The sequence below is a fragment of the Mesocricetus auratus genome, unplaced genomic scaffold (assembly GCF_017639785.1).
Source record: "Mesocricetus auratus isolate SY011 unplaced genomic scaffold, BCM_Maur_2.0 Super-Scaffold_6730, whole genome shotgun sequence".
Taxonomy (NCBI): Eukaryota; Metazoa; Chordata; class Mammalia; order Rodentia; family Cricetidae; genus Mesocricetus; species Mesocricetus auratus.
Window position 1 is genome coordinate 90,575,377 of NW_024429184.1, and position 144,179 is coordinate 90,719,555.

The following is a 144,179-nucleotide window of genomic DNA, read 5'->3' on the forward strand; positions in this document are numbered from 1 at the left end:
TGTGTGTGTGTGCATATATATGTCAAAGAGATGGACACCAAGAGGAAGCAAAATTTCGCTGGCACTTTTAAAACCTTAATGGAAAAACTACCAGCACCCTTCTTCATTTCCTCAGGGATGGGAAAAATAATCAAAGGCTCTCTAGACAGCCCAGGGCTTGTGCCTCTGGCCCTACACCTCAGTCAGTCCTTTTATCCCTTTTGTTCGTAACCTCTCTAATCTCAGAGGCATGGTTCCATAGAGGACCTAGTGTCTAGGTGCTCCTCAGAGTTTTCCCTTGAGAGGTGAAGCTCTCGTTGCTGATGACCCATGTTACTGCTGACTGGGATCTGGTCAGTGTGTTTCCAGCTTCTTGGCCTCTTATCCACACAGACTTGTGAAAGTACCAAAATAATGTTATTTAGAGAAAGGTAATAGTAGCATACACTGCCAAGGGCGCCAGTGGGCCACATAAGTGAGAGTACTTAAAGGCCATGGAGCATAGCCTGGGCTCTTATGAGACTTAAAGGAAGTAGGGTCTGGTTACTGTGCAGCCAGGTTACTATGGGTGGTTCTACGTGGAGAGGGGGAGGAGAACAGGAGAGATCAGGAGGACTGAGACAGGGGAGGAATAGAGGAGGACAAGAAAGGAGATGCCCTGATAGAAGGAGTCAGTTTGGAAAGAGGTCTGGCATTGGAGAAATGTTTGGGTATCCACAGGGATGACCACAACTAATAATCTAGGCAGTGGTGGAGAGGCTGCCTTTGATTCCCTTCCCCTGTAATGAAATTGATTACTACCTTGGTTACCATTCCTAGAGCCCTCATCCAGTAGCTGATTGAAGCAGAAGCAAGCACCCACAGCTAAACACTGAGCCCTACTCCTGGAATCCAGTTGTGGAGAGGGAGGAGGGATGAGCAAAGGAGCAAGACTGTGCTGGAGACACACACAGAAACAGTTGACCTGACTTTGTGAGAGCATGGAGATCCTAGTCGTAAAGCCAAGGAACCATCTTTGGACCGAACCAAGCCTTCTGAATGTGGGTGCCAGCTAGGAGGCCTGGGCTGTCTATGGGACCTCTAACAGTGGAGCCAGTGTTTATCCCTAGTGCACAAATGGACTTTGGGAGCCCATTCCATATGGAGGGATACTATTGCAGCCCAGATACAGGAAAGAGGGCCTAGGTCCTCCCCAAATGTTGTGACTGACTTTGATGGTCCCCCATGGAGGGCCTCACTATCCTTGGGGAGTGGGTAGTGGGTGGGTTGGGGGGTAATGGGGGGATATGGGAGGATGAGAGGGTGAGGGAATGAGGGAATTGATATGTAAAATAAGATTGTTTCTAAAATAAAAAAATAATAAGCAAAAAAGAAAAAAGACAAATAACTTGATTTTGTGCCTCTTCATTCCCTGTTTTTGTCTTAAAGCCTACTTTTTGAGTTGGTTACTATTATCCCATTTTTCTATTTTTTTAGAAGGTCTATATTCTTTTTGGTTCATGAGAGGCTTCTCTAGATAGCCACCATGCACCCCTGAGTTATCAAAGTCTAATGTTGACTCCTGGATTTTTACAATTTTGTCTGCCTCTTTGGTTACATGTAGATTATAGTATTTGAACAATTGCTTATATAAATATGTGATCTCCCATGATATTATCTTTTTTCCAGGGATGTTAGTTTCCTTGGAAATGCTTGTATTCTGTGTAAACAACCTTGAAGGCAAATCCAGGGTTTATCATTTCCTTGACTGAACAGATAGATGACCATTTGAAGACTGATTTACTTTCAAGTCTCTGTCCTTCCTTAGCTTTTCATTGATTGGTGGGTTCCCACATTTCTGTCTTTTGTCCTTTCAGCCTTTGAAAGGTTGCCAGGTGAGTGGGAGTGTGGGAAGTGGAAGGGGGAGAGCAAGGACTCCCACTCTCTTGGGAGAGCATAGAGGTTTCTGTCATGGTGACAAAGATTTTTTTCTTCTTTTTAATTTGGAAGTAGAATTCCCCCCCCCCTTGGGTAGTGAAGCCTGAGAAAAGTGAATTTAGTGTTCTGTGATGGAAGTAATTTCCAAGCTCAGATAGCAAAAAGCAAAAATCAATCAGAAAGTTAGTTGTCATGAACTGGGGCTTAGGACTGGGGCCGACTCCCCTTGACCTTAGAAAGAATTACCCTGATCGAATTCCCAGCTTTCCTTGCTTTTGCTCCTCTCAAATCTAGGTCCTTAGGGAGGTCATTCAGCAAAATAATTTCAAATGATACCTTCAGTGCTCTTCAGGGGCTGTTTGGACTTGATGACAGGAGCTGCAAGTAGCGTGACATCATCTGTAACCAATAATTCCACAATGGTGCTCTCTTTGTAGGGAGCAAATCTGTGTTGGGAACTCTCTTGGACTCATCTTTCTAATGACTGCAGCCCATTGTGACTTTGGCCAGGTTAGTGGAGCTCTGGGCACCATCTGTAAGATGAGAGATAGCAATAGTCCCTCTCTTATAGGTCTTTGGTAATACTTAAATGAGATACTCCATTTAAAGAGTTTAGGGCAGAGCCCAACACATAGTAAATTCCCTGTAAGTACTGGCGGCTGTTTTCCTTTAAATGTTTTCAGCGTCATCTAATCTTTTATTTACTTAACTAATACTTTTGAGAACTATCAATATATTAGAAAACTTGCTAGATCCTGGAGATATAAAAAGGAGTACAATTCAAAACTTGTTTCTAAGCAGTTTTGGGTAGAGGGAGGGAGTCAGTACATAGGATTCAGGCAGGTAGAAAGGTAGGACAGTGTGGGTGGGCATGTAAGAGACTTCTAGTTCAGTGAGTCATCAAGGGTTTCTCAGCCAAACAAATTCCAGAAAGAAGGAAGATTATATATAAAGAGCTATAGGCAAAAATGTAGATGGAACCCATAAGTGTTTTTTCCATTCTGATTGATTGTATGATGGGAGGCTGGTGAGAAGTGAGGCTGGAGAGTTAAACAGATCCTTGATGAAGAAAAGCTTTGCGGGATATGACAGACGTTTGGGCTTTATCCTAAAAACATTGGAGAACTGCCAACCTCACCAAGTAAAGAAGTGACAGAATTGAACTAGTGATTTAGAAAAAGTGACCTAGCTATAATGTAGGCGATGAGATGGAGAGTTCTAGAGGTAAGATCAGTTGAGACCCCTTTCTTATCTCTCTGCCTTTCTGTAGGCAGAATATTCTGTCTCAACATCCAGCTCCCAAATAACCACAAGAAGACAGGCTTCTTATTAATAAAAGCTTGGGCAATAGCTTAGGCTTGTTACTAACTAGCTCTTACAACTTAATCCATTTTTAACAATCTACATGTTGTCACATGACTCATGGCATTCATTTGTCCTCTTGCATGTCTTTCTTCCTCTCTGTTTATCTGAAGTCTCTGCCTTTTCCCAGAGTTCTCTTTGTCTGGCTCTCCCACCGATAGCTGCTCCTGCCTAACTATTGGCCATTTAGCTCATTGTTAAACCAATGACAGCAACACATCTTCAAAGTATACAAAAAGATTGTTCCACAACACTCTTCCTCTCTTCTGTCCATGTCAAAACTTGCAACTGTGGAGGCCATAACCAAATCATCACTCAGCATGGAATGTCAACCTTCAGTTTTGCCTTGAATGGAAACTAGTAGCTTCCTGTTGGGGAAGTCCTGTTATTTGCCTGTGCATTTGTCAATAAAGTACTGTCTGGCCAATAGGGAATCTAGATAGGAGGGACTAGGAGTCCAGGAGGACTCTGGGTAGGAGAAACACAAGAGAGTCGAGATGTAACCGCCATGGGGGTAGGAGCCCAGAACTATTCTCCGGTAAGAGACATACTTAGATTAACAATTATGGGGTAATTACTTAAAGCAGAGCTAGCCAGTAAGAAACAAGCAAGGCCAACAGCTTCATAATTAATATAGCCTCCTGTGTGTTTATTTGGGACTGATGCCGATCTGGAACCAGGCAGGCGGGAAGGCTCCTCACAAGGAAAGGCTTCTCTTAACAGCTTCCTCCTCACACAGACCATCTCATTTAGACCTTAAGATGTCAACTCACCTGTGTTGTACTAGAAAGCCCAGTTGAGACCTTTTTCTTAAAGATTCAGTAGTGAGCCAGGCTGGGGTGTCACATGCCTTTAATCCCAGCACTCGGGAGGCAGAGGCAGGCAGATCTCTGTGAGTTCAAGACCAGTCTGGTCTACAAGAGCCAGTTCCATGACAGCCTCCAAAGCCACAGAGAAATCCTGTCTCAAAAAACAATACTGATCTACTACCCAAGGCTCCATAGATTACTTAGGCCTCCTCACTGGCACCCACATTCAGGGGTCTTGATGAGTCCCATGCTGAATTCCCAGCCATCAGTGTGGGATTCAAGAGCCACCCCTTGTCAGGTCAGCTGTTTCTGGGGTTTAAACCAGCCCAGTCTTAACCCCTTTGCTCATCAGTCCTCCCTCTCTGTCACTGGGTTCCTTGAGTTCAGCTCAGTGTTTAGCTGTGGAAGTCTGCCTCTGCTTCCATCAGCCATTGGATGCTATCTTTTTTCCATTGTATATTTTCAGCTTCTTTGTCAAAGATCAGATGTTCATACGTGTATGGGTTAAAATCAGGGTGTTCATGCCAATACCAAGCTGTTTTCAGGACTACAGCTCTATAATAGAGCTTGAAGTCAGGGATGGTGATGCCTCCAGATGTTGCTTTGCTGAATAAGGTTGTTTTGGCTATCCTGGGTCTTTTGTTTTACCATCCAAAATTGATTATTATTCGTTCAAGGTCTGTGAAGAATTGTGCTGGCATTTTAATGGGGATTGCTTTGAATCTGTAGATTGCTTTTGGCAAGATTGCCATTTTTACTACATTGATCCTACCTATCCAAGAGCATGGGAGATCTTTCCATTTTCTGAGGGCTTCTTTAATTTCTTTCTTTAAAGACTCAGAGTTCTTGTGATACAGGTCTTTCACTTGTTTGGTTAGCATTATCCCCAAGGTATTTTATGTTGTTTGTGGCAATTGTAAAGGGTGATGTTACTCTGATTTGTTTCTCAGCCCTTTTATTGTCTGTATATAGTAAGGCTACTGATTTTCTTGAGTTGATCTTGTATCCTGCCACTTTGCTGAAAGTGTTTATCACCTGTAGGAGTTCCCTGGTAGAGTTTTTTGGATCACTTATGCAAACTGTCATATCATCTGCAAGTAGTGAAAGTTTGACCTCTTCCTTTCCAATTTGTATCCCCTTGATCTCCTTTTGTTGTCGTATTGCTCTAGCTAGAACTCAAGGACAATATTGAAAAGGTATGGAGAGAGTGGACAGCTTTGTCTTTGTCGCACCTGCTGTGCGGCCTGCATCCGAGAATGTAGCGAGGTGGTCGGGATAGATGACACAGAGACCGGTCGGTTGCTTTAAGAAAACTTTATCTTCCCAAGTCATCTCAGGAGAGAGCTCTCAGAAGAAATCTCAGGAGAAGTCTCTCTAAGAAAAAGGAGCTTCCCTTTTTAAGGACTTTTGCCATCCATTTACATACCATTCTTTCCACTTCTCACCCTCCTGGCTGGTGGTTTAATCTCCGGCCCCAGAATCGGGGAGACACCACAGGGGGCAGGAAGAGGCATCTAGCCATAGGAGGTGTGGAAGGCATGGTATTTCAGTGAGCCAGCCCTTATCTGAGCCCTATCAAGCTTTAAAGCACTGAATTGTTTTCAGTAAACATTACATAGATGCCTGCTCCCAGGCCGAAGGGGAAGTGGGTTTCTGCTCAAGGTCTGGTGTCCCCACAATTCACCCCTTTTTATTTTTAAATGAGGCACTCCTGTTTTAGGTCAAGTAGGGTCACCCTCCCTGGCCCGTCTTTGGGGGACCTTGAACCCCTGTTAGGTGGGAGTGGGTCTTCCCCACAAGTTGCCCGTCATTGAAGTAGCCCCACCCTTAAAATCATTTGTAATAAGGCTTTATGGCTATCGGGATTGCCATGGGCTAAGGCACTTTGAACTCAGCATGAAGCCAGAGTGCCTACTGCCACTGTTACCATTCCTAGGACCCCCACTGACATAGCGCCTCTCTGTCACCTGCCCATCCCCCGATCTGGGCCTTAGCATTCTACCACCAGCCTTTCTTTGCTACAAGGGTGATTTATAGTTACAATTTGACGGTCAAAACAGTGATAAAGTTTACAATTATTTTAAGATCTACTTAGGAAAGCATTAGAGAGTGCACTTGCACAGATACATTAGGTACAATCATTGATGTTACACATGTAGCATTATAAAAAATATGAACAAGAGGCTTGTTGCACTATTTACAGAGTACCAATTTGTTCCTGTGGTGATGTAGTCTGTCGATTTAATGTCAGTAGTATCAGCCGAACATGCAACCCGAGTCAAAGTCTTTTTGTCGCACCAGGACAAACCATATTTCTCCAGAAAAACACATTCTGATTCCAAAAACAGGAACTACCGAGTCTGATATTTCAAGTGACCATGTCCTGTTCAAATACTGAAAAAAGGCTTTTGCCATTCATCACAGTCCATACCAATGTCTAAATGTTAAATGGGTCCTTTTTCCCCCAAAGGGAAAAGCTGGCAAAATGAATTCTGTTGTTTTAAGGTGTATCAAAGGCTAGCTGCTAATCTTCTAGTTTTGTTGGCTTTGGGATGAAAACTCACGGGTCCAGGAGGTTGATGTAGCAAGCCTGATGAGAAACTGGAAATCTCGAACTGACTGTTTTATTTCTTTCTCGGGCTGTAGATTTGATGACATCAAGGGTCAGGAACACTGATTTAGGAGATCTCGAACTGGCTTGAGCAGGCTCCCACGGTCTCAGGTCCAGTTTTTTCTGCTCCATGCATCTCACCAGATGTTGTGACCGCTACTGAAGCTTTATTCTTTTCCTGTAAGAAAACACAAACATGCCCTCGACCCCAAATTAGGGTCTTCTCTACTGTCTAGTGTATGGATGTTTCCATTTGGCCTGAGTAATAGTTATTTAACTTTCATTATGTTAGAATCTGTCTGAAGCAGATTCCTCACTGGCATTTATATTTTATAAATATTTAAATGAGGAGTGGATTATTTAATGAATCATGTGGAGACTGGGGACATTACTCCCTTTTATTTTTAAATTTTGTTTGAACTGTTGAAGTTGGACCATAACAGTAGAAGGATTTGTCTACCCTCCTTAGTCAACTATCTAGGTGAATTGGGATCACTATTTAAAGTATAGTAGATGTCCTTTAAAAGGGACATAACCATTAAGTACCTTTGAGAATCATTTAAGGATTGTAAACTATACTATGTCCCAAATAGTCCTTTTTTTTTTTTTTCTAACCTGTAGCTCTCACTAGCTGACAAGGCCTCGTTTGCATCTGAACTGACAAGGCCTAATTTGCATCTACACAGACACCTTTGGGGGTGGGGGCCTGCCAAAGCGGCAGGACAGTTCCCTGAAAAAAACCTCTCTCTCTCTCTCTCTCTCTCTCTGACTGGCTCTGAGGGCTTAACTTGAATTTTTTTGTTAAAATATTAACCGACTGACTGGATGTTTCTTTTGGCTATATCTAAATCGATTTAGGTAGTTTTTAACTGTTTGAAGGGATTTAAGTATCCCTTTAATCATATCCAAGGCAATTAGAACAGTTGCTTTTGTCAACATTCACGCATTTACATTTCACACTTCATACATACTGACGTGGCCACGTCCATACACACAGACCATGCATACATATCTCTCCTTGCCTAGGTTATGATTAGTTTGTTGAACTGAAACTTCTTTAACAGAACAACTCCAGTCAATCTTTTAATTAAAACTAAAGGTTGAAAAAGTCCTGTATGTCCCTCGTCATTTCTTCATTAGAGAAGTTTTGAGCTACACTCAGGGGCTACAGCCATACCCACTCCTTGTAATTCTGTAGATGCAAAGTGGAAAGGCCAGGCTTTTGCCAAAAGTTTTTAGAGATGACTCACAAAATTCAATAACCTACCCTATATAAATGTAACCAAACATTTTTATTTTATATGCCTTTGTCTTTTTCTTTACTGAATACTAATACCTCATTTATTAACTGTTACCAGTTTTTTTAAATTTACCCATCTTTAATCTATCCTCCCATTGAGGATGATCCTCCAAACCACCCTCTAACTGAGGGCAACTTTTCATCTTAGGTTCCCTTTCTTTTTTTGACCTTTGTTAGGTGAGGGCCTAGACATTTAATCCAATCCACCCTTCAACTGAGGGTTTAATCATGGAGATATCAAATATTTTTAATAAAGCAGAGATTCCCCTTTTAGGAGGGGGAAACTCAGACTCTCGTGTTGGCAGCAGCCACTCCCAATGTATTTATTAGTGCTATAAAGGTGATGAATGGGGAGCTGCAGTGACTAACTGCCATCAAAACGGTGGGAGGGGTTTTCCTCACCAGTGTCCATACTTCCCTTACCTGAGTTTGGCAATGTTTGGATCATTTTTATCATGGCGAGCATTCCTAGTGTCGGGAGCAGAGTCGGGGTCAACATGCCTGATGCACCGTTCGGGGACCCAAATAGGCTTCTCACTTCCTGGAGGGAAAACACAAACAGCCCCTCGGACCCTAGCTAGTAGGGGAGTGGGTGGCTGCCATTTTCCTGTAATCAAATCCTTCCATCTGACCCATCCCAAAGACTGGGAGGGTTTGTTCCAATGTCTCTCCATGGCAGACAAATTATTACTGTCTATGGTCAAAAAATTTAAAATATAAAGTATGGTGGATAACTGAATATTGGGGGAGGTAACATACTCCCCCTTTTTTATTTTCTTAAAATACTGTTTGAGAGTGGCATGGGTGCGCTCCACAATGGCCTGTCCGGTGGGGTTGTGAGGAATACCAAAAGAATGGACAATGTGATGTTCCCTGCAAAAGGCAGCAAAGCGATTGCTGGCATAGGCAGGGCCATTGTCCGTTTTTAGGGCATCTGGAACACCCATGTAGGCAAAGGCCTGCAGGCAATGAGAAATAACATCTTTAATCTTCTCTCCTGAGTGGAGAGAGGCAAAAATCAGTTTAGAATACGTATCCACCGAGACATGCATGTATTTTAATTTCCCTGCCTGTGGCAGGTGAGTGACATCCATTTGCCAGAGATGGTTGGCCCTGAGGCCCCGGGGATTTACCCCCTCATTGGGAGAATTATGATAAGGGGCACAATCAGGGCACTGAGAGGTAATCTGTGTAGCTATGGATAAGGGGCACCCAGTGTGAAATTTAATGGAGCGGGCATTTAGATGATACCGCTCATGGAGCTGGTGGGCCAGCTGCTCCTGAGTAAATAAGACCCTAGGGTGGGTCAAGGAGTCAGCAATTTCATTGCCCTGGGCAAGGGGTCCTGGAAGTTTAGTATGTGCACGAATAAATCCCACATAAGCAGGGTGGATGCGCTGCCAAATAAGATGTTGGAGCTGAACTAATAAGGAACGAACCTGGGAGGTTGGAAGAACATATGGAGAAGTTTCTAAAGGTCTAACAATGTTGGCAACATAAACACTATCAGTATATAAATTAAAGGGCTCTCCCTCAAACATTTGGAAAGCCATCAAGCATGCAAACAACTCGGCGGCTTGTGCTGACATCTGCCCTATGGGTACCCTCTTCTGCACCTGAGAAGAAACCACCACTGCGAAACCCTTGGAGGAGCCGTCTGTAAAGACTGAGCGAGCTCCAACTAGAGGGATCTTGGGAAAGATCACAGGGTGTTGTTTGAAAAAAGACATCAAGGGGCTGTTGGGATATTGGTTATCAAACTGTGCGCCTGTAGATGTAATAAACAGGGTCCACCCATCATGGAAGATCTGTAGATGTTCCACCTCCTCCTTACCATAAGGAAGGATAATTTTATCAGGACTCTTTCCAAAGGTTTGAATGCTAAACTTGTGTGCCTTCCACAACAATTGTAAAATGAGATCATAGTAAGGGGTCACTACCTTCTTAGGGGAGGCTGACAAATGTACCCAATAAATAGGACCAGTCTGCCAAAACACGGCAGTGGGCGAAAAGCTAGATGAAAGTACAACCAGAACAAGGGGCTGCCCATAATCTATACGCCGAAGGTGGGCTTGCTCTATACTTCTTAACAACAATTGTAGGGCTTCCCTGGCCTCTGGGGTAATCTGTCTAGGGGACGTTGGAGCAGGATCCCCAGGAAGAATATCATAAAGTGCTTTAAGAGCCCCTGTTTTGTCTTGTTCCTGATTTTAGCGGAATTGCATTGAGTTTCTGTCCATTTACTTTGATGTTGGCTGTTGGTTTGCTGTATTATGTTCAGGTATGTTCCTGTTATCCCAGATCTCTCCAAGTCCTTTATCATGAAGGGGTGTTGGATTTTGTCAAAGTCTTTTTCTGCATCTAATGAGATGATCATGTGATTTTTGTTTCTCAGCTTGTTTATATGGATTACATTGATGGATTTTCGTATGTTGAAACATCCCTGCATCCCTGGGATGAAACCTACTTGATCGTGGTGAATGATTGTTTTGATGTGTTCTTGGATCCGATTTGCCAGTATTTTATCCCTCAATGTTCATGAGGGATATTGGTCTAAAGTTCTCTTTCTTAGTTGTGTCTTTGTGTGGCTTGGATATCAAGGTTATTGAAGCCTCATAGAAAGAGTTTGGCAAAGACCCTTCTACTTCTATTGTGTGGAATACTTTGAGAAGAATTGGTATAAGCTGTTCTTTGAATTTCTGGTAGAAGTCTGCACTGAGGCCATCTGGACCTGGACTTTTTTTGGTTGGGAGACTTTTGATGACAGCTTCTATTTCCATTTAAATTGCTTATCTGTTCTTGATTTAATTTTGGCAAGTGATAGCTATCCAGAAAATTGTCCATTTCCTTTTGATTTTCAAATTTTGTGGAGTACAGGTTTTCAAAGGATGACCTCATGATTTTCTGAATTTCCTCAGAATCCGTTGTTATATTTCATTTCTGATTTTGTTAATTTGCATGTTCCACACTCTGCCATTTGGTAAGTTTGGACAAAGGTTTGTCTATCTTGTTCATTTTTCTCAAAGAACCAACTCTTCGTTGCATTGATTCTTTGTATTGTTTTCCTAGTTTCTACTTTATTAACTTCAGCCCTCAGTTTGATTATATCCTGGCTTCTACTCCTCCTGGATGAGTTTGCTGTTTGGGTTCTAGAGCTTCCAGCTGTGCTGTTAATTCTCTAGTGTAACTATTCTCCAGTTTCTTCATGTGGGCACTTAGTGCTATGAACTTCCCTTGTAGCACAGCTTTCAAAGTGTCCCATAGGTTTGGGTATGTTGCGTCTTCATTCTCATTGAATTCTAGGAAGTCTTTAATTTCTATTTTTTTATTTCTCCTTTGACCCAGGAATGGCGCAATTGTGCATTATTCAATTTCCATGAGTTTGTAGGGTTTCTGCAATTTGTGTTGTTGTTGAATTCTACTTTTAATGCATGGTGGTCTGATAAGAATCATGGAATTATTCCAATTTTTTGTACCTACTGAAGTTTGATATTTTGCCAAGTATGTGGTCGATTTTTGAGAAGGTTCCATGTGGTGCTGAGAATAAGGTATATTCTTTTTTATTTGGATGGAATGTTCTATAGATGTCTGTTAATCTCAATTGGGTTATAACTTCTATTATCCTCTTTGCTTCTTTGTTGAGTTTCTGTCTGGTATTCCTGTCTAGTGGTGACAGTGGGGTGTTGAAGTCTCCCACTATAAGTGTGTGGGGCTTTGTAAGTGATTTGAGTTTTAGTAATGTTTCTTTTATGAACATGCATACCTTTGTATCGGGGAATAGATGTTCAAAATTGAAACTTCATCTTGGTGGATTTCGCCTGTGATGAGTATGTAATGACCTCCTTCATCTCTTTTGATTGATTTTATTTTAAAGTCTAATTTGTTAGATATTAGGATTGCTACCCCCGCTTGTTTCTTGGGTCCATTTGATTGGAAAATCTTTTCCCAACCTTTAATTTTGAGGTAATATCTGTCTTTGAGACTGAGATGTGTTTCTTTTCATGCAGCAGAAGGATGGATTCTGTCTTCAAATCCACTCTGTTAGTCTGTGTCTTTTTATGGGCAGTTAAGACCATTAATATTGAGGGATATTAATGACCATTGATTGTTCATTCTTCTTTGATTTGGAATGGTTGTTGTTGGTAGAATTATGTGTGGAATTTCACCCCTTTTTTCTTTTAGCTGTTGGTAAGGTGGAATTATTTAATACTCACATTTTTCTGGTTGTAGTTAACTTCCTTGGGTTGGAGTTTTCCTTCCAGAACTTTCTGCAGGGCTGGGCTAGTGGATATGTATTGCTTGAATCTAGTTTTGTCATGGAATATCTTGTTTTCTCAATCTATAGTGATTGAAAGATTTTCTGGGTATAGTAGTCTGGGCTGGCATCCATGATCTCTTATTATTGGTAGAACATCTATCCAGGACCTTCTGGCTTTCAGAGTTTCCATGGAGAAGCCAGGTGTAATTCTGATAGGTTTGCCTTTATATGTTACTTGACCCTTTCCTTAGCTGCTCTTAATATTCTTTCTTTATTCTGTATATTTTGGGTCTTAATTATTATGTCGCGATGGGACTTTTTTTGTGGTCCACTCTATTTGGTGCTCTGTAAGTTTCTTGTACCTTCATTGGCATGTCTTTCTTTAGGTTGGGAAAGTTTTCTTCTATGATTTTGTTGAATATGTTTTCTGCCCCTTTGAGGTGGTTTTCTTCTCCTTCTTCTATACCTATTATTCTTAGGTTTGGTCTTTTCATGGTGTCCCATATTTCCTGGATGTTTTGTGTTAGGGATTTTCTGGACTTAAGATTTTCTTTGGTGGATGAATCAGTTTCTCCTAGTGTATCTTCAACACCTGAGATTCTCTCTTCCATCTCTTGTATTCTGTTGGTTATGCTTGTATCTGTAGTACCTGACCTGACCGTTAGCGCAGCTTTTCTATTTCCAGCCTTCCCTCAGATTATTTTTTTATTGTCTTCATTTCAGTTTTCAACCCTTGCACTGTTTGAATTGTTTCTTGCAATTTTTGCTTTGTCTTTTCTTCCATTTGTTGCATTTAAAATTTTTTTTGGTTTGTTTTTTCTTCAATGTCTTGCATTTTCTGGTTTGTTTTTTCTTCCATTTCTTGCATTTTTTGGTTTGTTTTTTTCTTCCATTTCTTTGAGGGATTTTCCTATATCCTCTTTTAGGGCCTCTATCATTTTCATGAAGTTGTTTTTAAGGTCATTCTCTTCTGCTTCATTTGCATTGGAATGCTGGAGTCTTGCTGGTGTGGAGTCTCTAGAATCTGGTGGTGTCATATTTGTTTTTCAGTTGCTGAGTGTGTTTTTGTATTGTCTCTTTCCTATCCCTTCTTCTAGTGGGTGCAGAAAGAGCTCCTTACTGATCTGGTGGTTAGGAGACCAGAGTTCCTTTTCGGTGGGTACAAGCAAGTCCAATACTCTGGTAGTTCTCTTCTTCCTGGTCCTACTCCTGGTCCCATGGGTGGAGAAGAAGACCGGGAATCTGGGGTGTGTAGGCTCCCACTGGTGGTCTGTAGGCACTGATCCTGGTCCCCTGGTCCTTTTGGTGGAAGAGAATCCAGGAATCTGGGGTGCATGGCTCCCACCGGGAAGGGAGGCTCTGTGGCAGTCCCCAGGCACTGGAAGGCAGGCCTAGATACAGGGCCCGGTTTACCTGGTCCCCTGGTCCTGTTGTTGGTCCAGATGGTGAAAAAGAAAACTGGGAATCTGTGGTGTGTGGCTCCTGCCAGGAGGGGAGGCTCTGTGGCAGTCCCCAGGCACTGAAAGGCAGGCCCAGATATAGGGCCTGTTTTTCCTGTGTTCAGATCTATTTGGACAGCCGCATTAATGAGACTTGGTGGATGTAGCTTCTCTGACAAAAAATCTCATAGCAAACTTCCTGGCCCTCTGACTCTTATAATTTGTCTGCTCCATCTTTTGTTATGATCCTTGAGCTTTAGGTACAGGAATTATTTTGTAGATGTATCAGCTAGGGCTAGGTATCACAAGGCCATTCACTTGTTCTGTGAATTTTGATTGAATGTACTTTTCTGTAATGATATGTCATTTGCAAGGAGCTATGTCTTGAATGAAGGGTGAGACCTGTACTTATTTGTGGGCATAAGGTTACATTTTAAAAATGTAGTTAGGGATTATGCTAGTTTAGGGAAGTGACAGTTATTCTTTCTCCAATATCCATGACTTTACTAGTCCTAGTTAGTTTTCTAGTACCCAAACATGGTTTCACACTTGTTGAGTAGGCCTTAGTGCCAATTAGAAAGCTGCTGATTACTGCCAAGGTGTGCATGCCACTACAACATCCCTAGAGTTATGGTGCTATGCTGGTCATGTTTCATAGGCATCATAGCTGGGTATGATTAGTTTGTAGTATTACTTAACCACAATATATGTTTTCCTCAAATTCCAGTTGGATTAATCAACTTCTGGAAGATGGTAGAATCTCTCTCTCTCTCTCTCTCTCTCTCTCTCTCTCTCTCTCTCTCTCTCTTTGGTTTTGGTTTTTCGAAACAGGGTTTCTCTGTATTGTTTTGGAGGCTGTCCTGGAACTTGCTCTGTAGACCAGGATGGCCCCTGTCTCCCGAGTGCTGGGATTAAAGGCATGTGCCACCAATGCCCGGCTTGGTAGAATCTCTTAAAATTGTGTGTGTGTGTGTGTGCATGTGTGTGTTGGGTGCATATGTGCAGGTATGCTCACCCATGTGGAAGTCAGAGGTTCATGTCAATATATCTTCCTCAGTCATTTTTCCACCTTATTTTTTGTGAGATACCGTCTTTCTGTGAACCGGGAGCTCATCATTTCAGCTAGACTGACTGGCCAGCAAGCCTCCATCTCCATCCTTAGCACTGGGATCTCAGATGCTGGCTGCCATTCTTAGCTTTTGCTTTAGCTGCAGAGCCATTTCCCTAGTCCCACAGAAATATTTTATCTGCTTTTGGTTGCTAACATGGATGCTGGACCTAAATGAGAGTCCTCATAATTATTTATGAAAGGAAAAAGGAGTCTGTGCACATCTTGTAAATAAGTAGATAGTGAGTGCTGCACTGTCTGGACTCCTACCAACAGGATAGCCCTGGGAGTGGGCATTCTGATACTCTCTATGGCAATCATTGAACGAATCATTGAAATTCAACTACAGTACCAGCACATTTGAAAGAAGTCTGATGAAAAGGCAAAGTTTATGCTGTCTCCAGTGACTTCAGCTAAGTAAAATAAGCCTGGAGGGGAAAATAAACCATTTTCTAAAAGTTCACACAGGGAGAAAGCAAAAACTTTTACAAGTCACAAGCAATGACTAGTATTTCCAAAATGGAGTTTGATCAGGACTGTGAGAAGCCAGAGGTGGTTGTGAAAACTAATGGGGCAATTGGGAAGTGCTGGGTACCACTGTAATCAGCTCTGGAGAGGGAGTGATAGAAATGCAAATCTAAAGCTGCCCCTGGATCCCCCAGCTAAGTGCAAACACCTAGAGGCAGAATCAATTTTTCACTGTTTGATGATAGCGGCCTTTTCTATAGGGTGAAGGCAGAGGGGTAGGAAGCTTCCAGAGTTCTCAGGGAAGTAACAGGTAAGCAGATGATGAACAATTACTGCTGATGCGAACACACAGTCCCTAACTTCTTTCTCCCTCTGGAGAAGGGTTGGCATCCACATCTACAAGTCCTGTCTTGGTTATAGCTGGCTACCCCAGCTACTAATTACCAGTGATTGTGTCCATGCTCAGGAGGGAGGGAAGACAAATAGAGAATTGTGAGCCCACAGTGGGCATTTTCAGCATTGGTCTAGGGACCACAGGGGGATGTCTGAAGAGGCAAATGAGAGGGTTTTAATAATCAGTTCTTCCTGCTTGAGAGTTTTGGTGAGCGTGTGCTCTAAATCACCATGTGTGTGTATGTGTGTGTGTGTGTGTGTGTGTGTGTGTGAGTGTACATGGACAACATTGATCTGATAACTATTTTTTTTTCTTATGTTGAGTGTGAAAGTAGAATTAGGGATGTGGACTCTGTTGTAAGAGAAGAGGAATTGAGCCAAGGTCACATTTCCCCAAGACAGAGAACCTTGCTCCCTTGGCCAAGCTTGAGAAGGGTTAGGGGCCAGAAGGAAGCAGTGCATCTCCAGGTCACTGAAAAGAGGCTTTTCACCTCAGGAGAGAAATACAGCGCTGTGAAGACCTGGAAACCAGGGCTAAAGACCCTGAAGCATGAGGAACGTGGTACAAAATGTGGGAAGTAGAAGGATCGCCCACTTCCGTGTGGAGGCTTCACGTGGAGACTCGTATGCTCACACTGTATGTAGAACAAGGAGGAAGTGACGATCTCCTCCAAGGGAGTAAGGACAGCATCAACTGTGACAGGTTGTGCTGATTGCCTATGGCACAGGCTCGGGGTGCAGGAACAGGTTTGTCTTCTCTGCCAATTAAGGAATTAAAAGGCAGGAAAAGTTTGAAAGTCAAGCAAAGCCAATATTCCAAGAGGACAATTTTATTAGTTCAAAAGATGTGCTGCATCCATGCATGGCTCCAGGGGCCTGCATCTGACTGGGGCAGAGATAGGATCTACATGGCTTGGTAAGTGTTGGTTTTGGTTTAAAGATGTTTTGATGTAAACGTTGGGAAAAAGAAAAAAACCTATTTGACATATTTGTTTTTTTTTTTCTGGAGGTTAAGGTTGGAGGGTGGGAATAACCTGTTTGTTAGTATGGAAAACACGCCTCCTCCAAGACCACTGTTCCTCCAACAAGGCTACGCCTCCTAATAGTGCCACTCACTATGAGCTTCTGGGGACCAAATACACACAACAGCATAGGCAATTATTAGGAAGTTCAAATGGAAACAGGGAATGAAAACCAGGATCTCTGCAAATGAGTTGGTATCTGGAGGAGAGCCCAAATCCACATCAGTCTCTAATAGCTGTGGCCACCAAACTCTAGATGCTGATGTGTAGTGCTCTAAATGAGGAATGTCCCCATAGTCTTGGGCATTGGAATACTAGTCGGTGGCAATCTTTGAGAGGTGGCCTTGCTGGAGCAAGAATGTCACTGGAGATGCGTTTTGAGAATCTGAAGATTGACACCATTGCTTGCTCACTTTGTTTCCTGCTGGTGGCTTATGGTGGTTTGAATAAGAATAGCCCGGAAGCTCATATATTTGAATACTTAGTCACCAGGGAGTAGAATTCTTTGAAAGGATTAGAAGGATTAGGAGGAGTGACTTTGCTGGAGGAAGTGTATCCTTGGGGGTGGGTTTTGAGGATTCAAAAGCCCATGCCAGGCCCAGCCTCAGTCTCTCTGTCTCTCTCTCTGCCTGCTGCCTAAGGATCAGGGTACAGCTCTCAACTACTTTTTCAGGACCATGTCTGCCTGCCGTGCCCGCTTCCATACCCCCCCCCACGATAACAATGGACTAAATATTTGAAACTTTAAGCAAACCCTCAGGTGCTTATTTCCTCAGAGTAGCCTTAGTCCTGGTGTCTCTTCACAGCAGAACAGTAACTAAGTGGTGGTTCAAGATGAGAGCCCTCCGCTCCTGCTGCTTGCGGCCATGCTTCCCTGACAAGATGGGACCTTATCCCTCTGGAGTCACAAGTCCAAATAGACCCTTCTTTCTATAAGTTACCTTGGAAGTGTTATTTTATCACAGCAGTAAAGGAATAGGTGGCACACAGGTGGCACCAAGGAGTGGGCTATTGCTGTGACTGGCCTGGCCATGCTGTTTTGTTTGTTGAGGAATTTGGAAGACATTAGAACTTTGGACTAGAAAAAGTAGTTGAATGATGTAATCAAGGCTTCAGGAGTAGAAGCCTAGCAGACAGTGCTAAGAATAATGCAGACTGTTGTGGGCTGGGCTGGGTGGGTACAGCCTAAGAGATTTCAGAGGGGAACAATATTAGCAACTGGGCTAGAATCATTCCTTTATCGTGGTATTTTGGAAAGGAATGTGTCTTCTTTGTGCTCCTAAGAACCTACTTAGGGCTAAATCTAAAAACAATGTACTGATTTCTGTGGCTGAGGAGATTCTGAGAGATCCTAACGTTGAGTCTGCAGTGTGGTTATTAGTAATCACTCCTATGTAGGTCTGCAACAAAAAGGAGCAAATGGTGCAGAAGGATACACAAATGAGCATTTTAAAGAGAGCAAGAGCACCAGGGACTGTAACGTCACAGCCACGGATTGTGCAGAAGGGGACAGAAGATCAAGAAGAGCCTGGATCCCCACTAGAATAAAGGGAAGAGAACCCTAGGGCAAGAACCCACCCATCTAAGCTTCCAACTTATGAAAGGAAAAGGCCTAAGTGCCTATGAAATAACAACCAACAAAAGCTTCTGACAAGGAGACTCAACAGGGCCAGGGCCCATTCTAACCTGGTAGCTGAAATTGGCAGTGTCATGAAGGTTAAAGGGCCATAGTAATTTCAGATTGTCGCTGAGGCCAGGCAACCTGTGGCAGGGAAGTCCCTAAGAAAAGCTCCTGAGAAGGCAAGGAACTTTGAAATATCATTGTCTGATGTTGTGGAAGTGACGCCTCAGTTGTGTTGGAGATCCAAAGATATGGGAGATGCCAGGTATATGAGGCATCTGCCACTCAAGCCTGTAATAGCCTGACACTCAGCATCAGTGGTGGCATTATCCCTCTCCAGCTGACTTCCATCTGGTTCCTTGTCTTGTCTCCACCTCCATATTTTGTACTTTTTAAAAGTTCTTGCCTCTTTAGCCTTTTAAAACCTTTCTGCAACCTGCACATATATTTGCAACACACACACACACACATACACACACACACACACACACACACGCACACACACCACACTAAATACTAAAAAGTTGATGTCTGTCTGTCTGTCTCTCTATCTAATCTATCTATCTATCTATCTATCTATCTATCTATCTATCTATCTATATCAATCAGTCTATCTATCTATCTATCATCATCATCCTCTCTCTCTCTCTCTCTCTCTCTCTCTCACACACACACACACAACATACAGTGTTTTATTTTTGTTTTACTCTGTGTTTTTATTTTGCAGAACTTTCCTAGCCAAACTGCCACCATCTTCAGTTCTCAGCCTGTGGACTCTTTACCTTCTCCTAGAAGGAGGAGATGGGAGGGTTATGGGACCTTCACCTGAGTATCCAGCTTCTGGTGCTAGGTTACAGATTGTAAACACATGTAGCAACTCAAAACTTTTGAACAGCTACAATTAGCCACCCAAAGAATGTGTCTTGGTCATGACTAAATTGAAGCAGTCAGTTCTTGGCAATTTGTATGAATGGCCTTTGTGGGAACTTCAGAATCATTTTAAAATTCTTCTGTTAGCTGCATTCCTATTGTCAAGTCTAATGCTTTAGTGAGGTGTCGTGGTGTGCCCCTACTGTCCCAGCATTCAAGAGGCTGAAACAGAAGAAGTGCTGTATGCCTTCATTCCGTTACTGTATTGTCTAAGGTATTGCATAATCTCTCGGGGTCTGGATTGTCTTTTTTTAAAATAAAAACACAGAAGCCTCGGGAGAGATCAGGGACCCTCAGTTTTGATGTATTCCAGCTGTAATCATAGCTTCACATTCTGAGCAACACTGGTAGGTCACAAATTGGGTAGCAGATGTGGAAGAGGTTCAGCAGTCACCTGGCTCAGTCTTGATGTATGCCAAGAGGGGCTGTGTGTTCTCTAAGATATCCCCTGTCAGCAAGTACCTGACTAACTCTGGTTTGTGGAAGGCTTTATTTTTTTTAAATTCTAACCTGTATTGACCCAGACTAAGTTATATCTGCTTTGCAAGTCTGAAAACTATAAATTGTTTCTTTATAAAGTGATTTCATGGTCATGATGACAGTATTTGAGAGAATCGACCCATAAGGATATGGGTTGGTGTTGTACAAAAATAAAACAAAATAAAGAAACAAGATTTTGATGTGTTTTGAAAATGTATATGAGTATTTGAATCCATGGGAGATCTTTTAAGACATACTGATTGTTGTGGATTGTAAAACATGGCCACAATCTAAGCCTTCTCTTGGTGATGTGATTTCTTCGCTAAGGAGTTGTCCCATTTCTCCCTATGAATCTGGGATGGACTTTCATTTCCTTCAGTCAATAGGATACAACAGAAGTGACTTTACCAGGTTCACATTTGGGCCCCAAGGAGCTTTGGGTGCTTCCTTTGTCAAGACAAGCTCAGCTAGCTGGGAGATAAAAAATTAGACTTGTCCAAACTAATGGCACCCTAATCTAGCCAGGCCCCAGTGAAACAGAGAACCAATGGCAGATACATGAGTGAGCATAGCCAAGATCAAAGATCACTCAGTTGGGATAAACTCAAGCTGTCAACCATTAGAACTGTGAGCTATATATTTTGGCAGAATCTAGATGCACTGTGAGGCTTCCCAGCTCCATGTATGTTTGCCTGTGTTTTGATTCTTTCATAGGTGACAATCCTCTTTTTGAGTTGTTACATGTGATCTCATAATCATAGCAAGGCTGGATAGAACAGGCCATCTTTCAAGTGTTAATGGGTGAAGTATAAGGAAACTGACAGGCACCCCTTTTGTGACTGATAACAAAAATGACAGGTTAGTTGATCATAGAATGTGCTGTGTGTCCTGAACCAAGTAGAATAACTTTGCTGTCTCTGTGAAATGGTAATAAGAGGAATGATACTTAGTCCTTTCAATCAAAATAGAAAGAAGGTCCTGCAAGATGGCTCAGCTGGTAAAGGTACTTGTAGTCAAGCCTGAGAACCTGAGTTTGATCTCTGGAACCTGTATGCTGGAAGAACACACACACACACACACACACACACACACACACACACACACACACACACACACAGATAGAGAGAGAGATAGAGAGAGAGAGAGTGCAACTGAGCCATGATCAATGAATTAAAGCAGTTTATTTGACATTAATTGTAGAATTTACAGCACTACCATTTCATGATAGGAATAAAAATGGAAATAATCCAGTGTAAGCAGTGTTGCAGACCCATACATCAGGGTGGGAAATGAGCCGTTTTGAAAATGCAATCAACATTCAAAGAAATCTGTCTTCCAAAAAATAAAGTACTGGGGACTTATGGAGGGCTGAGCATATGATGAATATAATGAATACTCATTCTCAATAACGAAGCATGCTCCTCACTCTCACCAGGATTTCAGGGCAGCCACTGAATAGATATACCCTGCTGACCATCCCTGGAAAATCTTTCAGCCCATTGTGTCTTACTGTGTGGCCTGGAAACACAACTCAGGGAGGAAAGAAGACTGTGATGGGCACTGGAACTTTGTTTCAAAATAGGAGGGACTATGTTTTCATGGTTTTCAACACAAGAGGGCTTGATTAAAGGGACTTAAAGGAGGTAGATTAAAATAAAGTTTCCCTCCTCTAGTTTCCTGGAGATAATGGTTTTGTACATGACTGGAGTCTCTTGGCCTCTCTGAGTCTAGCTGAAGATCCATGACAAGGAGTTGGGTTTCCCCTAAAGGGTTAGAGTCCTGGAATGGCCACCCAGGGCAGGAAACAGAGCCAGGACTCTATCAAGGAGGTCCCTACTCCACAGCCACACCCCTCCTCCATAGCCACACCCTTGTGACATCATAGATCTCCTCCATTTCCAAACTTTAAAAAGAGGTGGGGCTAATTCTTTACCCCTCTCTTTTCTTTCACGACAGTCACCTTTAAATGGCATCATAAAGCAACCAAAAGACTAGAAGGAAGGACTAAGGGCACACAGGGACAGCATGTGAAATTAAATAGTGTTTTTTTAAACCAAGAGTAAACATACTGGGGACCGAGGAGTTGGATCATGAGAACAAAACTGGATAAAAGAAAATATATTGGAACTTGTTTTTACTTCTCTTTGGTGGGAGCAGTAAGAATTCACTGAGCAAGAACAGAACAATTCTAAGGATCTATGCTAAAAAAGCACTGGCCTGGTAGAACCAAAGGGGGCAGGGAGGCCTGGCTCATTCTTTGTAACCATACTGAAGCACTTTCTTTGAGAAAATGCAGCCCAGAACTAACTAGGATATTGGCCAGTACCTGAGTCCCCTGGTTCATGCAATTCTATGATATCACGGGTTTGTAGAGAAGACACTGAACTGTTTGGGGGACTGAGGGGGAAAAAAAGATTTGTTGATTGGACAGGGGGATTAATAGGAACCTAATAAGATGCTGTGGTACCACCTCAGGTGTGGCACCACCTCAGCTCCAAACTTCTTAAGCCTAAAGCTTGTGTTCTTGTTCTGGGAAATCCAATGAGTCAGATGTCTTATAACCTTTCATGACAGGCTACTGGCTCACATTGTTTGGGCTTGTATGACACAAAAACACAGCAAAAAAAAAGTGGGGGGGTTGTATTTTACCTTTCAGGAACTTTTCTAATTATGTGACTATCTGTTAGCTAGGTAGCCTGTGCTTATTCCCCTCAGATCACAGACTCCCTGACCTTATCTGAAAAAGAACCTAGGTAGTAAACTGAGTCAAGCTAAATGTCAAATGTAGTCAAAGTAAGGGAAACAGAAGAGTAACCCAAGTTTTACAACCATTTTGCAAAGGTCTTTCAAGCAGAAATAACATAGTCATCGGTGGGCCGGATTTTTTGGTAGACTCTGTAGTTGTGGTTCAACTAACTCCTAAACACAGTCCACAGTATGAGTAACCTGCCTGGTCCCTCTGAGATACTACAAGACGACAAAGAATCTCTTTTTCTCACTTGCACACTTTCAGATCTAAGAATTGTGAAGCTACCATCACTTGAAAATGATACCTTTGATTCTTAAGGAATTGCCTCAAAAAAACGATAGATGTGATAAGCGGTATGCAGAGGGTGGCTGGGAAGTCTACGGATAGCACGAGGCCCCTCCTGGCTTGAGTGAATAGCAGAATCCCTTGCCCGAGTCGAGATGGAAGAAAGTCCTTCAGTGAAGGCCCAGGCTTCCCCTGGGTGGAGCCTGGGGTGGGTGGCTATTTAATGGCTCACCGAAAATGCAAGATCACCAAGTTCCCTCCCTTCCCTTTCCTGTATGAACTGGGATCTGCCTTTATGCCTGCCGGGGTATACTCATGAGTTCTGAGAGAGGTGGCGGGGTCCTGAGAGACTGAGGCTGGAAATTTTGGGCCCAGGCCTCTTGAAAGCTGATAGACATGGAGATCTCTCCCTAGGGCTCCAAACCTACCTTCTAAGGCCAGGCATTAGTATTTATTTCCCAGGCCAGTTCCACACACTTTCACAGGAGGAAAATCCAGGCCAAGTAGAGGTAATTCTGTGGTTCTTGTGTTTCCAAGGAAAAGGACATTCATTGGCACAAAGATTGAGTAAAAACCCTTTAATAACAAAATAACATTCACAATGTAGCTACTTCAGTTGTCTGGAAAACTCAGCTTACACTTGATCCAACGTATCACTTTCCACAGTTTAAAAAAAAAAGGAAATAAAACAGCATAACAAAATATACCTCAAATTTCATAAGACAAGTCTTCTTGGCAAATTCTAATGAGCCAGACCCTGTGTTGCTTGTAGTAAAGAAGGCCAGGCATGCTTGCGTCTCACACACCCCTTGTCTGCTTTGGATCAAAAATGCATTAGAACGTTGTAGATACTATAACATGTGCATCATGAGGAACAGTGTGCAGGCTTGTGAGTGTGCAGAGAGCTTATGGAAACAAAGAGTGACTTGACTTATTGCAGAAGAATATGTAAAGCTTTCCGGAAGATTAAACACTATTACAATCAACAACTGACTTACAAAAGCAGATTTTAAAGTTCTTGTGTCCATTTCCATCTTTGGCAGATTAGTGAAAGGAAACAAACAAACAAACAAAAAGACTACATTACAAAGCTTTCATTATCACAACCTACTTGTAAGGCCGTTCCTTTGCATCATTAATGAAAGAGCATCTCTAACATACTCACTGACAGACACACATGCAACGCTCTGCTGTCTGTTGTTGATTTCCAGTACTCTACACGGCAGACTGCTGTGTCCCCACCATTGTTTCCTCATCTTCATTCTCTTCTGCAGAACTGCAGATCTTGGCAGTTGCTTTGGCTTTATGGGGGCATGCTAGTGTAGGAAATAGGTGTGAAACTCAAGAATGGATCTCAGAACCCAAATATAAGAATATGTCTGCCCAATCCAGTGGGACAGAAAATACTTGTTGAGATAGAGAGAACTCCAAGGCTGGGGAATTCAAACCAAGATGGTTTTCCTCAATCGGTTCTTAAAATTCTTATACTCCCCTTTAAAATATAGGTATAACTTTGTAAAAAGGAATCTAGAGTCATTTCTGACTCTAAGGAAGAAAAGTACTACAGGGCCACATGAATGAATGTTTGGGGAATGACCATATATTTTCACCCAAATAACTGGTGAGGTCATCTGTGAGAGTGTTCCAAAAGGCCAGAGATGAGTTACTGATATCAGCGCTACATGCATTTCAACTGGAGACTGACAACAGAAGCCTAGAAGAAGCTGGCCCCCATGGGAAAATCCAGGAAAGAGAGACCTAGATGAATTAGCATTGTTGTATAGATGACCCAATAGGTCTGAGGTCATGAACATAAAACTAAAACTCCTTTTAGTGGAAATTAAAAATGCAGAGGTGAGTTGCTCTCTACCGCTCGCTTTCAACTCTCTCAGATATAGTGATATATCTGGGTCACGAGGATCCCAAATTATGGGGTTCGAGTAAGCTAACTCCAACTTGGATGACTTTTCTCATTATACAATTCAAACCCGATTCAGTCTGACTCATTTTTAAATCCCAGCAGATGTAAAAGCATTTTCAAGGTAATACATCTCCCAAGAAAACCAGTATTATCACTGTCTGAGGCCAAACTGTGTACATTTTTCACAGTTTAATGTATACACAACTGTTCACGACTGCTAACAAATGATAGACGCCCATGCATAAATAATGTTCATTGAACCAAAGGGGAGGATCTAGTACAAATGAAAAATGTTGCTATTAAGACCACAATGCATCACACTGCTAAATTTTTAGCTCCATGCATAAAATTATAGCACTGATTGGCAGTTGCTAATTATAATATTACACTGTTAACACAGAACAATTAGCACAAATGTAGAAAATAATTTTTTTTCAACAGAGCAAATGAACACAGATTGTTTCTTCAGCAAAATATGAAACTGTAAACTTTGGGCTCATTCTGCAACTTTCCCCAATCCAGAATAAATAAAATCCAAAGGGGGAGAAGAAAAATAAAAAGAACATACATTTTCTTCTTAAGCGCACATTTTCATCTATTACAAAAGCACAACCTAAACTGTATAAAGCTTTTTTTCTTTTTTCTTTTTTTAAATCACAGTTACCAAAAGAAACAGTGAATAATTTATTACATACGCTATAATAACATTACTCTAAACACTATTATCTATGAGGTATATCTGAGAAAATTCGGTAAGGAATTGCGCGGTCTGCATTGCCAACATGCCCAGGTTCATATTAAAGCTCTGGAACCGTGAGGGACTAGAAAAGGGGGCAATGAGGGGAGGCAGAAGGAAGAGACGTAGAGAAAGAACCTTTGGTATTAGTACAACTCTTGTTCTTTGCAGGGTTGCATTGCAAAGCACCGCAGTACGATAAAGCCCACCAATTTACTGTATGGAGGCCCAGTTGAAGCTGAGGTATTCACAGGAAGGATTTAAAAAAGCACAGAGAGGTCCAGACTGGCTAAATCGTTGCTTTGGTTCAAGCAAGGCACTCGTCCCGTGGTTATGTCACACTTTGCAAGTGAAGCATGAGGCTGGGGGAGGGGGGGTTGCTGAAGAGGGGTCTGCCAATTGAGATGTTTTCTGTGTCCAGGCTGCCATTGCTCTTTCTGGGTTCTCTCTCCTAGGGGCTCAGTGATAGGAAGGCCGGGAAGGTGATGTTGTTTAAGGGACCTACTCTGCTGCTTGGTGAATTTGTTGTCTCCCAGGTATCCTGAGAAAGTTCATTTCCCATTGGAATTTGGTGATCAGCTGCTTGGAAAGAAGGCCTTGCAGGCTTGCCTTGTCTACAGAGGACATGAAGTTTTAGTCCCATCTAGATGGTAAAGGATGTTCACATATGCCAGGATGGAGCTTGCAAACTTCAGAAAGAAGATAACTGGCTGGACATAGTGACTCACAATTGTAGTCCCACCACTATGGGACATACAGGCAGGAGGATTGGGCGTTCAAAGTCATCCTTATCTATACAATTAGTTTAAGGCTAGCTTGGACCACAAAAGACCCCGTCTTTTAAAAAGCAGAAGCTAGGTGGTGGTGTCGCTTGCCTTTAGTCCCAGCACTAGGGAGGCACAGGCAAGAGGATCTTTGAATTTGAGGCCAGCCTGGTCTGCAGAGTGAGTTCCAGGAAAGCCAAGACTGTTTGGGAAAAAAAAAGGAGGAGGAAGAGGAGGAGAAGGAGGAGGAGGAGGAGAAGGAGAAGGAGGAGGAAAAGAGAGAAAGGATCTGTGTTTCATAGTATATAATTCTGTTATAAATTCTTCTATCAGCTATACTCTGTTGGTGTATTGGACTGATGAGTTAATTGATCTTCCCTTCTTAGCTTTAGCTAATAGTCTCTTTAAAAGCTCAGTGATAACTATTATGTGAAACATAAAATCACAGTATTCAATAAAGAGCTCTGTAGACTAGCAATAGGAACTGGTATGTGCCTAAATCCCACTTGAGTAAAAGCTAAAAAGGAGTCACCAGCCAACATTCCAATCACATTGGTGAATTATCTTAATAGTGACTTAGTCATTTAATAGAATCTAAAGAAACTTAAAGGAGACTAATTAAGTTTTGAGAAGGGAAAAGGGACATTAGTAATTTCACATAACCATTATTTAAACTGGTATATCCATTCTTCTGATATTGGGATAGTTTTCACTTACAAGGAATACATCTCAGCATCACACAATGTAAGGCTTACTTTTAGCTTGTACATAGAATTAATCTAGAAAATAAATAGGAACACTCTTAGGTAAAAAGAAAACAAACAAACAAAAGAGCGTACAGCTAAAATATCCTACCAGAAACGATAATCAAGTTCCCTTGCTTGATAAATACTGACTTTAGAATAGTCATAGAAATTAAGCTCAATGAGTCGAGATTCAGTTTTTTCCTTCCACTGGTTACAAGCTTATTTATTAAAAAATTTTGAAGGTCTGGTTCAAAAGCCATCTTACTATTTGGGTCAATATGCTTCCCCTGAGTGAACCCTCCAAGTTCAAGGCTGGCCATATTACTAAGCAACAGATCATGCATGATACTGGATACATAATGTAAGATGTAGATACCTGGAGAGTATTCTTAAATGATGATTAATCCTTTAAGCTACTAGTCCTATTAGAATTAATCCATAAGCTACAGTTTCTGTTCATTGCTAAAGAATTACCACCTTCCTACTTGACAGCATGTGACCAATGTCAGACCAAATCCACAGAGCATCACAGAATAGGCAGGATATAGGACCTGGAGCCAGGAAGCAAGGATTGGCTTCAGCTCTGGGGTTAGGGGCTTAGATAACTACTTCAGCCTGGTCACAGTCGGGGATGGGGTGGTGACTGAATGTGTCCTAAGGTCCCTTCTAGCCCTCCCATTCAACGCTTCTTTCTGTAGTTGCAGTAGCTCGGCACTTTCACCTGTGACAGCTCCAGGAAACAGAGGTCACAGCTAGGCCTGCAGGCCACCTCCAAGCAGTCTTCTGCACCAAACTGGACCTGGAACTTTACAGAATCCAGTGACAGCAGCATCCCATCTTGCATCCTGAACATGTGGGAGGGGGCAGCAGGCAAATGCAAGAGACACAGAAAACTTCCCTTTCCAGGTCAGCAGCCACCTTCGCACACATCATTGTTTCTTTGGGGTGTCTGAGCTGTGGCTGTACATACCGTATGTCAGAAAGAAGAGTTCAAATCATAAAAGAGCACAAGCAAAATGCAGACCGCACAAGAAAGGAATCTTTGGTATCTTTGGTGTCATCAACACGATTAAAATTACAAATGGAAAAAGTCAGTGAGGTAGCCTTCTTTGGTTCTCACTACAAATAGAAAAGTTTTTCCGTTTTTTTTCCTTTTTTTTCTGCTTTTTTTCCCTTTTTGTTTTGTTGCTTTACACGCACACTGAGTTCTTTCTTGGAAGCAGCTAGTGTAAGGGTTCACTCTTTTTGGTTTATGATTTTTTTTTTAATTTATGTTTCCAGTTTCCACATAGAAGCCCCAAAATCCGGGCTGGTGATGTTGGATCTCAGCTCGAGTGTTCTGAAGCAGGATCAGGCTGAGCAGTCACTGCTTGTCCACAAATCTGCTCTGTTGTTCTGACAGCAAACAAACTGCAGTGCTCTCTGTTGTTTTAAATAACAAACACAAACTATACAGCGCATCTGTCACAGATGCCGAATAAGTTAAATAAATAAATTACGCTAGAAAGGCTCTGAGGGCCCCAGTAATTAAGAGGTGAAGTTCGCCTGGTACCCGGTGGCACTGTGAACTTAAATTAAATAATTTAATAACCATTAAACCACCTTAAAGTTAATCCAAGAGGAGGAATACCCCCAGATTGTTTTTCATTTTCACTGTAACCTATGTTTCTTCCCCGTTTGTAACAGAAGTTCACCACTTTGTGAAGTCAACACCTCTAGAGGAGAGGGCGGCTAGGGTTTTGCATCTCAGATGCATCATTGCTCTACTTTTTGTTAAATAAGAACACGGAGTAAAATCAAACTAAGGAAAGAGAATTAAATAATTACCCAAACCCTACAAGCTAGTATACAAGAAACTAATTTAAATAAATTAATTATATTAACAGCTGGTTAGGTCACAATTGAAAGAGACACATTAAAATATATCTGAGGGGTGGGGAGGTGTTGTCTTTTTTTCCTTCTGATGAACAAAATGGGTCATTTCTTTCTATAGTCTAAGTTAAAATAAAGCAGCAATGTATAATTTCTGAAGGTTTATCACATTAAAGACCACTTTGATGTGACAAACTTGAGGAATTCTACCCCCCCCCCCAGCTAATGTAACCTCCATAAGATCACACCACCATTGTTTCAACCCTGGAAAACAGAGCCCACTTTCTCCCATTGATTTGCATTTTACTCTGCATCCCCCAGCTCCCCCCACCCTTTTTGTTCTTTTCAGGTCTTTGGATTTAGCTTTAGTTATGAGAGATTCAGAATAAAGCTAGTCAACCAAAGTCATCAAACATCTAACACAAACAATTAAATAATATCAATGTTCCATTGTAAGTTGTTTGTCTTGGCTGGATCCAAATGAAAGTAATTTCAAGTATAATGATGAATGATGATGTGGGATACTTTTGCTTACATTTCTGCACTTTGGTTTTCAGCATTACAATAAATAATAAAGACAAGGTACATTGTTAAAGTATCACATACATATTGCATGATGATTTGAAATTTATTTATTGTAACAGATTACAATATATATGCATTAAGCATGTCTGTACACACTTGCATGTACACAGTCTAGATACCTTTGGGCAATGTATGTGAATGTAAAGTCAACCATGAGGATCTCTGTTGAAAGATGTATCTAGATCTGTATACATCCAAGCCTGCAGACTGTATAAGTGTCAGACAAACTTATCTACCAAGATCTATGTTATGTAAAACACCTGCTGCTAAAAATAGAGCCAAATAGATGAATTCCATGGAATGACCAAACCTATGGTGATATTTTTTTCTTACATACATTTTTCTCCAGTAAAAAATTATGAACTGGTTTATAGCAATCAACCTAACTCAAAGCCTACAGAGGTAGAGCCTAGACTCTACCTTTCACTTCCCTACAACTGATAGTCACTTGGGTAACTGAGGTTGATGAGTATTTAATGTCCTGTGGACTCACCGCATGACCCCTGGGCCTTAGTGAAAAGTTTTGCGTCTGTCTATGTATATGAGATCTCATATTATTTTAAGAATTAGTTTTTTTTGTATCCTAAGTACTTAGGACTTTCTAAAACAGACCAATCAACTACCTACACTTGCCCCCTACCTTGCAAAGAAACAAAGTGTAGATAGAAATTAGGAATTAGGACATCTATAGTTCAAGTCACCACCTGGGGTACTGCTCTTCTTAAGTGGAAATTTATTTTGTCTTATTTTACAGCTGGACTTTCTGGTTAGCCAACCATACAGAACTGCTAAGCTATCTAGTTTTGCAAATAACCATCAGAAAGGCTCAAGCCCTTCTTCCACTTCCCACTCAGTGGGTGAAGCCAGCAAGTCTGAATCAGAGCATCAACAGAACAGTAAACAGTCAGCTCTGATTGGGTAGGAATCTAGAAGAGGTGTTGTCAATGTAGTGTCTGGATCATATGGTCAGCATTAACCACAGCTACTATCTACTTTCCCCAGTTTTGAATAGACTCTATTATTCTTTAACAACCTTGGAACTTGGTAGATTCTGAAAAATTTCAATTAGACAAGCTCCTGAAGACCCATTTCCTCCAAATGTGAATCTCCATGATATTTTGATAGTATCAAACTAACAGACACATCCCTCGATATTTTTGAGAATGGGACAGTTCCTCTCTGTACCTACCAAATAGTGCCTATTTGTTTAAAAATCTACTCAATTTTAATTTACTGGCACTAAAACATGGATGCACAACATGGACAGTATCTGATGATTTAAAATTAAATTATTAATATTTGGCTCAAAAACTGACTGCTTGCCGTGTGTGTGTGTGTGTGTGTGTATGTGTGTGTGTCTGTCTGTCTGTCTGTCTGTCTGTTGGTTTAACTTCCTTTGCTTTAGCTTGAAGTGGAAATGAGATTGGATTTCCAAAGCAGAAACTGCCAAGAGCTTTTGGAAAAACAGGAGCTGGGTATGCAATTCTGATCTTTCTTCCAGGTCAGACTAGCCTGTATTACTATGTGGCACAAACTAAATGCTCTATAATATTATGGGGAATTTTTTAAATACTGGAATCAAATTTTATTATTATTTTTGTCATCCTTTAAAAAATAAATATATTGGCTCTCTTTTAGAAGAATTCTGGGAATGAAGGAATTGAATCTCCATTATTAAAATCACACTGAAAACAAAACAAAACAAAAGCTTAGTTATGCAAAAGCTTAAAGAAAAACACTTTCACTCAGTAGTTTTTAGCATTTGGATTTCTGTCACCCCAAGAATGTATAATTGGGTTATGAACTATGACTTTATAGTGTCCAGCTGTTGCTGATGGCGGAGGCAGCCTGGAACTTTTCTTGGATTAAGGATGTGGATTCTAGGCTATATCCAAGTTCAAATGATTATTTTATTTGAAAGTATTAACTTAAAATAAAAAATTTAAAGCTTTGGGAAAAAACACTGAATTAAATTCTATAACCTTTCAGTATAGTACTTTTCTTCTTTCAGCTATATAGCAAAATGATACTTAAAATTTTGACACACATGTGCACAGACACATGTACATATACGTGTGTGTATAAATAACCTTTTTAAAGCAAGCATTCTCTTTGATATGATCTGAGATATGTGAGACATTTATCAAGAGTTCTTGGAAGGAAATTCTTTCCTTTTTTCTTCATGCCATTCTCTTCCAAGGATGTAGAGACCCAAATGCTGTTAATTAGTGTGTCTGTCACCAACCAAAACAAGATACTTGGTTCCTCAGTCTGTATTCAAGGAGAACCACTATTCCTATTGGCCACAAGTCACAAGGACACATTTAGTGTTTATCCAAGTTAAAATTTACCTGGCCAAGATGCAATAGGAGTGATTTCTGGAAGAAATATGCCTTTCTCTTGGTCATTTGACCAAGGGTCCATGGTATAAGCAAGGGACAAAGGGAAACAAGGGAAAAGTGAAAACCATTCCCTAGGCAGGACAGATTACAGAGTCACACAGAGCTACATTCTCTCAGCTCTAGAAGTGATGTCCTGTACACAGGACAGCCCACACTGGTCTAGAAATGATGCCCTGTACACAGGACAGCCCACACTGGTCTAGAAATGATGCCCTGTACACAGGATAGCCCACACTGGGCAAGTAAAGAGATAGTACAATGAATGATGTGACTCTCCAGGGACAGGACTCTGGGACTATCCTCACAGTCTGCTGTATGTCCTTCCTCCAGAATTGAGCTACATTCCCCCCAAGAACCCTGTTCTACCCCAGTGGCAGCTATGATTTCAATACAAATTTGTAATTACTACCCTGAGGACACCTGATCAACCTATTACAATAGGAGCTGGACTTCCCCATGAGAATTCCCTAGTAGGTCTGCTCACTTAGAAGAATCTAGACTACCCTGATGGATAGGGCATCTACTAGATTTCTGGGTGCTCTACTCTACAGCGAATGGAGCACTAAGCATTCCTGGCAATGATAGAAGATGAATTCCCCCATTGCTAGCAGCAGCAGCAGCAGCTCTGAGTTAATCTGGTGGAGAAACCTTGCTTATCATGGTTGAGGCATAGAATAGAGATGACTAAATACAAATAAAACCCATTTATATCATGAATCCATTCATCAGCAGGTTACATGTAGAAGTGCTTAACCTTTCCCATAAATTGACATAGGAATGTGAATACTGCCAGACAAGCATGGTGGCAAATTAACTCTGAGATGACATGAGAAATGAGAAACTCAGTGAATGGAGTATATGACAAAAAGATGGCATGAATTTAGACAGGAAAAATTTTGGGTTGTCACCAATGCAGGTTGGTCTATATATGTACTCATACATTTAATATATATATATATTTATATCTTTCTTTAGAAATGCAACTTTACAGCTGATTTTTTTTAAAAAGCTAATAGAAAAGTAGAAACTGGCAATTCTTTTTACATGTTTCCCCACCCCCAAATGAAGCCCTGTTACTATGTGGCAATCACATGAAGATGAGGTTGTAAATTTCTCTATAAATTCTTTGGTTCTGTGGCTCTGGAGAAGACATATCACCCAGACTTCTACCCCTGACCCTTGTTCCCCCTCCCCTTCCCTAATGATGAGACTCTGAACATAGAAGCAACCAAGTCTAAGGGTTAAGTAAGGAACATTCAAGTGACAATAGTATTTCCCATACTCTGCTGAAGAGAGAGGGGAACATCGTTCAGTATCCCAACATCTCAAATTTGGAGTTCATGGAACCTTTGGGGGATTCCATGTGAAATAAAAAGCCATAGAACAAAACTAAAGGGAAGCAATGAAATCAAACAGATGACCCTTTCCTTTTGTTGCTCAAAGAAACAAAATCAATTACCTTTGTACAGACCAACGGCGCTATTAAGTATTTTAGCCAGGCAAAAGAAGGTAATGAACTGAGACAAAAGGTGTGAGAATCCTCATCTTTGGTATTGTAGCTGTTGAGGTTTCTGTTGCTCTGTTCCATGTTCTTTTGAAAAACTGCATAGGCACAAATTAAAGACAATCTTCAACTTTAAGATTACCGAGTGAGTTGTCAAAAGAAGCAGCAGCCACGGAGGCTCTTCTGTATTTTGATTCTTGTCTCAACCCTTTCTTTCAAATCTGCTTCCAAAAAAAAAATGTCCCAAGAGGTCTGTTTGAACACAGTGTGTCTTCGGTGTTTTTTGGTTTTTTGGTTTTGTTTTGTTTTGATTCTAGCGTGCTTTCCTTGGTGGTGATTTCCAGTGATTGGTGGAATCATTTACTCAGTTAATGGGACAGTTCTGTTTGTTGCAGAAGTAGGTGCAGAAAAAGTTTCTTTGGTTTCAATTAAGTAATTCATACAAAAGTCAGTCTTAAGTGTCTGTAAAGAATCATTGCAGTGTTTGGCTTCCTTTGAACACCCCACGGTGCCCACCTGGGGCCATTCACTGGTAAATATGCACATAGTGACCTTTGTAATCTCCCAGAGTTCTGTGGGCCCTTTTCTACTCGCTATGGGAAAATGACAACCAGAGCTGGCATGGTGAAGCCACTGTCTGGATGCTTGGCGAATGTCATCGACATAGCTGGTTTGCTCGGCCAGATGGTGAGCCCACGTCAAGAGCCGAATGCCACTCGGAGTTACAGAGGTGTTCTGATCTCTAAAAGTAATCACAGTATTTGTAGGCTAGAAAATGGCAGGTAATAAATGTCTTTGGTTTGCAGTATTTTCTGCTTCTTTGGTGTGCTGTGTTCTCTCCAGATTCAGTCGACTGTCTTATGAGGATGAGTCAAGGATGAAAGAGAGTTAGGAAGAGGTGACAGGATGTGGCTTATTAAACTGTTTCTTTCTAGAAAACAATAGAAACACCCCAACTAATGGGATGGGCTAGGAATAACACAAATCAGCAAGAGTGAGAATGAACCCAATGGTAGCCCTAATGCACATAGGAGGAACTGGGTGGCTAGTATATCAAGGACATGGTAATGATCTAAAAAAATCTAGATCTTTTTAGGTGATGCATTTGCTCCTGTACTATTAACAGTTAAGTTGGCCTCCTGAGTGTGCATCTGCGTTATGTACAAACAGAATTTGTAACAAACTGCAAAATGTGCTTGAAGCCATATTCCCAATGATTCCCTAATGACTTCACAACAGTGAAGACAGATGATAACCGCCTTGTCAAACTGGATGCATTGAAACCAGAACCTTCCTTATTTCTCTTTTATCTTCGTTGTGCTTGATACTTTGAGCTCAAGTGAACTGATTTGTTTTTCCCCCGACGGATCCAAAAGACCACATAAGATTTCCAGGAGGTAAGGAAAGGAAAATCGTAAAGTGAAATCAACTTGAAGCTTTCTAAACTATCCAGTGAAAAGATGCCTGAGTTGGAAAAAAACAGGTCCTTGGATTTTTATTGATTTTCATATTTAAAACTTGTGCTCAATAATTACCATTCTGATTTTTTTTGTAATGTTATGGCTGAGAATTTTAGCGTATTGTGTTATAAAGAAGCTAAGCACTTGGGAAGCAAATGAGGTCTTCCTTGTTGTTAAATTCTTTTTTTAACGTAGTGTCTTGGAATCCTAAACTGTTTGTCTTTATTCAGGCCAAATTTTCACTATTACTCATGGGCAACAAGTACAAGAGGATGACTGGGCCTGGATGGGACTGTTGACTCTTACAGCAATACTGAGCTTGGTTGACACCATGCTGTAATTCACTCACTCCAAGAAGGCCCCATTTGGATCTCTGGGATGCCTAGCATGCTCAGAGGCTAGTGTCTGGTTCAGAGAGATTAATTTTCAGCGTGCACTTGGACTCCATAGCCATTTAAAACAAAACCAAACAAAATGAACACCTGGCCTATGATTACAGCTAGAATAGAAGTTTCAAGAGAATTGTGCTTTCAAGTCACCAGTGAAGGGCCCCAGCTAAGACTCTGATGTCTTTGTGATATCTTTGTTTTGCTTTTTTTTTTTTTTTTTTTTTTTTGGTATCTGTTGTCCTCATTGGAGGTGACTTGTGCCCAGGTGAGAGTCCTTGAATCATGCTTTGGTACAAGTGCTGGAGGTGGATGAGGAGCCCCCCGTGCTTAGGTCATCTTGCCATTTCTCCAGGCTGCGGCGCCGGGCATTCATGAAGAAGTTACTGACAGTAGTCAGCTCCAGGCCAAGTTGCTGGGAGATGGTGATCTGCATTTCCTTCGAAGGGCGTTTGTTCTCTTTGAAGATGGCGAAGAGCGTTCGGCGTTGGAGGTCCGTGAACACCAGGCGGGATTTCTTCTGGGAATTGTTCCTGTCTTTGTTAGGTTCTTGCTCTTTACGTTTGCACGCTTGAGGGAAAGAAAAGAAAAGAAAAAGGGAAAGGAGTCAGTGGAAGTGTGAGGACCCAACAGGAAGGTGAACCACTGAAAACATTGACAAAAGTCGTATAGGGGATGGAAACTGTTAAGCTTTATTGTGTAGATTGCCCAACTGTCAATAGCAAACCAACCCAGCTCATCTTGGTGATGGAAGGGCTCAGTGAACAAAAAGGGTGTGGGAGCAAGGAGAGCCAGGGCTGCTTTGCAGTATGGTTTGGATATGATTCAACTTGTTTTTCTCTTTTATTCCCATTCCTCTGAACGTCTCTCTCTCTCTCTCTCCTCTCTCTCTCTCTCTCTCTCTCTCTCTCTCTCTCTCTCTCTCTCTCTCTCTCTCTCTCTCTCTCTCTTTCACCTCTCTCTCTCTTCTCTCTCTCTCTCTCTGAAGTCGGTTGTGGTGAGGACAGTGAAGAAGCCCAGCACCAGGGGAGAGCTGGTGAGGGGTGTTCTTTGCCCATTCACCCTCTGGAACTGTTCTCAGTTAAGCTGAACTCACTTCTGAAGTTAAAGCTCACGCCTCCAAACACACAAACAAAGCTTCAGTTCGCACAACTCCAAAAATTATAAACAGAATGAAAGACAAGGTGAAAGCATCCTGACCCAAATGCTGTCCATCCAGACATTTAAAAAGCAAAACAACAATGACAACAAAAAATCATGGGCAAATATCGCTTTAGCCAGCTCTGTTCTGGTCACTTTAAAGTGAAGTCAATATAGGAAAACAGGTGTGTGTTTGTTTAAGTGGAGGAGGTTAGGTGTAGGAAATAATCCAACGTTGCAATGACAACCTTTAGGGTCCTAAATATGTCTATTACCATATGCTTTGATTTAGTAGATGTGAAAAGCTACGTGTGAATAACATATGTGGACAGGACATTGTTTTACCCATCAGCACCTCTCCCTTAGTCTGCAACTTCTTAGAAGACAGTGACCAATTGTGTCTGATATTTCTAACTTACTCTTTGGAGCAGAGATGTAGGTTATATTTGGCACAGTGGTGACAAATGGCATCTTGACTCAGGGAATTGGGTTCTTCCCTCTGAAACGTTCCAAACTTTCTGCACGGCTCTCAAGATTATTATATTCCAAGCTTCTGATGAACATCTCACTGAGCTCTCAGCACTCGGTTAATTTTCTAGCCCAAAGTTCCAAAGTCTTCCCACAATCCCTGCCCCCCAAGCATAATCTTAATCTTATCAATAAAAACCAAGAGTCAGATATCAGGGTAAATGCTGAAAGATCAGAGAAGCAAAAGAGCAGCCATATTCACTTTTTACCTGTCTGAATCCTGAGATTGAAGGGGTCAAGATCCTATCTACGCCCAGCCTTATCACTTCCTGTCTCCGCCCCATGTTGTCACTTCCTGTCTCTACAGAAGTCGTACAGACCTCCAGACCTATACGATTAACTAGTGGCTAATTCCACCCTCTGATCTCCAGGCAAGCTTTATTTGTCAAAACACAAACAAAATATCACCACACCCAAATCAACATGGTAAGGCCTGTCACAGCAATATCCCACTCCTGATACCAATTTGTCTTAGGCAGTGTTCTACTGCTGTGATAAACTTGGGAAGGAAAGAGTTTCATTCCACAAACAGTTCCATCAAAACCAGTGAGGATAGGAACTGAAGCAGGGTGGGAACCTGGAGGCAGGATCTGGTGCAGAGGCCATGGAGGGGCGCTTCTTAGTGGCTTGCTCTTCATGGCTTGCTCAACATGCTTTCTTATAGCACCTAGGACCACCAGTCCAGAGATGGTTCTACCTACAATGGGTTGAGTCCTCCCCATCAATCACTAATCAAGAAAATGCCTTACAGCCAGATCCTATGGAGGCATTTTTCTCAATTGAGGTTCCTTCCTTTCAGATAACTCTTGCTCGTGTCAAGTTGATATAGAACTATCCAGCACACATGGCTCTAAAAAATTGACCTACAAGGGCTAAATAAAGCAATTCATACAAGTCACAATGTTGAGACATAAAAACACAGGTTACCATGACTTGAAAGAGTTTCAAGCTTCCCAGGAGTGTTGCATAGCCTCAACAGTGTTACTTGGAGAAAGACAGGGAAGACAAGGTCGGGCAGCCTCCTCTACAGCCAAATTCCATTAGGTACCTCACCCTGGGGATGGGAATCAGTGCTGCTGAGTGGCGAGCTGATGTCTTTCTGCACTTCTCAAAATGCTGATGTATAAGTGTGCCTAGACCTTAGTTCAGGTATTCTTGCTTGTGCAACATTCTTGAAGAGTTTAGGCTCTGCTGTTATGTAGATATTTATATCTTATAGACTTTTTACCAAATTCATATGCTGAGATCCTAGTCAAGGGCAACATTAGGAGGGTGGGGCTTGGGGGAGGTTACTAGTGCACGAGGGCGGGGCCTTTGTAACTAGTGCCTTCATAGCAATGTTAGTGGATGCCTTCCAATTGTGGGAGGATGCACTGCAATACTGTCATCTGTGAACCAGAAAGCAGGCCCTTGATTTTTCCCTTTCCAGACTCCAGAACTGAGAAAAATGAACTCCTGTTGTTTACAATATAGCTCATGATATTTTGCCATAACAGCTGGAATGGACTTGAAGAGGATTTAACTCACGGACAACGCTCATAGGGAAAATGCTCTGGAAACTGAACCTTCTCTCACCTAACTCACAGATGCTATCTATGCTCCATGCAGAAACAAAGAGGACTCACTCCAGAAGTTAACAAGATGTGAACCCTCCAAGGGCTACAGGAGTCGAGGGACCTCTGATGGGGCATGGCAGTTCTGGTAAACAATTTCTTCCTGACTTTTCCTTCTCTCACTAAGAATAAAAAAGGAGAAGGAGAAGGAAGAGAAGGGAAACAAACAAAAAGAAACAAAGAAAATGAGCCATCTTATCTTCTGAAAGTAAATATCTTCACCCAAGAACTTCTGTCTTGGAAGGTTTAGCATTTTCTCACGAGGGGAGGTTCCCTGGCAATGTGATTCCAGACAGCAGTTACTGAGACTTCCTGCCATGCCACCCTTGGATAGTTTCCTCCTTGTTCACTCACACTCCTGCCCACGCCACCAGGTTCTCATGGCTTGTTGGATTGTGTGGGTTCCTGTCTGGCTGACATAAGCGCATATTGAGACTCTTGTGTCGTGTTTCAGTCATCTATCAATGTGATTCCGAACTTCAGGGTGTGCAGGAACCCTCCGAAGAGCATTTTACCAACAGATGTGGACGCAGCCCAGCTCAGGGGCCCGAGATTCTGTGTTATTCATTAGCTTCTAGGTGATGCTGTCCGCAGTGGTCCACATGCCTCAGTCTGAATTACTTGTTTTCTAAAATCTCCCAGGAGTACCTGCTACACAGAAAGCTCTGTGGCTAGAGGTGCCTGGGTTCAAATTTTTGACCCCCACTTCTAAGACATGGGATCTCAGAGTACTTAACCTTTCGGGTTCTGTATTCCAGAGCCAAATAAGGAAATCACAGTGCCCATCTCCATGCATTGGATTTCCCCAGCAACTCGGAGCGAGACATATCAGGCAGCATGATTGTCATCTTAAAAGGAAATAAGTAGACACTTTGATGATGAAAGTAATGATCCTGAGGCTAAGCTTCCTCCTTCCCTCCCAGAGAACAGCACCTGTTGCAGGAGAGGGGCCTCTATGCAGGGCAGTACTTAGTCCTCTCTAGAGATTCTGTGGATATCCCCCATAGGTTCTTCTGAGATGTGGGAAACAATGTACCAGGCAACATGCTGCCACTTCAGGTCCTCAGACCGCAGCCCTGCCCCAACCTCCTGGGGTGGAGCCTTCATCTGGAGGATTCTTTTTTTTTCCTTATTTAATTTTTTCAATTTAAAAAATTTAGTTTTCATTTTCCTTACCAACCCCAGTTTCCCTTCCTTCCCCTTCCCCTGTCACCCCAATTTTCCCCCTTCCCATCCTCCTTTCCCACCCCATATCCACTCAGAGGGGGTAAGGCATTCTTTAGAGAATCAACAAAGTCTGGCATACCAAGGTGAGGCAGGATCAAACCCCTCCCCCCTGTATCAAGGTGGAGCAGGGTGTCCTACCACAGGGAATGGGCTCATCTGGGGGATTCTTAACAAATAGCGATGCACAGTTATCACCTGGTAAAATCTGAGCAAATACCTTCTGTAAACACTGGCTGAAGTCCTCTGTCAACTCACCCTCCTCTGGATTAGTCGCCTAGCCCTCAATTTTCATACCAATATTGATCACCTGTCAGATAAGCCTCTGTTTGTGTTTTTAGCATGGTGATTACACTGGGTAGAAGAAGCCCACACTGGTTTGTCAGATTATATTTGGTGAGATACAGACAGATACGATAGTTATTAGATTTAGATACTTAGAAAAATATTAAATGCTTTATATGTTCAACACTGCAGAGAAATAATAGATCGATACTTTCTTCCTATGCCTTTCCAATTGCTTTCTAAAGTTACCAGACTACAGATCAGCACATGCAATGCTACAGTCGATGTACACCAAGTGAAGAAGGCCAAAATAATGATGGAGTAGGACTTAACTTGTTCAGATTATGATTAGCTGGAAGTTGGCATCTCATGAGTTTTACTCATAAAGTCAGCTGGTCAATGGTCCAGGTGTGGAGAACATGTATCTGTGGAGTACTCACCCATAAATGGGACATCTATTGTGGCCCTCCCACCCAAGGGTCGGGAAACATAGTAGAAACATTCTCTAAGAGCCAGACCTTGGGAAGGACTGGGCAAAACAGTGTCTTTGGACTCAGAAGACCACTGTCCTCATGAACTCACAAAAGCTGTAGATGCCTGCACAAGCTCAAGCCAGTTAACATGCCAGCATAGCTGAGAGAAGGGCTTTCGAGTCCCATCCTAAGCTGAAGAGCTGTGGACAGTTGATGGCTGGCAAGATAAAAAGTCAATAAAATGATTCCTAATGATATTCTGCTGTACTCATAGATTGGTGCCTAGCCCAATTGTCATCAGAGAAGCTTCATCCAGTAACTTATGGGAGCAGGTGCAGAGACCCACAGCCAAACGTGAGGTGAAGCTCGGGGAAGCCTGCACAGGATGGGGAGGAGGGATTGTGGTAGCCAGAGGGATCAAGCACACCACAAGAAAACCCACAGAATTAACTAACCTGGGTTCATAGGAGACTGAACCTATATGGGAACCTACATGGGACTGACCTAGGCTATCTGCATATATGTGACAGTTATGTAGCTTGGTCTTCTTATGTGACTCCCTAACAGCGAGAGTAGGTACTGCCTCTGACTCTTGTACTGGCTTTTGGACCCTTTTCCTCATACTAGGTTGCCTTGTCCAGCCTTCAACTCGATATGCCACGTTTGGTTGAAATCTATGGGAGGCCTGCTCTTCTAAGAGAAATGGAGGAGGAGTGGATGGGGATATGGAAGGGAGGTGAATGGGGAGGACTGGGAGGAGAGGAGGGGGGGGAAACAGTGGTCGGTTGTAAAACCAAACAAATTACTTAGTTAATTAATTTTTAAAAAGAGATAGTCAGTTTTCTTTAGTGGTGTGATTAATTGACCTGCTTCAGAAGATGGCCCCTCACCCATGTATGTATGGGCAGGGTTGATTGGACTCAATGAGCTGTTAAAAAATGAGAACATGAAGTTGGGAGAGAGATGTGAAAGGGAGGCACCTGTAAAGAATTGCAAGTGGGGCTGGGGAAGGTGTATGATTGAAATACATTCTACAGACATATTAAATTCTCAGAGAAGAAATTGCAACATTATAAAAAGCAAACAAAAAAATCAGTGCTCAGAAACAGAATGAAATAAAGTTTTACCTGCTTTGAACTTATAAAAAAGAGTTAACAGATGGAATGACAGGTGGCGTGAGGTTGTGAACCTCAGTATTCTTAAAACAAGTCACAGAGCCAGCTATGCCCAGTGACACAAGTAGCCTGTAAATGGTTCAGGGATTGTTAAGATACTATACTCTATAGTCAATATGTACCCATTTCTGAATGGCTAGGAAAGTGCCAAGTCACTCTCTACAACTGAGGAATGTGTTGGAGACCCCAAATAATAGCAGATGTTCACAGGTGATGTTGATGAAGTCTTGCCACAGCCTAATGCTGGCTAGTCCGGCCCAGCGTTTAGCTACCTGAGTGAAGTTTTTCAATGCATGGTAGGTCCAATCTCATTCTGACTAAGTGGATCTGTTTCTCTTCCTCCCTTCTGTAGAGGAAACAAAACAAAACAGGGGGACGTAGGTGAGTCAAAGAATGTGCTCCATGCTAATGAGGCTAGGGGGCTTTCAGGAATTTGTGACTATCACTGCCCTGCTTATGTGGAGCACAAGGAAGTTCAAAAGCTCCTTTCTAGCTCAGAGATGAGGACAATTGTTTGTTTACCTACCATGAGGTGACCTACCCATGCCACCATGCCTTTTACCTCTTTCCAGAAGGAATTCCACTAACTCAATTGCATAATTTTGGGCAGATAGGAATCCACAGATCTGTCCATAGCCTGTCACTAATAGCAAAGGGCAATAGCCAACTACTTCCCTACAAATGCAGGCTCGTTGGTAGACCGAGGTTTTAACCATTTGTTTCTAAGGGAGGCTCTGGTCCAGGAACAAATCAACTCTCTCATCTCAACATGTCAACTTGTCTTTTACCTGGTCACCACTTTATTTGTACCCTTTATGGTATCAGGAATATTAAAAAGATAAAGGCACTGTAAATCCCGGGATGTGATACTTCCCCATAGCTGATCCTTTTTAACCAGGAGGGAGAGATCAATTTTCTCTCGACTCTTCCTCTTTCCACATCTCTCCATCCAAATTCCCTCTACAGGGAGTAGTCTTGTTTGCTTTGGGAGGGGGCTGCCCCTAGAATTCTGGGGCCTCAGTTGTCCTCTGATACTCGGGTCTTTAGCTCTGCTCATTGGTCACCATGGGCAATGTGCAGGAATATGGTCAGAGACCCAAGGCCAGAGACAATTTGCATCTGTGGAAGACATCAGGAGTGTGTGTGTGTGTGTAAGGCAGTGGCTGGCTTTGGAGGCAGGTACAGGTGGTTGAGATCATTGGTACCACCCTTCACCCATCCCACAGGTTCAGTGCCTTTAGTTTCTCCAAGCGCCTGGAAACTGTTTTGCTTTGCTTTTTTTTTCCTGAGACAGGGTTTCTCTGTGTAGCTTTGGAGCCTATCCTGGCACTCGCTTTGTAGACCAGGCTGGCCTTGAACTCACAGAGATCCCAAGTGCTGGGATTAAAGGCATGCGCCACCAACGTTTGACTTTGCTTTGCTTTTGATATAAGATCCATGTAGTCCTGGCTGGGGAGGGAGGGAGGGAGGGAGGGAGGGAGGGAGGGAGAGAGAGAGAGAGAGAGAGAGAGAGAGAGAGAGAGAGAGAGAGAGAGAGAGAGAGAGAGAGAGAGAGAGAGAGAGAGAGAGAGAGAGAGAGAGAGAGAGAGAGAGAGAGAGAGAGAGAGAGAGAGAGAGAGAGAGAGAGAGAGAGAGAGAGAGAGAGAGAGAGAGAGAGAGAGAGAGAGAGAGGAGGTGGCAGGGCCCTTTAAAAAGAGAACACAGTGAATAGGCACAGGTGATGCTCTTAGTGGCAACAGCAGAGGGCGTCATCTCCTGTCAGAATCCCAAGGACAGGCCAGTCAGTACAGATACCTGAGTACTAACAATGGATTCCCTTTTACAGTTAGTAAAAGTCCAGTGGTGCCTCCTTGTTGAGGGTGACCGTCACCAGGCTTGGAAACTCCTTTCTCAGCCTCCCTAGTAACTAACTTCTTGAAGTGAAAGTGACCTAAAGCTAGGCTGGAGTCCCCCTGCCCTTCTGGGACAGAAATGCTCCACATTCTTGAATTTCGCACCACGAATTCAGATCCCCATTGTGCACCCTTCTTGAGTTGAACTGAGATCATCTTTCAGCCTGGAACTCTGAGACAGAATTATTAATATGAAATAACACTAGAACCCCTATGTGGTGGCCTCATAAAACAGGAAGAGATGAGTTTTCATCCTTTCTACAGCAGCAGCTTCAGGGGATGTGTGTGGAGAGAATTCTACTGTTGTAGTGGAGGCTCATGAATTATTTGCTGGAGAGAGTGGCCTGAGTGGGTTGTTGGACCCAAGCAGCAGCAAGATGAATATGATCCAAGGGGACCCCAGTGTCTGGGGACCATGGTTTACCCCTCATCTCTGATCTTCTATTTTCCTTCTGGACTCATTTCTGCGTCCCTCCTGTTCTCACTTTTTTGGGGGGACTGTCTTGTCCATCCTTGTCCTCCAAGGACTCAGCTGTCCTTTCTGTACCTGCAACCACACCCCTCCTCCCACTTCATCCCCCAGCTCATGTGTCACCTCCAAGTACAACATTGTTTCCTGTGTCGATCTGTAACACCCAGAGTCTTCACAAATGGCTTTCTCTTTTAACCCTCTCCCCTCAGAAACCATGAGTGCATGCACCAAAAAGAGGTTGCTATAGTTTGGGATATAGTTTAAGTGTGGAGACACTTGGTGCAGTGTATTAACAGGCAGGATCTAGAGGGAGGTCCTGGGGTTACTAAGGTGTGCCATCAGAGTAATTAATATCACTCTTGCAGGATGCCCATTGGTCTCACATGTCTCTCTCTGGCCTCCTGCCCCACTATCTGATCTCCCTTTTCACTCTCATTTGTCATAGAGCCTTCCACCCTATGGTGTTCCGCTACACACTCCTCATCAAAGCCACAGTGACACCAATGCCATGTCATCAACTCTCCAGTAATGAGTTAAATACACCCCTCTTCTTTGTAAAGTGTTCAGCCTAAGGTGTGTCATCATAGAAAAGAAAATAGAGGTCATTACAGAGAGCTGAGATAAGGCAAGAGAGCCCTGGCTGGGTCAGCAAAACACAGTGTCAGCCAAAGATGCTCAGGGCTGGGTGAGGGGTGCTAGTCTGATGGCTGGTGACAAAGGGCCCAGCTTTAGCACAATCAGGCCAAATAAAAGTTTGTTCGGGCTTTGGGAACTCTACCAACAAGCCACAGCTAGCTGTAGGAAGAGATGGGTTGACCTAACTCCTGTCATACTAGATCACCCCCAGCTGACCCTGCAGCTGACTGCAGATGCTTGAGGAAGCACAGCTGAGATCAGCCAAGTGTGGTCTGGGTCAGCAAAACAGCCAGGCCAACCCACAGACTCCTGAACAGAAATAAATGCTGACTTCTACCACCTGCTTTGTGGTTATGTTATGCAACCTAATTGTGGTGAGAGACAGTAGACACTAAAGCCAAGAACAACCTTTGCCTTTCTGCTCATGGGGGGAGTCAAATGCAGAAGCCACATCTCAGAGCCAAGGTACTCCAGCTCTTCACTGGCCACTTAGTGGCTGCATTTCCTTCCGTATAAGTTTCTATACTTTCTGGGACTCTAATGCCCACCACTCTGGGCCATCAAGAGGCTACCTGAGGAAATGACTCAGCCAGTGAAATGTCTCCTATGCAAACACGAGGACCTAAGTTTGGATCACCAGAACCCAAGGGGGAAAATACCCCAAGTACATTGATGGTGTCTATTACCCCACTACTAGGGGAACAGAGCTAGGAGGACCCCCGGGGCTCATTGACTAGCCAGCTTAGCTGAATCACTGAGCTCCTGATTCAGTGAGAGCCGTCTCAAGAAACAAGATAGAGAGCAACTGATACCTGAATTCAGCATCTGGCATGTACACACACATGCTCACATGTTTTCACATGTATACACGCTCATGCATGCACACACAGACACCCACCCACACAAGCGATGCTACCTGTCACATTCAGTACAAAGATATTCAGTAAATGTAACTCTTGTTTCTCTTTTACAGGGAAAAAGGAAAGTAGTTTCAGAAGGTGAGGTTTAGAGTTCACGATCTGAAGGGCTGGAGAGATAGTTCCGTGGTTAAAGGCATTTGCAATGCTGGAAAATGACCCATGAGAGGCTGGCCTGTCACTTCAGCTCCGGAAACTCTCTTCTGGCTTCTGTGGGCACTCGCATACATGTGATAGACACTCAGTACAAAGACATACACACATTTTCAAAAACTTTAAAAATTTTAGATTCATGTTTTTAAATGATTGTCTGCACCTTACTCAATAGTACATGAACTTGTCATGGGGCTAGTGGCAAATAAAAGTTTATGGTTTTGCTTTTCCTTACTTTCTCATTTAGTTCCCAGCATCATGCAAAAGATAAGATCAGGTGTTACTTTTTTTTTTGCCTGTGTCAGAGGGCCTAAAAGGCTCTTGACCATGGTTGTTTCCCATCTCTAATTTATTCTACGAGCAACGGGTCTCTTTAGTCCCTAAGAAATAATGCAGCCATGCTCTATCCACCTTGCATTCAGGAAATACTCCCCTGAAGAGTTCATCATGATCTTGCCAGGACAGAGTGAAGCTGGGGGAAAGAAACCATCACCAGTGGATCTGTCAGTCCATAGGCCTGAAGCCGGGCAGGAAAATCCTTTTCCTTTTCAGCCAAAGAGCCTGAAGCCAGGGATGTTCCAAAGAGGGGACAGAGTGACCTTCAGCAAGGAGGCACATCCCAAGAGAGATCTGGGGAGCCTGGGTTGGAAAACATCAGTGGCCAAAAAATTCACATTTTTGCCCCTGCCCTTCTCTTTGTACAGTCTACGTGCTTCCGAGAAAAGAAGAAAGGTAATTAAGTTCCTTCACCTGTGTGCTTTTAAGGTGACTCTCCAACACTGACAGGATAGCAAGCTAACCCTTCCTCTGGAACTAATTTGCACAGCCAAGCATCTCTACAGGGAGAATAAAGGGATCCCTCGCACCCAAACAACCAAACAAGGAAGCAAGTAGACTCACATACTGTGCTGGTACATATTTAAAGTTCAGTCGGCCATCCATGCTGGGAGGCCTTAGTCCTGAAGGCTGCTTGGGCCATCAGAGGGACAAGTGTCAGCACACTGCTAAAAGGACATGGGGAGAAAAGGCTGACAAATAGGAGAATTAGTCTCAGGCTCCAAAATGTCAGGCTATGGAGGGCCAGTTGAAGTCCCCTGGGTGAAGGAAGGGCTTACTTTGGACACAGGGCAGGTTGAAAGTCGTTATTCTATTTATTTGTGCTCCCTGAATTTAAGAAACTATAGTTTTCAAGTTCCTGGCTTAGTAATAAAGATGGCTATGGTCCAGATGACCATACACACAGTACTGTGAACTTGGTTCTTGAAAGCTAAACCACCTCAGTTCCCTCAATACCTTTGGTCAGAGTCAGATGGGAAGTATACCGGCTTTGTCTCAAAGGAGGAAGCTGGCTTTCCTCAAAAACTGTCTCTGCAGAACTGATACCAACACCCTGAAGTGGCAGAACCAGCCATATCTAAAAAACCATCTATCTGGGAGGCCAAAAGAAGAAACCGTGTGCAACAGAAGATGGACATGGGGCGTTCATCATTGCTGTATCCCCTTCATCTCATGCTCTTCTAAGTGTGGGTCTAGGCAAAACCTTGGCAAGAAGGCCTTCAAACATTTGTCAGATCATCCCTGCCTGACACACGAGGCTTTCAATGTGCTAGCCTCAGAGTTAGAGCCCAGTCTATCGGAGCAAATGTAGGTGGGAGAAAAGATGAGCCAGTAAGGAAGAGAGAGTAAGAGAAGGAACACAGGAGCTATAGAAGGACTGAGGAGACAGCTCGGCTCTGGAGATTGTGATCACCCAGCTGCTTGTCTTGCAAACACAGGAGCATGAGCCTGATCCCCAGAGCCCGTGTAGAAGTAAGCAAGGCCTGGTGGTGCACACTTGCAATCCCAGTGCTGAGGAGGCAAAGGCAGGTGCATTCCTGAGGCTTGATGGCCAGCTGGCCTAGACTACATTCAGAATTCTAGGTCACTGGAGACCCTGTCTTAGAAACAAGGTGGATGGCTCCTGAGGAATGACACCCAAGGTTACCTCTGGCTTTCAAATATATGCATACACTTGTATACACGTGGACATTCTGGAGTCTAGACAGTAGGGGTATCCTTAACTTCAGAGATGTGGGAGGCCAAAGGGGCTTGGTGCTGCCCACAGGTCTGTGATATGCCTTGAGCTGAGCTACTGACCCGAGACACATTTCTCACCATATGGGTGTTTCTGAGCTTACCCTCCTCTGCTCTTTTGAAAATGTGGGTGATAGATGATGAACTCTTTCCTCACACTCCAGATTCTCCACTTTACGTGAGTTCTGGGCAGGCTGTAAGCAAGCTGGCATCCTGCACTGTCCCTTTCTCATGCAACAAAAGCCACGCAGCACAGGGGCTGATCTCAGTTCCGATGCTGACCTCAGTTCCGATGTCTCAAGGACAGTCTTTGGATAAAACTAGCTCTATTTCCTGTCCTTATTGTTTTACTTTCAATGCAAAGTCACTGAAGGTCTGAGACTTACAAAATGAGACAGCCTCAGATGTCTGCCTCTTTAACAGCTGGCTCCGGTGGCATTCAGGAAGCATGTGGAAGCTCGCACTGAGAGAAGCTATGCCTTCTGCTTCCCTTTCAGTGGAAGTTCCAAGAGAAGGAACACTAAAAGCTGGGCTGCTGAAGCCAGATGATCTAGCCTGGCTACTAGGACCATGAAGTTCAAGGACTATAGGATGTAGAGAGCACTTGGATGTGTTCAAGAGGTGACAACTCCTAGAGGTGACTTTGTTTTGTCTGGTCCTAACCATTGCCAGGGAATGGCATAGCTCTGAGAATCTAGCTGTCCTCCCGTCTGATCCAGTAAGGGTTTCTTATTTATCTACTAAGCAGATCTTTGGACCTGGACTCTAGGGGGAGGGCTTAGGTCCTGCCCTGGATGAAATGACAGACTCTGGAGATTCCCCATGGAGGGCCTCACCTTCCCTGGGGATCGGAGTGGGGATTGGGAGGTGGGCTTGGGGGCCTGGTTTGTGGGGGTGGTGAGGGAGGAGAGGAGGGAGATGGAGCTGGGATTGACATGTGAAACAAGCTTGTTTCTAATTTAAATTTTTAAAAATGGAAGAAAAAAAGATCTTTGGAGAATCCACTCTTTGAAATCACAGTTGTTGATTATGTGCTCTGCCTGGGCAGAATATTGTCCTGAAGAGATCTCTGGCTCTCTACATAGCTTGAGATAGCTAGAGACAATATTCCTCCAAGCCACCCAGAAAGCCAGGAGCTTCAAAAGCAAGCATAGGAACACCTGTTTACAAGTGGCAGAAGATCCAGGGCAGGCTCCACTTCCCACTAAACTCATTTCAAAGACCAAAAAGAAAGCTGAAACTTAGCACAGTGAAAACTATAACCGGGGGTGATGGGAGGGGTGACCACACAGAAGGAGGGGGAAGGAGGGTAAAATAACAGCAAATATGTCTGAAAAATCCACAAGGAATCATATCATTATTTATTTGTCTAAACTACATACAATAAGTCTGTATATGTATATGCATACACATAGTTTAAATGAAGTTATCCCACTTGGTCTGATAATGCTTATTCTGAGGACCAAAAAACCTGCAATATCAGACATGAGTAACCCCACCTTTAGTTTTTGGTCAGGGGAAAACAAAAGGCTCTCAAAACAATGTAGTCTATGGCTGTTGCTCTTGTTTGTCTACCCAACGGTGAAGAGAAGTCTCTATTACTGAAGACATCGTGCATTTTGAACAGAAGATCCAGAGATTTGAGCTGGATATGACCTGAAAGCCCCCCCCCCACTGAGAACTAGCTTCCATCCTATCGGAAGTGGCATGCAAACTTGCCAAGGTAGGGCAGCAACCAATAGCCCTACCCAGTTGCAGCACCTGTGGATGACAATGATGACCAGAATGGCATAATGAACCCAAGATGTGAGTGGAATGGACTTAAGGCTCTCTCAACAGGAGAGAAATCATGCCTGGGACTAAAATCCTAGTCTGCCAGCCAGGGCTAGTTAGGTCATGGATCACAGAGGAGGAGCTAAGACTTACACTTTACTAAACCAGAGTGATCCCCAAATACATTTTAAATACCTATCTTTATACCCACAGATAAGGGGAGCTCGCGCCCCTCACCACAGAATCTTCTCTTTCTTTGCACCAGCAAGAGGCCACTATAGAGAACCAAAACTGGTGAAAATACAGAGAACAAGAGTTCGCAGAGTGTCAAGCCCCAGCGGATAAATCTACAACACAACTCCTGAACCTAAAGCCCGGGGAACGTTGCAGAAGGGACAAACAGAATGTAAGAGCCAGAGGATCAGGAAGGCTTCTGTGAGGCTGCGTCTCCTAGAAGTGGCAGAGAAGGTGCACCAGTAAAAGTCTCAGCAATATGGCTGCCTAAACAAGACCTGAAGAAGTGCACCGCCAATAGACATGAAAAATCTCATGGTGTACTACCCATGGACAAAGGATTATAGGCAAGTACCAAATGCTGGAAGTGGAAGAAATAGTCTTCTCCAGGGATGAGGCCCCTAATCGGTTATCCACCACCAAGTGGTCAGCCCTGAAATCATATACATACAAGTATCGCTAAACAGACTAAGCAGGCTGTATTTACATATTTAGGCATGTGTGTATGTGTGTTTATGTTTGTGTATATGTATGTGTATACTAAATAAATAAACATTTAAAAAACTGCAGGAAAATAAGGAATATAGTAGAAGCACTGAGGCATAATGGATAGTCACCCCAATGCTGAACTTCTATGTATGTCAGCTGGTCTTTCCTATAGAAACAGCCTGTGTTCGCTCCTTGAAAAGAAAAATAACTTGAAGATGTCCTTCAAGTTACTAAGAGTCTAATGAAACACAAAGGCTCAGGAATTTGACACTGTCCTCAAACAGCAGGCGGCCAGTGCGAGTGTGCTCCGTGATGATCTCATTGTGAACAGTCCCAGGAGGTTTGCGACATAACAAGGCATGTTTTCTGGAAAAGTTACACTAATGGGTCTATAGGTGGGGAGGTGTGTGGATGGGGTGGTGGATGGGCGGTCTCTCCTTTCACATCTCAGTGGTGTTTAAGGACCATTTCAGCACCAGTGTTTCCATTTTAATGTGAATAGCGCAAGCTCTCAGCGTTGAACACACATTGCATCAGATATATCATATATGGGAGCCCACTACTATCCAACACTATTTTGGGAAAGTTGCCATCACAATGAAACAGACATGACACTGACATTTAGAAAGTAGTGAAACTGGCTGATGGCAGAAGCTGACTGAGCAGGTCACTGCTCTTTCTTTGACAGTCATCTATTATTGCAGTCACTCCACGAGAGACTGTTTATAATTAGTGACTCCAAAGCCAAGGGAATTAAGCAAATTACTTGCAATCACATAGCAAGCAGCAGAGCTGGGAAAAAATTGGCGTAGTCTACTGGGCAGCAATGGTGCATGCCTTTAATCCCAGAGCTTGGGAGGCTGAGGCGGGCGGATCTCCATGAGTTCAAGGCCAGCCTGCTCTACAGAGTAAGTGCCAGGAGATGCTCCAAAGATATACAGAGTAACTCTGCCTCAAAAAAAGAAAAGTTAGAGAAGTCTACAGCCAGGCATAGTGGCACACGCCTTTAATCCCAGCACCTGGGAGGCAGAGGCAGGACGATCTCTATGAGTTCAAGTCCAGACTGGTCTACAGATTGAGTTCTAGAAGAGACAGAACTACAAAGAGACTATGTCTCAAAAAATAAAATAAATCTAAAAAAGGAAAAGAATAGAAATTAGGGCAGTCTGACTCCAGACTCCTAGTATTTACAGCAGCTCTATCCTCTTCCTCCAGACAGAAACAGGACCTTCATTGCACGATAATCTCATTTTTACCTAGAAAACCCAAGGGCCCTTGAGACAGATTATTAGGACTAATAAGGAAGTTCAATAAGATGACCAGTAACAAGATAAACACACAAAAAAATCAATACTGTACCTATACAAAAAAAATCTAAGAGAGTAAACAGACTGTTAAAATTAATACAAGAATTAAAAAAAAATCTTGGGCAGCAGACAAAAATCAATGGTGTTTTGATCTAATGCCACACTTAGAATATTGGAAGCATCATGATTCGGGGTAAGGAGGTGTGTCCATGAGTAAAGCACTTGGTGTGCAGGCGTGAGGATCAGAGTTCAGATCCCTAACACCCACATAAATGCCAGGTGGACACGGCAGTCTCTTGAGAGGTAAAGACAGCAATTCCCAGAAAAAACCGGCTAGGCGAATCAGTGAGTTCTGGGTTCAGATGACAGAACCTGCCTCAGTATATAAGGTGGGATGAAATCAAATAAGACTACTTCAGCCTCCACATGTACATGCATGTGTACCTGAACACACAAGCCCATATGCATGCAAACATGCATGTGCTCACATGCCATGTGCACATACACATGTCAAAACTACTATCTGTAGTAATAGCAAAACAAGGACATAGAGTCAGTCTAACACTGTGTATTGTGCAAGTCTCCGGGTGAAATTTTCCTGTCTCTTAGAGGAACTACAGAAGATCTAAGTAACTGGAGTGGTAGATTTGGTACCGACAAGAGTTCATTTCTTTCCATACTAGTCTATAAATACAATGCTACCTTTAATCAGAATACCAGTGCCCTTCCCTTCCTCCCTTCCTTCCTCTGTTCTTGACAGTCTTTGGAGTTTAATCAGCTAATTCGGAAATGTACAGGAAACAATAAGGTAAAGAATGCCCAAGTTCCAAGCTGCTGGAGTCCAGCCCAAGAGAGGGAGGAGGGATTATATGAGCAAGGGGGGGGGCGATCAAGATCAAGATGGTAAAACCCACAGAGACAGCTGACCTGAGCTAGTGGGAGCTCATGGACTCTGGGCTGACGGCTGCGGAGCCTGCATGGGACTGAACTAGGCCCTCTGAATGTGGGTGGCAATTGCGTGGTCTGTTTGTGGAACTCCTGGCAGTGGGACCAGGATTTATCCCTGGTGCATGAACTGGCTTTTTGGAGCCCATTCCCTGTTGTGGGATACTTGCTCAGCCTTGATACAGGGTGGAGGAACTTAGTCCTGCCAAGTTTGGCTGACTCCCCATGGGAGGCCTTACCCTCTCTGAGGAGTGGATGGGGCAGGGGGTGGGGGAGTGGGAGGAGGGGAGGGAGGGGGAACTGTAGTTGGTATGTAAAATGAAATTAAAAATGTAAGTAAAAAATTAAAAGAATGGCCAAGTTGCTCTCGACAAAGTCGTATTGTATGAACTACCCAGATGTTTCGGTAAGGTACATAATGCCACATGGATGAAGGAAAAGCATATAACTCTAGACCCACAGAACAGAACCAAGAGCACAAAAAAAGATTCAAACCCATGAATACTTGATTAATGACAAAACATGCTTGCAAGTTTCCAAAGATCCTCCGATCTCACTGGGATGACAGACGTGTGTATGTTGCTGCACCAGGATATCTACAGATTCTGAATACTCAAAGAGACCTTTATGCATGCATAGTAGGGGTTTTACCTACTGAGTCATTTCCTTCCCGCCCCCATGCCAGGCAAGGTGTAATTTCAATCTTTTCTTCATTTCTTACACAAAATAAAAGTTCTGTACAAATTGCAAATCTTAGTGTGAATATTTAAAAAATGAAATGCTCAGAAAAACAATACAGGATAATATGGTATAATCCTGGGAAGGATCTCTTGAGACTCAGTAAGTATTAATCCAAAAGAAAATGATCTTATTAGGACCCATTAAAATTAAGAATGTCTGTTTACTGGAGACAGTAATAGGAGTGGAAAGGGAGCCATGGCTATTTGCCATACATGTTATTGGCAAAGGGCTTGGAGCCAGAATATATAAAATCTACCGGAAATCAATAAGCAAAATCCAGACATCCTAATATGAAAACAGCAAGGGTCTATAGCAGGCACTTCACAGAAGAGTTTCCAGTAAGTATAAAAAGTCACAAAAACTATTGCTAATCTAGGAATACAAATTAAAATGTCACACACACACACACACACACACACACACACCAAAACAGCAAGAAATGTAAGTCTTTCGTCTTCAGGATCAGCAAGGCTCGGGCCTGTGGGGAGCTGACTGGACTTTGCGGGGCGTGTACACTTGGAGAGCTTGGCAGCATCTGCAGTGGGTGAATACGGAGGCCCCATGACAGGCAGTCCACTCTTGGAAACTCTCCTTCAGCAGCTTGTGCTGCACAGGCACATGCCCCTGGGGGCCCTCACCACTGTAGTTCATGCCAGTGTCACTCCCAATTGCCACAAGTGCCAGCACTGGCATTTCCTTTCTTGAAGCCTTTCTCTGTATGCCAGACCCTGCCCTACCCATAGACAAGACCAGAGTGCCCCTTCTATAATTCCCCAATCAATGGATAATTAGGGCTACCAGATGAACTGGCTTCCTTGGGTAGGATGTCTCTGAGGTGTGTGTGTGTGTGTGTGTGTGTGTGTGTGTGTGTGTGTGTGTGTGTATGCTTGTTATTGCCTTCTTCCTTTCTTAAACATATTTTATTATTTAAAAAGGCATTAATAAGAACCACACACCAAAATTAACCAGACCTAAAATTTCAATTTACGCAACTCAATGAACTTCCGCACAGTTAGAACGGGCATTCAGAACAGAAGCTGTGAAGCTTCATATTAAGTTTCACACTCAGTAGGGAATATATTTTATGCTCTTATTCACCACCAAGCCCAAAATATCCATAATGTGTGGTTTCTATGCCATGTTACAGAGTGTCGCAGAAGGTCAAGCTCCATTTGCTGACACTGGGAATGTACCTCATAAAACAACTCTCCTTTGGTTTTCTGTCATTTTTCCAACCTTCTATTAGTGCAGTGGTTCTCAACCTGTGGGTTGTGACCCCTTTGGGGGTTGAACGACCCTTTCACAGGGATCGCATATCAGACATCCTGAATATTAGATATTTACATTACAATTCACAACAATAGCAAAATTACAGTGAAGTAGCAATGAAAATAATTTTATGGTTGGGGTCACCACAACATGAGGCACTATATTAAAGGGTCGCAGCACTAGGAAGGTTCAAAACCACTGCATTAGTGTTTTGTAAAATTCCATTACTTTTTTAAATTCGTTTTTTACATCCCAATCCAAGTTCCCCCTCCCTCCTCTCCTTCCACTCCCCTAACTTCCCCCTCCTCCCATCTGCTCCATAGAGAGGGTAAGGCCTCCCCTAGGAAGTCTAAGTCTGTCCCATCATCTAGTTGAGGCAGGATCAAGGCACCTCTCCACCCCCACACCCCTGTGTCTAGGTTGGGCAAGGTATCTCTCCATATAGAATGGGCTTCACTAAGTCAGTTTGTGCATTAGTGTTAAATCTTGGACCCATGGCCAGTGGCCTCATATATTGTCCCAGTCACACCATTATCACCTATATTAAGGGAGTCTAGTTCAGTCTTATACAGGTTCCCCGTTTGTTAGACCCGAGTAAGTGATCTCTCACTAGCTCAGGTCAGCTAATTCTGTGGGTCTCCCCATCATGGTCTTGACTCCTTTGTTCATATTATCGTTCCTCCTTTTAGAATCCCTTTTCAAGAAGACTACCCATCCATCCTTAAGAGATAGTTACAAGGTCTCCCCATCATGGTCTTGACTTCTTTGTTCATATTATTGCCCCTCCTTTTAGAATCCCTTTTCAAAAAGACTACCCATCCTTAAGTCATAGTTACAAGGTCACCTGAAGAAATCTAAAACTCTATTGAAATATATGCTTTTATATACTTATGGTATACAGGTATTAGGAGTACCCAGAATTGCAGTGATATGTTGTTTATGATCTATTAAAGTCACTGAAGATCAGAATGCAAAGACAGCCACACTAGTTAGCCATAGACACCAGTCAGTGGTGGTATACACCTTTAATCCCAGGACTCAGGAGACAGAGGCAGATGGATCTCTGTGAGTTCAAGGCCACCTTGGGCTACTTGAGAGTAAATCAGTCTAAAAGAGAAACAGCTCACGCCTTTAATCCCAGCACTAGGGAGGTATACAAGGAAGAAGCAAAGGATCTCATGTAAGTTTCAGTTTCCAGTCACTGGGAAGATAGGATCTCCATTTCAGACTTGGTAGAGGTAAGAGCTACTGGCTGGTTGCTTTGATTTTCTGATCTTCAGGAAAGCTTTATTAAATCATAAACAATATATCACCACACATAATGGCTCTGTTTAAGACTGGGAATGACCTAAGAATTCACCAACAGGAGAATGGATTTATTGAGGCATGCTGGTTTGTTGGAATGGCTTTGGGAAGAAAGGATAGCTACTACATGAAATGACATGTAACAACATAAAAAACTTCAAAAAAAGAACCCTGACACATAAAATTATACACATACATATATAAGATTAATGCTAAAACTAGAAAAGCATAATTAGGGTGGTTAGGAACACACACATGACTGGTAAGAGTCAAGAGACAATAACCCTAAGTTGGACGACTGAGGATGTTGCTCCTCTCTGAGGAGTTTTGATAAGGAACATCATGTATTCCCTCTAGAGAGCTGGCAATAGTCAATGTGCTCTAGAATTTAAGTATGTATTTGCATGCGCTGTGTATATCTTCCTCTGTCATTAAAGCTTCTGTCTTGGAGGAAGCTTGTAAAGGCACAGGGTATTAGAAGAAGTCAAACAACAGAGTTTCCTAAGGGGAGGTGAAACATCCCCTTCCATAGGGAAGCTCCAGAAGTTCAGGAAGTAAACAACTCAGAGGCATCTGGAAGTCTCTGAAACTGAGCAGAAACACTAAGCTCCTCCCTCCACAAGCACAGATAAGCAGCAAAGATGGCTGTGAGAGACACTCAGACAAACCAAGCTTTCTAGAAGAGGCCCACACTGTCCAAGTTGCCTGGAAGGAGCTCAGGCCAATGGAACTGTCTGGAAAGGGCACTCTCCAACTTGTTGAGCTGCCTGCAAGCTGTGCAGTGAGCTCCTGGTTCCCAGCTTTTGTGAGCTGTCACCCATGCTGGGGTGGGCTTTTGGTGGTCTCACTGAGTCATTTCTGCACCTGTAAGTAGCCCCTTACCCATATTTCTGTGGGTAACCTCAATAAAGCTCATTGTTCACCAAGCTGGAAACTTGGGGTCTCTTCTCTTTGGTGTGTTGTTGCTCCCTGTCTGGGGTGAGTAGACGTTTGTTTGCGTCTTCCCAGAAACGGTGTCACACACCGATGTGTTGTGTACTTCAACCTATATTTTACTCCACAATAATACATTTGCAAAGGCTGTAGCTTTTTCTACCCATCAGAACTAGTCTATTAAAAATGGAACCAAAAGATAACTCCTTCCAACAGTAATGAGTAACTACTAAAGACCTTAACCAAACAGTGGAAAGGACAAATCTCAAACTTTCCTTCTTGAGGAAGACACGAAGATTGGGATAAATGGGACTTTGACCTATATGCAACCGGGAAGATTAAAATCATTTAGAAGCTACTGTTCTATCATTCTCTGGAAGAATGGAAGGGTAAGGAAGGCAAAGCAAACATAGAAACAAAGATAGGGAGGAAAATGAGCCTTGGCAAAGGGAAAGGCAGCTTTAGCAAAGGTCATTAAAGGTATGACGCTGGCACAGCAACCACAGGGCAGAGCAGATGCATGGTCATAGGTCCAAGTGTGTAAGGGAACTTAATGTGTGATTAAGAGGCATTTCCAATAATAGGGAAGAGAAGAATTATCAGAATGTAGATCTGGACTGAGCACCTCCTCGTCCGAGAGGGACACCAGCATGATCTCAACCTCATGCCACTTATAAAATGAAGCTGGAGATGCATTAAAAATTCAGAAAATGGAACAACATCAAAAAGATTCATTTGACCACAACCAAGCTAAAAGAAACCTTATTGATATGATGATTTGAATGAGACCGTTCCCCAGTAGGTGGCACTATTTGGAGAGGGTTGGAGGTGTGGCCTTGTTGGAGGAGGTATGTGACTGGGGAAGGCAGGGGCCATTTCTACTTTGTGTCTTTCTGCTTCATGCTTGTGTTTGAGAATGTGCCTCCATATCTGCTCAAATAAACTCTTCTACAAGTTGCCATGGCCATAGTGACTTATCACAGCAACCAAGAGTAAGCAAAGTATCAGGTTTCATCAAATAGCATGGAACCATGTATGATGGTAGACATTTATAATTCTACCCTAGAAGCTGAAGTAGGAGGATCTTCAGTTCAGGCCTAGCCTTGGCTATATAGAAAGATCTAGGACAGCCTGAGCTTATCCCAAAGAATCAAAACTAAAGTGAACAAAACCAATAGCAACCTCAACCAAACAACCAAAGCCAATTAGAATGGAAGAAAACATTTTGCAAAATACAAAGGATTTGTATGCATAATATATGAAGGACATAGAAAGAGATTAGTAGAGGACAAAAGGAGATGGAAGACGGGAGCAGGACACTGTAAAAAGGAAGTGTATAAGGCTGGAAAGTATGCGAATATCACCATATTCACCAGAAATCATGAAAAGTAACAAATTAACCAGAAAGAAACCACAAACTGTGCTTTAACACATTGACTATGATGAAGATAAAATGACTACAGTTTTGGCAGGTATGAAGAATCATCCTTTAATGCCCACTCCTAGAAGCATCTCCATTGATACACATAAGGTGTTCATGCAAAGTGGTTTATCAGATCAGTAAAAGAACCAAAGGACCAGTAGCCTTATCACTTAGTATGGGAGGGTCTGCCCCTGTAATTCCAGTACCTAGGAACCTGGGGCAGGACAATACATTCTAGGCAAGCCTGTGTTAAATGGGAATATCCTATCTCAAACAAGAACAGTAATAAAGGTAGTCTAGCTGCCCATCAGTACAAGAATGACTAAATGAAATAGCCAATTCTATGGCAGAATGTATTATTGACTAAAGTTGGGAGGATCTCATTCTTCTTCTTCTTTTTTTTTTTTTTTTTTTGGTTTTTCAAGACAGGGTTTCTCTGTATTGTTTTGGAGCCTGTCCTGGAACTCCCTCTGTAGATTAGGCTGGCCTGAAACAGAGATCCGCCTGCCTCTGCCTCCTGAGTGCTGGGATTGAAGGCGTGCGCCACCAGCGGGAGGATCTCAATCTAAGTGTAAAGATGATAGACATTTTTAAATAAAAGTGAGGAGTCTTGGAACAACAAGGGCTCTGTGAACCCTCTTATATTAAAACAACAACACATTTACTTACACAATAAAACTTCTATATGTACATACATAGGCAATTAAGTACATGCCTAGATTGGTAGCCACTTTTGCAGCCCAAACAGAGATTACTCAGCGAAGTAATACGGGAGAAAGGGATTAAGGGGAGCAGGTAGTTAAGACTTTACCAAAACTACTAATTTTTTGATTTTTACATGGACAAAGATTTTTCTTTTTTAAGTGTATGGATGTTGTGCCTGCATGTCTATGCACCATGTGCATGCAGGGCCTGCAGATGTCAAAAGAGGGCACTGCATCCCCTGTAACTGGAGTTCCAGGTGTGGAGAGCAGCCACGAGGGTGCCAGGAATTGAGTCCATCCTTTGGAAGGGCAGCACATGCTCTTAACCACTGAACCGTCTCTCCCAAGGACAAGATTTTAATGCAATGCCTAGGTAAACTGAAAAATAACAGAAATATTACAGCAGAACTGTGTTTCCTATTTTCTAATATTTAAAAACTGAGCACCATTACAATATAATTACATTTTTCTTTATGTAACATATATATAACAAAATTTACCAACTCTCTCTCTCTCTCTCTCTCTCTCTCTCTCTCTCTATCTCTCACACCACACACACACACACACACACACACACACACACACACACATTTTTTTCTTTTTGGCTGACAGAGTCCCTTAATTTAGCACAGGCTGCTTTGAGTACTTTTAGCCTATCAGTGCTGGGATTACAGGCACGCACCACCACACTCAGATCCCTTCTTAACCACTTTAAAGTACACAGCATCACAGTGTTACCCGTGTGAGCACTGTGCAGACATTTTCATCTTGCAGAAAGAAACTATAGCCTACTAAGCAGTTCTCTTTTCCTTCCTCCCAGCAAATGCCATTCTATTTTCTCCCATTTTTTCACTTCTGATTTTTTTAACAGTTTCACATAGACCAGGCTGGCCTTGAACTTACTATACAGTCAATGATGACCTTGAATTCCTGGGTCATCCTGCTTCCACCTCCCAAGTGTTGTTATGACAGGCACACAACACCCATGCCTGGTTTCTGCTTTCTGTTTCTCTCAGACTCACTATGCTAGAAAATCTGTGGTAAAATTATACAGTATTTGTTTTCTAGGAACTGACTTACATATCTCACACCATGAATCAGAATTTCCTCTTTCTTTCAGACACGCTCTTGTTCCATAATCCAGGCTGGTCGCTAAGTCACAGTTCCTTATCTCAGCTTTCTGAGTACTGGAATTATTGGCATGTGCCACCATGCCTGACAGAAGGCTGAGTAAGAGTCCAATATAGACATATATGTACTGAATGTTGTTTGCCCATTTATCTGCTGATGAATGATCAAGTTCCACTTTTTGCAATAAACATGGGTTTTGCAATAAATGTTTCCTGGGACACTGTTTGCTGTTCTTTTAAAGTATGGATCTAGGGGTGGCATTTCCAAGCAAAATATTAATTTGGGCTTCCACAGCAGCTTCAGTATTGTTCTTACCGGTGGTGCATAAGCCTCCGATTTCTCCACATCCTTTCCAACACTTATTTGCTATTGTGGTTTTTTTCTTTCTATATACAATTCATGCTAATAAACCCCAAAACTTCTTATTAAAGGAACGAGACACCAGAACTTTGAGAAGGAAAAGTCTAGCCTGGCCAGATGCATGCTAAGTTCAAAGCACAATGCCTAGCTCCAGGCTGCAGAAGGAACTAAAGTGATGCTCATATGCCTAAGTTTCCTGGCTTCCCTTTCTCTGAGGCTCTGCTCCCCTCTGCTGTCCTGGATGCCTTCTTAAGCACCAGCCTTCACTGTGAGCTTCCCTTCTTCCTTCCCCCTCTCTGGACATCCCCAGGGCAGGGACCAGGGTGCAGCTGTAACCAGACCCCATCATAGCTGCTGAGCTGTGCAGGTGGATCAGAACTAATGGCATTAGGCGATCACTCAGGGAATACAACTGTAATTACCCCTCGGATGCTTTCTCCAGGATGACCACATGCAGAACACCAAGAGAGGAGAGAGGTAATGAATCACCAAGTGAATTAACTGGAAGCTGCTCTAATTAGTGTTGTAATTTTTCATGAAAACACTAATGAATATGAAATAATGTGGCCATGAAACTACCAGGACAATTAATGCTTGGGAGTAATTTGGGGTCAGGCAGGGATTCTGGAGACTGTTTACACAGACTGGGAACATTGACAACTCAGAGGCCATGGCTTCAAAATCTTACACAAGCAAATTAGTTGTTGCTTCAAGAAGAAGACAACAGCTGTATTTTTTTTCTTGTTAAGATTCGTGTACATAGCAACAAAGACTACAGTGTGAGCCAAACAGGAGTTCTTCAAAGCCAGTTGAAATAGATTTGGCCAGCATGGTAGAGAGGCAGGGTCTGGGCATGTTGAAACCAGCAAAGCACCAGGAGCCCTGTGACCCCCTTGGTGTTGATGAAAGTGACTCTTTATTAAGACTCCACTTCCCATCCTGGACTCATTATTCACAAGGATGAACTGAACCTTGTTGTCTAAGTAATAATTACTCTATGTCAAGTGGAGAACATTGGTTCAATTGGCAGAATGCATGCAAAATGGACTTAGTTCCAGCATGAGTCAGTAAGGATGCAGCTGTATCCACCAGGAACATTTGACTTCTGGGCTCAGAGCACCAACTTAGCCAAAGGTTCTAACTATAAAGTGCTGAAGGGATATAAAGAGTTGATTCATTGGGACAATGTCCAGTCTGGAGATCTCATTCCTCTTTAATATCGCCACTGAAAGTGACACTCAAGATTACTCATTACTCATGAGAACAGATGTGTCCAGGTATAACAGATGCCTTCACTAAGAACATCAGAAATGAATGTGCCAGCAGGGAGCATCCTCACAATATCTCTTTTAATCTGCATATCAACTAAAGTGGGCACCAAAATCTCTTGGGTCTTCAGAAGAGGGAGGTGATGTGCCTGAGGTTACAGAGCTAGTAACAGAAGCTGAGAAAAACTGCAAGTGACTCCCAGGCTCATGTTCTCAGTGGCAATGCCAAACAACAGACACACACACACACACACACACACACACACACACACACACACACTCAGGCAGTTTCTTGCTCGTATTCAGAGACGTTCTACAAGGTTAGCAATGACTATTATTCGAATTAGCAATTAGCAACCATTTGCTACACAGTAGTTGTCCTAAGCATTCAAGTCACTAAGGTATCTTACCTAAACCCAGAGATAAATAAAATAAGCCTTGAAGTGCCTGTAAGACTGACTATTCTAATGAATTCTAAAGTATCCAAAGGGAAAGCAACAGTGCACTTCTTCCGGGTGGTTTTCAGAGTATTAATCCAGTGCTTAAGGAATGCCAGCTCTCCAATTACATTTCTAGCACCAAAGAGGATGGATGGAATGATTATCTCAGTGATATCCAGGATAGAAGAAGCGTATTACCTATCCTCAGTAGCAGAGCAGGTCCAGAGACAAGGCTACCCCCGTGTCTCCTTTCCCAAGACAGAGGACATTGGGATTCACATCTCTCGTACTAAATAGGAATTCCACGGGGGGGGGGGGCGGGATTACAAATTGTATTCTCAACACTAAGCACTGAGTAGGCACAAAATATGAAGTCTGTGGAATTCTGGGGTAAACAAGCTTAATATAGCAAGGTAGCATTTGCCTACTGGTGGTGATGCTCTTCACACCCATGGTACGCTGGGTAGTTTTTGACAACTTGACACAAACATACCAGGAAATAAGGAATCTCAACTGAGGGACTACCTCCACGAGATTGACTTCTGAGTAGTTTCTTACTTGCTAACTGATATCAGGCCACCCAGCCCACTGTGGGCAGGACCATCTCTGGGCAGGTGGCCTGGGCTATATAAAAGCAAGTCAGTAAACAGTGGTCCTTTGTGGTTTCTGCTTCAGTTCCTGACTCTGCCTTCTGGCCTTGAGCACCTGCCCTGACTTTTCTTGATGGTGAATTATAACCTGGAAGTCAAATAAACCCTTTCCTTCCCAAGGTGCTTTCAGACATGGTGTTTATCACAGCAACAGAAAAGCAAACAAGGATGTCTGGGAAAGGGGAGCTGTGTGTCGAGCTATAGGTGCCATTTCATATGTATGCAGAACCAAGTTCTTTACCCATTGGAACTCAAAAAATATTTTCCAATTTAATTTTAAACAGACCTTGAAGTAAAGAGAATTTAATTATGTGAGCAACATGGAGCACAGTGAAATGTCTGTCAAAATTACTTCTGGAGGTTTAAAGTGCTTTCCCGTCTCAGACGATGTAGTTAGAGCAGCTGAAATATCTATGCTAGTACTGTGTCCTGGAACACAGGTCTCGGAAATCAATGGGATCCCCTCTCTGAATTAAGTATGCACAAATGAGAGCAGCTGACATCACATAAATCAGCTCAAGTAGCCCTCTGTGCACCAGACCATTAAGAGACAGGCAGAGAAGAAAATGCAAATGAGTGTTATCTGGGGGCATGCTTACTAATGAAAGACATCCCTTAACACCTGCATGGAGAACCATGACAAAACACTCAAGTGGTTTTTTTTTTGGTTGTTGTTGTTTTTTAATGCTACATTCCATTAAAAAAAAAGTATGACCCAGAAGTAGAACCCAAGACTTAAAAGCAAAACAAAACTTGAAGTGCTTTCGAGAGTTATGAATAAGAACGACTTTTGGATATTGCCTCCAAATGGCGTCTATTTGCAAAAGTTTACACGGCATTTACATCTTTGTTTGGATTTTAGCAGAATAACCACAACCTAACTCCCCAGAAGTTAAAGAACCTATCTAGCAACACAAAATCCCACCAACACCCAGAGCACACTAGGGCTGTGTGACCCTCGTGGCAGGCTGAGGAGGAAATAAAGCAGGGCAGATCTTGGGGTCTCTGGCTGCTGTGACCTAGTAGGGAAGGTCATGAATGTCCTGCATCGGCACTGGACCCACAGACATAGTGGTCTTAATGGATATCAAACACTTCTGCTTCTACATTTACCTTCTCTTTGCTGCCAGCATTAGCACTCTTCTAGCAGACATCCCTCGATATCCGTAAGTCACTAGAAGAGCATCTTTCTCTGAGAACAAATGAGCCAAACATGTGGGCCATGAGGTAGAGCCCCAAGATAGATTTGAAAGCTTCAGTCTCTCACCTCACTGTGTGCCCTTCTATATTCTTGCCATATAACCAAATAGCGGGCTCCCCTCTAGTTCTGGGCTCAGTCATGTGACTTGCTTCCATCAGTGGGATGAGCATTTTAGTTCTACCATTATAGAGCATGGGCAAACCCATTTGGGACCAGCCTATAGCAGCTGGTTCCTGTAGATATATGAGAAATAAGTATTAATTGTTGGGTCCCATGAGTCTGGAGGTGATATGTTACATATGTTTACTATATAACACACCTTCGATAATATATATGTACTTCATGTAATTGCTTACCCCTCAACAACCAAAGGCATCTTGCCTCTTGGGTCATTATGCTAGGCAGCGGATTCTGTGGGAAAACCATGGAGATGCATCGGTCTGTTACCTGACAGTTACTTCATATGGATCATGTCTAATACTTGCATGTGCTCTCCAAGGTGAACATACTACTCCCATTTTATAAAGGAGAAAACCGGGGTTCAGGAGATTGAACTCGAGTTATGCAAAGGCAAAGTTATATTCCTGAGCCTGTCAGACTCCAAATGCAAAGACCCTTCACTGCACTGTGCACTTTGCGGCTCTCATGAATTCTGGACAAGCAGCCAGAGTAAGGACTAGCAAGATGACCCTGAGACACACATGGGGGAATGTAAGTGAGTCAAATTCCATAAGCTGTCCTTTGACCTCTGTTGTGGGAGGTGTGTGTGTGTGTGTGTGTGTGTGTGTGTGTGATATGATTTTTTTAAAAGATCAACAAGGAGAGAAGAAGGAAGGGAAGGAGGAGGCCAAGAAAGGAGGAAGGGAAATGGAGGGGGAGGACTAGAGGGAGAGGGCTTGTTCCTCTAAGCCCTCTCCAGCAGCCTGGGAGAGAAGTGCCTCCGCTGTGGCTCCTCTCTCGGCTAGGAGAGGGGTGGTCCAGAATCTGCCTATGGAAGCCTCAGTCTAAGGCTTTGGGTGGAGAACTTCCTGGGAAGGCGTGGTAAGCCCGGTCAGCAATGCCAACTCCTCCTGGTCCTTCCAGCTCTTTGGCAGACAAAAGGCTGAGGCAAGAGAAAAAGGGAAGGATGGGATGCTATGTATACCCTGGTGCCCAACCAAAGAGGACAGCACTGATCCTCCCCCAGGTGGGAGTCTAAGGGTGACCTCAGATCTACCCTTTTCTGCTTTGGTCTGTCATCTTGCAGCCTCATTATTAAGGGACCTTGACTTAGTTATTCAGGCACCCCAGCGACAGGCTCTCAAGCCAGTTGCTTACCTTACACACTTAATTACCGTGCAGCATGATGTGTTCAATTTAGAGAATCAAAGACTAAGCCAAGGCGCAGCCGCACTCGAGAGGCAGAGGTAGCCAGATCTTTGAGTTCGAGGCCAGCCTGGTCTATGTAGAGTGAGTTCCAGGGCCACCAGGGCTGTGCAAAGAAACCCTGTCTCCAAAAACAAAACAACACCCCAAAAGAAAAACAAAAAGTCTGAATCTTAGTACTTCCTTCTATTGTTTTTAGTCTTTGTAGTCTGTTACATTTTAATACAGAGATATCAGAGCATAACTAAAAAGAAAATATCACAGTGCAATATACTGCTTCCATACAAGATGTATGGCAAATAAATGGTTCTGGTTTCACTATTTCTTACAAAAGTTAAGAGTAAATCCTACCCTACAACCCCATATGGATATTGTAAATACAATAGTAGATTATGCACTTAAATCTTTAAAATTCACTAATATCAGAAGGGGAGCTTCTGGAGATGGTGTTATATGCCTTTCATCCCAGCACTTGTGAGTTCCAGGTCAGATCCTGCCTCCAAAATTTTAGTGTGTGTGTGTGTGTGTGTGTGGTTAACTTTCTCCCACTGTTAATTACCCTGCCCGTCACTGTGCCAGCAAAACTACATTCATCCTGGAAATGTTGAATGACTGAGTACCAAAGATATCCTGTAGCCTTATTTATGTATTTGCTTGTCAAATATAAATAAAAAAATGAGATTAAGCTTATAAATAGAAAATTGTGACCTGTGGCTTTGTCCTTTTCAGGCAAACTAAGGTAACAGCAGTCTAAGAACTTGCAGTATATCAAGTTATGGTCATTTGATTAAAAGTTCAGGTTACTGATCATTAAAATGATTTGCAAACTAGTCTGTCTGATTTGCTAGACAGGCTGCTGGCTCTGATGCTCTAAGGTGTGTGCATTTCCAGCTTTTTACTGAGGCAGAACAGCTTTGCTAGTAAAGCAAGCCGCCATGAGCTCTATTTTATCCTCATTAGACTGGCTTATGTCTAACTGTGGGTTAACACTGACTCCTACTTTGAATTATATAAGCAAATGTTTCTGTCAACAGTCTTACCCCTTCTAGAAAAGAAGACCCGTTTTAAAAGAGCTGTTAGAAAGGGAAAAGGACTGGGACTATAGCTCAGTTGTAGAATGCTTGCCTACCATGCCTAAGACCACTGGAACCTGTTTCAAGATAAGAAGAGTGCTAAAGATCGGGTCAGATTTGGATTCCAGAAAAATCACTCTAATTTTTAAGCATGGAACATGGATGGCAGAGGATAACACTGGAGACAAGCCAATGAGAAGTTTCTGACATTGGGGATAGTGCCAGTTGACAGATATCAGAAGTGAGCAACACAGATATTTAAACGTTGTAGTCCACAAGGCTAATTTATGGTTGATTGACTGATGGGCAAAGAAGAAAATGTAAAAAAAAAAACTCATGCTGAAATCCTGACTTTCGAATTAAAAGTTTGTACATGTACTATAATTCAAAGTTGGAATAAAATTCTCAAATTTGGTGACGGCTGAGCCATGTTGAAGGATTAAATAGATGAGCTCAATGTAAGATAATTCGTGTTTGAGGCCATTTAGGCAAAGATGGAAACAAGTTCCTGGAGCCTGAGAGTGAGGGAGAGATACCAGGGCTAGAGAGAGGCCTGAAGTCCTCAGTATAGGGAGATACTAACTACATTGATAAGATCTTCCAGGGTGAAGAAATAGAAATGGCCAATTAATATTTGAAAAGTGTTCCATATCCTTAGCCATCAGGGAAATGCATTGTGGTTCCATTTCACCCCAGAATGGCTATCTGAAGGAAAAGTACCAGAGAGGCTACAGGGGGACAGGAACCCTTATATACTATTGATGGGAGTGCAAACTGGCAAGGCCATAGCAGAAATCAGTGTGGGATTTCCTCTAAAAAAACTGAAAATAGAACTGAAGGAAGCCTTGAGCATGTGAGGGTCTGAGTGGCTGTGTGTTGACATTAGCTGGCCATGTTAAGGACCCCAGAGCCTCCTTAGACTCATGGGAAATGGCAAAGCCTTCCTTTCTGGTCTGTGTGTGGATGTTGATAGTATGTGCAGAAACTGCCCACCATAGACGGCTCTTTCTCCCTGGATATTTACAGCTCAAAGACTGTTCCATATAGAGACTTCTCACACTGAGATTAGCTAAACCTGTCTCCTTGATCCAGCTGTACACCACAAACCCCACCTCCACATTCAGCTGTATGTAATAACCCTGCCTCCCTGTTCAGCTCTATGTAGTAAACACTGAGCTTCCGGGGTGCTGTGGTTTCTCCATCTGAGAGCCCAGACCACCATTCCCAGCTTTTCACATGTCATATGAAAGGGACTATTTGGGAGGAAGGAGGAGAACCTGCGAGAGATGGGAAAGGAAGAAGGGGAGACAGTGAAGAGATGACTAAGAACAAAGTGTAGTGGCACACTTTTATAAAAATGTTACAATGAAGCTCATTTTTTGTATTCTTTCTTAGAATTATTCTAAGAATTATTCTAATCTTTCTTAAATATTAAAAGAAAAAGATCCTCAATTTTAAGTATGATGAGTGAAAAAATCAAATAGTTTGGGGAAAAGCACTGCACTTGAGGGAGGCTAGAGAGGAGGCTGGGAAGGTGTACCCAGATGTAGTAGGAGAGAATGGGGAAGAGGAAGGGAGAATAGTATGCTAGAAACCAGCGGGGGAAAAGTTTAGGGATGAGGGTGGCCAACAGTGTCAGTTCTGCAGAGAGACCAGGTTATAATAGCATATATATACATACATGCATGCATACGAAACTGAGATGTGAACTTAGTTACAAAGACAGCAGTGGGGTAAGTAGGAGAAGGTTTGGGGTGTAGGAGAAGCTGAGATCAGACTGCCAAGGGCCGAGACTAACCACACAGGCAAAGGACACACTGAGCCACAGCAGCTCCTTCCAGAAATGGAGAAAAGAAATGAAGGTGGGGTGGGTGGGGTGCATTTTAAAAAGCAGACAAAAGTGAGGAGCCTGAGGATGCTGGCGTGACAAAGGCAAGCTTGAGGGAGAAGGAAAGGAAGGGTGGCATCCTGATGAGGGAAGGAATCTCAGAACAAGTCTGAGGGTGTAGCCTTCAGTACCAAGGCCACTTCTCCCTCTTCAGGAAAATGGAAGAAAGGATCAAGGGTAAGACACTGGGGTAAATAAAGGACCAAGGGTAAGACACTGGGGTAAATAAAGACCTGTTCTTGTACCTTGAATGTGACTTGTGATAACACAGTAGAAGGGAAGTGAATCCATGAAAAAAATTTCTGTATATCTTAGAGTTAGGAGTCTAAGTCATTGATTTGGAAAGAATATGAAGTTATTTAGTTCTGTGTATCTTTTAATGTTTAGAGTCAAAGGCTATAGAAAAGGCCATCCTATGTGAAATCTTATCAAAGTATATTTCAAAAGCCATACTGAGTTCACCACAAAGACAGTGAATTCAGTACATCTTGCAGTGATAATACTTGAGAGAGGGAGAGAGAGAGAGAGAGAGAGAGAGAGAGAGAGAGAGAGAGAGAGAGAGAGAGAGAGAGAGAGGGAGGGAGGGAGGGAGGGAGGGAGGAGAGAGATTTTAAAGGGGCTGTGCTGACTGTCAATGTTTTACTAGAGATTTTAAAAGCATAACCCAATACCTGCTTAGAAAGAGATGTTGAAAATTGAGATTACACAGCTTGAAGAAATCACTTTTATCAGAGCTTTCCAAATGTACTAAAAACTAGGTTTTAGATATGATCAGTCATCTTCATCTTCATAAAGAGTTCCCTAAAGTTTCAAAATGAATTGTCATAGGAAAAGAAACATATATTTTGCTCTTGGCCTTCTTGTAAAGGAGTGACTCTTTTGTCCCTAGACTCTATCTCCCCAACAGCCACATAGTAATAGATTAGGCCAGAACTGGAGTCCCTTGAAATAAAGCAAAAGAAGGCTTTGCAAGTTAATTAGTTTGGGGACATCAAGGGATATTTTACTAAAAGCCAGGAAGATGCAAATTGTATCCCATTATTGACCAATGGGACTCACCTGCTGAACACAAAGGCCTGAGAAGGTCAGAGGTTAGCGCCTAAGTCAGCTCTCCACCGGAGAGCCTGGACATCTTGGCTGTTGGTTCTTTCTGTGTGAGGGAGCATCTAGTGGTAAATATCTTCTTAAACACAGCCCCATCACCAGTGACACTTGAGTCACCAGTGACACCAGCAGCTGAACTTGGTTTATATGAGTAAGTGCCTCATGATTGGGTCTCTCTGAAGCATCACTGCTGATTTTACTATGAGAATGCTACTTAATGTGATGAGGCTTGCGTTTTCAAAACCCAGAAGCATGCGGGTTGAGAGCCAAAGCATTCATTCATGTACATACCTGGGGGAGAAGGGAGACTAGGCAGTAGACCTTACAAGGAACCCTAGATCTTAAAAACCGTGTTAAGAGTGTCAATCAGGGACTTTGAAAATAACACAGAGAAAAAAAGTTCAATGATGGCAACCTCCACCCTGTCTTCTTGCACAGATGCCCTGCTCTTCCCCTTTGGGAAGCAAGGTGAGTTTTAAGCATCTTCTCACCTGAGAAGTCTTCCAGCATGAGGAAAATCTGAGGCCCTATTTTTCCTCTAGGCACAGACATCTACAGAGTTGGAGCTACGTTCCTACTCAGACTTCATGCCAGCACATGTCTCTGGTCTAGGCTGAGGGTCCCACAGCCAGGCACAGAAGCTGGAGGGCGGCTACATGGCGCTGTTCATGGTGCTGAAGCTGTTTAGGCGTCAGACTGCAACCCACCCACAGGCACAGGGAAGGGGGATGAGGGGGTGGAGTGAGGCTCCCGGCTGCGGTGGACTTGAGGAGACTTTGGTAAACAGTTGCATCCAATGGAGCTGCAGCCAGATGCACCCTTAGGCTTCAAGTCTACCCCCACTGGCTCAGGTCTTTGCTTTTCTCTTCCTAGCCCTTACCATATCCAGATCCCATTCTCTCTAGTCTCCTTTATAACATTTTACCTTTGCACATCAGGCATGGCCTTCCATGGTGCCATCAACTGTGCCATTCCTCTTCCACAGGTAACCACTTATCTTTCGTCCCACACATATTTCTTGTTTTCCCTGCCACTCCACCCCAAACGCCACCCAACTTGGAAGGACAGTGTTACCTCAACAGCTCGATGGGTTAAGACCTCACTCCAGGCAGTACTGTTCATTGGTTTCTCCTTGGCAATGCATTAGAAGAAGCAGAGGCTAGGTGCTCAAATGAGCATGGAGAGGTCCCCCTGTGATGTATCTCGGAAGGCAGTGTTTGCAACAGGCTGCACGTGAAAAGTAAGGAATGGGACACTGATACTAGAAAGGAAGTGGAGGAAGGGGGTTGACCTTGGGTGAGGTGAGGCGAAGCAGACGGCTGATCAGAGACTTCCAGCCCGAGAAGCTGCAGTTACTAGTGTCTGTGTGGCAAGTCTTAACTCCCCTCTTGCTCCAATCTGTACCTTCTGTTTGATCCAAGTAACGTATCCATACTATATTTCTGCTAAAAGCATTGTGTGTACAATTCTATTTACTGTAATGCACAGTAATGGAGGGAAAATAAATAGAACAGAGAGGGTTAGTGGGGGAGGATGTGTGTGTGTGTGTGTGTGTGTGTGTGTGTGCTCGCTCACACATGCACATACACGCTGGTGCTCAGATCAAAACTGTTTAATCAGCAATAACCTGATTCAGCAGTTGGGAAATGTAAACAAGTGAAACTGCTGGCTTTGGTCAAAACCCTGGAAGGGCCCAAAGGACTATGCCGAACTCCAAGGAAGGCAATGCCAGAAACATGCCCTCTCCCTTGGACTAGGGGCGGAGGTTGGCTCCACCCACAGATGACTGGTGTGACCTCTGGCTTTTGCAGCACACACACATTTGGGATGGGGTTAATGGCACTTTTCAGGGAGCTCCAATTGAGTAAACAAAAAATGCCTTACCCTGTTCTAATGGATCACATTATTCCAAGGCCTAAGCCTTCATCCAGGCCCCTGCAGCTGCTCTGCGGGTCAGACTACCAATAAAGCAATTAGCCAATGAGAAAACTCCTCTTCCCGGAGGAGTCTCTAGGTTTGGCTGCAGTTGCTGTGCTTGGCTTTGGGCTTTTAAACAGACAATCCAAGTCAATCCAAGTGTCTTACATCAGACTCCAGGATAAGGACAGTAAAATTGTGTGTTTGCTAAGAGTGATATTTTAAGGGGCTAGGGCATTGTTCAACACAGCCTAGCGAGCCCACTGCTTCCTGTTCAATTAATCTGAACCATAGCTGAACTCTGCCCTTTGAACTCACTCAGCAGATAAATACATTAGCTCACCTAAGGAATCATTAATATTTTTCAATCACATGAGACAAACACAAATGTACAAAAACAACCCTAGAGATAGCCAATTGAAAAGAGTCCATGTTGAAAAAGAAAAAGAAAAAGAAAACACGAATGGAGTTACAGAACAAAAAGGGGGCCCAAAAAGAAAGGATAGGATTGTGCCAATAGTTCAAGGGACAAAGGAACTTTCGTTTTCATATCTACAAGCAAGAGGAACACTAAGTCACATGTATCAACTTCTACTTCATCTATAGTACTCTCCAAGAAACCTTGTACTTTATTCTTAAACTAGCATCTACTACTTCCATCGGAGCACATGGCTCTAAACCCCACTTCTTAAGTGGTTTGGTATCCATAATCATATATGGAGTTCAAGATATCACAATTGTATGGACAATTCTATTCTTGATTTTCTACAAACAAGCCAAAATAACTATTGTGGCAGCAATAGTGCTTTTACACAAACCAGTTTAAATGAGACAAGTTAGTGGTTTGATTGAGATCACCTTACATTAAGGAAATGATGCTCCTAAGTCATTGTTAGTCTATGCATAGAAACTGATTTTCATTTGTGGGGAAAGTGTGTGTGTGTGGAAGATGCTAAATGCATCTAATTTATCTTTATCTCTGCATGTCATCTTAGAATGATCAAAACATCCCCAGCTGTGTCACTATACATTTCAGTCTGATTTAATTTCACTTCCCACAATTCTGCCTCCTGACCCCCTCCCCTTCAATTCCCCTTTTCATTTTTGTTTGGCTTGGAATGTGGGCTTAATGCCCAGCTATCCTAGATGAGAACACTTAGAGGAATATCATAAGCATGAAGGGTAAATCTATTGAACGAGGGTCTTTAACTATGTGGTTTCCTTAAAGGGAAAGGTTGGATCAATAGGATCAATATGAAAGGTTTCCCTGGCCCTGCATAAAAGGGTAAGGGCTTCTCTTTTCACTGGTTTAACTTTACTCTCTGACAAATGCAAATCAATGGATCTGTGTTTACAACAGATTCCCTAACAGACTCAGCTTGGGCAAAGCCCAAAGCCTCACCCTAGGAGGTGGGGAGACCAAGCGACCACAGGGAGATACTGGAGGGAAGAATGGGGAAAATGCTGGCAATAGCAACCAAACAACAACTGGCTTACTGCACACCCAGATCCCACTGCCTGTGACCTCTCCAAAGAGGGGGGCAAGATGCAAGATAGACAGGTTCCTTTAAGAACATTGAGGCAACCTAAAGCTCGTGTTCTGGGATCTGGTGAGCCAGTCAATCTAGCTTCCTATCAATATAGATGTAAGAGGCCGATGGCACAGAAGCTGTCCTGAGATACCCACAACTGAAGAGGCTGAACATCCGAGCACCGTAAGCACTCGTTTTGCCCTTTCTTCCGTGGTGACTGGGCCTTCTCAGTAATGACAAGGCAAAGCACAAAAATGGTGGGTTGGTCCTTTCCCCCACAATTTTACCTTCCCCTTTAAAAATGTGGTGCCTTCCAGAAATTACATGATTTCAAGTCAATACCAGTTACAGAGAAATTATTTTTCTTCCTACAGGAGAAAGTATATGTATATTTGATTACAGGAGCCAAAGTCCAATGCTGATTAAATTACACTGAGGTGTGTGCTTCCAACCCAAACAAAGTCTGCTTTTTACAGAAAGAGTAATGGATCCTCAAGTAGTGAGAGAGGAACCAAGGAGGAATGCAGAGCCTCCTGGCACCCTGGGACAATCTGTGTGGGATTTTTATTCATAGCAAGCACCCACATCTTCCAGGAACCCTACTTTCCAAGTGAGACAATGTCTGCCTCTGTGCCTTGTCTGTAAGGAATCGCAAGTCTAGAATAGGCAGTCAACTTCCCTGCCTCCTACTTCCCTACCACAACACATGTCATCTTTATAGTCTCTGTTTTGCCTGATGCTTGGGAAACATTTCCCAACTAAGGTTGGTTGAAGGAAAGGCTAGACTGAAAAGCAGTGGTATCTCTCACCAGGAGGGAGCTTCTTTAATTCCTCTTCACCAGACAGGCTAAAGGCCAGCACAAGACTTCTCTTGATGCACTGGGCCCAGAAGAGGAGTTACCCCTCTGCAGGAAATGGCATTCCTCAGTTCGGTGGGGAGAAGGTAAAGGCAAATCCTACCCAGAGAGTGTACAGACAGAAGTTTAAGCCCAAAGGTGCCCCAATCTCAGCCTTTTCCCCAGAGTCATTTATCCAGATAATTATTTCTATTTATGCCCTCTTTGTTTCTCTTCCTTTGGCAAGAACCCAGCAACTACATCTCTCTGCTTTTCCTATGAGGTTTTCATTTCTCTAGGGATCCCTCCAGATGATAGCGCTTTTTCCAAAGATATTTTCTGACAACCCTTACCACCAGCCATGCCCTACAGAGTATTTTCTTCCAGAGAGCTCTCCTCCTTGGTTCCTCTGGTCTCCCATGCAAGTGGGTGTTATCAAGCCAGAGAAATCGAAGAGTGGAGATCATACAATGAATTCCTGGAAAGCAGTTCTAGGGTCCCGGGCTTTCTGGATGGTCTTGACTTAAGAACAGAGCTGTTGCTAAGACATTATGGAGACAAAGGGAATGTGGAACATGCAATTTAACCCTCTCCCTACAACTCTCATCAGCAATCCTGCTGTTTAGATTCTAAATGGGGTGGGGTAATCTAAGACTCCCACTCAACAAAGGCTTACTCTCCTTTGGGGCAGGGGTGGGGGATGGGAGGTGGGATCCAACACTTAGAGCTTCTGGAGAGTGGACCAGTTGCCTTTATTCCAAAAGGAAACCATCTATGCCTTTCAGGGTATCTGGTGACCACATGGCTTTTAGGGATTGGGGTACTTTGTGATCTTCAAGACTGAGGTGTTCTGCAGGGGCTCCCTTATTTTAAGAGAAGTCACTGGTGGAAAGATAAAAAACAACCACCTGCTTTTTCCCACATTTCAAAGCAGAACACAAGATTTATATTTCTCCCCACCCCTTTTTTGAGAAAGTAGGAAAACACCCCATTTGAAGGAAAATACTAGTTTTCTCATATATATATATGTATATATATGTATATGTATATTCAGCTCTTGCCCCCTCTTTAGAAAGTTCCCCTCAACACTTCTCAAAGAGCAAACCACCATTGGGATCGGAATGTAAAAAATAAATTAATTTAAAAAAAAAACGCCAAAAAAAAAAAAAAAGGTGTAGCTCTTCCTCTTCCCTCACAGACCAAAAGGAAAAATTCTAGAGTTTTCTTTTCTGGTGGATTAGATGTGTGCCTCAGATCACCACCTCCCAACACACACACACACACACACACACACACACACACACACACACACACACACACCATGGATGGGCCTGTGGCCTCAGAGTCAGAAGGGAAAGTGTGGGGTGGGTGTTCCCCTAGTTGCCTTGCCCAAGATCCCAGCCACCACAAGACAGAGGACAAGATCCTTCCATGGATTGACCCAGTTGGTCCACTGCAGAGAGGGCCATTCTGAGGGATGAAGTCTAGGTGTTTGCTACTGAGGCTGAGTTTAACAGTCCCACTAAGGCATCGGTGCAAAGTCTGCAAGTAGGACTTTTAGTGTTGAAACCTGTAAGGACCGGGTGCGGGTGCCGGGGTGGCATACACGAATCATTAAAGCTCGATGTTCGCAGGAAACTTTAGACACGTCATTTTTAAATTTAATCGGGAACGAATTTAAAAATTAAGGGGTTTTCCATGGCGGTTTTGATCAGAGAGAGACAGAGACGGACAGACAGACAGGCAGACAGGGAGACAGACTGGCAGACAGAACACGAACTAGACAGGGTCGCGTTGGACCAAGTGCGTTGGTCAAGGGCAGGGAAAACCAAAGTACCCCTTTTTGCCGCCCGCCCTGTCCCAATTAAGTGCACAGCGTCTGGAACGTGCATACCAGGGGTGGGGAAGGGGACCCAGAAGTCCTGAGCAAGGCCAAGAACAACCTAGAGAACGGAGCTGGCTCAGGCAGCTGCTCAGGGGAGGAGTTGCGGTCAGACCTGAGAACCCGGCCTCAGCTGGTGAAGTGGCGTGGCCGGAGCGCCAGGGATCCTGGGCACTGGCGAGCACTCTTCTGGGAAGAGCACGCCGCCGTCGGACTTACTGGAAACGCGCCGGATCAGGTTCCAGATCAATGAAATCTGGGTCCACACGTTTACGTTATTGTTGCCAGCATTAATGCTCTTTTAATCTTCTAAACATTATCAGCATCGATCTCCCTCCATATACACATTTGTTTGAGAAAGTGACATAACCACACCGTGGAAAGCCTGGAATAAAAATAAATGCGCGGCTCCTCTAATCCACCGCTGCCGGCGGCCTGGAATACTTCTCCAGCTCGGATTCACTCAGCTGCCTCGCGTCCCGCCTCCTCCGCAAGCTCCTACTGATCTCTATCTGCGTTAGGAGGGCGTTCTTAGGGGACAAGGGACTTGAAGCACTGGTAGTGAGCTTTTCAGTTATTAATCCGATCAGCCAGCGGTTAACAGATCAGTCTGTTCTTCACGGACTTGTGTAGGGTTTGGCCTCTCGGCTCGGGTCGCGGAACTAAGTCCCCGGGAGTGCCGGGCCTGGCCCCGGGCTGGAGAAACAAGATGGTGGGGGAGGCTGGGTGGGGGACAGAAGGAACCCTAAAGTGAAGGCCTTCTTGCAGCCCTTCAGCATAGCAAACACCGCTCTCCCGAGTCGTCTAAATACCTGTACCGCGCGCGTGACTGGATAGGTGCACGTACGAGTGAATGCCTGGGCAGAAGCCATAGGTCAATCAATGCTCAGTCCATACCACTATGGCCGGCATCAAGTGGGTCCGACGACATCGGGTTGGTTAAGGGTCTTAGACCGCCTGAACTGAGTGGGCTCCACCCTGACTGGGGGCTGCTTCCTCGATTAGGCCGCACTGTCTTCCCGCAGTTGGCTCTAGAGCCCGGCTCCCGGAGGGCCAACCTCGGAGGCCGGATTCCCAGGAGGCAGAAACCTTCGGGTAATAGTAGCCAGGCTATTGTTTTCCTGCGTTGTAAGAAAAGCACACTCATTTGTAAAGTGTCGGTTTTCCTTCACCAGGCCACGAACTCAGGTTCTTCCCTGAGCTCTCGAGATTCGCTTTTGTGCGTGGTGCAGAGGCCCCTGAGGATCAAAGCCCTAGGAAGTGTGCTCAGACCTGCGTGAGTTTGTCCCCGGGCCAGGATATTTAAGAACCGCCCTGCGGGATCCCATCATGGGCCACTCCCAGCCTATTTGGCCAGTTCCAAGCGCTTGCTGTTGTCACCACCCAGGGCTCATAGCAGAAGTCCTTTCTCTGACTTCTGTGTTGGGACCCTCCGAACTTTCCCAGCATCCTCCTACGTCCTCGGTAGAGCAACCTGGGCTTGACTGTGCGGGTAGAAAAGAGACCGGAGCGTGCATGGTCGGGATGGAAGACCCAGTCTTCCTGCTGACCCGATAGTGCTTGAAGATGGTGGCATAATCAAATCAAAAGTTTTAACTCAGAGTCCCTCCGACCCTGGTCCAGATGGGTATCAAATAACGAGAGAGAGAGAGAGAGAGAGAGAGAGAGAGAGAGAGAGAGAGAGAGAGAGAGAGAGAGAGAGAGAGAGAGAGAGAGAGAGAGAGAGAGAGAGAGAGAGAGAGAGACTGAGAGAGAGACTGAGAGAGACTGAGAGACTATATGAATGAACAAGAATCAAGAATATGAATGGGTGGCCTGATGTGGTCCCAGGTCGTGTAGGTGCTGGGCTGGGACGGCCATCCGGGGGAGTCGCTGGCTTGCTTAACCCCAGGGTCCCAGAGGCACGGGCCCCGGCTGCTTCCCAGCGGGGTTTCCCATCGATCAATAACAATCAAAAGGCCTCCTTTTTCTCCTCGGTGTGCTTCTGTTCCCTACTCTACTGAGCACATAATACCTATTTACTTGTCCCAGCTTTTGCCGCTGTGTCTGAAGAGACTGATCTACTGACCTCGTACTGAAAAGCCTCCTATGTAATAATAACCACTCGACACACTTGTAGTTGCTGATAAAACGGCGAGATAAAAAGGCGAAGGCTCTTGTCCCTTTTCACCTAGGGTAATAAAACAGACTCACATTTAAATGTTTGAGCAAAGCCCGGTCCTCAGTGCACTTCCCCCTTCAGCGTCCCCGCCGAAAAATCACTCCACACCGTCTGTGGTCTGGAAAGCTCGCCTCCAGGAGCCACCGGGCAACTCTCCGGGAGTTTGGGGCTGGGAGACCCAGGTACCACACTCATCCTCATGCGCTGTAGTAAAAGCTCACAGCAAGGCGAGACTTAACTTTCAAGACCTACACAGGCAGAACGCTGCTAGCGTTTTCAAACAGCCTTGTCCTTTGCCCGACCGGCGTGAGGGGGCGGCAGCGCTCAGAGATGGGCCAGAGTAGAACAGCTGTCATCCAGCCTTTTACTGTACCCCAAAGAGCAGCTGCCAAGTTCCTTGTAGCCCCCAAGCGCTGGGAGCCAGCCGAGGCTGGAGACCCCATAGAGCTCTTCCTGTTTTAGGGAGAGGAGAGTCTAAAACAAAAGAGTTACTACAATGGGAGCTGTCACCAAGCTTCCAGTTCTCACAGCTTTATCTCTGCTAGGGGCCAGGAGCAAATCATAAGGAAATGTAGGGAAGGATGAAGAATAAACTTTGTCCGCAGCCCACAGATTTTGAACGGAGTTCTCTGGAACAAATCTCGGGGTTTTGTTTTTGTTTTTTGTTTTTGTTTTTGTTTTCTTTATCCTTTTAGATTGATAGACTGAACATTTAACAAAATCCAACAGTGGCCAAAGGAGGGGGCTGTGGGCGGAAATGCCTCCTCCTCCCGAGCAGTGACCTAGTCCTGCTAGGCAGCTGTAGGATGCACCCGACAAGCCCGGTTCGGCGGTGGAAGAAAGTCCTGGGGGACCGGAGTGGACACCTGAGCTAGCAGATACAGAACGCTAGTGAGCAGTGAGCCCCTGATTCAGAACTGCGGGAGCCTCAATGCAGGTTTTATGCAAATTAAGGCGAGGACTAATTGTTCTAGAGCACCAAGCCTTTCCTGAGAAGTCGCCCAGTCAGGCTTGCAGCTGGGTATTGTATGTCCTCACCAGTGGGAGGTCTGGACACCTTTGCCAGTCTGGGTCCGCCGTTCAGGCCTGGGAGGAGAGCAGTCATGGCACTCCGGGAGAGGGGTCTGCGTGCACAAAAGCTCTCAATTGAGTCAGCCGCAGCCTAGGCTGCGTCTTTCCCTCTGGTACCCACCGCCCACACCGGGGTTTCAGTGTTCCTAGAACAATAGAGGGCTGTACCTCGCCTCTTGGCCGCTAGAGGAGGCACAGAGAGCCGTGCCCGCTCCAGAACAATGTAACCCGCGCGTTGACCGGTCCCCTGCCGCGGGCTGCTAGCCCTCCCCGCCACGCCGCTACGCGCACAATCAGCGCCTGCTTAATGCAAAGGCGGAGCTTGTAGCCTGCTGCGGCCAAGAAGCATTAACTAACTCGCATCTTAATTTCTCAGCACCTCTTTCTGAGAGCTTAACCTCTCTTGGAGTCCTGTCAAACCTCAGCAAATCCCAGCAAAGGCGTGTGTGTAGCCCAGCAAGGACGGCAGGCGAGTGAGGCAGGAAGCTCTTTACTCTGGTGTCACTTCGCAAAGTGACGTATGTGGCAGCCCTAACCTTCGTCTTTGCACCCTCTTTTTCTGTGGTCAGTGACACCAGTGCCGGCCAGACTCCGCTCTTTCGGTTTGTCCTAAGTCCTTGGGCTAAGAACACCAAAGCCTCAGCTAGGTTCTGGAAGCGGCGTTGTATCCTGGCCATTAGTTCCCAGTGCTGCAAGGGTGTATCTCCTGCCAAGGACCAAAGTTTGCCTGCTTTGGTCGGTAGGAGGGGAGTGAAGAACTCTTTCTTTTCCAAGGAGCGAAAACCCCCAACCAGTGAAAAGCATCTACAACATAAGGAGACTAGGTACACTGGAAAACGGAAAGTGTTGTCCTAAGGAAGTTCAAGCACACCCGTTTTGGCTAAGGGTTGTTCTCGATTTTCGTTAAGTCCAGAAAACAGGGCTTCTAGAGGACAGCAAAAGCTCCCGATCCCGCCTCCCACTGTAGGAGGAGGGGAAAGGTTGGCACGCTGATAAGAGGCCAAATGAAAGGGAGGAGGGGGACAAGGAAAACTCAGAAGCAATGAGAATCAAAAAAGGGAGAAGAGGAATAAGGGGGAGAAGAGAAAGTGAAAATGGAAGAAAAAGAAAGAGAAGAAAGGGGGCAAACATAGGAGAGAAGGGGGCATAGCTAAAGACCAGAGCCCCTGCACACACCAGCCCCACAAGCACGCCGGTGCAGTTTCCCCAACAGCCTGGCTACCGACTGTCTCCGAACTTACCTGCCAGCCGTAAGGCAGACATGCGCTGGAACTCGGGCTCCTGCAGCCACTTCCACATCCTGCGGAAGGTCTCCCTGCCAGATTTGAGTTTACTCCAGGGTTTGGGATTCCGGAGCAGGTCGGAGAGAGTCCCCTGAGACCGGCATAGAACCCTCTGTGCGAAGATCGCCTGTGGGATGCTGTAGCGCTTCAGCTCGGCGGTGATACGCTGGGCCACCTCTTTGGTGTTGATCTCCTCCAGTTGCCCCGACGTAGCCACCTGCGAACCCGAGGAGGACGAAGGGGGCCGCTCTCGGCTAGGAGCCAGCACTGGCCCATGGGACTGAGTGTGGCCCGGGTGGTGCAAGCCATTGAGGTGAGACATCATGGCCGCAGGCGGGGTGCCCAGGCCTCGGGACAGGTGTTGCTCACCGCGGGTCAGCATGGCAGTGTGGTGCGCCTCGAAATTGGGGCTGAGCATTTTGTCGTGGCCCGGCGGACCATAGTTGGGCAGGCTCTGCTGAGCGTTGTGAAGGCCACCCAGACCGTTGCCCAGCGGGGTGGCAGCCAGTGGAGACAGGCTCTGGCTCATACTAGGCATCTCCTTGTAAGGGCTATAAAGGTTGTTCATGGACGGAAGCCCGCGCTCGTCGCGCATGAGGGTGAAGCTGCCACTGACGTTGCCCGACAGACGCTGATGGTGATGGTGGTGGTGATGGTGGTGGTGAGGGTGGTGGTGAGGGTGCGGGTGGTGGAACTTGTCTGACACCGTGGAGATAGGTGGCAGCGGCTGGAGCGGAGTCAGCGTAGTGTAGGTGTTGCTCATGCCCATGCCTGGCGGGGACGAGTCGCAGGACATACTCATGGCGTGGTGCAGCGGGATGGAGAGCTCGGGCCGGTAGTCGCTGCCGTCCAGGATTGAGGCCATACTGGTGACCATGGCCGAGCGCGACGCCGCAGCTGCTGCCGCCGCCGCGGTGCCCAGCTCCTGATGCGCGGTTGGCGGCGGCGGCGGGCCACGCAGCGAGCCAGCAGCGCCGCGGCCCGCGTGGTGGGGGCTGGGGCTGGCCAGCAGCTCCTGCTCATGGCCCGGGCCCCCGCCCCCGCCCCCTCCGCCCCCGCCGCCGCCCCCGCCGCTGCCGCCGCCGACCGGCCCGTGCAAAGTGCCCAGACTTTCCATTGTCAGCTCCGGGTTCATGGCGCAGCCTTCTAGGTCTTTGGTGAGGCATCGATAGGCGGTGTAGGCAGCCTTCATTCAGTCCATCGGGGCCCGGGGGCGGTGGGAGCGGCGGGGGCTGCCGGCGGGCTGGCTAGGCACGCGTGGCGTGGTTCGGCCACGGGGCTCGGGGGCGGGCGTGGAAGTGCGGGAGTGTGTGCTGGGGCGTGCGTGCGGGTGTGTGCCCCGGGCTGCGGGCGGGCGCGCCCGGGGTGGGGGTGGGGTGGGGGCGGACAGGGCGTGCGTGCGGGAGAGGGGAGGGGGTAGGGAAGGAGGGAGGGATCACCGGGCCCCGCCGCTTGTGCGGGCGCGCTGCCTCGCCATGTCCGAGCCCACTCTGGCGCCGACGTCTTCTGTTTGGGTGAGCGGGAGCTGTCCAGAAGGGCTCTGCCGCTTGCGGGAGCAGCCAACCTATCCTCCCGGGCCCGGGGCGGGACCGTGCTCGATGGGCAGCAAGAGAAACCAATCCGCAGCAGTAGCTGCCTCGGAAGGCAGACCTTCTCTGAACAGCTGCCAATTGATGTGAAGGGGCGGGGCCGAGCGTTTCAGGTTTGGCTGACAGCTCGGTTCGCTCCCCCCCCTCCCATTTTTTGCTTCTGGAACCAAGCGTCAAGGAGAAGAAGGGAGGAGGGGGGTGCAGGAGAGAGAGAAAGAAGCAAGAGTGCGCGGTGGAGGGGGGCGCAGGGGGATTATGAGAGAGATGCCTCTCACAGGCAGCTGCGATTTGGGTTGGTTGCTTCGGTTTCTTTAGTCTCACCTCAAATCTTTTCTTCACTCTTGTAAGCTTGTGGCACGGTAAAAACAAACGCGCGTCTCCTAGCTAGCCACTTCCCGAGAGTCCCTCGCCAGGAGCTAGCAGTCTAGCTTTTAAAATGCAGGCGCTAATGTGTTCTAATGCACGGTAAATTTCCGAGACTGGGATGTGCATAATCCATGGGGGGACGGCAGCTCGAACGCCTAGGCTGCCCAAGAGCTGCGGCGGGCGGCAGAAGGTTCACACTGGCGGCGTCGCAAGCAACCCTAATGCATGCAAAGTTAACACAATAACATCATTTAATTACTGGCCAGCCCATAAATCTCCCAGTTATGAGGCTTCAGAAGGGCCCTACTAGATTGCAAAACAAAACTAAAATTCCAAATGCTTGTTCCTTCAAAGAACAGGGAAAAAGGGGGGAGAGTTAGAACTCGTGGGGTTGGGGGTGAAGACTTATTAATATTCACAGCCTCCCAAACTTCTGCTGGGGGCAAGGAGTATGCAAAATAGTGGGGACAGCACCAGCGAATCTTTCCTTTATCAACACACACAGACACACACACACACACACACACACACACACACACACACACACACACACTCGTACCGCTTATCTCAGATTCTAGAGGGGACTGTCCACCCTAGCTTACTGCTGTGGGTAGGTAAGACTCCGCTGGCATTTGCATTTTCAACTCTCTTTTCTAAAAAAGATCGGAGCCTGGGGCGTTGACTATGAGGGAGACCGCTCTTGAAAGCTGTAGCTTTAAAAAGTACACCTTCGTCTTCCTAGAATTCCCGTTGTTTGACAAACCCAGGTCAGGAGGTCGGAGTGGAGGAGGTAGTAATTTCCGCGAACTGTGTGGGGGTTGAGGGGTGATAGAAGACAGTCAGAGACCAACACCGGGCATTGAAAGCCTTAAAAGTAACAGATTCTTCCAAAGCAGGTTGCGCTCGCTCCGTTTGCCTCCGAAGATTCAAGCTAGCTCGAGGTTGCGCAGATGTTGCCTTTGTTTAAAGAGACAGTAATTAAGGACAGGGTGGACATAAGTTTGAGAAGCGTGACCTATTTTCTTTTGATCAGCTGTCAAAAGAAGAGCAGGGGGTCTTCTTAAGACAGTCCCCTCCGACCATTTCCAGCTGTTAGAGAAAACTTGGTAAGAAAACAAGGATAGCCCTGAATACTATATGTGCCTTTTTGGGACTAGAGAACGGTTTAATTCATTTGGAAAACAGTTCTTTTCGAAGTGACCTTTTCTGCGGGTCTCCTCTCTTTTCCAGCTACAGACATACCCCATCACCACCCATGAATGTACGGTGATGTTATTCATAGATCAACTTTATTGAGCTCTGGTCAATATGTTACCAATTATTCTTTCAAATAGCATCCTCTGTGACATCAAAGCTTGGGTAAGAAAGCAGCATAGCCCAGTCTTGGCCAAATCTCTAGTTTCCTAGCTGTTCATGTTTTAAGTGTCACAAAAGAGACACATAAAATAATGCAGTTTTCTGTTGCTCTGTTTTCTTCCCATGTTTCCTTCTCCTCTGTATCTACGTTGGTTGGGCACAGGATAATTTGAACCAGTTTGAAAAACACACCTTGTCAAACAGAAGTTCTCCAGACAGCAACCTCCTTTGGTGGAGTAGGCTCAGTGACAGGACCCTAAACAACAGGGAAGGTGAGGGCTGGGAGAGATCTCTCGGTTGGACTCCAGTGCTGAAGGTAACTTCCAGTTGCTGTTGCCCTGGCTTCAGGCTCAAGGAGTAGCCAGGGAACCTCTAGGCTGATCCTGCACACAAACAGAACCCTAAGTATATACATTTCCATTTAAATATGTTTCAAAATGATAAAATAATTTGCCAGACCACCAAGGTAATTCTGCTCCTGGGAATTGCATTTCTATCCGAGAACAGAAAGGTGAGACGCGTTTTCTCACTGCCTGGCTCCTTCCCTCCTCCCTTTCTCCCTCCATTCCTCACTCACCCCCCCCCAATCAATATTGACGATCTCAGGAAAATGATGAAATCACATTGGGCTTCTTTGTATATAATTTCATTGGGTTAAATTAAAGCAGATTTTTCCACGATGTTTTTCTAATAGCTTTGACGTTTTATATTCCAACTCAGAACCCAATTAAAGGGATAATGAAAACGCTTGTTTAGTCAGCACTGATATGAGTTTTAGATGCCCCTTTCCCTTCCTTCTAAAAAGGGAAAGCTATTTATTTTCCACTTCAAGATAATTTTAACAGTAGCAGTACTAATGAGATTTTGGAATTTGCTTTGAAATACTTCGGTGTTTCCTTCTCATTATGTCTTTAATAAAACAAAAGGGAAGAGCTACTTTTTAACCATCCTTGTTTAGACCTATACTCTGCTCAAAGCTTAACAAGTCCTTTAGGTCAGGGGTTTGCCTTTTAATGTGAACTTAGCCTCGGCTCTCCCTCCCTCCCTCCCTCCCCAGCATTTGGTTCACAAATAGTCTATGGAAATGTAGTACCAGGCAGCCGTTTCTGTTAGGATCTGGGGAACTACACCAGGCTTTGTGTCGGGATACGCAGAGCCACTTCGGGGTGTATCACATCTGCAGGTCAGACACCCTTCACAATCAGAAATGTAAATGAGTACAGATAAAATAAATGTCCCACAGCTAGGTTTTTGCACAGTAGAAGAGGAAACAAAAATGCAGAGCTTAAGTTAGAAATTGCATGAAAACACTGAAAAATATTCACTATCTGTTTTCATTTGTATGTTTCATATTAAAACTGGGAAGACTCAATTAAAACAGGAACTCTATAAATTATTCACAAAAAATACAAACAGACCCTAAATCAATGTAATCTGGAGAAGATACCAACAGCTTTGTTTTAACTTAAAACAAAACAAACAAAAAAACAACAGTAGCCATAGCCTAGTCTAGAAAGGCACAAGGCTAGAAAACCACCTAAACACTCAGTATATACCCAGGTTTTATGTTGACCCCAACACATTTGTGCTACAGCTAGGTTTATCAGAGCAGTACCAAGGGGGGGCAATAATGGTGGGCTGTTTTGGACTATTTTATTTTGCCCTTCCCCAAACCATCTGGCGTGTGAGTGTAGGGGTATTGATCAGGGTGTGTGAGCTGCAGACCCCATGCCAATCCATAGCCTTTCTAGCAATCAGCATCGCCCATGAATTGCAGCTGTCTGTGTAGCTCCGGGACAGAAATCTTCACACACAAAAAGCACCCCCCCCATCAAACACATCACCCATTCCTGGGTAAGTCAATATCATTTCTTTGTCATTGTATGAGGGAGGATTATGTCGGAGAAAGTTTTTGTTGCCTCTGTGTGTGTGTGTGTGTGTGTGTGTGTGTGTGTGTGTGTGTGTGAGAGAGAGAGAGAGAGAGAGAGAGAGAGAAGCTGCTGCTGCTGCTTCTGCTGCGACAGCCTTTTTCTTTTTCTTTCTTTCATTTTTTTTAAAGGAAGGAGGGCAATTTTCTAGCCATTGAATGGTAATGGTTTTCCAGTAAGGCCTCAAGCATTTATATGAATCGGGCAACAAATGGTGTTCTAATATTGTGGGGGAATTTCAAGAAGAGAAAGAAATTCTTATGTTGCTGTACACAAATAATAATAGTGATAATAGACACTTCCTTTTAACGCTGGAGGATTTTATATAATAGTGATAATAGACACTTCCTTTTAACGCTGGAGGATTTTATTCCTTGTCTCAAAGCCTCTAGTAATGAAGACCCGGCAAGTCTCTGTGATTACACGTGCAGATGCACGGTGGGTGTTTGTGTCAGAGAGGGAGCCTTCAGAATTGTGGCTCGGTTTGATATCTCCATTAGCTTCAATTTTCTTCTGTCTGAGAGCTTGGGCTGCTTCAACACAGGAAGAAGAAAACTAAAAGTAAAGCTGAAGCCCAGCCCAGGTCCTTTCAGCTTTTCACCCTGTAAATCCACTGATGTCTTTCAAATGTCCTGCTGCATTTAGGAAATAATGATAATAATAATAATAATAATAATAATAGTAATGATAACAATAACAGTAATTTTAAAAAGTTTTCTAATGGCTGAAACCAAATTAGTCCTTTGGAAAAAAACTCCTACCTCCTCTTATGGATTGTATTAAAGTATTTCTAGGTGAGCAGACCCTTCAAATGTCTGCCCCTAACTGCACAAGATTGGCAAAAGCTACTTTGCTTAGGGGTACAGTCTTTTCTTCCAGCTTATCTGGCCTCCTAGGGGAGAAACTGAAACTCCAGAAGCTCCAGGAGAAGCTTTTTCTTGGAGTGACAAGTTCAACTCTTCAGACTAGAGTTGCAGTTGGAGTGTGTGTGTGTGTGTGTGTGTGTGTGTGTGTGTGTGTGTGGTATTTGGAGGGAGTATGTTTGAGAGTAGGTGAGAAGGGGCAACTACCAACCCAAAGAGCATAGGCACCTGCTTACAGGGACTGACAATCCTGCAGAGACAGCCAAAAACAGAATCAGACTTCAGCTGCGCTGAAACACCAACAGATCCTGTCCTTCTCTGTCCTCTTAGATTTGGAGACTGCTAAAGTTTGGTGCTCAGCTTCTCTCTGTGTCTATTTCTGTCTCTCTCTCTGTCCCCAGTGCCCTTTCTTCCAGACTGGAGGAGTTCTAGTGGCAGTGGGTAGTGAAGTCCAGATCTGAACTGGACAGATCTGAGCTGTAGGCTCTGCCAGGACACTTTCTTGTCCAGAACCTGTGCCTACACCCCTCTCCTGGTCTGCCAACACTGCTGAAACTGTTTGGTGAAACGCTTCCCTCTTTGTAGAAAACATAAATAATAATAATAATAATAATAATAATAATAATGTGTATGGGGAAGTTGAGGGCTCTAACTTGAGAATATTCAAATACTCAGGACTTCTATCGGGGAGGGAGGAGCTTATGGCCATTTCCCGAGACGGGAGAAGGTTAGTTTTCTCTAAAAATACAAGGCACTTATAAATGTCTTGAAGCCTGAGAAGGAGGAATTCCTCCCTCTCCGACTTTCAGTTCTACAGATTGCTTGTCACCTTGGCCTCAAAGCCGGGCAGCCTGGGTGTGGAGTCTGTGGGTGACTTCCGTTGCGCTTTCTCTGTAACGAGGGTCTCCAGATGTACTACTCAAGTGGGCTGAAGATGAAGTTTTCCCTTTTTTGTCAGTTGTCACCTTACAAAAGGAGACCGGGCGTGAGGTCCCTTTGTCCCGGTCTAGTTGCGCGTGAAATCTTTTTGTTGTCTTTTCTAAAGAAAGGCAAAAGTTGCAGTTGGTTGTAAGAAGGACAAATTTAGCTTCTTGAAAGTGGGGCTGTTTTTAAGCTGCCCGGAGACACTAAGTATGGCATTACTTTTTTATTTATTGTCCTCTAAAAACAACCATTTATTTGTTTTAGAAATCACAATTTTTGAGGACTTAGCATTATTTATTCATTACTACGAATACCTAATACTTTCTCAATGAAAATGAGATTTTAAAATACCTTTCATTTGTGTGAAATCTCCTCTCCATAGGAGGAGATTTTTAGCATAGACACTGGCCAGAACGGAGACTTGAGAAATAGAATTTCCGATTTAAAATAGATTTTTTAAGTCGGAAACTAATATAACAAGGGTTTAAAAATATTTATGTGCATTAGGTCCGTTTATTAAACTCGCACATTTTTAAGGCTTTTCTACTGTCTGCTCTCAAACAAATAAAAAATCAACTCATTTTAAGTTGATCTTTTGGGATAACACTATTAAAAGTCACAGAGTACTTTAAGGTTGTTTTAGGAGAATTTCATGACCACAAAATAGGCTCGATGTCGCCTTACGAATTCTGAATCGTTTTGCTTGCCAACGCGTGTAAAAAATTAAGACTGGCGGCCGCAGGAGTTGCAGGTGGCCAAGGGGCTGTAGCCATTCTAGAAGCAGGACTCAATCGGTAGGGTTGCAGAGAAGGAAACTGAGCTCCTGACCCCGGGCTGAGAGAGCAAAGCGGCCGCTCTGGGACCTGGATGGCCCGAAAGACCTGTTGGCCCCAAGGAAGTAGCTTTTGCAGGGCAGCGAATGCCCCGATGTGGGGCCGGCTGTTTCAGCGGTCTGAGCGAGCATGGAGGCCTACCGCGTGGAGTGGGCTGGAGACGGTGATAGAGAACGTGGCAAGAGAGTCCAGCCCGCGGGGCTGAGTGTGGGGACCATAGAGGAGGGCGTCGAGGCTCTGGGGATTGGTATTAGAGGCCCCACACCCTGAGGTTGACCTGCAGGCCCTGGGTGCTGACTGAGGGTCTTGTAGGCTGCTTTGAGTGGCTTGGAGGTCATAGAGGTGGGTATCAAGGTTGTGGAGGCTGGTGTGCAGGTCATGGAGGCGGGGTGGATGTGCGGATGGTGGGTGCAGCTGTCGAGGCTGCGGAGGTAGGTGGGAGACCCTGGGGACAGGTATGCAGGCTGCGGGGACTCGAGTGAGGGGCTCTGGTTGCCCTGGGGCTGGCGAAGGTCCTCTTGGCGAGGAGGGGGCGGTGCGGCCCAGCCAGTGGGGAGGAGGAGGGAGTAGGTCAGGATTGATGTCTAAATCAATGCCGTTTCTAGGCGCTTCTATCTTTCTCAAAGACACCTCGCTTTCCGAGGGTGGGTTTCCTGTCCCCTCGGAAAGTGCGTCCCTCGCAGCTGAGAGCGAGGGACCTGAGGGTGGTGCCTGTGGCCAAAAGGAAGGGGCGGTCGAACCCGAGCTGTGTCTCTGGGGAGCGCCCCGCTTTCCCTCACCTTCCCGAGTAGTCAGGTCTGCTCCACACACCTGCCTCTGGCTCCCCAGCCACGCCCAGAAAGGCGCCCCCCGCCGGGTAGCTTTCCCAGCCTAAGCTCAAGCAGAGGCCTGTCCTCCAGGCGTCCTCTCAGCTTCCCATTGACCCCCCCCCCCAGTTTGAAGGCATCGAGGAGGGGCCCCTATACTCCGACGCCAGGCCTGCCTGGCTGCCTCTGATTTAATTATTCACTGATGAATCAGACAGCTGCAATTGTGAAAAATCAGCGCCCACTATTGATTACAGGCCCGAATGGGGGTGGGGAGGCTGCGGGGAAGGCAGGAGCAAGGCTGGACCCTCGGGTGCCCTCGACCCGGCGACCTCGGCAGGCAGAAGGGCTAGGCTCGGAGCTCCGCAACCAGTCTAGAGCTTCCCTCCCTTCGGGCGGGCTTCCGGCACTCTTGGGCGCCTGGGCAGACGTCCCCACCCGTGCTCCATCCGAGGAGCCCCAGGGAGCTTGGAGGACTCCCGGCTCTGGCTCTGAGTCGGCAGGGTAAGAAAATCTGCTACCAGCAACAAGTCCCTGTGTCTTGGCAGCCACCAGGGCAGTGGGTGGCCCGGTCCTTCTGTCCCAACGCTGAGAGAGGGATGAATGTCCTGGGGAGAAACGCCAGAGTCCTCGGAGCAAGGGAGCTCGAGAGGAGAGTACGTGCTAAGGGGCCGGTATAGTTAGAACTGCATAATTGATGCAACAACAGAGGACGTGTTTGATGAATCCATTGACCCAAGGCCTTTGTCTTCCATATCTACAGCAGAAAAACACCGGAAGCCCACATATAGGTTTTATGTGTCTTCGTTGCTTCACTGAAAGCCATGCATATGGGTTTTTATAATTTGAATTTTATACTTCATTTTTTAAAATAGAAATCACGTTATGAAGAAAACACACTGGGTATGCAGGATATCCAAGCTAATTAAGCACCTCTTTAGTATTTCACACCCTTCCCCTTTGAAAAGCGTCTCTTAGTATTAGCGATCTTCTTTCGTGGGATGTGTTCTTCAGGCTCTTTTTTGGATAGGGTTGGGTACCAGCTCCTTGGAGACCAGACATGGCAGGGGTAGGGTGGGGAGTAGGGTGGCTAGCACTGAATCCCTGCGGATGAAGCACGCTTTTCAGAAAATGTCCTTTCCTTTATTCCTTACTTGAGTTGATTTAATGGAATTTTAATTTGGGGTAACCTAGTTTGGGGGTTCATGCTTATACAAAGCAAGCAGGACACATTCTGAACATTATAAACGTGGATTCTTTTAGGTGGTGAGGAGATAGTTATGGGTGAAGACATTTTTAAAGATTTACAGACCAACTTCTTTATCCTGGTTCCATAGACCCAGAAGTGAAAACAGGTGTGTGTGTGTGTGTGTGTGTGTGTCTGTCTGTCTGTCTGTGTGTCTGTGTGTCTGTCTGTCTGTTCTGTGTGTGTCTCTCTGTGTGTCTGTGTCTGTCTGTCTCTGTCTCTGTGTGTCTGTGTCTCTGTCTGTGTGTGTGTGTGTCTGTCTCTGTCTGTGTGCGTCTCTGTGTGCGTCTCTGTCTGTGTGTCTGTGTGTGTGTGTCTCTCTCTCTCTCTCTCTCTGTGTGTCTGTCTATGTGTCTCTGTGTTAATACTTTTTGTCTTTTAAGAGGCTGTTCCCTAAGCTACTGAACCACTTTGACCTCGGTGGGCATGGTGAATGTCAGCCCATATTTAAAGTGTAAGTCTTCATTTCTAGAGTCTCTTGTCTTCCTTTCCCCCTCCCCTCCTCCGTCTCCAGCCTCCTCCCCCATCCACACACTTAGCACACTTTCAGATGCTACCTCGGAAAACATTTAACTCTCTCTCACGCCCACTCATTCTGGTTTTAATTCCCCAGACAGTATCCCAAGTTTCTGTCATTGTGTCAGTTTCCTTATTACTTAAGCGACACTATCCACAGTGCATGACATTTCACAGCATTCTTGGGGGGAAATAACAGCAAACCTAGTTTAGATTTAAAAGATTTTTTTCTAGTTTCGATTTTTAAAAATTTTTGTTTCTAACTTGACTCTTGTATCAAGAAGAACTTGATTTTATTAAGCATGACAACTTATCTGGGATGTAAACGGAGTAGGTGCAAAATGTAGGCTGTGGGAGAGTGGAAATGGTAGTGTTAGATATAAAATTATAATAGACAATTGACCCTTTTAGCCTAGATGTCGCCTAAGAAATATCTGAGTATCTACTATCAGCCTACTACTGGTTTTGCTTGTAAGTAACAGAAGCTGCTTTACGCTAACTGAAGAGGGAAAGAACATGGGTTAATGGATGAAATCAGCAGCTGGCAGAGCTACAGGAAAGCTGAGCAGGAGCCACGGAGAACAAAGCATAGGAAAGAGCCATAGGCTTCTTGGCAAGCCTTTGCTCATGATTGCACCTCTGTTGCTACAGCTAAGAATGGCTCCCATCTTACCCCTTGAGTTTTTTGTCATCTTTACAAGAGCTAGCAGTGTGTGTGTGTGTGTGTGTGTGTGTGTGTGTGTGTGTGGTGTATGTGTGTGTGTGTGTCCTGCTGCATACACCAGAGTCCTACTAGAACTTTAGGAAAAGAGGAGCATTGTGCCCCCCTTGCAGTGTACACATCAGGATATCCCCTCCAAATGGGAGAGTGCTTGGGTGGTGGGAACAAAACAGAGCACCAGAACTGTGTAACAACACAACGCTGTGAATAACACAGTGAGCAGTCTGGATGTGGGCCCTGTTCTCATGGACCTTGCATTTTCAGTAAGATGATAACTACTCATTTTTTAAAAATAAATAAATAAATAATTATTAATACAATATCCTGCCTGATATGTACATCTACATATCAGAAGAGGGCACCAGATCTCATTACGGATGTTTGTGAGCCACCAGGTGGTTGCTGGGAATTGAACTCAGAACCTCTGGAAGAGCAGTCAGTGCTCTTAACCTCAGAGCCATCTCTCCAGCCCTCTGAGCTATCTTTCCACCCTCATTTTTTTAAAATGTAAAGTGTAAAAACAACAAAGACTTATTTAGATCCTATGTATAAAATACTTTATATTTTATCTTTTTGTTCTTTCTTGGTATGATTGGCTGCTGGTGAGGAGAAGTTAAAAATTATTGGTTCAGGAGGCTCTTATATCTAGTCAATGACCCTAGATCTCATGGTGGAAGTGGACAGGGACTTGCATTTTAGTCCTTTCTTATTATTGCTTAGCTAGTTGACGAAAGGCCTTGAGACTCTTCAAGGTCCTCTGCATTTAAAGACTTATTGGGTCAACTTATGAAAATGGGCCTTTAAAATTTTTTTTAGTGTTTTTACTTTTTATATCAATGTTTTCATTAATTCTTTGGAAATGCCATACAATGTATTTTGAGCACATTCGCTCCTCCCCCAATTCCTCCTGTAACATTTTAAGAGCACTTGTTGCTCTAGTCGAGGACTTGGGTTCGGTTCCCACATCTTGACTCACAGCCATGTATGATTCTAGTTCTTGGGGATCTGCTGGGGATCTGATGCTTGCTTCTGGCCTCCTGCCATCGTCAGGCACACATGCCACTTACAGGCATGCAGGCAAAGCACTGATACACACAAAATAAAGTAAATCTTTTCTTTTATTTTGAAACAGGGTTTCTCTGTGTAGTCCTGGCTGGCCTTGAACTGTATCTGTAGACCAAGCTGACCTTGAACTTGGAGATCCACCTCCCCCTGCCTCCTGAGCAGTAGGATTAAAGGTTGTGCCACCACCACCTGGATTAAATCTTTTTAAAAAAGTTATTTCTGATGAATAAATTATAAGTAAGAAATTGCTTTACGTCCTGGAAAACCTCCAGAATTTTTTCTTCAAAAATGAATTTTATTTCTAAGCCAAAATGATTTATGTTGGTGGCTGGGTTGTTGCTTTCAGTTCCCAATTATGACATTTTGACTCTTTCCTGCACTTTTAGGTTAAAAAGGCAGAAGTGATGAACAGAGAATGTAGGAGAACCATAGACTGTCATAATTTAAAGTGATCGTCTCAGATCGCGCCACTATTGGAATTTACTCGATTTTTAAGTATTTCTTTCAAAGAGAATTTTAAGTTGCTTGTGGGAAAAAAAACCTACTGGACAGTGTGAAATCATTCCATAAAACCTGTTTCCTCAAAGTGGAACTATATTGATATTTATTCTAGCATCAAAGTACCTTGACTTGGAAAGAAGAGGGAACAGTTGCAAGGGTCGTGTTTAACATTTGGTTTGTTACACAACGAAAGTAAACATCAGCAGTCCTTGATATCCTTGCATCCTTGGCACTCTAAAAACTGGGGCATTGATCAACTAGCATATGTTAAACCCTCTACTTGCCTTGTATATCAGTCCTCTATATGACCCGTTTTAAAAGCAGACAATCTCTTTAGACATCAGAAAACCATTTAAAGACATAGACATTGGAAATACTGATTTCTGCACGACGGAGTTGCTAACAGTGGTGGGGTGTGGGTAGACAGACCGCAGCTGACAGCAGGAGGTGCTAAAAGAGTTCCTTAGTTCTTAATGGGCCCAGATTTTCTTCCACTTGACTTGTTTACCCCTCTTCTAATCTGCTTCACATCCTACCCATCCTTTAATGCTGCATTTGTCAACTTCTTAGATGAGATTCGTAGTAGGAAATGAATTTATGCTGCCATTGTAGGACATTGATTCTCTCTCTTTCTCATTCTCTCAAGGATTTTTTTTCCATGTAAAATTTTTTTCTCTGGGCCAGGCGTTGGTGGCACATGCCTTTAATCTCAGCACTCAGGAGGTAGAGGCAGGAGGATCTCTGTGAGTTCGAGGCCAGCCTGGTCTACGGAGTGAGTTCCAGGACAGCCTCCAAAACAATACAGAGAAACCTTGTCTCGAAAAACGAAAAAAATAAAGGACATGTATTTATGTAGTGTGCATGTGTGCAGGCCCTTGGAGGTCAGAGGATAACATGAGGGAGTCCCTTCTTTCCTCCATGTGGGGCCCAGAGATTGAACCTAGGCTGTTGGGAATTGGGAGAAGCACTTTTATGACATGAACCATCTTGCTCACCTGAAGAAAATGTACAAATATTTAAATTGACAAAAATTGTATACACTCATGACGTATGGCATGTTAGTTTGAAATATGTGTATAATGGGCTGGCTAAATGGAGCTGACTGACATATGTGTTAACTCACTTTGTATGTATTAAGAACAGTGGGTTACCCTGGTACAACAGAAGTTTTGAATTTATCCTTTCTAACTGAAAGTTTATAATTTTTGACTAAATTTCCCCAAAACTTCCCAGCTGCTTCTCTCTAGACCCTGGCGGCCATCATTGTACCCTTCTGTTCCTATAAATCTGACTTTTTAAGATTTCACATGTAAGTGCAAACATGCAGCATTTGTCTTTCTGTGTGCAACTTATTTCTCTTCAATTACTTGCCCCAGGTTCATCTATATAAAAACACAGAGCTTCCTGAAGCTGAATAGTGTGTGTATCTATCACGCAGTTTACATAAACTATGGACTATTTGTGTATCTACCACAGTTTCTCTCTCCACTCATCTATTGGTGGATGGATACTGAGGTTGATTTCCAGCTTGGCTATTAATATTGGGGAAGTTAACATGAGAAGAATTAACAGTATATCTCTTTGATATAAGGATCTCAGGTCCTTTGGAAATTTCTGGAACATCTGTTAGTTAATTCTATCTTTTACATTTTCTAGGAAAGAAATACATCTCCTAAATGTCTTCCTGTAGAGAAACTCATGTTTTAAATTAGTTCGAAGGTTCAGGAATCCACCCTTTTCTCCTCTGCATTTGTTTCTTCACTTCCGAACACTCATTTAGTACAGGCCATCTGAGGCTTGGCCTGGCATTGCTGTTCGCATATTTAGTATTGACCGTTTTGTTAGTTGATGCTTCAGGATGCTGCCTTGCCATGACGTTTCCAGTGGCAAGTCACAGAACTGTTGCTTCTCCCTTGTACTATGCTTTCAATGAAGTCTTTGCTGCAGGTTAGAAAAGCTACTCATCAAAGCTCCAGGAAGCAGAGAGTCAACGCACTAGTCACAGCCAACTCGCTGGACAAAAAAATCAGAGTTCACAGGAAATAGCATTGTTGGAACCAAAACAAAATGATATAATTTAGCAATGGACAATGGAACACCCTTTATTTAAGTTAAAAGATATTAATATAAACCTGGACCGTGGCAGTGATGCGTGTAAAAAGTACAATGACGGTGCTTTGCTGTAGGTTGAGCATCTCTTATTCCAAATGCTTGAGGCCAGAAGTGTTTGATGTGTGAGTTTTGGGATTTTAGAATATTTATTTTTGAATGAGATCTACTTGTCTAAACATGAAAGTAATCTTATACAATCTTTTTAGTGAGTTTGTAACACTAGAGTTTAAGTGTGGAATTTTCCACCTGTGGTACCATGCTGGTGCTCAAAGATTTTTAGATTTCAGATTTTCAGATTAAACATGCTTAACCTGTGTTAGTATAAAATATTTATCTTTGGCTGCACAGTATACTTTAGGCTGTATTATAAAAACTATGGTACAAAGAATTGGCTAAATGGCTCAGCTGGTAAAGGTCACCAAGCCTGACGATATGAGCTTAGTTACATGGTAGAAGGAGAGAACCAACTCTATAAAGCTATCTCCAGACCCCACCTCCTACACACACTTCATAACACACACATTCACACACGTGCACACACACACACACACTCACACACACTCTATCATATACACATATCATAATGTAATAAAAAATAAAAGAAAAAGAAAAATATGATGTACAGCTTATAAGGCAGACAATGGGTGCCCTATATTCTAGGCTGGCGATTTATTCAACTCTGGCCACCTCATTTCAATCTGGACACTGATAAATTACAGCTCAGCACAGAGTATCAGGATATGAGGGGAAAAGAAAAACTGGAGCAGAAGTTCAGGCTGGAGGAGAGGCACATGACCTGGTGTATGACGGTCCTCTCAAATATTTGACTCTTTGTCACACGGTAGGGACAGGTCACATAGCTTTTCCTACCTCCAGTTCAAATTTAGGAGCAAAGGGTAACACAGGCTGCTTTTGATTCCAGTAATTGCGTTTGCCCGAGAATGCAGTGCGTTGCCACACGGCAGAGCGAGTTCTTCACTTGTAAAGAATGTTTCCCCAAGGCTCTGTGACTGCCAGGTTAGGGGGCAGTTAGAAGGGATCAGCAGAGTTGGCAGCAGGCAAAATAAGTCACAGGATGTGCTGGAGTAAATATAAAAAAAGGGTAGACAGCGAAAGTGATTTGATTTAGATAGCTTTAAAAATAAACCGAGTGTTTTCAAGCTTATGCATTTGAAATATACATGCTAAGTCCTTTCACAGAGCACTACAGAAGCATTTCTTTTCAGATGCATACATTCATTATTTATTTGTTGCCTGAATTTCTACAATTAAATAAAGTTCTGAAAATCCAATAATTACTCTTGGATTTCATATGTTGAAATAACCTTAACTGATGGTGAGACATCATTATCAGCAATGTTCCACTTATAGATAATATTTATCCAACTGGGCATGCTGATAATCACCTTAACTCCCTCCTGGCAATCAAGAGACAGGGGCAGGCAGCTCTCCATGAGGTAGAAGCCAGCCTGGTCTACATAGTGAGGCTTTGTCTCAAAAACCAAACCAAACAACATCCATACAGGTGTCTGCAGACATGGCTCTGTGTTTGGTGAACAGCTGCTGATAAAGACTCTGCTGGAATGCAGTAATGTTTGATACTTTCCATGAATAGCTTTCAAATATCTAAGGAACTTCAAGTGTATCTCCAAAAAAGTCTACCCTAAGGATTGAACCCTAATATAGTATTAGTAGTCATATATCTAGATATTTCCTGTTCTCTCAGAGTACCTTTAGTTCATTGGCCTGAAATCTAGATAATAAGCCATACAGTACTACCCACTCATGCTAGAATAATTCTCAAGCACGATAAATTAGTCTGTAAAACTTGCCACAGGAAAAATTTACTTTATCAGACAAATCCATACTGCATAATGAAGCAGTGAGTTGTTCTGCCATTTCTATATTTATTTTATAAAAGAGATTGTGCAAAATGGTCAGTGTCGAGGGTCTCTTCCCAAAGAATATGTGATATTACTTAAAGCTGGCTCTAGATGACAACAGCACACTTTGCTGGCAGAGCAGGAGGATTTAGTATCACAATTAATGACTTTCATTTTACATATTCTTCCTAAAACTATTATTCATTCTGTAGACATTTATGGAATACCTTTTCCTGCTGGCCGTCAGCTAGGCAGGAGTGCCACAGAGATGAATGAGACCAAGACTGTGCCTTGGTATAATCACACATTCATCAGGGTTTTGAGAGACTATGTGGAGTGAGCAGGGAAAATATTAGTGCTCCCATTTAATTTTATTTTAATTGAAAATATTTATTAATATTGGGTGCATGTGAATGCGTGTGTGTGTGTGTGTGTGTTTGCGCGCGCACTCAAGTCTTCTGCAGAAGTAGCTGAGAACTCCTAACTGCTTTTACTGTTCCTGTTTTAAAGATGGAAAAGTGAAGTTTGGAATTTATGTGACTAAGGATCACATATCTAATAAGTGTCACAATGGGACTTGGTTCCAAGGCTTTGATTCATATTCTAGCTATATCTTTACTGAATTAACAATATTACTGAGAACTGTTGTTTGACACAAGAAGTGACTAACTTTTTCATCAATCCCTTATTGTAGACATTTATTTTTGCTTGACTCCTCAGAATAATTGTGCCTATGTTTTGCGTTTAGAAATTTATTTAAAAAATTCATTTTAGCTGAGCATTGGTGGCACATGTCTTTAATCCCAGCACTTTGTGACAGAAGCAGGAAGATCTCTGTGAGTTCAAGGCCACCCTGGTCTCTAAAGCAAGTTCCAGGACAGCCTCCAAAGCAATACAGAGAAACCCTGTCCTGAAAAACAAAACAAAAAAAATTCATTTTAAAATATTTTTAATTGAATAGAATTACATTGCTCCTCCTTCCCTTTTCTCTCTCTACCCTTCCCAACTACCCTTTCTTGATCCCCTCCCGACCCCCTAAATTAATAGCCTCTAGCCTCTTGTTCTTTGACATTCCTGTGTACGCGTGTGTGTGTGTGTGTATGTGTGTGTATGTATAAATACAACACGATGAGTCTGTTTTTGTTGGTGGTGTGTATATGGTTTCATGACTGATCAGTCACTCTGTGTTGGATAGGTAATAAGGGGCCTGCATTATTATTCTGGTTATTTTTATTTTGTGAGCTGAGAATTACTTGGAACCTCTGACTTTCTTGTTTCCATCTCCTAAGGATTACAGGCACAAACTACCAGACCCAGGTTATGGAGTGCTGGAGAGAGAGAACCCAGTATGCCAGGCAAGAAGTCTACCAACTGAGCTGTAGTCACAGCTCACTGTCATCATTTTGAAAAGAAACTTCTATTCACAGTGACTCCCGGTTTGGTTTCCCACCAGCAACGTGAGAGTAATTCAGTAATATCTTTGCCAGCATAGATATTGTTGATGTTATTTTAGTTGGAGACTAGACAGTTTTGCAGTGTGTAATAATTTCACACTATAGGTTTCTTTCTGATGTAACACATATTTTCATGAGTTTATTTGTGGCTTTTGTATATGGGTCATATATATGCGTGTGTGTATCAATGAACTGCATGTTCATGTATCTTGCCCATTTTCTTGCCTATTTTGGGGCATATAAATAGTTTTTTTTGTTATTGAACATTGGGTGTCCTTTTTGCTTCAGATAGTGCTTTGCCAAATGTGTTATTTCTAAGTATTTTTACCCATTTTTAATGTTTCTGTTGCTCTCTAAATATAAATTTTCACAAATTCCATTTCAATTCTCATCCAGTTCAATTTATTATTTTTTATGGAATACGGTTTTTGCTTCAAGGATAAGGATAATTTGCCCTGGTCCTGGATCCTGAAGATATTCTCACACATTTTTTCCTATAGTTTTGTATTTAATATAACATTTGTGATCCATTTTAAGCTAATTTTTGTATGAAGGAGATTTATAATACTTTTTAGTATTTTATTCTGCATATAAGCTCCATACGTTGGAAAACTTACCCTTTCTTCTGTGAATCGCCTTTGTGCCATTTTGAAAAATTGGTTTGACATAAACATGTGGACTCTCTATTGATGAATTCTCTGTTCTCCATTAGTCCATGTTTCTTTCCACTATTATTGCATACTATTGATTACTCCAGCTATGTAAGTCTTGAAATTAGGTAGACTAGTTATTATACCCTTCTTATTCTATTTAAATATTTGTTTAAACCATTTTATTTTTGTTAAACTTTGATTTAAATTTTAGGATAATCATGTTTATAGCTACAAAAATCTTTCAGAGATTTTTATAAGGATTGTGTTAAGCCATCTATCATGTTGAAAGCATGTGAGGTCTTTATCTACTATCCCGTGAATATGACATGTTCTTTTTTTGACATTTTTTATATCTTGTTTTATTTCTTTACCACTTCCACTTAGTTTTCAGTGTGAAAATTATGTGTTTTGTTTTTCCTAAGAACTTTACTTTTCTAGGTGATAAGAATTATAAATCACATCATGTTTAAAATTTTGTTACACACATAATGTTGCTGTGTAGGACATAATATTTTTTTTAGATTTTATTTATTTATTATGAATACAACATCCTGCCTCTATGTATGTCTGCAAGCCAGGAGAGGGCACCAGATCTCATCACAGATGGTTGTGAGCCACCATGTGGGTGCTGGGTGCTGGGAATTGAACTCAGGACCTCTGGAAGAGCTCTTAACCTCTGAGCCATCTCTCCAGCCCCCAGGACATAATATTTTGCCTTGCCTTTTGCAACTTATTAGTTCTACTTTATTTATTTATTTATTTATTGAGACAGGGTTTCTCTGTATTGTTTTGGAGGCTGTCCTGGAACTTGCTCTGTAGACCAGACTGACCTTGAACTCACAGAGATCCACCTGCCTCTGCCTCCCAAGTGCTGGGATTAAAGGTGTGTGCTATCAACGCCCGGCTGTTCTACTTTATTTTATTTGTAGGTTTATTTGAATTTTTATATTGATATTTATGTCATCTACAAAAAAGGACAGACTTTATTTTATCCTTTCTGGTCTGCATAACTTGATTTTTCAGATTGTTCTCACTGAAGCTTCTGTGTTTAACACAATGATTGGTGACAGTGGACGTCCTTGTTCTTAGCTTTAGCATGAAGCATATTTATTTTATTAGTTATTATAATTTAACTGTAAGACTTTGTAGGCTTTTTTAGAAATTGAAGACATTTTTCTATATTACTATTGTAAGACTTTTTGGATAGGTGTCCAATTTTATCAAATGCATTGTATACATTGACTGACATGATTGTATAATTTTCTTCTTTATTCCGTTAATATAGTGGGTTACATAGATTGATTTTCTAGTATTGAACTAGTTTGTGTTCCTGGAATAAAACTCATTTGGCCAAAGTTCATCATTTTTTGTATACTATTAGATTCTATTTGATAAAATTTTTTTTAAAGACTTTTACATCTACATTTATGAGGAATAATGGTCCATAGATTTATTTTTTTAAAGTGTTGTCTTTGTCTGGTTTTAAAATCAGGATAATCTTAGCTTTGCAAGACATATTGAGAAGATTTCTTTTATTCTTAAAGATAGTGCCAGACTTAGTGTTAATCATCCTGCACAATGGCAGTTACATAACACACATACAACACAACACACACACACACACACACACACACACACACACACCAACAGCTAAATTTTAAAGGGGGTTTATAGAAAGAGGAGCAATTAGGTGCTGCTGGAAGGAATGTAAACTAATGTAAATTTTAGGTAAACAATATGGAAGGTCCTTAAAACTGTTAAAGCAGAACTATATTTGTATATACAGTGAAAGGATATGAAATCATCAGTTAATTGCACCTAAAAACTAAACACTAGTTGCAGTGCTAATGATAATTAGTAATAGCTAAGATGAATTTATTGAAAATGTGCCATTTTCATACATATGCACATATGCACAAACCTATACACACATACATATTCATATACTGCAATCTAATTAAGCCTTAGAAGTTGAGGAAATCTTGTCATCTGTAACAATAAAGATGAACCTGGAAAATATTATGTTAAATAAACCAGGCAAATGGTAGAGTTATCTAATGAAACTATCTAGAGGAGAATTGGAGATTACTTTTTGACTGGTGTTTTTAAATTAAAAAATCAACTTCCTTTGTGACAAGGGGACTATTTAGTTTATGTCATGTTATATGTGTATGATTTTTTAGACATAGGGACCACTTTATCTAAGTTGTCAAGTTTGTGAGTGTAGAACTGTTCATAATATTCCCTTATTATCCTTTTGATAGCTACGATCCCATCTCATTCCTGGTACTATTAATGTGTACCCTTTCCTCTTTAGTTGGTTTGAGATTGCCAGTTCTACTCATCTGTTTTTTCAAATAACCTGCATATCCACTGCTTTCTGCCCATTTCATCTTTCCTTCTTCTGTCTTATTCCTTGTTCTCGTTTCAGGTTTGCTACATAGTTCACTACGTTGTTCATCCGAAACTTTTCATCTTGCCTTATGTTTGTATTAAGCGCTATATATTTCCTGTAAGCACTGCCTCACCTGTATCCTATGTATTTTGTTTTGCTGAAGTTTTGTTCTCATTAAGTTGTGTGTGTGTGTGTGTTTAAAACTTTCTGAGATTTTTGTCAGTGCCCATTTGATTGTTTCACTCCATCTTCGTTCAAGGATAGAGAGTTCAAAACTGTCCTCAGTAAGTCATAAGACTTAAAGGTCAAAGGCGTGGCTACAGTAGGATGTTGGATCTTGGCCTTGGGTGTCTTATTCTAAATAACAACAGACCTAGTCTGAGGTGTGGTTACTCTTGACCCTCAAGGCCAGGTAAGGAGAAGTTGAATCTAAGGTGTGGTTGCTGAATTCTTGGAGAAAAGAGGAAGAAAAGTCTGTTTGTTCCATATACGTGATACAATGTTCCCCTTTTTGGTTAAGGTATATAAGAGTGGTGAAAAATAAACTCACAGCATTTCAGTACTGACTGACTTGCCCTCCTGCTTTTATTCAGTGTCTCCATCTTTTCCTTTAATGTCTTTTAGCTAGCCTTTCTTAATCCACACTCCCCATCTCAGGCATGAGCCATGGGCCGCCCAGCTGGCTTCTACCGCAGCCCTGTAAACACAGGCTTCCACAGATTCTCCTGTGGATTGTTTACAAGTGTGTGGGTTAGTGTGTAAGGGTTTGAGGATTTCCGTGTTTCTGTTGCTGATTGCTACTTTGATTCCACATGGACAGAGAGCACTCACTGTGTCTGTATGTCTGTCTTTTCTTCATTCTCCTGCTGCCCCAGTCAAGTTTCCAAGACCAAGGCATGCTGAATGTGGTGCTCTTCCTTGCTAGATAGTTCTTGTTGCCATCACTTAAATAATATTGGGTTACGTGTTTTGTTTGTTTGTTTCTGGCCGCTATGGTTTCTGATGAAAAATCCATTATTATTTGGTGATTTCTCTTCCTATAGACAAGGCATCATTTCTTTCTATGCTTTTAATATTTCTTTCTTTGGATTTAATTTTCAGAAGTTTGACTGTGGTTTATCTTGATGGGGGATTATTTGAGTTTATACGGTTTGAGCGTACATGCCACCAGGTTTTAGAAGCCCCTTTCCATTATTTTTTTTTATCAGAGTCTCTCTTTTCTCTTTGGACTCTGATTCCATGGTTGTTAGTTCTTTTGTTATAGTTTCATAAATGTCTAAGGAGCTATTCAGTTTTTCAGCCTATCTTTCTACTGTTTGGAATGTGTGATTTGCAATGTTTTGTCTTATATTCTATGGATCCTTTCTTCTGTTTCTCCCTCCATTCTTTTTTATTTTTTTATTTTATTTTTTTTGGTTTTTACGAGACAGGGTTTCTCTGTATTGTTTCGGAGGCTATCTGTCCAGCCTGGCCTCGAACGCACAAAGATCCGCCTGCCTCTGCCTCCCGAGTGCTGGGATTAAAGGTGTGCGCCACCACCGCCAGGCTTCTCCCTCCATTCTTGTGTCTAATCCATCAGAGTGTTTCTTCCTTTTGTGCATTGGTTATTTTGTTAGCAAACTATTTTTCACTGGCTTCTTTGTATCCTATATTTTGAGACTATTTACTCATTTGTCTTAAATACATATGATTGTTAAATTAAGGATAGTTAGAGTAGATGCTTTTTATCTCTAACAGTATATACTGTTCTCTCTCTGTCTCTCTCCCTCCCTCTCTCTGTCCGTCCATCCATCCCTCCCTCCCTCTCTCCCTCTCCCCCTCCTCTCTCTCACTCATAGGCTCTCTGTGTAGCCCTGGCTGTCCTGGAACTTGCTCTGTAGACCAGGTTGGCCTTGAACTCAGAGATACACCTGCCTTGTCTTCCAAGTGCTGGTATTAAGGGCACGAGTCACCACTGCCCATCCAACAAAAATTCTAATACATTTTTCATCTCAGTGTTGGTGACTACTGACTTTTTGAAATAATGTTGAGATTTTTTCTGACAATTTAATACATGTTATTTCATTAAAGTTATTACAATAATCCTGTGAGAATATAGATCTCATCCAAACTGTTTATTTATGTACTCCTTTACTTAGTGAATATATGTGTATCTTAGGGTTTTATTGCTGTGAAGAGACACCATGACCATAACAACTCCTTTCCCCACTTTGTTTTGTGAATTGTAGTTGGCTTAACAAAACTTTTTGTCTATTCTTTGTGGATATCACATCAAGCATCTTAATCCCATTCATCTCTCTGTCCCTTCATATCTGCCCTCTGCCCTTGCAACCTCCCTCCTCCAATAAAATGAAATTTAAGCAAAAATTTAAAAAAAGGAAAAACAAAGTCACCTCTTGGAAGCTGTAGTGTGACACAGTGCATAGAGTATACCTTTTAGTGATATATTGTTACTTGCAAATGTTTATTGCAATGAGTCATTGGTCTGGTTTGAGGTCTCTGGTTTTTGCTGTATCATCAATACTGGGCCCTCACTGGGACTTCTCCTGGATATCTTGTTGTTGTCCTGTGTCCTGGAGATCCTGTAGCTTTGGATCTGCAGGTCTGGCTCCTTCACATGCTCCAGAAGTTCATAGATGAGGTGGGTGTTGGGGTGAGCCAACTCGTAGTCCTGGTTCTGGGCCTGGGTGGTAGCTGGGTTGGTCATACTCCCAGCTTTGCCTAAGAGAGAAGCCCTGGCCTAGACATTAGCATGTTTGGGTCTTAGTCAGAACTGCATGATATCTCCATGCCTTGGTTTGCACCTTTTCATCAAATAGAGCTGTGGTGTCCAGAGGGTTTTGGATCCTAGAATTAATCAGAAGACCTTGCAAAGACCAAAACCAAGACCCAAGTTTGACTCCACCTTTGTAATGACATGATGTTAGCAGCTCCAGTTTTCAGTCTATAAAATAAGATTTCATTCCTTTCAGCCTTCTGTATCAAGAGATGATATGTAATTATCCATATTTCACAAATTAGGCATGTAAGATTGAGTTCCATGTCACCGGGCTTAGAGCTTGTTGCTCAGGAACACAACTAGACATGAGTCAGATTTATTGTCAGTTTGCTCTCTCCCTTTCCTTCTCTCTTTCATTCATTAATTACACTAGCACATAAAATACTTCAAACTACTGTGCTGATCATTGGAACACAAGGATGAATGGGACAAGGTAGATTTAATTGTTAGAATTCCACACAGCAATTGTGTTAATGACTTGCAGTAAGGAGGTTAATCCACCAATGCAGATTATTGTGGCAAAACATGATTGGACAATTATAATTCATATAACACAAGACTTCAGCAAAGACTCTGGTTCAGTTGAACTGATGTTTTTGTTTATCTAGAGATATGGGAGACTGAGGGTCTGACTCTAGGTGTGAATAGCATCCTAATGACTGTTGGTTTGATTATTTCTGTTTGTTGCAGGTTTCATGCAGTAAACACACCCTCTCATCACTCTGTAGTTTCAGTGTACTATTAATACATATAATCATACTTGTCTTCATCACTCCCTATAGCACATATGTGATATTTTCACTCCTATTTTATCTAAGAAGAATTTGAAGTTAAGAGAAATGCTGTCTGTTAGCTTAGCTATTGACAAAGCCAGGACCAGAACCTGTTCTGTCCCTTGGATCTGAATCAAAGCGGTCTGCCTCCTCACACCCTCAACTGTCCTTGCAGTTGTGGTCGGAGAAGAAAATACCAATGATGTTTTTGCCACTGGTATGTTTGGGTAGTGGCAGGATTTCTAAGCAGTTAAATATTGGTTAAAACAATGCAATGATTGAACATTTTCTGTGGGCTGTGTTTTCTTAATGATTGCCCACTTAGCACATTTATTCTTTTTTTTTTTTTTTTTTTTTTTTTGGTTTTTACGAGACAGGGTTTCTCTGTATTGTTTTGGAGGCTGTCGGTCCAGCCTGGCCTTGAACTCACAGAGATCCGCCTGCCCCTGCCTCCCGAGTGCTGGGATTAAAGGCATGCACCACCACCGCCCGGCTAGCACATTTATTCTTAACTAAGCCTGTGAAATAGTAAGTGCTACCATCCCTCCCATTTCATAGAAGGAAAAGCTGAGGATTAGATCCAGTATTTTGATTCTATTGCTAGTAATTTGTGAAGCTGGAATTTGAATGGAGGTCTGCCTTTAATGATCACTCTACGTGGTCAGCATATTGCAAGTCTAGTTATTTAGAAGCACCAGGGGTTCAATATGATATCCATGAAGAGCTTGTGGGGCAAGCAGAAGATAGGAACAGTACCTTGGACAGCAGCAAGGTGGGGGAATTAAGAGAACTGTTTATCTCTGAGGAGCCAGAAGAGCATTGCTTCTTAGCTTGGACCCTCCTCACGATTCCCTGTGTGCTCACACAACTGTACTGTTTACACTTTGTGACAAACAACATCTGAGAGGTTTTTGAAGACTTTTCTTGACTTACATGTGACTGCCTACATGATATGATTTGGTTATGTTTCTGAACATTAGTTTTCAAATGTGACTATTTGCCTGGCTTGCTACTGTTCTAACATTTTCATCTCTTCTTTTTTCTTTAAGGCTAGCCAGTGCAAACCTTGTGAAAAAGACTAGAGACCGTCTGAAAAGATACACAAAATCATCTACAGAGACCGCAGCATATTGTTTCAATTACATTTTTTTCTAGCACAGAGAAGTTATTAAAGGGGTAGAACATGACAGAAGTGTTGTCAGGTGCTGTATAAAGCCAGGTGATACACACCTGCCATAATTTAAGGGAGTCTGTGCTCAACCTCCAGCACATCTTATGAATCTTCCAGTATGGTGTCAATGTAGATAATTAATGGGAAGAAATAGCATTTTGTAATAGGAATGAACAAAGAATATTTGGCAATATATCCTCTCCGTAAAATGAAGACCTGCCACTCAGAGACAAAAACTACTTAGTGCATTACATAATTATTATGATTAGTACAACTTTATTATTTGTAGCTACCCATCCCTTGCATACAGCCTGCAGGGAGGCACAGAGACAGGTCACATCTTCTGACTTGTTTTCATTCGAGGAGGGGTGTACATCCAAGTTTCTTAAACGAGTTGGGTTCTGAAATTCAGTGCGTGGTGGGGAGAAGTAGGGCTGGAGGTAACTCTGGGAAAGCAAGCCGTCTGGCTGGTGCAGGGATAGGACACGGGCACACAAAAGGGGGCGACGTGAACAAGAAAACCAGTTAGCTCTATTAAACTGAAAGGTTTCCATGATTTAAGTCCTCCTAAGGATGAGATTCAGTGGGATAGATTACACTGATGGGGCTTCCAAACCATTCTTATTTTGAGACATTCTGGCATTTCTGAGTAGTTTCTGTACTCCCATCAATTAATATCCTCCCAGTACATGTGCCAACACTGAAGTGGATCAGTGACACGGGAGCTCCGATTCATGGGATCATTGTGAGGAGGAAGACACATTTTTTTTCTAACCATGTAGCTATTTGGCTACATTCAGGTCCCACTTAACAATATTGCCCAGATTTAAGATAATCCTTAAAGGATTTCTATTCCATTACAAAGTTTTAGTGCAGGATAGATGCAATCCCAATTCCTCTTTTAATAAGGTACAAATGGATCTGGGTGCACACACACCACCATCCTGAGATTCTGGGTAGTTAGAATTAGGTCTTGGTTGGGATACATTCGGACAGGAGGATGCATTTGAAACCTCAGGATGACACTTCTGGTGACTCTGGGGGAGGCAGCTATCTCTGTCTCCTTTTTCAGTCTGATGCAAAACAAAATCCCAGTGTCACTTTAAAGGGACCTTACTGAAGCAGTTAAACTTTCTGGCAGCCACAAGGTATGAGGGCACAGCATTACAAACTAGACTGCTGCCCTGAAAGTCAGTGAAACCCCTACAGCATTTGACCAATGAAAAATACTAGTTGCTTTGAAGTGAAATCAAATGAGAGAGAAAGGTTCTGTTCTTGTTATGGAGATAAGGTTAAAGCTCTGAAAAAAAAACCTATATAGTATCACATATCAGATGTATTATGTTGTAATCGTAACTGCACTTTTTGTTACCTGTTAGAGTTCTCAAGGTGCATTTACAAGTATCTTATTTATACTAGACACAAGTATCGTGTGTACTACGCAGAGAAGTCATGTTACAAGACCTCATTTAATTGTTCTCAGCACCCCAGGAGACAGGCATTCACAGAGAAAGTTCTGAGTGTGGTCAAAAAAAGCTTTTAAAATTGATTAGGAAACAGAAAAAGAATATTAAAAAATAGGTTAGGAAACAGTCTGGTGGGAGTTGAAGGACTTAACTAGAGTCATTTGTCCTCAGTGATCGCTTCTGCATAACCATTTCTCATGGCTCAGTCTCCAGTGAAGAAATGAAGGCATTAACTTTCTGCTGCTGAAATGCCCTTCACTTCCTCTTTACTGACCACTTGTGATAGAAGAAGCACATTGCATGTAAAGTTTTATTGATCAAGTTGTAGTACAGTCTCATAGGTTCAGAACAAGGCATGTAAGGTTGTCCATCTAGATTTCTGAGACAGATTTGTTGATGTGGAGATGAAGCCAAGACAGAAGGCTCCACTGCCCTCTCCTCCCATTCCGTTGGCTTGGGACATGTGGTATGTGTGCCCTCTCGATTTATGGGCTCAGAAATAAATGTCAAGATAGAGTTTCGCCAGAAAGTTTATGGTCTTTTCGGGATATGTATCTGCAATGTGATGGGGAAGGAGGGAGTGGGTGGGTGGAGAAAATGCTCTGAATTCCTGTACCAGGGCAGTCTCTGCTGATTTCACAGGGAGCTGGGTTTTCTTTCAGAATTGTCCCATAGTGAAGCATGGAGACCTGAGCATTGTTCTGTCTCTACAGAAGCCGATCACTGGTCATATACTTTTCCCTGGGAGAGTTTATCATGAAACAACTTAGAGATGAAGGTCACTCAGCTTGAATCAACAGCACCCAAAATTCTTACCAGTTGGGGTCCATGAGTGTTAATATGAGGAGGAAACCTTGGTGGAACACATTAGCGGCATTCAAATTTCCTTACTGCTTATCATGAATTCCCCCTACTGGAATACCTACTATTGAGTTTTAGTTGGTCTTGGACTTCACCTGTGAAGGTTTAATGAGAATACTCTAGCTGTTGCTGCTACGCTGATCTCAGGGCTGGCCAGCTGACTTCAAGGAACATTATTGCCCTTCACCAATCAGCTTGTCACCCTAAACCTGACTAGCCTCTGGGCTGGCCTAGATGGTTTGGTCTGGAGTCCACCAAGCCCCTAACTCAGGTTCTGAGTTCAAGATTCCTGTGCCTACCTCAGGCTATGGCTGCTGTCCTTGTCCATCTGACATTCAACGGTGAGCTTGGGCGCATCAAGAGGTTCTTGGTGCAGCATCTGGCAGAGGGCAGTTAGTTTCTGCTTGTGTTTAATAACAGTGGAAGCGAAGTCCCTCCTGCCAGCCAGAACCAAATGACCCTTGCCAGATTGGTTGCTTTCTTTCCTGCTTGTTTGTGTCTTAGCATGAGGTTTCCAAACTCGTTGTCCGATAGCAGTAGAGTGTCAATGTCTAGAGTGTAAAGGAATCCTGACAGTATCTGATATTTCTCCTTTGCAATGGGCACCTGAGAGTCTAAACTTGTGAAGATGGTAGGCAGAACCATGTCCCACTCTCCCTGGCTACTCTCTAGTTTCCTCCAGATCAACCCTCCCCGCTGTTTTTTTTTTCTTGCATGGTGTTTGCTTAGCTTCAATCATGCTTTAGACATTTCTGAAGTTTCACTTATTTCCTTCTCTTCCATTCCAGCCTTGTTGGATGAATTCACACCTAGATACCTCTCTCCTTTCCCTTCTCCTTGTCATTTATGTGAAACAGGCAGGGCCACAGTTAGCTCAGGATGGGCCTTTGCTTACTTTATCTTCCTGCTCTTACATTAGAGTAGGGATTTGGGTCTCTAGAGAATGGCCGTCAGAGTGCTCTGAAAATATAAAACACTGGCTTAGTTAATATTTGTCAAATAATTACTATTTAGCAAATAAACAGAAAAGTCCCTGTGTAGGGAATCCTCAGTGTGACTTCAGAGACATCTCGTTCTTCTCAATTCCATCATATATGCAGTGAGTGTTGAAGCGTCAAGTCCCTTACACTAAGAAGGGTACATGAGTCTAGGAAGTGTGAGGCAAGGCCTCATTTGCTGTCATCCAGATCTTTGCATGACATGTCACCTTTTAATTCTCATATAGGATCCCAGTTTTTTACTTTAGACAACAGATCTGAAGACTGCTCCTCAGCTTCCCTTCTTTCTTTTCTCCTTTGTTTATTGTCTTGTCTTCTCTCACTAATATGTGAGCCCCAGGAGCTTCATGTTTCATTCGTACCATAGCTTTCTGTCACATAAGTCCTCTTTAAACACTTGCTTAATAGATGAATGAGATTTTCATATGGATAACTCCAACCATTCCTGACTGTTGATAAGCTAGATACTCCACCAGCAGATGGAATAAGACACAACTTGGCTTGGCTAAATAGTGTGATGTGTCACAGACCATTCAGTTTAGTCCTTGCATTTGCAATGTTCCTCATGCCCATAGCTATGTCAGTGTATTGGTTTCTCATGGCCCCAGATCCCGGCTAGCTCCCATCTTGTTGCAATAATTTGAGGACTTACCCAAATGTGGATTCTGTGTGGACCAGTCTTCTCTTCCTATGGAAGCAAATAAAGAATATCAACACAGAAAATTCAATGAATTCCTTTTCATCTCACATTGGCTGGTTCATGGGTTATGCTATCTCTCAGTAGATTGTTGGCTTGTTGGTATAATCATTTATTTTTATCTGTAATATATAAATATTTTAAAAGAAAAATACCACTTGCCACTGAGTAAGCTGTAGATCATGCTTCCTGAGGACCTGGAGAGAAAACAGCTCTGCCGATGGCCATGTGTTTGAGTCCCATGGGTGCTGGAACTTAGTACCTCATTCAGATTAAATGCTATGGGTAGGGTAGTTCCCTGAAACAACCGGAACTTCTAGGATCAAAAGAGTAAATGTCAGCCAAATTGCAGGATGACAGAAATGATGGATATGCATGAGAGACTGTGTTAGACACAATTATCTCATTCAGTCTCTTTATATAACAAAGGAGGAAACCAGTGCTCGCTGATTTAAATAAGCACCAGAGAATAAGCTGATGTAGTTTCTGAATACCGACCTGGTTGACCAAACACTGGGGCTTTCTCACTCAACCAGGCAGTGCCCAGAGTGCCGGAGACTTGGTAGACACTTCAAAAATGCATACTAGTGAGTGAATGCACTAATACCAACTAAAGCTTTTCTCTTCATGTTGGATACTTTCTTTCCACTCTACTCCAGAACTTGAGGCTACTCGTGCCGCTCCCTGACTTTGGTGCTTTCTCATGGATTTGCCATTCTCTCCTCTGTGGTTCATCTGTCACTTGCACACTCAGCTTTTCACCCACCAGACCTTCTGGTCTTCTTCTACACTTTTGTCAACTCTGAATTTGCTCAGAAGCTCATGCGATAACATGTACCTCAGCACTTACTGTGTCCATCATGCATTTACCCATGTCTTTCTAGGAGAGCTGCTTTAACCCAGAGTTCTGCCTCTGAAGGTCATTGCTTCAAGGGCAACAGCAAATAATTGGATGAACTAGATTTCTGGTGGGAAGGAATTTTAATGCCCTTCCAATTAGGCTCTCTGCTGTTTCTTCTAATTATACAGAGTGCTGTAGAGCTGAGAGTGAGACTTATGCACAGTAAGAGTGTGTGTCTGGGAAAGAGAATGGGGAATTTAGGATGTTTCAGCTGTGGTAAAGGGTTAGCTTTATTGTTGCTGTCGCCAAACACCCAACAGGGATAACTTGAGTTTGCACAGTTTCACGGGTTTCTGTCCATCATGGCAAGGGGTGTGTAGCAGGGCACTTCACCCTGTGGTGGATACGAAGTGGAACAAAGCAGTAGCTAGAAGGAGCCTGGGAAGAGCAGGGCTCCCGGGAACATGTCTGGCTAAGCCCATGTCCACAGATCTACCACCTTGCCACCATCTTTCCAAAATTTGAAAAGCATTCACTATGTCACAACCCTCAGGATCTTTTTTTTTCTCTGAAAATAGTCTCACAAATGTACCCAGAAATGTGCCTCGTAATCTGCTCGGTGCCTCTCAATCGGATCAAGCTGACAATCAAGATTGATAATTGTGGGAAGAAGCCATCAGAGGACAAGGACTCAAGTGCTGATGCTGATAACTAGCAAGAAAAGATCTCCTCTGGATAGCTTTCTTGACAAAACATTTAATGCGTAGAATGGAGATTTTGTCTTCCTGTCCGTTAAGAAGAGTGTGTCTCTGCCCCTCTAGGGTTCAGGGATCATTGCAGACGAGGGAAGAGAAGAAAAGCAAGAGCAGGAAGGTAAGGAGGAGGGCTCGAAAACACTGTACTCTGTATATGGAACAATTCATGCAGTCACGATCTCACAGTAGCACTGGGCCTGCGCAAGCGTGGGCCTATGATTGATTAATCATGGATTGAGGAGGAGCTTATGGGGCCCTCCCTCTCCCCGCTGAAATATTGACTACTGATAGATTATGGGGAAAGGGCAGCCATCGTCTTCAGCTGTGAACCCACTGAGGAGTTCATCAGGGCCACACAGATGATCCTGGTTAAATTAGTGGGTCTCAAAACTAAAACAAAACATAGAAAAATTACAGCAACAAGTTGTGATACTGGAAGGGAATTGGGAGTGTGATAATAGGAGTGAGCAGCTCGGTCAGTAGTTACAAGATGTACATCATGTGGATAGCCCCAGGACTGGTTGTATGTACAATGCATCACCTAAGCCACCTGTGAAGTTGAGACCGCCTAGAGGAGAAAGTCAGCTATCTATAAAATAACAGTAATTGTACTCCTGTTGCCTGAGTGCTCACTGTGTAGTTTGTATAATGTTCTCCACCCCCACCACGGTAACACCCTTGCACAGTAGACATTATCAGAGATTCTGGGACCAATACGTGCCAGCGTTGAAACTGGATTCTAGCCCTTTTTGCACTGGAGTTCAAAGGACTGGAGACGGGAAAGCAGAAGGCAGTGAGAGCAATTGCACTGCAATTACTGTGAATCTAATCACCTCTAGAACTTCCTCAAGCTTAAAAACACCTATTATGATACCTAATCTAGGCAGACATCCTGGAGAAAGTGATTTCTTGGAAAATAGTATAAGCAGTGGAGAATGTAAATTTTTGGGGAAATGGATTCGGTCTTGACTTAATTTTGATGTGCTTAGGTAGCAAACAAAAGAAAGCAAAAGCAATGTTCCTTCTTCTCCCTGCAGACTTTTCCTTCCATAAGGAGAAAAATCAAACTATAAGGAAGGAAAAGGGTATCTGTCCATCAGGGTGTCTTTCTGCTGTGCTGAGGCAGGGAAGCCAGCCTCCTTATTTATCCTCTCTCCTCTCAGGCTGGAGCTCAAATGCTGCCTTCTGTGGTTTTCACTTAACAAATGTTAATGAGATGGCATTGTAATCACCGGATTTTATAAATATCTTATCCGCAAATTGGACCACAAAACCCCAATGAGCCAGCTGAGCATATTACATGAGCCGATATTTTCCCCACAGTCTTAACCAAAGGATGTAAAATGTGTTCTTGCTTTGCAGTCCTTTGGGCCCATGGGTGTTAGATGTTGAAGACGACTGCTATCCGCCTGCCCCCAACTCAAGTGGCTTGCTGGGTGTGTGAGGCTTTCACACAGTCCTGGGTGATGTAAGGGATTTAGGCATGATCAATTATACCCTTTTCAAGTTAACACTAGAAAAATGAGAAATTGATTTTTTTTGACGAAACAATATTTTAGAAATTCGGGATATAAAAACGGGATTTGACCTCTCTTATCAAGGCAGCTATCATTGTGATGATTAGAGCCTACAATTATGCCATATTTTGTATGTCACAACCTAAGATGAGCTTGTCAGATTTGTTCAGGGAAGGATGTTCTGTCCTCTGTGTGACATAGCCTCCAGCTGTGGCTGCTCTGTGGGATGGAGGTGCCGGGAATGGAGGATCCATCTTGTTCAGCAAATCTGCTAGGGGGAGAATCCTCAGACAAGGACTTCTAATTCAAACAACCCTGCTTCATCTTATCAGAGATCCAATAGGCAAAAGCAATATTGAAGACCTTTCCTGAACTTTTAGAATTTAAGCTGGCTATTTCTTGATTATAAGCACACTATCATTAAGTGATATCATTCCACAATAAACAGAGAGGAGATTCCCGTTGCCTACCAACTTAACTGATGGATTATACAGCACTTTGAAGATGGAATTGGGCCTTCATCATTTCTGTATTCTCAACAACTCAAACATTTCTTGGGCTTAATTTTTAATAAACTCAGTCTCAGAAAGACAAACATCACATTTTTTCTTTCATTTGTAGGTCCTAGACATTATAGACACATAGAATCCTCTATAGACATCTATGTCCTCTATTGATGAGACAAAAGTAGATGTGAAAGTCTGTGAAGAGCAAAAGGGACCAATGGGAGGGGAAGGAAATGCATGACGGAGCAGCATGCTCACGTACATTATATGTTCACATGAAAGTGACCTTAAGTATCCCTGTATGATAAAAGGCTCACTTTGAAAGTGGGTTTTAATTAGCATTCACTAAAAACTTGTAATATTCTTTTTTTAGCCTTGGAAATATCTGAAGAATATATCATATATATATATATATGTACACACACTCACACACACACATACACACACACATATATATCCACCGTGTGTGTGTGTGTGTGTGTGTGTGTGTGTGTGCCATGTACACGCAGCTGCCCATAACAGTCAGAAGAGGGTGCCTGCCTGATTCTCTAAAACTGTAGAACTGGAGTTACAGACAGTTGTGAGCCACCAAATGTGGATGCTGGAAACCAAACTCAGAGTCCTCTTCAAGAACAGCAAGTGCTCTTAACTGCTGGAGTAATTTTCCAGCCCTGTGTTAGGGTTTTCTATTGTAGCTAACAATACGAAAGGAGTGCTGAGTTGCTAAAATTAGTCAACAACACCTCATTAGATGTGGGAACTTGGATGCTGGAACTAACTCTCTTACTGTTTATTCCAGTACAATTAGCTGTTTTTCTGAATGCTGTTCATCTGTGAGGAAGCAAAACTCATTGTACAACACTGTATTGAAATAACTAACCCATTCTCATTGGAGCTACATTAATCCCTCTATGAACTACCCTACATTTCTCCAAACCACCACATTAAGAATTAGACATGAGCATGGGCTTGGGCATGATTATGTTGTATCTAGGTCATAGAAACCAAAATCAAAACAATGAATTATTGATTTTCTCTAAAAATTTCTTTCTGTCCTTGTCCTATTTCTTTCCTATGAACTCTTCACTTCCCATGAAATCAATGTTCTGCTATCAATTCACCACAATTTCAATTTTCAAAAATATTGCCATCAAAAAGCAGATGAAACTCATTATTATATATAATTAATATTCACTAATAACAACATTAAGTTTTTTGGAGACAAAATTTCATTGTGTAGTTCTGTTATGGACCTTGCTGCACAGACTAGGCTGATCTTGAACTCAAGTGATCTGACGGGCCCTGCCTCCTAAGTGTTGGGAGTAAAGGTATTTACCACCACATCTGGCATTAGCATTTAAAAATATTACAGTACTTATTCTTTTAGATTTGCCTTCATTTACTCAGTACTATTTTCAGATTCATTAGTTTTCTTGAGTATGTCAATAATCAAATAGTTCATCCCTTTTTATTGTTGAATAATATTTTATTGTATAGCTAGTTTGTTTTGTTTTTTGTTTGTGTTGTTTGGTGTATGTGTGTGTGTGTGTGTGTGTATATGTGTGTGTATGTGTGTGTAGGGGGTTCTGGGAATTGAACTCAAGATGTCATACATACTAGGCAAGTGCCTTGCTATTGAGCTACATCCCCAGCATTATACCAGAGATTTTGGGGGGGGGTTGCTAAAAATGAAGCTGCTGTAAGCTTTGAATACAAGACTTTCTGTGGCATATTCTTTATCTTCTTGAGTAGATGCCAGGGGAGGTATGCACTTATCTTTTTAAAAAAACTGTGCAACAGCTAGATAGTTGTGATAAATTACCCTAGTAATCCCTGCACTAAGGAGGAATGATCACCATGAGTTTGAGCCAAGATAACAATGTTGATCATCTTTTAACATTCCTATTCACAGTCTATATATCTTCTACGATAAAGAATCTGTTCAAATCTAATGCCACACGTGTTCAGACTTGACCAAGTATCTTAAGGGCCTTTGCTATAAGTTTGGTCTACACCCACTTTTTGTAGTACACTTTTTCTAGTGGGCCCCACTGAGGCCAGGAAGGCCAGCAACCCTGTTAGTCTGTTAAAGTTTCTAGGACCTAGAACCACAGCTGAGGGGCATAAGCAACATAAACTTATTGTCTCTTAGTTTTAGATGCTGGAAGTCTAAGACAATGATGTCATCAGAATTGGTTCCTTCTAAGGCAGGGAGAACTCATGTTCTAGGCCCTTTCTTTAGGTTCTGGTTGTTTGCTGGCAATTTTTGATGTTCAATGGCTTATGGAAGTTATCACCTATTTCTTGGTCATCTTCACAAGTCCTATGTTTTCTATATCCCAGTTACCTATTTTTTAAAAAATGAAACGTAAGTGTGCTGAATTAGAGGAACACATTACTCTAATATAACCTCAATGAATTATATTTACTATGACTTTATTCCCAAGGTCACATTATTAGATGCACAGGGAAACAAAATTCAATTCTTACATTCAAGACCAAGAGTGGAAGGGCTAAGAAAAAAAATCCCCCAAATTACTTGCCCAAGTATAAAGCTGGAAAGCTGGGCCTCTCTCTCTCTCTCTCTCTCTCTCTCTCTCTCTCTCTCTCTCTCTCTCTCTCTCTCTGTGTGTGTATGAGAGAGAGAGAGAGAGAGAGAGAGAGAGAGAGAGAGAGAGAGAGAGAGAGAGAGAGAGTGGCAGAGGATAAATGACTCGAGAGAAGTCCAACTAGGGCACCCTGGTCCACACTACAGTGTCTTATTGAAGTTTGGGGGTGGGTTGGGTGGGCAGAGAAGAGGAAGATTACTGCTTCTTATCAGGTGAGATCTGATAAAGAAGGGCAGCAAAGGGGGCACTTAGGATCTTCACAATGACCTTCTGAAGGTTGGAAGAAGGAGAGAGAAGGGGGAGAAGAGAAGAGGATGAGGGGAGAGGATTGGAGATGATAGGAGAGGAGGGGAAGAAGGAAGGAGCGAGAAGGGGAGAAGAGGGGCATGGAAGAGAGGAGATGGAGAGAAATAGGCAGAGAGATTTCAATATACATAAAGGTAAGGTAAGACCTGGAAATCAGAGTTGTTCTCACTTCACCATCTGGTAGCTGAGCTGTAAAACAGTTACAGAAAAGTAACTAAGACATCTGGCATACACAAATATTATAAATGTCAACTAGAAAGATTCTCTCTGTGGTAAAGAGAGATGAGTCATAGAGAATGACCAGAGTTAGGGTTATGGGCAGGGTCTTTAACATCAAATTCACAACCCGAAAGCTGAAATCTATAAATGTTTGCTGCTGTGCATCTGCCTTTCTCCATTTATACAGTCAAGGATCCCAGGCAGGGAATGGCACCATCCACAGTGAACAGGCATGTCCAAAGGTCCAGCTACTTCAAGATCCTGCAGCCTTGAGTTCCCTGTTGGAAGGGAATGAGTTTTTGAACTGTGGACTAGAATAAACCCCTTCTCTTTTAAGTTGTTTTTGTCAGAGTATTTATTATATGTACAGGAAAGGAATGAGGCAAGTGTCATCATCTTCCTATTAAGATGAAAAGAAATGACTTGTCCAGATGACAATAAGTAAGGTGATCATAGCATTGCATGTCATCTGAATCATGCCATTTTAGAGAGTTCAAGGAATAATTACACCAGGAGAAGTGCCGTAAAGCTCCCCCAGCCCTGGGCAAGTGGAAATGAACAGCTGACCTATCAATGGGAGCCTGAACAAGATCCATTGCCTGTGTGGTGCTCCAGCAGTGCTTCTAGAAGCCGGGTGTTCTGAGTATCTCTAGGATTCTGTCTGCTATGATGCCTTGCTACGACCTGTCATCACAGCTGCTTGCAAGCTAGCGAGAGAGTATAAAAGCCTGCATCAGTCAACGGGTTGCTGTTTCCCACACTGGCCAAATAATTCACACTTTCTAATATTGACATTTCTAGGTTAAAAACTATTGTGATGAAGCTAATTTTTCGACAGGATGAAAAATGGATTCTGCTTTCTGTTGCCCTGATAATATGGAAATAATGGGTCTACTTTGCAAAAGTCACTTCTCCCCAAATGTTGAAGACAATTATCCTGTGTTTATGAGTCACAGAGTCAGTAAACTGTCAGAATTACCTTGTCGTTGCCAAAGCTTTAAAGGAATGGTACAGGTCATAAGTGACAAGACTCTGGCCGTTGTAAAATATTAGGACATAAAGTTCATGAAGTCCACATTAATAAAATAGGCAGATGCTGGAATTTAGTCCTGGAGAATATCCAATGAGTAATATGCACCAGAATATAAAAGCAAACAGAGGTGAGAACAGCAGAGAGTACTAGGAAGACTACTGGGAAATGCTACCTAGGCTTGAGGTTACAGGAGGAAAGTGAGATTTAGAAGAAACAGGTACCCTACTCATAGAATGACAGACTAATACAACCCAGCATCTTTGATGGTCAGAGCAGGAGCTAGATTTCCACTTTAACGAAGTGTGTGTGTGTGTGTTTATTTTGTGTGCAGTTCTTAAGTTGACATTGGGAGACTTTCTTAAATGTCCTCTACCCCATTCAATGAGGAAGGGTCCCTCAAGGGAGCCTAGAGCTGGAAAATGGGATTGTTAGTCTAGCTAGCCAGCTAGCTCTAAGGATCTCCAGTCTCTGCAGTGGAATTACAGGTAGGGCCACAATACTCATCCAGCATTTATATAGGCTCTGGGGGAATTGAACTCTGGTCCTTATGCTTGAATATAGGCACATTGTTCACTGAGCCATCTTCCTAGTCCCAGACTGCCACCTTCTGTATTTCCAAATAGAACTTCTATGTCCTTCAGCAGCAAGTACTTGGAGGATCTATCCTATGTTAAGAACCAGGGTAAGAATAGAGGAGAGAACGATGAGAGATACCATAATAGAGGGAGCCATTATAGGTTGGAGGAGAGATCTGGCTCTAGTGAGATTTTCAGAGATCTACAAGAATGACACCAACTGGCATTAAGACTACCTTAAATGCCCTCCCCTGATAATGAGATTGATGATTATATGCCATCCTAGAACCCTCATCCAGTGGCTGATGGAAGCAGAAGCAGACACCCACAGCTAAAAACCGAACTGAACTCCTGGAACCCAGTTGCCAAGAGGAGTGATGAGCAAAAGAATCAAGAACCAGCTTGTGAAATCCACAGAGGCAGCTGACCTAAACAAGGGGGGAATGCATGGACCTCAGACTGATGACTGAGAGGCCAGCATGGGAGTGATCCAGGATGTCCCCTCCCCAACCTGAGTGTCAGAGAGGAGGCCTCGGCAATCTATGGGACCTTGGAGAGTAGATCAGTGTTTATTCCTGGCATACAGAGGGACTCTGGGAGCCCATTCCACATGGGGGGATGCTCTCTCAGTCTGGACACAAGGGGGAAGACATAGGCCCTGCCTGGGATGATAGGACAGACTCTGAAAATTCCTCATGGAAGGCCTTACCCTCCCTGGGGAGTGGAGGGAGGATGGAGTGGGGTGGGAGGGTGAGGGGATTTGGGGGGGCCAGGGGAGGAGGGGAGGGAGAGGGAACTGGGAGAAATATGTGCAAAAAGGAAAATTAAAAAATTATTATTAAAAAAAAGAACCAGGAGAGATGATTGTGGTACTAGACCCACCCTGAAAAGGCAAGATTTATTTGGCCAACATCCCAGGATCACACTGATAAAATTCATCCACTTACCTACCACTTTATAGGGTGTTTTGGGAGGACAGAATGAGTAATGTGTTTAAATCCTACAACACGATCCTTAGTACATAATTTTATCACTAGGAAGTTAGTTTAAGGTTCTGCCCACGAGCACTGTGGTATGATGTAAAGCCATTCTCAAAGACATTATATTCCTCACCACCACCTGTTCTACAGAGAAGACCCAGGGTTAGTCCCAATGACCACATTGGCTAAGTTGTGTTTTAAATCTGCTTTGCTTTATTTTTTTCTTTTTGTTCTAGTGTTTAGTGGAATCCATTGTTGCTGCTACTGTGATATCAACGCATTAATTACAAATTACAGCACAATGGAGGTTATTTCAACTCTGAGCTGCTGCCTTTTTATCTCGAGTCAGAGAGTAAGAGGTGTCTGGACCCTGAATACAACACAGGGGTGACCTCAGAAATGCCTGGCAGGCCACAGTAGTAGGAGGCGGAGGAGGCTGTGCCCTCAGGGACACAGGAGGAAGGCTGTCTTTGCTCATGATGCCCTGTGTTGTTTTCAGCAAATGTGGGCTAGGATCCAGAGACAGGGAATCCAGATTTCATCCATTCCTCTGCCGTTTACACACAGTGTGATTTAAGAGAAGCAAATCTATTCCTATGTGCTGCTGAAGTTCTTTTCTTCGAAAGCATTTAAGTGTGCGGATGTTTTGCATCATGTATGTGTGTACCGTATGTGTGCTGGTGCCTGAGCATGCCAGAAGAGGGCGCCAGATCTGTTAGAACTGGAGTGATAAGATGGTTGTGAATTGCTCTGTGGGTGTTGGGAATGGAGTCTGGGTCCATGCTCTTAATCACTGAACCATCTCTCTGGCCCCTAGAGATTATTTTTCATGCTGTTAGCCCCTGGCTTTCTATCTGGGAAGTGTGAGCACCTCAGGGCACACAAGTGGCCAGGCCCCTCCCCTGAGGACCTCCAACCTCCAGATTTCTTCCCCCCACAGAGCACTCTAATTGCCTTAATGGCTGGCTGGCTGGACCCAGTCTCCTTCCTCAACAGTAAAAAGCCCAAACTCAGGATTTGAAAATCCTACCTGTCCCTGGGCTCACCCCAAGCTCTGGATTTGAAATCCTACAAATCCTCACTTTTGGAATACCCCCCACTGAAATCCTATATTAACCCTGTCTTCTGCCCAGTTCTCTGCTGCTTCTCATCCAAGCAGAGGCCTCCACCCTCTTGGATTCTTTCCTCCCAATGAATCTCTTGTGTGAGCTTTGTTGTGTGGTGTGAGTTTATGGTATTCCTTGGCTCTCAACAGCCAAGATAGCTTCCCCTACAGCTGTAACACTTGCAGGAAGCAATACTCTTGGTGCCTGTTCACATAGAGAGTGCTCTCTTGCCATCCAGTTTCTCTTTTCCTCTTCCTCATCTTATTTTTTGTGGCAGGGTATCTCTATTATGTAGTTGTGGCTGTCTTGGAGACTGCTATATAGACCAGGCTGGCTTTGAACTCACAGAGATCCACCTATCTCTGCTTTCCCAGTGCTGAGATTAAAGACATGCTCTACCATGCTTGGCTGTTTCCAATGGAAGAAAGAAAGTATGAATGTCCATTTTCTTCTCCCCTCCCTGACCAGAACCAGATGTCAAAGTGCCAATTACTTGTGACTTAGGGAATTGCTGATTCCTGCTTTTCAGGCTCTTCACATGGGCCCCTATGGAGTGTTAACAACGATCCTTTGAGTAGAGAAAGCCATCCAACCTTCATGGACAATTCTCTGTGAAGACTGATAGTCGCATGTATAGCTACAAAATAGTATCAGCTGATAGGCTTTTTATCTTCTTAGCTCTGAATGCTTAATATTCTGACTAAAGGATGAAGGTCTCTCACTCTGGATCCCAGTCAGCTTGCAAATGAGACTGAGACCTACTTGAGAGCTTGAGGAAATTTTTATCAAGCTTTTAATTACACTCTAAATGTAGCAATCAGCCTTACTGGGGAAAACTATAGAGAAAATGATGATGATGACAAACTTTTCTTCTAGATGGTAAAAATAAATTCCATTGGTGAAAATTCAGAAAAATCACAGAATGATGTCAAATTCTAACGTAAATCTATAACCATTGTTAACACGTTAGTATCTGACCTTTGGGATAAAAAGAGTGTCTAATACAATAAACCACTATCTCTACAATGCTCTACAATGTAGCTTCACTATGAAATGACTGCTTCACACTAAAGTTCTTTAGAGGACTTTGCTTTTGAGGATGAACAATGAGAACCACAACTGAATGCTCTGGCTGGGCTTAGAGAAAGCCAATCAATGAAAAGTAAATTCTCTTAACTATGTCAGTAGTGCAAAGACCACGTTTTTGAGACACACCCTCTATCTTCCCAGCTCTGGATGTATACGAAACACTTTCTGCTAAAATAAAGGATGCTATCCAGGAATAGCTACTGCAGGGACCTTAAGAAGGGACTCAGGACCTTAGAAAGAGACACAGGTTAAGTCTGAGCAACTGTGCAATTAGCAAACCCTGCCTGCTCTTGTTGGGTCAGAGCAAAGAGCACAGGATGTGGTTCTTATCCTTAAGGAATCAGTATCCATTGAGTTGCAAAATCCAGAGCAGAAACACAAAGCAAGATGAGCCAAAAGACACGAAGTAGGAAATGTAAAGAATACACTCAGGGCAAGAACTTTTAGTTCAGAACAAACAGTTCCTTATCCGGGTGGGGAAATACACATGGAGAATGTAGGTTTATTTGGGGCCAGGAAAGGTCTATAACTAGACACTAAAATGTAAATTGGAACACTTTCTGGATGGATGGTGTCTTGTGGTTGAATTTTTATTTCTGAGAATTTGAAGTCTAAGGAATTACATTAATCTAGATAACCTGGCCATGCCTTGATCATAAATGAAAACCAAGTGTCAGTGACTTTTAATAACAGAAGTAGATGTGGTCCACTCAGGGATGCCTGGGAGTGAAAAGTCACAACTATGGTTACTGAAGATGTCATTTTTCTGTAACATCGTCAAGAATATACTGAAGTGTTCTGCCTTCTTTGTAGGAAGTTTTCCCTTAGCCATGGGTACTTGGTTTATTTATCTTTTCTTCCTGTCCAACTATGACCTCCCATTTACCTCTTGGGCTTCCCACTACAAGGATGCCAGATTTCTCAGTCAGATAGTCTGATAGCAGAATGCCTTCTTTAGGTGGGCTGGGTGAGTCGTTTCAGGGGCTTTGTTTTGCTTTGGAGGGGTTCACTAGGCCAGAACTTCATGCATATGGATGAAGAAGTCTGGTTACAAAAATAACGTGGAGAAGCTGGAATTACTTTACCTTACACATGGGCAGAGAAGTTGATACAACCCTGAGAACTGACCAGGGCAAGGACTCGGCTGAATACACAGGAAAGGTATATGTCAACAGAAGAATGAAAATAAGGGGGTCTTTCTCTGAAACATAGGGATAGACAGTGTCCCACTAGGCTTAGAAAAATGGCAGTTTTGAATTGCTGTAACAAAGTACCACAGATTAGGTAGTTTATGAACAACAGAAATTTTGGTGACTGGGAAGTCCAAGATGGGTGCTGGCAGGTTTAGTGTCTAGAGAGAGAACCCACCTATTGGTTTGCATGCGGTCCACTTCAGTTGTGTCCTCATGTGGAAGAAAGGGACTGTTCTTAGGGACCACCTTCAGCAACCCCTGTCATGGCTTTGAACTGATGATCTGATCACTTCTCAATGGCCCCATCTTCTAATCTCACTGGAGATTAGTTTCCAACACAGGATTTTGAAGGAATGCAAACATTCAGAATACTGTAGATCAACCAGAAGGGTTATCAGAGAATGAACTCCACCTGTAAGATGGAAAGAGTCTAGGTACCCACCAGAAAGGACCTAGAAAATGACAAAGATGGGATGAATGATAAAGTCTTTTTGTCCCTTGTCCCTAGTTGATGGTTTAATGTGTCTCTATATAGTATCCAGAATAATCCAACCTCCTTTCCTCTATACCAAAGGCTCTCTGAACTTACCTCTTCTACCATCTCTTCATTTGTTTGCTGGTTCTGTCATGTGGAAAATCTCCTGTCTCAGGAGAAAGGAAGAGCAACTAGCTCTCTGGACATCCAGGGTGGACAGGCACGTGATGTGATGTGTGTCCCATCTGCTTACCCCTCACTACTTGCATGAAAGGTAGATCATTTTCTCACATGGAACCTCACATTACACAGTCATTCTGGTCTGGACACACTTGAATAGAGAAAACTTTCTTACAGACATTCCGTTTTGAAGGACTTGGTACTTCCAAAGGAAGGCAGCAAGTTTTGTGCTCTATTTCCTATAGAACTCTAGTTTTTCTCCTCTATAAGTCACTCAATCGGCCTGTTATTGGCTACACATCGTTGATTTCACTGTAGCTTTTTTTTTTTTAGAAAAATATCTTCAACTGAATTTCTACTTTTCTTCCCAATAGACTCTGTTTGCTGATTAGGTCACAAGGTTTCAGGAAGCTAAATCAGACATATTAGTGTTTGTGACTAAAGTTGCCTAGATCTATATCTATACAGCTGTGTTATCTGCTGTGAAGATGAAAATGGGTCTTAAATTGATCTTCAAGGTGTTGAACAAATGGGTCCACTGAAACATTTTAGACATTTTCTTTTAAACTTATCACTTCATGTCATAGGTTGGTTAACTTTCATATTTTCCTCATCCATGTGTTTTCCTGTTAAACATTGTGCCTGGACCCCAGCCAGAAAACTCACTCACACAAGATCAATATCACTGGTGCTGAACACCTCTTTGGAGTGGGAAATGAGATCTTGTCCTCTAGGAATGTCTTTAGAATTTGTTGATTTTGGTTTGGTGCTGTGTAATTTGTTTCAGAGTCTGTTACAAGAACACCCATTTACTGTCAACAGACAGTGGAGAGCTCTGTAAAATCTAATTAATTTGAAGATATAACTTCCATCACCCAATAATACTGCAGCTTCTACAGAATGATGTGTTAACCTTGGAAGGGGGTAACCATACACAGAATGTAGCATAGCCTGTATGCATCATTTGGTTGCATTCTGTGGCTCTCTGGGGTTCTTGAACTACTTTGTATGTGTGTATTATAAACAGATGTAGGCAACTGAATTGTGGCTCCTCGAAATATGTCTCCCCGAAAACTCATGTGACCTTATTTATAATAAGAGTCAAGGCAGTAACATACCTAGAGTAAGCAGCTTGAGATAAGATCATCCTGGACTCAGTTGGACCAAATTCAGTGGTGAGTCCTTAGAGTAGAAGATGGAGACATAAATTTGTGTTTATAAATCAAGGAATACCAGGGGCTTTCCCAGATGCCAGAAGCAACGAGAAATGCATGCAAGTTGTGTGTCAGAGCTGTCAAAGGAAGCAACCTTGCTGATACGTGAACTACACACATTTGCCCTCCAGACTGTGTATCGCTTCAAGCCACCAAGAGTACAGAAATTGATTATGGCCACCTCCAGAAACCAATGTGATGAAGAACAAATTAAATATTTAACAAATATGAAGGAGTATGTTACCTAAGCAGAAGTTGTCAAATTAGGACCCAATGACCTGAATCTAGTTGCTGTCTGATACCCCAAATAAAGTTTTATTGGAACATAATCACTGTAATTTATTTATATCATCTGTGGCTGCTTTTGTGCTAAAACAGCTGAGCTGAGCTGCCTTGACAGAAACTACAAGGCTCACAGTGATAAATATGCTACTTGTTTATTACGCAAACTTACTTATGAAAGGAACAGTTCCCTAGGTGTGGTGGCACACACCTTTAATCCCAAAACTTGGGGCACAGAGACAGTCAGATCTCTGTGAGTTCAAGGCCAGTCTTGTCTATAAAGCAAGTTCCAGGACAGCCAGGGCTGTCACACAGAGAAACTCTGTCTCAGCCAACCCCCGCAAAGGAACAATTGTGTCTGGGATTTTGTGATGACTACTTTAGCTGTTCTTAATAATATCTACCTTGAAAAATCTATGCCATGTTTAGAATTTGGTGATATTGATTAAAAGAAGCTTAACAAAAGCAACTGATATGTACATTTTATGTAGCCTCAAGGTAGATTGCTTGGTTCAACCTCCTCATTTTGACTTCTTGGACTTAATGTAAATTGGAAACATTATTAGCTTGGTAGATTGAGTAAGCAATAAACATACTCTTAGAATAAAGAAAAGAACTATCTATCATTGTATTGAAGGACTGTCTTTCCCACATGATCTAGGTGCCTCTTATTTGATTAGTAATGAGAATACAAGCAGATGAGTTTTCCTTGAGTGTGAAGATCTCCCAGGTCCTAAAGGAGAGGCAAAGAAACAGAATATAAGAAGCCTACAATAGCACATCTACTTACCTAAGTTTCGCATATAAAACTCATCATTTCTCTACTAAGGAAGTTATGACAAAGTATGATTTTCTCCTAACCTTAGCAAGTTTGCTAGGAAAACATTTAGAAATTTGATCATTGAATTTCTAATTGAACATTTCTGCCTAGCTCTGAAAAGAGTCCTCTGTCTCTCTCTCTCTCTCTCTCTCTCTCTCTCTGTCTCTCTGTCTCTCTCTGTCTCTCTCTCTCTCTCTCTCTCTCGTGTGTGTGTGTGTGTGTGTGTGTGTTCACTCCTATGTTCATGTGTATGAGGGTGTAAGTGGGCATTCAAGTTTGTGTGCTTGGCTTACAAGTATCATCTTCAGGTACTGCCCATTTTGTTTTTTGAGACAGTCTCTCTCATTGCCCTGGTGCTTACTGATTTAGCTACACTGTTGGCTAGAGAGAACCAGGTGTTCCTCCTGTTGTCAGCCACCTCCTTACTGCTGGGGTAATAGGTGCATTCTACCATACCCCTCCCCTAAATCGTTTGTTTATCATCTATCTATCTATCTATCTATCTATCTATCTATCTATCTATCTATCTATCGTGTGTGTGTGTGTGTGTGTGTGTGTGTGTGTGATGTGTGTTGTACACATGGAGATCACAGGATAAATTTCTGGAGTTGGTTTTCCCTTCTTCCACCACGTAGGTTTGGGGATCCAACTTAGGCCTGAAGGCTGGTGCAGTTCTTTACTGAGCCATCTTGCTGGCCCCATGTCAGACTTTTCAGTGTGGGTTCTGGGAACTGAATTTAGGTCCTTATGACTGTATGTCAAGTACTTTACTGACTAAGCATCCTCTCCAGACCCTGTAAGAAAATTCTTCTCACTAAGATTTGTTTAAAGTCCTTGAAATTTTACTTCAAGGCATTTTCCCCAAGGATATAATTAAACATCCAATGTTTCTCAGAGCATTGGCTATAATAATGAGAAATTACAAATTATCTAAATTTGAAGCAGTAATAGAGAATGAGTTAAATAAGTTATAGTGCTTTAACACTTGTTCTGTGAACTCATACTTTAATATTTAATAACACAGAATGATGTTCTGGATGTTATTCTATAAATGTAAAAATGCAGAAAAGACGGGAATATATGCTGTGTAATAAACACAGACTTAGAACAAAGGGGGAAAGTTTGAGTGGTTTGAAGATATTCTTGTGTTTCCCTCCATCTTCTAATGTTTCATAAATGTTTTTATCACAATAAAATAAATAAAATATGTAAAGCAAGCAGTCTGTTTCTTTAAACATTTTTATCTGGAGTGGGAAATTATGAGTTGACATAAAATCAATGTTCTTTCCTTTTCTCCAAAATCTGATGAAGTGCTTCAATCACAGCTTGTTAGGATAGCACATTAGGACAGTCAGGCCCCTACTCCCTCGCCCCAAGACACAACAGCCTGCAATGGAGACCATGGAGTTCACAGAGACTCTAGGTTCCCGGTGAGCTAGAGTCAGAAGTGTGATCTATGAGTTCATCTCATTCACCGGAATCTCACACTGAAGTGGTCCTCATCAGCAAGCTGAGGCTGGCACTAGCTTGCCCCTGCTCTTCCTCTGGGCTTCCGGGAAACCGGGTTAGCATAGGAGGCCCAACACTTGCTTGGATGGAAGCAGAAAGCTCTACTTCTTCACTGCTCTGGGGCCCATATGGTCAGGTTGGTTCTTTTATGAAGGGGATTTCTCTCTTTTTTTTACAAGTCCTCTTTGTCTTGATCAAGCCATGGCAATGTATTTTCTTAGGAAAAAATTCCATTAAAAATTTAATTTGTACTAATCAGCCCCAGGCGGAAAGCCTGCAATAAGCTTGATGTCAATTTCATGTTTTTCTGAAGTTGGTGAAGTGTGTTGGTTTAAGATTGCCCCACCTTTCCTGTCTTCTTTTTTCTCGGAGTGTGCATATGTGTAGGATGGGAGGGAAATCTCCAAATATGATTTCCATACAATAAAAATTCCAAGCATTACATTACATTTGCTCTACATTTTATTGTCTTTACTTGAATTGACCCTTTCTCTCCCCCCACATCCACTCCCTCCTCTCCCAAAATGGGGGTCTCACTATGCATTTTAGTCCCACAGCTTCTGCCTCCTAAATCATGTGTGCCTTCACCTGCATTTCCTGTGTCACCCGAGTCACCCGTGATAAAATACATCCCCTGAAGTGATAGGTTGAGACACTTCCCCAACAAGACCTTTGACTTCTTCAAGACAGGCATCATGGTTTTTTTGTGTGACAATTCTGTATCATATTTCCTCTCTGTTTCAATCACTCCTTCTCTCCGTCTGATGGGAGAAGTCCTATGTATATGTCAATAAAGCACTGTTGGGCCAATAGGGAACCAAGATAGGTGGGACTAGGAGTCCAGGAGAACTCTGGGAAGGAGAAACACAGAGAGTCAAGATGTAACGCCATGGGGTGGGAAGCCCGGAACTATTCTCCGGTAAGAGAAATACTTAGATTAACAATTATGGGGTAATTACTTAAGTCAGAGCTAGCCAGTAAGAAACAAGCAAGGCCAACAGCTTCATAATTAATATAGCCTCCTGTGTGTTTAATTGGGACTGATGCGGCTCTTGAACCAGGCTGGCGGGAAGGCTTCTCTCAAGGAAAAAGCTTCTCTTTACATCCGTCCTTTGTTTCCTTTATGCTTTTTTGTTGGGTGTTACTCACAGTGCTGTCTGAGACAGTACAGTCAGAGGAGAGCCAGGGCTTCTGGTACCAGTGGTGCAGGAACTAAGATGTAGAGGGAGATGGTAAAGGAAGAGTTGAAATGGTGCATATATGTGCTATACATCCGTCCAACCACCAGTTTGCACGTCTGTCCCTCCATCCTGTAGATAGTTCTGGTTAGCTTACTGAGATCATTGCACTGTTCTCAGTATTAAGGACACAGCATAAATAAGACAGGCCCAGTTACCTGCTTTATACAAGGTAGAACCTACAATACAGTGCAAGACACAGCCAAACAATGGAAGTATCATTTCTAGTTATGGGAAGAAAAATCACAGAGGAGAGAAATGACACAAAGAGAGAAGAGGCTGATGGTGACAGCTGAGGGGGTGCTATGAAGAGTGACCTAATGGCATTCTAGGGGCTGAAGGCACAAGGCTGAGAGTCAGACTGAGTTTTCACTTTGAATCATCATCCTTAGGTGCGGCACGGACCAAGTTCTTAAGTGTCTCTCCTTTGCACTCAACTCCTTTTCTCTTGTTTCCTTTTTAAATTCTTTTCTTCCCTCCCTTACTTCTCTTCCCACTTTTTCTTTCTTCTTCCCTCTCCAACCTCTTGGAGACTGAACTCAAAGTCGTGTGAATTAGGTAAATGCGCTACTACTGAGCTCTTGTCACCCAATTCTTTCGTCTTTGAGATGGATCTCATGTAGGGAGGATGAGCTTAAACTCCTGAACTTCCTGCCCCTAAGTATTGGGATTTATAGGCATACACCACCACATCTGGCTTGTCCAATTCTCTCTCTGTCTTTCTGCCTCTCTCACTTTTTCTCTCCCTACAGGGTTTCATATAGCCCAGGCTGGCCTTGAACTCAATATGTAACCAAGGATGACCTTGACCTTCTGGTACTACTGTGTCCTCCAGAGTACTAGGATTATAGGTATATGGCGCCATACTTAATCTATGCAGTGCTTGAGATTGAACCTGGGCTTTGTGTACTCTAGGAAAGAACTCTACCAGCTGAGCTCCTTCCACAGCCTTGTGTTCACTCAATTATTGACTAAATAAAAACAATACATATCATCGCTAATTGTCAGTAGTAATGTATAATTACAGTCATGTCAAGGGCCCTAGGGGAAAGTGCATCTAGGCATTTTTGGCATTCACTGACAGTCCATGGTTATAGACAGTAGGGGCAACCTGTGTGCACTTGTCCCATAAGCTTCTAGGAGAAGGCCTCGCTGGGAGTGAAAAGAGGGAGACATGTTTGCTTTACTTGCTAGTGCTGACAGACGTGTGGCTTTCTGAATAGGACAGAGACAGACAGTAGCATTTTCCAATGCACAATAAAAGTTTATTTAAAAACAATGCATCCAGTGCTGTGTTTGGCACATGAGGCAACAAGGCACATTCATACTTAACAGATAATTTTGGAAGCTGTCAAAGCAAACCTTTGTATTTTCTTCACAAACTACAGTCACAACACACACACACACACACACACACACACACAAACACACACACACACAGGTATCTCTGTGAAAGGTGATCACTCTTGTTCACCCAGAAGGCAGGAGATATTTACATGGCACTCAGCCCAGCAGCACTGGTTTCTTCTAGGTCTCTGTAGTCTTCACTCTCTAGCAGCTTCTTCCCAAGGGCAGGCAAAGTTGTTTGTCACAAGACAGGTGTGACTCTGATGGTAAAGGCCCCCATTTCTTCTGGAGACCACAAAACCTCCACTGTTGTCGAGCAGGGGTAAAGTCTATCCGCATGCAATGGCATTTCCCAAAATAAATGCATCTACAAGGGTGGGGGAGCGGTTGCCATGGTAATAACAAGAGGCATTGGTTTTCACCTGACATGTTCATGCTGCTCATTTCTTTAATAACTCACAGTCATCACTCCCTCACATTTTAACCTTTTAGTTTTATCATTGCAATATAAAGAGCTTTGTTCTACTCATTCTTCCCATTCTTTAAAACGGTACAGAAATTAAAGGTGAAAACAAAGTAAGTTAAATGTGAGAAACTGTCATATGTTCCTCTGACTTTACTTCCAATTCATGTTTTTACAGTTGAGTGTCCAGATTTCTGAGCAAAGCATGAAATCTGTGGTTTTAATTCTAGCTGGGTAGAGATAGCACTTCTGAACCTCAGCATTAAGAATGCTGACCTACATTTGAAACAGAAATGGTGTAGACTCGTGAAGCCTTGCTGTGGTATTAAGTAACCAACCCATTTGAGTAGATGGTCTTGCATTGTGATGCTTAGATTTGTTTGTCCTAGATCAGTGATTCTCAGCTGTGGGTCACAACCCCTTTCGGGGTTGAATGGCCCTATCTCAGATATGAGATATCCTGCATATCAGATATTTACATTATGATTCATAACAGTAGCAAAATTATAGTTATGAAGTAACAATGAAATAATTGTATGGTTGGAGTCAGCACAACATGAGGAACTGTATTAAAGGGTCACAGCATTAGGAAGGTTGAAAACCACTCTCCCAGGTCCTGGGAGGATTTCATTACTGTTGCTTGAAGATTCTACCTCAGCTGGTCATAAACTCCACTGGAGTGGACTTAGTTCTAGTGAGACAATTCAGTTCGTCTGTATATTCTCCTAGGGCTCTTGATTGCAGGACTGTGCTTAGCCCTACATCTTGAAATGAGGTTCAACATCATTTCTCATAAGGGGTCTGACAAAAATTCCACATTTCACAGAGAAAACTATTGACCTTTTGTAAGTGTCTCAGTGATTATATTCAACCTGTTCTTGTCGAAACCTCTCTCCCATTGTCTACCTACTGTTCTCCTCCACCTTCCTATCCAACAAGGGAGAGGCTGTGTAGCAGTGAGTGTGTTCATAATAAAATGGAGTTTCCTGGTCAAATCTCTTGTGACTGTAGCTATGGACTTCACCTCTGGTCAGAAAGAGACAGAGGGTAAAGGCAATTGTTACAGTAACAAGCAGTTTGTTAGGAGGACTGAAAAACCCTAGAATACATACTTGACTCATTTGAAACAAAATGTAGCTTGTTCAGTATAAAGAAAGAAGCTCATTTCAACAATGACTAAGGAAAACAGAAAACAGTGCCCAGAGTGGTGTGACTCAGGAGACAGAGCAGGTGGACCTCTGTGAATTAGACATCAACCTCGTGCTTATGTAGTGGGTACACTGTATAGTGGGTGTCTATATATAGGTACCCTTTGGTCTTTTAAACAAAATGTAGAAAATGTCCAACATGAGTTTCATGTGTAGAACTACCTTACAGGACCTAGTGGATATTTTAGGTGAAGAAAGTAGATTTGGTCCTTTGTGATCTTCGATTCACTCCACACAGAATGAAAATCTATTGCCATTCACTGCCTGAGGAATTGAGGACGTTTTCTCCCATCATCCCCTTTCAAAGAATTTAATTAAACCCACCCAACAATGATTCCCACCAGAGAAACTCTCACTTCCAAAATCAAGTGTATTCTCTGTCTCATCATTGTGTTTGACTTATAGAGCCTCAGTTGGGAGTGCATTCCTAGTGAACGGTGTGGAGGGACAGCTACTCAGTGCCCCAGAACCACAGAGCAAATTGCTTGGTAGAATTTTTCTTCAGAAGCTAAACTTATAACTAGCTAAGCTGTGGGGTGAGCAGCACACAGCGCCTTGCTTTGCCAATTTCGACTGCTTGGACTCTGAAGTTGTGCAGAGGTCTTCTAATGCCGTGATATCTTTCAATCATCACAACTCAGTCTTTAAGAAATGTTCAGCTATTTACTTATGCACGTTCCAGACGTGAGGTTGAGCATCCCTTGCTGGGATGCAGACTATGAGCCAGGGTTCTTTTACAGGTGTATAGAGCTAGATAAGCTGAATGGCATCTTGTTTGTCTGTTTCTTTGCAGCTTGATGAATGCCTGTGAATTTTGTGTTGTCAGAAGGACGACAAGTGGACAAGCAAAAACTCATCCAAATGTGGTTTAACTGGCAATTAAACTAGAGAATCTTTACCTAGAAGGTCACCACTTGACATGACTGACAGTCTCCTATGTTGAGGACCTGTTGAGAGACTCTCCTCATCACATAGCTAAGAAATACTTGGACATGTTAGGACCTTAACCTAAAGGGCATAACAGCATGCTCTTTTTTTTAAAAAATAGGAATTAGTGAACTGACCAAGGTAGATTTGCTGTCTTGTTAATAGGGGCATTTGAACATCCCCCAAAGTCGCTGCTAGTGGCTTCTTGCTGGTACTCACTAATTGAGAATTGTTCAGGCAGTGCTGTGCTGTATCCAGCTCATATGTCAAAGCCAGTTCATTCTGGCTCCTGGGAGCCTTGGCATATTTGAGCTGGCTGACATTGTGAGTAGCTTGAAGTTGGATCTGATGAGGTTACATACACATGGAAACTTGTAAGTACTGGTTTACCAGAGCAGTTGTTAAACATCTAGCTGCACAGCAGAGATAAAAGTATTTTCTCAACCCCACAGATGGAAGTCAAAGGTGCCCTTGGGTACCTGTGGTGATCAAGGATTTTTCATGTGCACAGTAAAGAGAGAAGCATGACTTGAAACTTCAAAAGGATGGTGGCTCCTTATCCAACAGGGGCTAGAACACAACAGCCAGTAACAACTGAACACCTTGCTTACATGCTTTGGTCTTAGATTTTTAGCTCTACACATTTCTGTTTGGGGGCTAGTTTCTTTTTAGCTCAAATATCATAGCATCGGAGGAATTCCTCTGTTTGAGGAATTGTTCAGAGGTTGTGAAATCAGACCACCTGTGGAATATATTAGCCTCTGGGAATGAATCCCAAATTGAATCTGAATGAATCATTAAACTTCTCCGTTTCTTGGTTTATCCATTTATAAAGATGAATGAGCCGAGATTTGCCTCTTTATTTGAAACATAGTGAAATACAAAGAACTAGCCTTGGGGTAAAGTACACTAAAGCTCCTCACTTTGCCAGTTTGGTTAGAAGTGGACAGCCGAATCACTAAGACTTTGTGCCGCAGTAACTTTGAGGAATATTTGATACTAATTATACCAGGGATGATGAGCATTCAACTGCTCTGGTCAAAGTCATGTAAGTATAGTTGACTGTGAAATACACTATTAGTTTCCATATGTCATATCAGAACCAATTAGGGATTTTTTTTAGGTTGGACGTATCTCAGGATATAATCATTTGAAATATTGATGGAGGGGCAAGTATTCTATCTCAACATGGTCTTCAATATGTGCATTTTTGCTGATACATCGTTGGCACCCACCAGGTCCTAATCCCAGCACCCACTGTTACCTGAAACTAGAGTCAGTTACTCAGCAGCAGACTCTTCACTGATTCTACTGACAATAAGAGACAGAGCTTCTTCAAGGATTAAAACATCTATTCAATCACACACATCTTTAACAAAGCATCACAATAAAAGTAAACATTCAGAAATATTACATCGCAAATAATAACATTCTCAAACATTTCCCATTTGAAATGTTATATTTTTGTGGCAAAGCAGTCAAGATTGTGAGAGAGGCAGGATTAGTCATTTTGGTCCTTTGTATCAACTCATCAGTGGCCTCGATTAAATGGTCCACAGATAAAGTGGCCTAGCCAGCCTAGCCAAGATGCCCTCTATTCTCAGCACCCATAGTGTCTCATCAGAGCTCTTCAACCACACACACACAGCCTTGACTTTGCAGTGAAAAGGTCAGTTATACACATCTGGGAAGTAGGAGAAGCTAAGCAAATGTTTGCCTGATGCATTCAAACAGTTATGAGAAAGAAGGCTTTAAGGACCCAGAACTATACAGAAAAGTTCTCAGAATGTCATTTGAAAGGAGTGAAGAACCACCGAAGTTATTCACTGCTCTTTGTAAATCTTCGTGAATTAAACGAATACAGTAATTCAAAGTCTGTTGTTGAAATGACTTACAACATGGAAAACATTTCTTAACTCAAGGAGTCCCTGATGAAAGTTATATACAAGGAAAAATACACAGTCAGTCAGACCTTCAACTTATTAATCATGCATACAGATTATTAAAACAAGATTTTATTAAGATGGATTTATTATCAGGTACGATTTCAGCTGTCAGCTATATACCATCAATAACTGAACTGGGGTTTATCAGACAATGATGTAAAAAGTGGTTTTTCTCTCACTTTAAGGGAGAGTGGATGATTTTCAGCAGGCTGCTGTATACTGACCAAGTATCTCCTCTGTTGCTGTGTACCTGGGCAGATACATTTAGGAATCTTTTCCCCTTACTCCCTTACTGCCCTTCTCCATTCTGTTTGTATTCCAAAGATTCTAGACCCAAAATGTTTTCCTTTGAGTTTATCTCCAATACTGGTAAGGTTAAGATGTAAAATTATAATTTCTCCAATAATTATCTATGCAAATTTTGGGAAAAATCACTTAGTGTCTCTGCATCTCAACTTTCAAATTTACCAAGTTAAGAAGGGCTAGGGAAGCTCAAAGCTTCCTCTATATTACTCCTGCTTGCATGGGGCCCTTGAGTTATTGTCTGAGGGTCTGGGCCTTGCCTGAAGTTAGAGAGCATGTACTTATACTCACAGAATTCCCTGGAACATCGGTTTGTCTGGGCACTCACATTCCTCAGTACTGATAGCCTTGGCACCAGGAGGCCGGGTGAGTGAGTGGGGTCTTCCTTTACACATCCTTGCTATAGTCCATGGTCAGGTGTCTGACATTCAGGTCAGAGACAGATGGTACAATGGTCATATTCATCATTCTTGGACACACAGAACTATGAAACACACTGCATTTTATAATGGTTAAAGTTGCTTAGCACAAGAACACAGTCTACAAATGCAGACCAATGGTAGAATATTTGTCTATCGTGTGCAAGGTCCTGGGTTTTATCCCCAGCTCCATATACTCACATACAAAGCCAAAATATATAGGTGTGGGAGGAAGTCATGAAAACCAGTTTCCACATGACACTCAAAACAATAAATGAAACCAAAGGCCTAGCAATGAGCAGGCTGGAAAGGTTTTGAGGATTTCCTTTTCTCCTCTGCAATTTAGTTAGTCATTTCAGACATCCTTAGGGGCTTTATGGTGAAATTTATTCACATAGCTGTTGGTATACTCTGTTTTAAGTAGTCAAAAATTAGAATGTTCCTATCAAAAGAATATACTAACCAGACCCAACAAAGTGAGGTCAACACAGGAGGACAGGGGTATGAATATATAGCTGTGTAGACAGGAAGACCAATGACCTCTCTGCTCAGCCCACTGTACTTGAGTCTATATATAAGCCTGGGGACTGTGAGAAAGCTGACTCGTGCTGACTGCCTTTCTGATAAGGATGCCTTTCCATCATGACAACTGTTATATAGGTTTACAGTCTGAAATAATCTTGGAAAACAGAAAGGTTTTGTATAATCAGATGATGGCTGCATTTCCAAACCATTGGAGCAGCAGGTCAAGGGTATGACTAATGGTAAAAAATAGCCAGAAAGGCCTTCACTATATGGTAAAAACTGTAATAAATATTTTGCCAACATTTGTACCTAAGGTTTCTATAATAGGAGGGATCTACATTGTAAAGGAATTTTTAAAAGTGTAAATTTGTGGTTAAATTGGAATCTTTTCCAGATAATTTATTATTGCTGCTGTTGTTATAAACAGAGTACGGGGATCAGCTCTAGACATCCTTCCTAGAGGCAGGGGTGAACTAGCCTCCAAGCCCTTCTGGTTATGAGGAGAAATCCATTTCCCTCTATTTTGAACTCCTAGTCACTCTATAGTGGAGGTGACAGTAGAAGGCAGAAAGGGCTTCTCAGTGTAAAGTTTGGGAGCAAGGCTGTGCTAAGACTTAGGAAGTCTTACCCCACAACATTCTGATGAGATTAAATTTAGATAGACTATCTTGCAATGATTAACTAGCTTTGAGAATTTTCTGGTCTTTTGGTACTTCCATTTTATCTAGTGCAAAGACCTAATGGGCAGGTTGAGATTAGACTTCTGGAGTCAGAACTGCATCTGGATAATCTTAGCATTAGTATCCCTGGGCTGCAACCAAATGAACTAAATACTCAGGAATAGCTTTTCAATCCTGATGACAGTGGATGTAATTCTGTCAGTAATCAGTCTCTCCATGACCCAAACCCATCATGGCTGGAGAGTAGCCGCATGGTGTCCCAAGCTCTTTAAAGTGACAACATACAGCCATGGTGTGGTTTAAAAGTGACAGGACACAGTCATGTTATTTTTTCATGCCCATGAAATTATCATTGAAGTAAAGATTTTTTTAAAAAAATAGCTTATAATTTTAACTTTCTTATTATTCTGTGTATAGTTAATGCTTCTTAATTTGAAATAGTTACCCCTATTTCCTCTCATCTAGTTGAATGATTGACATTCATAGCATGTAAGATGTGCCATGGTTGGTACTGTGTTTGGATTCAAATAGTTTTCTTTCACTAGATTGTATCTGGGTCTGATTTAGCTTCTCCCGAAGAACAATGCACCTTCAGGACCAGGTAGTACACAAGACTAAGGACTGTGTGTCTCCTTATTGCACTTCTTTTTAGGCATGATTGTTTCTTTCCAACGAGGGGCAGTGCACTGATGACCGAATTATAGCAAAGATTTTCAAAAGTATTTACAACACTGTAAGCAATCTAAATGAGATTTCTGGAAAAGAACGAGGTGCCCCACTGGAACATATAACAAATGTGCTCCACAGGCACTTGGAAAGAGGAAAGAAACTCTTATTAAAATTTAACATCAACTTGGCCAGACTTGGGGTTGAATTGAAAGAGCAAAGTGCTGCTCAGTGTAAAAGCCTGGGACGGGAGAAATGCCATTTCTACTGATACAGCTGAAATAATGGGAACAATGGCCAACTGATCTCAAATTCCAAAGGTTATTTAGAACCAAGTCTTGCCCCTGCATAATGGCTTTTCCTTTTGAAATGCCCAATGTGTAGGCATGCAGACTCTATTTCAGTGGAAACAGAATAGTATCTATAACTGTCTCAAAGAAAACAAGCAGGTCTAGATGGTTGTTGGTAGGGATGTCACTGAAAGGACCTGACCTGACTAATGCTAACATTAGTCACACAGGGGGTCAGCCTAGCCAAAGCTCTACAATGCTTTTCAAAAGGTCACAACACTTTATAGAGCATATAACTTCTTCTCTATTCTTCATATTCCCCAGGCTTTTAAATCAACTCACTGCCTCTATGTTCTGAAAGAGTGCCCATCCCAGCGCTTGAACTAAGATAGTGGAAAGGCCTATGCTAGAAGGCCTTTGTAGGATCTGCCACAATTGCACTCAAGCCAACAGATGCAATGCCACCACAGCATAGGTTTTCCTTGTGACAGAAAAAGAGTCTGTAGCACACGCCACTCTAACCAGATAGATCACCCTGCTGTAGAATAATGTCATGGACAAGTGAAGACTTGATATGGGTCATTTCTTATAGAATTCATCATGAAGGAAGTCATCATAATTTGTTCAGCTTTTCTTGAAACACCCAAGTTACCCAGAGCCTTGAACACATCAAGTATAAATGCAAGCACATACAAGCAAAGCTAATGCAGAACTATTCCTAACAAATTATTAAATTCAATGGTAGTAGGACAACAGGAACAGGGTGTGTGTGTATGTGTGTGTGTGTGTGTGTGTGTGTGTGTGTGTGTGTGAGAGAGAGAGAGAGAGAGAGAGAGAGAGAGAGAGAGAGAGAGAGAGAGAGAGAGAGCATATGTAATCTGCAAACAAGATTTTTGATTTTGAAGACTGATCCCCCTGGCAGAAGAAATCCTGCTGGTCAGAGCTCTCTGATTATGAGGACTGTATCAGTGTAGGGCTGAGGAGACGGCAGCCATGGATGAGATGGCAGTAGCTAATCCGCATGGGAGTCAGTTTATTATTAAAATACAATCGTGGAACTATTTCAAGCCATTCTCTGTGCAGCATAATTCCCAATGCAGTATTACCTTTACCCATCAAGTCTAACTCATGTGGCTTCAACGCACCTGTTCTGAGTCTGTTAAGACCATTCAAAGAGAGGTGCAGAAAAGAAGCCATTCTTCTGTGTACGTGGCAGACAAGCTTTGCCAGATTGTCTTTGGGGTTTTATTCTGGAGACTATTCAATTTGGTCTGGGGGCACTTTTGAAACAGCCATTTGGCACTTTCCGTTAGGAGTTCTTAGGCACAGTGTGACAGAGTAAGCTTGGTGAGCCCTTCGCCATGCATTCGATACAGCAGCTGAAACTCAGCAGGCAGCTGGTGAGACTCCTGCCACTTGGTGGTAAATTTGGTTCCTTTTTTGTCATAGTAATGGTATGGAAGATCCTCCCTTGTGTTGGGGTCAAATCCAAAAGGCCAGAATCCATACAAGTGGATCTCTTCACAGACTGCAGATGCAAGAGTGTACATAAGAATACCTGTGCTCAGTCGTTTGGGTGACAAGTGTTTGTTTTTCCAGTACCTGGAGAATGATAAGTACATGTAGATTCAGTGGATGGTGCTGAGGGTTTCAGTCAGATAAGTTAACAGGCAGGCCTAGGAGCTAGATTTTTCTAGACTGTCTAGGTTTCATGGATAGATACACTTCCCAGACCCATAACATTGGCCCATCCCCTTCTAGATAAGATTAAAAATGTCATAAAAATTGAATCAAAGTGGAGCAGAGTGGAGCAAAATGATGAAGTCAAATATTTGGGATAGGATGGTAGATGAACTGGGTTCTCCCCATTTTCAGTAGTGATTCTGGACTGTATTCAGTTATTAAACATTGGGGTCCAGTTGTATTATCCTTTACATTCTTGGAAACGGTACCAGTGTATGTATGTTACCACTGTTGTAATTACTCATTACACACATTTTCCAAAGCAAAGGTTCTAGTCTGGACTATAGATAATACAATTATCCTTCCTTTTGGAGACACATCAATTTTCTAAACTATGAGTTCTCTTTCAGTGGAAGCTCAGTTAAACAGATTTTAAGTTTGGAAGATTTTAGGAAATAACAGGAAAGAACTATCTATTAGAGCATGCACACCTGGTTACCAGGTCTTCGAGAACCCACTTTATAGTAAGATCTGTGCTCTGGTGTGATGACTGGGTTCCTTACATAGGAGGGCAAGAGAGTTGAGGCAAAGAAAAAAAAAGGTTCTACAATTAATCTTTCCTTTAAAAATGCCCTGGGTGATTGTCTCAACTCTGGCTGCATATTAGAATTGTCAGAGGAGTTGATAAAAACACACCAAGTACGTGGTCCTTGCCTCCCTCACTACATTGACTCTTTCAAGTATAGTCTAGGTAGTAGTATAGTACTAGAAAACTCTGATTTTTATGAACAGCCAGAAATGAAAGTTACTGGATTAGATAAAAACATTACATCTCCAGCCAGTCTCCTTGTCAAGTCATAGTGCACAGCACAGAATTCCTTACATATGCAAACATTTAATCACAAAATCACATTATGCCAATTATGATTTATCAAAGAATTTAGAAACTTCTTGATTTGTGGTGATTTTCATGGTTGTGCACTAAGAAGGGGACAGGGAAAATAAAAAGGACTGAGTGATAAACAGTCTTTTCATTTAGCACTTGGTTACCAGTTAGGAATAAACTGAACTTTTTAACTAGAATGATTCATTCATTCATTACAAAGATAAGAGTTTTCCTCAAGAGCTAAACCAATCACAACATCTAGTGAACTGGATGGCTCCCATGCCCAAGAGATTACAATATTGATTTGCCATCTGGTGGGGGTATGAGTTAAATATAATAAAATATACACACCTGTTGACATGTTGCATGATATTTCCAGGCCAAGCCAATTGGACCTTTAACTGACCTCTGTGTTCAACGAAAAAGTCAACTAACGTTCTGGTTACGGTTGCAGAAGTGTGGAAGAAAAATGCTGGGATCCAAAGAATGGCCCCATCAAGCTTTTTTAAACTGAGGAAGAAGTTGTTACGGTCCTGAATGGTTAGAAGATTGTTGTAGTATTTTTCCAGGATGCTGGGGTTGAAGGTTGTAAGGTTGGTTTTCCTCCCAACATCCTTTTGGAAAGCTTCCGTAGGGGCAAAATTGCATCGAAAAACAAAATCTGATTTATCTATTTCTTGCCCACACTGACTCCCTGTCAAGATTCCACTGTTTCCAACCACAGCACAAACATTATAACGCTTATTCATAATGGGTGACACATCTGGGAGCAGTGAGCGGAAGTTATTGCTAATGGAGAAAACATATTTGTGACTGGAATAATCATAATGCATCAGTTGTCCAATCCGAACACTATTCTTGGTCAAAGAAAAATTTTTTATTACATCGACATGCTGAAGGATTTCTTGCCTAAAATAAAAAAGATTCGTTAAATGCATTCCATTCAAAAGAACAAAGTTTCCATCTTAAGCTTAAGCTTCTATTTAATTCAGACATGAATCTTAAGCACATTCAATTTAAGTATGAGCATACATTCATATTTGTGGGCTCCAGAGGGAGGACTGTCTTTTTTCTATATATATATATATATAAAATGGACAGGCATGCACTACATCTCAGTCAAGTTCTAAATGGGATCTTTGGATGGTTGTAAATTCAGTATACAATTTAGCCACTATTTCTTGGTATTCTGGTTTACTCTAAGAGTGCATTTGATTAAGGAGAAGACAGGTGCCAAACTGTGTTAGAAAATACGGGGAGACAATTTACACAGGCCTCAAAGAGCTCACATTAATGCAAAACATCGGTGACTTAGAGTTTTTTTTTTTTTGGTGTTTCGAGACAGGGTTTCTCTGTATTGTTTTGGAGCCTGTCCTGAAACTCGCTCTGTAGACTAAGCTGATCTTGAACTCACAGAGATCCACCTGCCTCTACCTCCCAAGTGCTGGGATTGTGACTTAGAGTTTGTAACTAGGGACTATTGTTTGCTACTGGAGTGTAGTTCTCAGGAATATACAATACTACAGGAGTCCAAATGAATAGATAGATGTGGGTATGTACATAGTATAGTACTATCTATTATTAAAATATGGAAATGCGAAGAGCAGTGGGTGTGGCTAAATACTGTTTTTTTCTTGTTCCACCATGTGAGTGCCGGATCAGTCAGGCTTGCTAGCCAAACACTTCACCTGCACAAACAATTTTACTTTTTTTTTTAACTTTTATTTTTAAATTTAAATTAGAAACAAGGTTGCTTCACATCTCAATCCCAGGTCCCTCTCCTTTTCCCTCCCCTCCTCCCTCTCCCTCCCCTTCTCCCACACCCTCCCACCAACTCCCCAATACTCCCTCATTTCCCTTGGGAGGGTGAGGCCCTCCATGAGGGTGTCCATAGTCTGTCATTTCATCCAGGGCAGGGCCTAGACCTTCTCCCAAGAGTCCAGGCTGAGAGTGCATCTCTCATTGTTGGATGGGTACCCAAAGTCCATTTGTATGCCAGGTGTAAATATTGATCTACTACCCAAGGCCCAATAGATTGCCTAGGCCTCCTCCTCACTGATACCCACATTCAGGGGGTCTTGATCAGTCCTATGCTGGGTTCCCAGCCATCAGTCTGGGATTCATAGAACTAACCCTTGTCAGGTCAGCTGTTTCTGGGGGTTAAACCAGCCCAGTCTTAACCCCTTTGCTCATCAGTCCTCCCTCTCTGTCACTGGGTTCCTTGAGTTCAGCTCAGTGGTTAGCTGTGGGAGTCTGCCTCTGCTTCCATCGTGGGTGTGGGTAAATACTTAATAGAAATGAGATGATAATCTCACTTAGGTCTGCTGAATAGTGAAGCATGGATCTATTTTTCTGCTTGATTATATGGAATTACAGTTTGGTAGACTATAGCTAATAAAAAAGCCATCAAAACCTGGAAAAACACAAGAGAAAAGTGATACTTAGGATTGCTTTCATCTGGATTTCATACTGAGCTTTCTGTATGATTGTCTCCTCTCAATTCTCAGGACTTAAAATAGTCAAAAGACAGGTAACGTGCTACTTTGCTTCCCGTTCTCCAGTGACAAGAAAGCAAACTGAAACACCTATGCTTTCTGTTTAAACCACAGCAGGGAGAAAAGAAATGTTATCAAGTCCTAGGACAATGAATGAAGAATGATATACCCTTCAGTTTCCAGTTACCAGCACAATTTTTAAAGGGGTTAAACAAACAACTTCAAGTGATACTCTTAAAATTAATTACAGGCTTCCTAAGAAATGGTTTGAAAGGCAGGAAGTTTTAAGAAGACAGAGTTCTTTTGATTGATAGCCTAGGATACTAGACCAAGTGTAGGAAAATACTGTAATCAAATTAGAGATGTGTTTGGGGGACAGGTGTAAGGCGCTCTTACCTCGAAAGCTGTCTGTACTGTCTGCAAAATTAAATTTATATGAAAATCCCAAAGGCCAAAGCTGAAAAGCACTTCCATCTCATCTACACCATGATTTAGAGTTTAAGGTCACAAACTAGTTTGTAATTAAACAAATATACTTAAACAATTCTAATCATAATCCTATGATTGTATCAAGTTAAAAAACATTTTTCCCTGAAACTACGTGTTTCTTTTGATTCTGTTAGTAGATTATAATTTTTCAAAAAAGTACAGTGACAATAAATGCCAGGGCAAAAAATACAGCTCCTTTACTGGTTTGTAAAGTATCACAGCTCTAATGAGTACACTAGATGGCTCACATTGCATTTCATGGCATAATAATCCCACCAAAGGGATGGGGTGAATCTGTGGTTTTGAGACCAGAATCACTGAGATTTAATTAATTTCCTTCTTCTCCCCCCCCAGACAAAACCAAACAATAAAGACAAAATTTCTTCATGTATAAAAACAGGTTACTACAAGCACTAAAGCTGCAGAGGCTTACTGAAAACAAACAGGCAAAACCCAACCAAAATCATGTGTACACACATATATTTGGGCCTGCATCTCCACTAGGAATGTGATGAGGCTGCATTATGTTTTCCGTGTCTCAGTAAGATTGTATAATTACATTTTTTCAAAGCGGGGGATCATCTGCTTGCAATTAACCTTTTTTTTTTTTTTTAAATAGGCAACTTTGATGCAGCCAGACTTTACATCATGGTGTGCTCAGGTAAGGCCAAATTCGGAAGGATACTGACCATCCCGAGTCTTCCTTTTTAGAGGACATTTGAGAGGGATGGCTACTCATCACCTCCTCTTGTATTTAGGAGAGGACAAAGCTGTAGGTGAGATGAATTGTGGGGGTCTTTTTTTTTCTTTTCTTTTCTTTTTTTTTTTTTTGCTTGTTTCTGTTTGCCTTTTGGTGGTTTTGGATATGTGTTTTGAGCTGTTTGCTTTATTTACTTTCAAATTTAAAGCAATGACAGACAACAACCAATCAACCTCTCCTCCTATCCTACCTTTGATGTAAAAACGCTGTCCGATTAAATGTCCATTTAGAAGGTTTCTCTTGGAGTTCATGGGTGAGAGAATTCGTAATGGGCACAAATGACGGGTCTAGAAACTTCAGCGCAAACTGTGACCTAAAGAGGAGCATGAATTCAGACAGGCACGGGCCTCAGCAAGGGGAACACAGAGAGCAGTGAGACAGCTCCAGCCACAACCGGAAGGGGCAGCTGGCACACCGGGAGGCCCACCGCACAGCCCCTCTGTTTTGGCATATTCTCTTGCTTTTACACACACCCGGAAGAAAGGAAGAAAAGGGGAAACTCTTCCTCATTGTCCAGCCCTGAGGGTGTAGGAGAGATCATAAAAAAGATGGCGGTCACGCAGACAGCCAGGGTCGGATCCCGGTGCAGGGCTGCTGTCCGCGGCGAAGCAGGGACTTTGAGTCAGCACCGCGGACAGCAGCCTCCTCTGACCCGACCCAACCACCCGCCCCGAGAATTGATTTTTGGAGAAAGGGCAGAGGAAATTCGAGACTCT

The 144,179-nt window shown here is 42.9% G+C and overlaps 2 protein-coding genes and 1 long non-coding RNA gene across 4 annotated transcripts in view; 1 reads left to right on the plus strand and 2 right to left on the minus strand.

The window, feature by feature from the left end:
- Positions 1 to 20,859: 20,859 nt before the first annotated feature.
- Positions 20,860 to 81,240, minus strand: Onecut2 (one cut homeobox 2). Its single transcript, XM_021229840.2, has 2 exons — positions 79,932 to 81,240; positions 20,860 to 35,677 (listed from the first exon to the last, which is right to left on the minus strand). The coding sequence occupies exons 1-2, from the start codon at positions 81,163 to 81,165 to the stop codon at positions 35,391 to 35,393; spliced, it is 1,521 nt and encodes a 506-aa protein (XP_021085499.2). The 5' UTR covers positions 81,166 to 81,240; the 3' UTR covers positions 20,860 to 35,390.
- Positions 81,241 to 88,806: 7,566 nt separating this feature from the next.
- Positions 88,807 to 118,633, plus strand: LOC110341752. The gene is made up of 3 exons (XR_005875706.1): positions 88,807 to 89,142; positions 111,349 to 111,643; positions 118,577 to 118,633. It is a non-coding gene; the product is annotated as an uncharacterized LOC110341752 (long non-coding RNA).
- Positions 118,634 to 129,619: 10,986 nt separating this feature from the next.
- The window catches only part of St8sia3 (ST8 alpha-N-acetyl-neuraminide alpha-2,8-sialyltransferase 3), a 17,199-nt gene continuing 2,639 nt past the window's right edge, over positions 129,620 to 144,179 (minus strand). For both annotated transcript variants that reach the window (XM_005074661.4, XM_040741716.1), the window contains 3 exons: positions 143,654 to 143,776; positions 140,071 to 140,628; positions 129,620 to 138,752 (listed from right to left, as the gene is read on the minus strand). In XM_005074661.4, the coding sequence (XP_005074718.1) occupies positions 138,470 to 138,752; positions 140,071 to 140,628; positions 143,654 to 143,776 (964 nt within the window). In that variant the 3' untranslated portion in view covers positions 129,620 to 138,469. The remainder of the gene's footprint in view (positions 138,753 to 140,070; positions 140,629 to 143,653; positions 143,777 to 144,179) is intronic.

Excerpts from the sequence above, each read along its gene's own strand:
- Onecut2 (XM_021229840.2), bottom strand. The coding sequence starts at position 81,165 with ATGAAGGCTGCCTACACCGCCTATCGATGCCTCACCAAAGACCTAGAA. Across the intron at positions 35,678-79,931 it reads GTCTGCCTTACGGCTGGCAG|CGTGCAAACGTAAAGAGCAA; the intron begins GTAAGTTCGGAG and ends CTTTCCCTCAAG.